Raw genomic sequence first — 138,506 nt, forward strand, 5'->3', positions numbered from 1 at the left:
TTTTATGTTTTCTTCTTCCTTTAATTGTTCTTGGTTTTCTATGATTTATGTGCCTTCCATTTCCTTTTTGTTTTGAATCAATCCATCATCTTCTTTTCTTGAGCTGTGTGAAAGGAACCTTCACATCTAGATAGCATGCTATCTTAATGTCTAGTGGGGATTTCACTTAGCTTTCTTAATCAACTCACACTATATTCAATAATCTTAAAAAGGAACAAGATAATCCTTCATCAAGTAGGGAGCATCATATGCACCTACTTAAGAAGCTCTTTGATGTTTAATTATGTTAATCAAGCTAGCTTAGGAACCAGACGATCTCAAGAACCCTCTATGTCGAACCTCCTCTCGCTCCTCCCTGGATTCCTCCTGGATCTCCCTACCGTCTGCACTGCAGGGGTGGGGGTACCTGCAGGCACTCCGACGCTCAAGTTAGAAAGTGATTGATATGAGGTGTAATTGGTTAGTGAGAAAAGCGTACCTTTCTTAAGGGACCTTTTATTACTATTTGCGGGTCGTTTGTATTCGAGGATCGATTCTTTCCCTTTTCAACTGAGGTTGCACGCATCAGTTCTTTCCTTATTAGCTGAGATTGTTCTTCTCTGTCTTTGTTAAAGATCAGCTCTTTCCATTCTAAGATTTGTCCGTTTGTACTTTTATCAAAGATCCACTCCTTCCTTTTTGGGGTTTGGCTATCTGTACTTCTCAAATATGAACTCCTTCCTTTTTTGGGGTTTGGCCATCCGTACTTCTCAAATATGAACTCCTTCCTTTTTTGGGGTTTGCCCGTCTGTACTTCGCCAAATATCAACTCCTTCCTTTTTTGGCTGAGATTGTGCGCTGCCCCTCTGTATCTCTGCGTCATAATCACATGTTCCACCTGCCACCCCTTGGGCCGGGATGTACTCGGCCATCACACTTATTGGGTTGTCAGCGTTGCACTGGATCCAAGCCCCCGTTGTTGGGCTAGAGTGTCAGGGTGTTCGTAGGGCCGGGATGATCCCGGCCACTTTCCCCTTACTGGGTCGAGATGTACCCGGCCATACACTAACACCAGCCCCCCTAGGCTCATAGTGAACAAAGTTCACAAGAGGCTATGATGTGTTGTTCTTGGAAATGGTGTCGAGGCATCCCCAACCACTTGTGTTTATGAGACTTGCTTTAATTATGGGGAAAGAAAAAGTATTAACTTGGCTCGCCGTTCGAGGTTGTCTTGTCATAATAATAAGATAGTGTAGGTGGGGAGTTAAAGGAGATGTGCCGACAACCGTTGGATGGAGCGAGATCTCATGGTGATGAGGGGGTTACTCTTGTGAAAGTGGTCCACTATAAATAGAGGTGGGGTCTTGATGTTTTGAGGCAAAGGATCCATTTAGGAAGTGAGCCACCTCCAGCCGAGCGTTTCCTCTCTGCACCACCTCAGGTATCTTTCCAGTAGGCATAGTGACTCAGAGGAGGAGGGGACCGTGTTTGACTCCTCGTGCAGTGATAGTGTTCAGAGGGACGATGAGGACTCTGTAGGTGTCGAGGAGTTCTCGGCCCTACGTCACCTGGGGTACAAATGGGTAGATCCCCGGGTGAAACTCCCTCTGCCTAGGTTTAGTAAATCTGCCACCATAGTTGATTTTCGTAAGAAGTATGACATTCTAGCTGATACAGTAGACGATTGCATTATTAGTGTAGAGCGAGCCAGGAGTGGGGATAGTGTATGTCACGGTCGAGAAGGTCATTCGCATGATTTTTTCTACATGTACTCTGATGAGATGCCTCTAACCAAGGGACCCACGACAAGAGCAATGGCTAGGAGGATACAAGAGGAATGGGCCTCCAATGCACACACAAGGCCCAAGATGAACTTTACATGGGCCAAGGAAGATGTGAAGACCTAGCCTAAAACTCTTTGTTTGTAAATATTAGAATAGGGTTTATTTTTGGGCTTTGTATTTTGGGCCTAGTAGAATAGGGTTTTTTTTTTGCCATGTATTGGGCCTTAGAGGAAATTGGGCTTTAGAAGTAATTTTGGACCAAAAAAGGGAATTGGGCCAAATGGGCCAAGAGTATTGTGTCTACTCTAGAAAAGCCTAGAAGCTTCTCAAACTTGCTCTCCAAGGATGAGAGTTAGCTTCCCATGGCAAGACAAGTGTGACTTGCTTAGGTGGCAAGTCACACCTCCCACATGCTCCTTTTTGGCTCCAAAATTCAACTTTCTAGACTCCTTTTTCCCTCCACTTTTTGGAGACTCCTTGGTCTCATTTTATCCTATAAATAGAGAGCTTAGGACCCTTGTATTTTCATTCATGAATATAGTAGAGAAATTCTGTTGAGATGACTCCACACTCCTCTCTTTTTGTGAATCAACTTAGGCTAGAGTTCTCCTTCTTGGTTTCCTCTGGCCCCCTTCCTTGAGTGTTGGCCCAACTTCACTTGAGAGCTTCTCCAAACCCCATTGTCGCACCACTTCTTCTCTCATCTTTTAACTTTCCACCTTCATCCTTCTCCATGCAATCCTCATCAATTCTACATGGCTTCTCCTTGGCTTCCTTACTCTTGAAGATGGACTCATCATGTGGTATCTAGAGCCTTGGTTGATCAAGATTGACGTCAAGAGATAAGTTCATCTTCCTTGTGGTTTTTCTTTCAATTTTCGTGTTGTTCATCCATTTTTCTTTGTGTTCTTTCATTTTTTGTGTTGTTCTTCCATTTTCTTTGAGTTTTCTTCAAGTTTCCTTCAAATCAACCGAACATCTATGAGTCTACATGAATTCTATGGATTCAAATGGTAGATCTTCATGATTTTTGGTTCACATTTGTTCTTAAGTTCCATTTATTTTTCCAACAACATTTTCTTTGCTTCCTAGTGTGTGTTCTTCATTTTCATTCGATGGTTTCCATTTATTTTCAGTTTATCATCTTGTGTTTTGTCTTAAGTCATGTTTAAGTGTTTTGTTTCATCTCCATTTTCGTTTCATTTGCTATTTTCTGCATTTTCTTGATGAGAACCAAGTCCTACATCACACAAAAGAGCAATGAACATCAAAGTGATGCTTGTGGATGTGTAAGGCATGTTCTCACTGTTTTTGATCCATTTCACTGATTGGATTCTTGCTTTTGTGTGTTCTAGATGTTCTTCTATGATTCATGATTGATTCTAGATCATAATCAAGTTCATTCTACTTAAATTTCAGAGAACATCTTCTCAATTTCCGTGAGCAACTATGCTCTAGTCTCTGTTTTCAGTTTTCACTACACGCATACTATTGTTTGTGATTTATCCTGAACACATGGCTCAACAAAGGTTTTTTCTGATTTTTCCCTCTTAAAGAAGAGAGATAGACGAAAATAACAAAGAAAAATAATTACTAAAAAATGTTGAGCACAAAAAATATGAAAAATCTGTGAAGTTGAGGCATCAATCAGCGTTTTCTGGACTGCCAGTTTCTGGAAAATTCATTTTCAGTGCTATTTTGTGTGCGTTTTGTTGTGTTTTAAGTGCTCTTTGTTGATATAATTCTTGGCTTAGGTGTGTGCTCTATATTGCCTTGAGTTGCCTTAATTTCAAGTGGATTCTTCCCTTCATTTGGCACTGTTGCAATGAGAACTATAAGCTTCATGTTTGAGCACTTCTTTTTCAGATTTTCTCTTGAATTCTAGTGCCATTCTTTAGGTAATTCATTTGAGTGCTTAACTTGTTTGTTTGCCTTATTTCTAGTTTGTCTTTCTTTGTTAAATCTTTGAGTATGTTTCAACTATATTCCATTTGAGTTTAGCTCTTCTTTCATTTAAGCTTTTCTTGTTTTTCCTTATTGGCTTCTTTGGTTTGGTGTTACATTCTTGGTGGAAGATTTCTTTGGAGGTAACCAAATATTCAAGGTAGCATCCTAGGAGGTGGAAACCAAAGTGGAACTCCAAGCTAAAAGTGAAGTTCACAAAGGATAAAATTCAAAGCAAACACTTGAGGGAGACACACTTTGGAGGCTGGACCGAGAGCTTGAGAGACATAGCTTGGCATAGCATAATTTTATTTTGGTTTTTGCTGTTTTGATGTCACGGATTTTGTGTAATTTTCTTTCTTTCAGTTTTCTCCTTTTATTTGGCTTAGGTGGGAAAATGCTTTAGAGCAATCCCATCCTTAGCATTTAATTGTAATAGTTTAAGGTGTAGTGTGAGGTTCAAGGGGTTCCAAAGGCCACTTGAATTTTCACTTAGGATTTTCATCTAGTTTATGTTTTCAGTTTTTATGTTTTCTGCCTTTATGTTTTAAATGCCAAGGTTTTGTGTAATTTGTATGATTGCTTCTATGTTTTAGGTCATCGTGATATCTAGGTGCAAATCTTTAAACACTTAGTTGACCTTTCTTTGGTCATAAGATTTCACACACTTTGGAAGTTGTTTTTCACAATTAAGATCTATCTTGTTGGGAAATTTTATTGAGAATTTTTGTGAAAGAAATTTAGAGATTTCTGGCTAGGAAAGGTTTGGTTTCTAAGCCTGTCCATGAGACTCACCTCCCTTTCCTGGGAACATCTCTAGAAATCTTTTCCTTTATATTCTCTTTAAAATTCCTAAATTTTCTTTGTGAAAATTGGTTTAGATAAATGTTTCAAAAGTGTTTTCCAAAATGAGTTATCGTTTGTACAATAGATTGCATTTAGGTAGTCATAGTGAAGATAAAATGCATCATACACATGAGAGTACATTCCCTTTCTTTGGTGAGGACATAAGTGCATTATCATACATATCTTGGGAGAGGGAAATAGATGATTTGGTGCAATCATTCCATCTTTGACATAGTAAATACTACTTTCTTACTTTGTGTATTTCAAGTTTTGTAGGACATGCAAGAGAGTGATGGGATTATAGGCAGTTTAGAGTGGAAAAAGGAAGAAAATCTCCCATTCAAAATTGGAGTGAGTTGAGAGCATGCATGAGAAGAACATTCATACCACCTTCCTTTGATTTTGATTGTGAGATAGAGAAAAAGAAAATTGAGATAGCAAGAAGGAAGGAGGAAAAACTCACAATACTCTTAAGAGAGATGAGGGAGTTCGAAGAAAAAGAAAAAATAAGAATTCAGAAAAGAGAGCAAAAAGAAAAAGAGAAATTTGAGCAAGAATTGAGAGAAGAAGAGGAAAAGTTGAGAAAACAAAAGGAGGAAGAAAAGAGAATAAAATATGAAGAGGAAAAGAGAGTAAGACAAGAGGCAAAGTTTAAAAGAAAAGAGGAAGAGATTGAGAGGAAAGAAATAATGCTTAGGGAAGTAGAGATACAACATCCTACGACTCCTTGCATAGACTTCAAGGGAGTAATTCCATCTTTCAACTCTTCTTTATTAGTCATTAATACTTTTGTCTTAACTCTCCCTAAAATTATTTTTCCATCTTCACCAATCAATCCATATTCCTCAAAAGATTTGCAAAAGTCAAGACTTAGAATTACCTTTTTGGACTCAATTAGGTCAAAGTGAAAATCAATGTTTTAGTGAAGTGGGTTTCATTGAAAATATTTCCCAACATAAAATCCCATTGTCATGTGTCTTTGGAAAACATAGTCTACATGATGTCCAGAATTTTAATGAAAATTTATTTCATGATTTTTGTAGATGTGTTTTTGATCCTGGAGGAATCAAGCTTTGAAAGCTGTGGGCCTTAAAGAATCCTCTAGATCTCAGGACACATCCTCTTCAAGAGGGAGAGGGTGATGAATATCACCCTACAGGGCTTTTCAGCTTGGGCCAATGGCTTGGGAAATTTAGTTTTTTTCTTTATCATTAAATAAATACATATTTTTGAATGATTTAATTTCAGTCTAATAAATGGGCTTTATTATGCAGTGTATTTGGGCCTAGACTACAACATCTGCCAACAGCCTACTAATGTTCTTAGTGTGGATTCATTGTATCTAGCAGCTTGCTTAAGCTAGTTGGACGTGCAAAGAGAATTAACCCAATATTTGAATGGTACAGATGATGAGGCGGAAATTTCATATTTGAGGACAAATCCTTCTCAAAATGGAGGGGATGATGAGATGCCTCTAACCAAGGGACCCACAACAAGAGCAATGGCTAGGACAAGAGGAATGGGCCTCCAATGCACACACAAGGCCCAAGATGAACTTTACATGGGCCAAGGAAGATGTGAAGACCTAGCCTAAAACTCTTTGTTTGTAAATATTAGAATAGGGTTTATTTTTGGGCTTTGTATTTTGGGCCTAGTAGAATAGGGTTTTCTTTGGGCCATGTATTGGGCCTTAGAGGAAATTGGGCTTTAGAAGTAATTTTGGACCAAAAAAGGGAATTGGGCCAAATGGGCCAAGAGTATTGTGTCTACTCTAGAAAAGCCTAGAAGCTTCTCAAACTTGCTCTCCAAGGATGAGAGTTAGCTTCCCATGGCAAGACAAGTGTGACTTGCTTAGGTGGCAAGTCACACCTCCCACATGCTCCTTTTTGGCTCCAAAATTCAACTTTCTAGACTCCTTTTTCCCTCCACTTTTTGGAGACTCCTTGGTCTCATTTTATTCTATAAATAGAGAGCTTAGGACCCTTGTATTTTCATTCATGAATATAGTAGAGAAATTCTGTTGAGATGACTCCACACTCCTCTCATTTTATGAATCAACTTAGGCTAGAGTTCTCCTTCTTGGTTTCCTCTAGCCCCCTTCCTTGAGTGTTGGCCCAACTTCACTTGAGAGCTTCTCCAAACCCCATTGTTGCACCACTTCTTCTCTCATCTTTTAACTTTCCACCTTCATCCTTCTCCATGCAAGCCTCATCAATTCTGCATGGCTTCTCCTTGGCTTCCTTACTCTTGAAGATGGACTCATCATGTGGTATCTAGAGCCTTGGTTGATCAAGATTGACGTCAAGAGATAAGTTCATCTTCCTTGTGGTTTTTCTTTCAATTTTCGTGTTGTTCATCCATTTTTCTTTCGTGTTGTTTACCTGATGCCTCCTACTGTGCAGAAGAAGAAAAGCAAGCATAGGGATCGTATCGCAAGGCCGAATACTCCCCGGTCATCCTTCCCCAAGAAGTCTCGAGGCACTTCCTCTGCTGATAGTGTGGCTGACTCTTTAGTTGCAATGTTTGATGCACAACTCAAAATCAACCAAGGCATAGAGGTTTCCCTATCGTCGGAGGAGGCTGAGATTGTTTCAGCCATGCGTCCTGAGACTGTGTTGTATGCACTGAATGAATTTCATGTCAGAGCAATGGTGATGGGTCGCCATCTGAATATAGTGCTAAGCCAACTACCAGAGACAAGCAAACTGGCTATTGAGATAGAGAGTCTGTAGAGGAAATAGGCTGAGGCCAATAACAGGAGGCAAGAGGTTTCGCTTCAATTGTGAAGTGTGAAAAATGAGCGACCACAGCTGCTAGCAGAGCGTAATGTCTTGAAAGCGCGCTGTAGGGATTTTAAGAAAAAAGGATGAGGATTCTCAGGCGGCCTTGGAGCGTCTAAAGGAGGAGCTGGCAGCCGAGAAGAGGGAGAGCACTGAGAAAGCTGGCCGAATTTACCAGTTGGAGGGGTACGTGATGTCGCAGCATGAGGAGGGTTTCCACAAGGCCCTGCGCCAAGCTTCTAGTTATTTTAACTTTGACATGGGAGATGAACGCTTTAATATTGCTGAGGATATGTACGAGGGCTCCGTCATGGTTGTGGAGGACATCCCTGTTGCTGGGCAACAGAAACGTACTGCTTCTCTCGAGGATTGACTTGTTGCTTTGTATTTTCTGGTTTTAGAAATTGTTTGTCAAGCTTTGGTTTATTACCTTTTGGACATGTATTAACGCACATTGTATGTTTTGTTGCCATGCTTTGAACTTTCTTCTTTAGATTTTTGTGTTTGCATCTGCTACTTGTGCCTCTTTGCATGTTGCTAGCCATTTTTATTTGTAGATGAAGGTGGGCACGAGGTGTACTCCTCCACTTCTGGCCATGATGTGGTGGGCCACCTCTGGCCGGGATGTACTCGGTCGCTCCTGGCTAGGATGTACTTGGCCACTTCTGGCCAGGATGGTGTTTTCCTTTGTTTCGTTTGATCCTTAAGTTTTTGTATGGTTGTGTATTACCTTAAGTTTTTGCTTGTATGGGGGGATCATCTAGGGCGATGAAGCTTCATTTCCCATTGGTATAGATATGGGGGGATCATCTAGTTCGATGAAGCTTCCTTTCCCATGAGAGAGTGCGAAATATTAACTGTTTGTTGTGCTTGATCAGAATATATGCATGTGTTGACAATAAATAAGATAATCATAGGATAATAATGAAATAATCATGCTTTATTTATGGCTATGATGCCTCGTTAAAACCTTCTTGACCAAAAACCCTCCTTAGGGAAAAAAGATCAAGGTAGGAAAGAGTACATCATTTATTGCGCAATTGAATCACAAAAGAGTCTGAAAAATAAACGTTTGACAAACTAACTGTAATAAAACTTGAGATGTGAGGCGTTCCAGGTGGCCAGGACAGGGGCACCAGATAGGTGCTCCAACCTGTATACGTCGTTTCCCACAGCTTCGTTGATTCGGAATGGCCTTTCCCAGTTGGGCGAGAACTTCCCTTCATGCTTTCGGGCGGCACTTGCCATACGCCATACTAGATCTCCCTAGTGAAAAGATCGGGGTTTGACTTTGGTATTATAGCGGTGCTGGGCCCTTAGTTTGGAAGCCTCTTCCTGAATGCGCACTTGATCTCGGAGCTCTTGAACCAGGTCTAGGCTTGTTAGCATACTTTCTTCATTAAGACGCGTGTTGAACAGATGGCGTCGTAAAGAGGGCTTCCCAATCTCGACCGGGATCATTGCGTCTACTCCACAGGCTAAGCAGTAGGGTGTTTCCTGTGTTGTTGACTGCGGGGTGTAGCGATATGCCCATAGGACCTCTAATAACTCGTCAGCCCACCTTCCTTTGGCATCTCCCAGCCTCTTCTTAAGTTCTCGCAGTATGACCTTGTTTGCTGCTTCGGCTTGTCCATTTGTTTGTGGGTGCTCGACCGAGCTGGTAATATGTTAGATATGGAGTCCCTTATAGAACTCGGCTACCCCCTTGTCGATGATCTGTCTACCATTATCTGCTATGACGATGCTTGGTATGTCGAACCTGCACACTATATTCTTCCAGACAAATTTTTGTACCTGCTGGGTCGTGATCAGGGCTAGTGGCTCCGCCTCAATCCACTTGGTGAAGTAGTCTATAGCCACCAACAGGAACTTTACCTGACCTTTCCCTGGGCTGAAGGGCCCTAGGATCCATGCCCCACTTGGCGAAAGGCCAAGGGGAGGTAATACCATGCAACTCTTTTGACTTGAGATGTATCATGTTACCATGTTGTTGGCACTAGGCGCACTTCCTTACGTACTTCTCGCAGTCTTCTTTTACAGTCGGCCAATAGTATCCTGCTCGTAACACCCGAGCTGCCATGGTTCGAGATCCTGAATGTAAGCCACAAATCCCCATGTGCAACTCCTCCATAATATACTGGGCTCGGCAGTTTGTGACGCATTTTAACAGAGGGTTGGAGAAGCCTCGTTTGTACAATTCTTCACCAACCAAAGTGAATCGAGAAGCTTTTCTACGCATGATAGGGTAATCAATTCCGTCTGTGTCACCATGTTGAATTAATTGTATAATAGGAGCCATCCACTCTTCGTCCTCTGGTGTGACAGTCTCAGTAGTCTTGCATTCTACCAAGGTTACAGTAGGACGATCGAGTGTGGCATGGATCACTGTATGATGTTGCCCCTTTATTTTGGTAGTCGCCAACTTCGAGAGCAAGTCGGCTCTGGGATTCTGGGATCTATCAACATGCTTTACGCTTGTTGTTCTGAATCTGTTCAACATGCCCTGCACAACGTGATAATATCGTAATAGGAGTGGGTCCTTTACCTGGAAAGTGTCATCCAAGTGTCCTACTATCAGCTGAGAATCAGTTTGGCATGTCACCGTATCTGCTCCCATGTCTGCTGCGAGGGTCAACCCCGCTATTAATGCCTCATATTTTGCCTGATTGTTCGAGGGTTTAAAGCCAAAGCGCAAGGCTTGCTCGAGTAGCAAATCATTCGGTCCTTGCAAAACAATTCTAGCGCCCCCGCCCTTCACGTTGGAGGAGCCATCCACCAACAGGATCCAGCCTTCCTCGTGTACGTTAGGATCTCCTGTTAATTCGTTGACAAAATCTGCCAGGCATTGTCCCTTAATCGGCCCTCGGGCTTCACATCGAAGATGATACTCAGATAGTTCTACAGACCACCCAACCATTCGGCCGGTGAGGTCGGGTCGCCTCAATACTTTGTGTATTGGGTAGTCAAATTTGACTATTACCTCGTTCCCTTGAAAGTATGGTCGCAATCGTCTGGTTGTTATCACAAGTGCTAGGATTACCTTTTCGACAGTCTGATACCGCAATTCTGCATCGTGTAGGGCTTTGCTGATAAAGTATACGGGTCGTTGGTCCCCCGCCTGATCTTGTACAATGGCCGCGCTAACAGCATTGGTAGAGATGGCTAGATATACTAACAAGGGTTTTCCCTTGCTAGGCTTCTGTAGTACTGGGGGAGAAGACAAATACTCCTTCAACGCTTGAAAAGATTGCTTGCAAGCCTCATCCCATACGAATTTTTGCGCTTTATTCATGAACCTAAACATCCGCTGGATTCTTTCTGCTAATTTAGGCATAAAACGTGATAACGCAGTTAGCCTCCCTACCAATCTTTGTATCTCCTTGATGTTGGCTGGACTTCTCATGTTAACAACTGCTTGGCACTTGTCGGGGTTCGCCTCTATTCCCTAGTGGGTTAACATGAAACCCAGGAATTTCCCACTTGTAACCCCGAAAATACACTTTTTTGGATTCAGTCTCATGTCATACTTCCGTATGGCTGCCAAGACCTCGTCCAAATCTTTGACGTGTTGTTCGAGTGAATCTGACATGACTACCATGTCGTCGACGTAGACCTCCATACACTTTCCGATGAGATGACGAAACACCTTGTCCATCAGCCGCTGGTATGTGGCTCCAGCATTTTTTAGGCCAAAAGGCATGACTTCATAGTAGAAGTTAGCTTCTTCCATGATGAACGTCGTTTTTTCTTTATCAGGAGGATACATTGGGATCTGATTGTACCCAGAGTATGCATCCAAAAAACTAAGCACCTTGTGTCCAGCTGCATCGTCTACCAATCTGTCGATACTTGGGAGAGGGTACGTGTCTTTAGGGCACGCCTTGTTAAGGTTGGTGTAGTTTGTACACATCCGTCATTTGCCATTGGCCTTTTTTACCAACACTACGTTGGCTAGCCAGGTCGTGTAGGTGGCCTCCTTGATGAAGCTTGCCGAAATTAGCTTCTGTACTTCCGCTTTGGCTGCCTCCCTTTTTTCTCCCCCATCTTTCTTCTCTTCTGAGCGACAGGCCGAGCTTCCCGAAAAATAGATAGTTTGTGACTGGCTACTCTTGGGTCAATGCCGGGCATGTCGGCCGCGCTCCAGGCGAACAAATCAACGTTCCCCTGTAATACTTCTCGCATCTCGGGGGTCTTTACAAGTGTCTTGCTGACATGGGTGTACCGATGCTCATCAAAATGGAATTCTTCTGTGCTTTCGATTGGTTCCACCCTCTCCTCGCTGCTGACCCGAGGATCCAAGTCTACTTCCGCTTCCCCTACGACCTTCTCAACATTTTTCACTATTCGTTTGGGAGGAGACTTGGGTCTTTCTCTCAAACTATCCGCATAGCATCTCCGAGCAGTCGGCTGGTCTACGTGCACAGTGATTATGTACCCTGAGGCTGACAGAAACTTCATGGCCAAGTGATCTGTGGAGACTACTACACCAAGCGTATTCAACGAGGGTCTCCCTAGCAAAATATTATAAGAGGTGTGAGCATCAACAATAAGGTATCGGATTTTTACCGTTCGTGTTACCATTCCTGTCTCGAATTTGGTGAACAAGTCAACGTAGCCTTTCGTATTCTCTCGCTCCCCTGAAAAGCCCACGATCGGCTCTAAGTACTGTTGGATTTTCCCTTCTGGAATTCTCAGCTTTCTGAAACTGCCCTAGTATAGGATGTCCACCGAACTACCCGGGTCCACCAGGGTTTTCCTGACCGCGAAGTCCTCGATCTCTATTGATATCACCATTGGGTCGTCATGTTGGGGGTCGATCGCTTGGAAATCATCGTCTCGGAACGTGATGGGTGGCATGTGCCGCCTGGGACATACTGTTACGGCATTGACGCTCTGAATCGCTCGTACGTACTTCTTTCTTCCGTACGTAGTGGCTCCACCTCCTGCGAAGCCTCCTGAAATATAATTGATTACTCCTCTCAGCAGTCTTTCTCTCGTATCCCGCTCATCATCTTTTTTGGGTTCGGCCCTTCTTCGGGTGCCTTCTCCTTCCCTCTCTCGGTATCCTGATATCCTTTGTGGTTGTTCCTCGTAGCGTTTTTCTCATTCTCCCCTGGAAGAGAATCCCCCGCCTTCCCGTTTTACAAATCTTCTTAGGTGTCCCGCCTGTATCACTTCCTCGATTTTGTCTTTCAAGGTAAAACTCTCTTCCGTTGTATGCCCATAATTTTGGTGATACCGACAATGCTTGGTGGTATCGGCGTTCGGGGGAGTCGGACCCCTTCGAGGGGTTGTTATTAGATCGGTGTTCAGTGCTTCCTCCAGAATTCTGGCTTTGTTGGACACAAAGGGCGTGTACCTACTGTATTTCGGCTGCCTAGAGTCTTTGAACCTGTGGCCGGATCGGGGTGCTAACATTCGCTCTCTATCATGGTGCCTCTTCTCCTGGGCGTCTAATCGAGTTGTATTGCAGAATTCTTTCAGTTCCTCCATCTGCATGAATTTGGTGGCCCTGGTCCAAAGCTCATCCAGATTTTTCACGGGCTTCTTGCATAGACTGTCAACGAAAGGGCCAGGCTTTAGTGCTGTTATGTGGTGGTGCATGGCGACCTCAGGATTCAAATTAGAGATATTCAAGGATATCTTCCCAAATCGTTCCATAAATTCCCGCAGAGACTCTCCTTTTTCCTGTCGTATATTCACCAATGCCAGAGAAGTAAGATGGTGTGGCTTACTGGTGGCGAATTGTATGCCAAAATGGTTGGCCAACGTATCGAAACAATCGATAGAGTTGGGTGGTAATCGTGTGAACCAATTGAGTGCAGGCCCTTTTAGGGATATTGGGAAAACACGACAAATGATTGTGTCATCCGAAGTATACAATTCTGCCTGGGTGGTGAAGACGTCCACGTACTGGCTCATAGTCAACCCCTACAAGCGCGTGGGAAGTTCCACTTCCATGTTCCCGTCCACGAAGGGGTGGCATCTAGCTACTCTAGGCCTCGCTTCTGTTTGGTTGGTGGTGGTTTGTACTCGGGACTCGTCTCGTCCGGTACCATCCCCTCCCTCTTCATTGCTACGGGATTCCTCCCTTTGTGGGGGATTCTGCTCAATTTGCGCTCGCATCCGCTGGTTCTCCTCTCTTAGGGCGTTTAATTCTTCCTCGTTCTTGCGTCTCAATTCCTCCAACTGGCGGTTCATCTCTTGTTGCATCTCCGCTGCTACTAAATTTTGATCGACTGCTGCTCTTGTCGACACCATCCTGCTTGAGAATTGTCTGGCCCCACGGTGGGCACCAATTGTACCTGATCGATACTATTTCGGTGCGGAACCAGACGATCTCAAGAATCCTCTATGTCGAACCTCCTTCTGCTCCTCCCTGGACTCCTCTTGGATCTCCCTACCGTTTGCACTCCGGGGGTGGGGGGTACCTGCAGGCACTCCGACGCTCAAGTCAGAAAGTGATTGATATGAGGTGTAATTGGTTAGTGAGAACAGCGTACCTTTACCTGTTCACTAGGCCTTAATTTATACTAATTTCTTAATGGACCTGTAATTACTATTTACGGGTCGTTTGTATTCGAGGATCGATTCTTTCCCTTTCCGACTGAGGTTGCACGCATCGATTCTTTCCTTATTGGTTGAGATTGTTCTTCTGTGTCTTTGTTAAAGATTAGTTCTTTCCATTCTAAGATTTGTCCGTCTGTACTTTTGTCAAAGATCCACTCCTTCCTTTTTGGGGTTTGACCGTCTCTGTACTTCTCAAATATCAACTCCTTCCTTTTTGGGGTTTGGCTGTCTGTACTTCTCAAATATCAACTCCTTCCTTTTTTGGGATTTGGCTGTCTGTACTTCTCAAATATGAACTCCTTCCTTTTTTGGGGTTTGCCCGTTTGTACTTCGTAAAATATCAACTCCTTCCTTTTTTTGGCTAAGATTGCTCGCTGCCCCTCTGACCTCTGCGTCATAATCACATGTTCCACCTGCTACCCCTTGGGCCGGGATGTACTTGGCCAAGAGGGTCGGAAAGTACCCGGCCATCACACTTATTGGGTTGTCAGCGTTGCGCTGGATCTAAGCCCCCGTGGTTGGGCCAGAGTGTGAGGGTGTTCGTACCTGGGCCAGGATGATCCTGGCCACTTTCCCGTTATTGGGCCGGGATGTACCCGGCCATACACTAACAGTTTATATTATAACTTTCCTCTTTTGAAGTATCGAATATGAAAATTCTGATACATAGTCCCACAAGATTTTTTTTTTTTCTCAAGAGCTACAATGGTCATATCTCTAAAGATATAAAAAGGCTTCAAGAGGAAGAAGAAAGACAGTAATACATAGAAAAAACATAGAGATGTAAAGAAAGAACATATATATACGAAAGAAGATAGACAATTTTGTATACCCACATCTTATATACATAGTCTCATGTGCTAAAATCTATTGTCTAGTTAGTTCAAAAAGTAGGAGTGTGAAACATTTTTGTAATATCCTTTGTAAGCTTTAATTATTTAGTCTATTGAGAGTGTTTTCTTTACTATTTAGAAAGTTGTTAATCTTTGGAGAGACTGAGAAGTTGAATTTGAGAAATTTGTACTCGTGTAACTTGAAGATATTTATGTACTCATTGTAACCAATGAATTTGGGTTAACTGGTCAATTGATTATCTAAACACTTAATTGGTTGTCCGAACACTTTTTCAAAACCTATTTTTTAACCTTATAGAAAATAGGCTATGTAATAAATTATATTGTATAAAACTAAGAAACATGCAATGACAACTTTAACAAAAAAATACATCTTCAACACCTTTATCATCATAATCAAAACTAGCTTCATTTGTTCTTCTATGAATCTTAACTTGATTCAATTTTTCAAGTCCAACAATAATGACATTTTGTAAAGTACAACACAGAAGGCAAAATTTACTTTAAAATACATATTTCAAATTGTACAATTCAAGAAAAATAAATAACTTTTATATTTTACAATCCAAAAATCTAGTTTCCCTTGACTTCTGAATTGTACATTTCGCAATTAACTCTCAAATAGCACAATTCAAAAGTCAAACATCTTAAAAAAATAGTTTCAGACTATACTATTCAAAAATCATTCTACAAAATAACAATCTGAAAATTTTCTAAAAAACGAAATTCTTAGTGATGTACAGAAAAACAAAATGCAAGGGAAAATGTGAGAGATGTAGGGACTAAGACAAGCAAAAGGAACGAGAGAAGGAAACATATGAAGGACAAACAACATGTGGAAATTTGGTATTTTACACTGCTATGATGGCGCAGATGAAAGTTATGGGGCTGTAAAAGTATCTCTTAGTAATCATCCCAGAATCATCCAAAGGATTTGATAAAGGACTATTGATTTTAAACTATTGAAAAAAACTTATTTCATTGATTTTTCTCTTTTTTTTCTTTTAAATGAACTTCTGAATAGTTATCCAACCATGTCATGAAGCCTAAATTTATACAAAACCTTTTAGAGGCAGCTAATCTTCTTGATATGAAAGATACATTAATTCTAGCCATTTGTAACTTTGCCCGTTTCGCTTATCTGGTTTTACTATAATGCACTGCAGTCGCTGGATTGTTATAAAAGGTAAAATTGATCAAACTGTACCTGATAAGCTAAGATTTTAATTCTTGGAAATATAAACAAAAGGGTTAAAATTCCCGCTAAAATAGTCGCTATAATTCTTTAACTGAAAAATAAGCATACAACCAAAGCCCGAAATGCCCTATTTCCATACAAATTTACAGGGACAACCACTGAAAAATAGCAATATACGACCTCTTCCACTTGCCTTGTTTGGTTTGCATGATGTCGATAGTCTTCACCCACTAACATATAATGGTGAGATCATTCATCGAGTATGGCACGACCAAGATTTGTAGCTAAAGCCAGCCTAATAGAGCTTAGCGCATCGGGGGGTAAGCTAGGCTCAGTATAGTAGGGGCGCAGCTTCGCCAGAGATAAATCTTGAAGTTTGTTCAGCAGAAGATTGGTCTCGGAGACACCTAAAATAGGGCAATCCTTCCAATTCAGCAGCTTTAACTGTCCCAAAGAAAACAAACAATACAACAATACAGCCATAAGTAAAATATACAGCTGGAACGTATTGAGCATTTAAATATGCACGGAATACAAATATATGTAATGCAAAAATCAAAGATAGAGAATCAACCATAAAACATAGGCAATGGCGACGAAAATATTAATTACTAAAATATATGATTGCAAATATAAATTTCCTAATGGTATGTGCCAAAAACTTAATATATTCAATGCTTTGAAATCAGGAAAGACCATAGCTTGAATTAACGAAAATTACATAATCTCCGGAAAGCAAGTGTGGAATTATTTATATATATTTAAATGGTGAATGAGTCAACGAAAAGGACTAGTTATGAAGGAGGAAATAGGAAATAGGATACTAATGGTAGAAACATAAATAATAAGCATACAATATGCGGAGAGCCACCACAGAAGAATTAAAAAAACTTGCAGTTAAAGCATGTGTTAAATGGCATTTCTAAAAGGAATATTAATGAGAAGCTTAGTGGAAACTGGATTTGAGGACGAAATTCAACAGAAACAATGGTTCATATTTGGAGATAGCATCTTTGTATATGCTGGCTGCATACAATGACCTTTCTCCACAACTTCGCTTAGCAGGGAGCCTTCTGACACTGATGTACAGAAGGCTCTCAATAGACCTTTCTCCACAACTTCTACGGTTAAAAAATGGGTGAGCTACATATACTTCAAAATATCAATTTTATTATTGTTGCAGTCATCTCATCTCAGCACAATGATTTTCATTGGGGGTCCACTTCATGCATAATGATAAAGGAGTTAAAGAAGTTTAGTCCCTCCAAAATTGCCCCATACTAAAATTGGTACCGCTATAATTTTTCGGTACATTTTATACAAACATTTAATAAATATGTGAATTTTCTACTCCTCAGATTTATTGTTACTTTTGAACATCTACATATCAGTACATATCTGACAAGGATGGTTGCATGTCAACATTGTGAATTCAAGAACAATAAAATTACAGCTAGGACCAAATTTATATATTTAGTAAATGTTTGATATCAAGAAAAACATCAAAAAATTTAGAAGTACGAAATTCATTACTAACCCATTTTGGAGGTACAGAAAACTTGCTTAACCTTCAATAAGACTATGAAAGGTATCTTAAGAGGTTACAATTTACATATTAACGCAATATAATGAACAACATAAAATAACTCACCGAGTCATACAGAAGAGGCAGCCAAAAGCGCTGAGGAGTCGATGGATTTTTCATAAGCTACAGAATGAGAAGAATCGTATCATATTTTGTAGTAAGCTGACAGATAGAACTTGATCAGAATTTAGTGAACGAATAGAATAGTTATTGACAAAGTTCCCAACTCATGGATCTCAGATAAGAGATCAAAATGAAAGTACAAGGATCAATGTTTGAACAACTGAAAGTGAAGGCTGCATTTGTGCAGCTCTCATTTTGGGCTCTTTTCCTTTCTTCATTCTAAAAAACAACTCCTAAGTTAATGTCTTCTAACTACGTGTTTAATTTTAAGTTTAAACAAAGTTCTTTAGTTAGCCAATCCGATCTATATCTTCTATTGTCATTCTTTGGGACATTCACTATTCATTCGTATAAACTGGTCAATTACATCTCACGATACACTTTTGTTTGGATGCAACTAGGTGGGGGGGAATTCATAGGATAAAACTAGGATAGTAATACCAAATTCTAATATTTTTTGTTACTATCCATCCAAACATCAAATCATTTATACTCTATTAGTATTTTAATTTTACCCTCCTAGGTCTTTACTTTCATTGTCATTTCTAATTCAAATAGTGAATAAAAGTCTAAAAGAGTTATTAAAATAATTTAGCCAATCCTTCAGCCAACTTTATTATTTCCAACAGACCACTTCCACTGAAGTACAACTAACAGTAGAAAAGTAAAAAAGATTAGGGTATTCAACAAGCGTTTAATAAGAGATCGTGTTCAAAAGGAACAGTAAATCTACAATTTGTAGGTAGTAAAGACAGTCAAACATTGCTCATGCTTCCTCTATATAGTGTTTAATGACTTATGGTCACACTAGAATGGGCAAAAGCCCAAATAACCCCTTTTATCCCTCAATAAAAGCTACAACTAGGTAATAAGGTGGTTAGTCTTTTTCAAACACTATTGACATGCATTAAAAGAAGTATTGTCATAAAGCTTCTCAAGCAAGAAATCATTCACCACTATCATGTCCATCAGCATTGTCATGATGAGCAACCTAAGGAGGATTGAAGATGGACCCATCCAACACAAGGTTGAGCTCAACACTGACAACCTTGATGTTAGAGGAGTTGATCTACATCGTCTCTTGCACGGTGTGGCGTAAAGGACCTTGGGGACTTGGCTCTACATTACCATAAAGGACTTCTTCACAAGACACTAGATGGTATACCTTGAGCTTGTGAAGATGTTATGGCTAATAACTAGATTAGTAAGGACGAGAGACATTCAGCCCAATGCATTGGGAACACAAGTGATCATCAACCAATGGGCCATTTCTTCTTAAAACAACAGATAAAAAATATTTAGAGAAAACAATGTCAAGCCTAGTGGATATAGTGCGATACCAACAGTGAAGATTGAACAAAGGTAACAGCACAACTTGAGAGCACTACACACAACCCAAAATAAAGGGGACCATGGGTGCACTTCAAACACATCCATCTTATTTTCCATGTATACCTACTGATAAAGGCATTGGGAACAACTTCAGTGAAACAATACCAATATAGGAATGGGGTTTACAACCCCATGTAGCATGTGTTAGTTGTTAGGTATGGGGATCAGGGAGCAACAGAAGTCCTCATTTGTCGGGAACATCTTCATTCTTATGAGATTTGTATGAACAGTTTGTAGACATTCAAAATGTTAGAATATGTATTAAATATAGTTGTTAGAATAGGTATTTAATGTAGGCAATTGTATTGGAAAGCTTCTATATGTTGCACCTGAGTTGTTAGCATTAACTACCTAGATATTCCTAATGAAATTTTCTTCTACACATAACAAAGATCAGTTGAGAGATAATTAATCTTTTAAGCTCTTTTTCTCATATTTTCAGTCTTTTGGTATTAGAGTGGGTCGATCCCGCTCCACGAGTTTTGTGGTTGTCCACCATTATCCTCCATTGTACGGTCTATCATTCGTTGTCGGCCACCATTCACCATCCAGAGCCAACCACCATCAACTAGCGTCAGCTACCTTTTTTGTCACTGGAACAACTTCGCATCTTCTCCACAAGGCTCGTTAAATCACCTTGTCCTTGTTTATTGGTTTCAACTTTGGTTGAGAGGCTCCTGTCTCTCTCATTCTTCCTCGACCTAAATAAGTAAGTGGTGATTTTCTTTGCATTGCTAATAGTATTGTAAAATACCAGAAGCTCTCCAATATCTTCAAGAACCGGATCAAGGCAGTGTGCTGCACATGGGGACCAAAATAATTTGGTTCTTTTTTCCATTAACATTCTTCCAGCTGCCACAAGGTTAGAAGCTCCATCAGTAACTACTTGGACAACATGCTCCTCTCCAATTTCCTCCACCATGTTATCCAACAACTCAAACATTTTCTTCCCATATTTAATGACATCACTAGTATCAATAGATTTCAAAAAACAGTCCCACTTGGACCGTTAACAAGAAAATTAGTCAATGATCTTCCTTTATCATCTATCCATCCATCACACATCCATGTACATCCCCATTTTTCCCAATCAGTTTTATACTTTTCTAGACATTGTTGAACATTATCCATAGCTTTTTCCAAATATGAAACCCTTACCTCATGATAAGTAGGAGCTTTTAACCCTTTGCCATAGTCTCCAACAACCTTCAACATTTGTATAAAAAGAGGGCTCCTTACAAGGTCAAATGGCAATGCATTGCCATAAATATAGTTGCAAATTTCTCTAATTACATCTTCTCTATTCTTATATGATGCATTGATTGTCATTTGTTGAAGATCATTTTTTCCCTTTGTCACTTCTTTTGATAAGTCTCCTCCACAATCAAAGTTGCCATCCTCTGTCTTTTTTTCTTTACCTTTTAGCATCTTCACAAATATTTCTTTCACATCGTCAGGGACACTACAACATGGAATGACATCTTTTTTTGTTCCAGCAAGGTGTTGTTTCATTCTTATTATAGCACCCCAACAAGTGTGAGAACAAAACTTGCATTTAACTTGTAGCCTATTTGGTAGAACACTATCACAGTAATTCCAAGTAATATCGACCTCCCTTCTTGATTTACTCATGTTTGAAGTTCAGCAACTGCACAAATGAAAAATCCACTACCCAGAAACGTCAAAACACACTCCCTCGCACATAATACCAAACCACCGCACCACCACAGAACCACCGTGCGACCACCACAGAACCACCGCACGACCTCCACAGAACCACCGCGACACCACCACAGATTACACGACCACCACAGAATCACCACACACAAACAGAAGATGAACAGCGTTCGCAAGACGAAACACAACCACCACCTCGCAACCACCGCACAACCACCTCGCGACCACTGTACGACCACTGTGCGACCACCACAGCACCACCCCGTGACCACCAGAGTGCAAGCAAAAGTCGAGAGGTCGAGAACACAGCTTCGCTCTTTAACGTTAATATGTTTCGAAGAGAGAGAGTTTCAATGTGAATAAAATAAAGGGGGTCAAATTTAGGGTTTTAAATTGGGGATAAATTGTCAGGGGGGAAATTTAGGGTTTTAATTTGGGGGTAATTTTGTATCGCAAATCAAATCATGATTCTTACGATTCGCACTTGTATCGTACGATACGTTTATGATTCGGGAGTAGAAACGATACATCTCACGATTCGTATCGCGGAGGGGCTGTATCGTATCGTACAATTCGTATCGTGAATTGTATGATACTTACTACACTGGTTGGCATTGGCTGTGAAGTATAGATTGTATAGATTGTTGTTTTAATTCAACAAATGAAGATGTATTGTGATAACCAAGTTGTTCTCTACATTGCTTTTAATTTTGTATTCCATAAAAGGACTAAACACAAAACTTGATTATCATTTTATTCAAGAAAAGTTGTAAAGGAAATTTGTACTTAGTTCGTCAGATTCAATGGTCAACCTACATATATGTGAACAAAATCCTAAAGGGGACCTCGGATTAAATTTATTTGTTTCAAGCTCGGTACATACAATTCGTATGCTCCAACTTGAGGGAGACTATAAGAATATGTATTAAATATATGTAGTTTCTAGAATAGGTATTTAATTTAGGTAATTAACAGTTGTATTGAAAAATCAATATATGTTCCACCTATGAGTTGCTAGCATTAATTACCTAGATATTCCTAATGTAATTTTCTTCTATAAATAACAAAGATCATCTAAGAGATAATCAATCTCGTAAGTTCTTTTGCTTATATTTTCAGTCTTAAGTAAAAAAAAAATTCCATTCATTTCCCTTTGAGATAAGATCAAAGCTTTGGGGGGATAAATTGATAGCAGACCTATGATTAAGAAAGTGTACTTTAGAATGTTGTGTCATGGCTGGATGGTCCCACTTACGGGTAGTTTTCTGTTATAAATTGTAAATCAATTACTCACATAGAGATTCTATTGGGAAACATTTGCAGAATTAGAAGTTAACGGGTGTATCAAAACTCTCAAAATATCAAGAGTGCTGATTCAGATCACTTTCAAGTTAAAGTGTGTCAGTCTCGAAAGGAGATATTCCCTATGAATCAACAAAGTTTGCAATTCATGCTATCACTGTCAAGAGTTACACCAACTGCTATAAAGTTGATCATTGGTGTCTCAAAAAGGGCTACCACAAAGGATTATGACCGGTGGATTGTTCTAATCAATGTGATAGTTGAATGAAAAGTCATCGAATGAAAGTAAAGTAGCTTAGATTTCGGTTCTTAGGACAGTGCTATGATCGGGACTTGGTTATTATGGGTGTGTAACTCTCACAATGAGTAATATGTGTATTTAAGTCATTGGTCCTCCACCTTAACAACTAGCTTTTGAGGATGGTTTTCCCAAGTGCTTGGGTGCTTATCACAAGGTGTTGCCAACTAGATCAGATAATAACAAGTGAAAAGAATAGATTGTACAATCAGTACACAATTTTACCATAGTGAAAGTAATCACAGAAGTGTGAGCAATACCAGCATGAGGGAGCCTACAGCTTGCCTGGCTAGCTCAGTTGATTTTCCACCAGATACCTTCTGAAGGGATTTCTTGAAATCCCTATACCTGATATTTATATAACATTTAATAAATGCAAGAACTACGAAAATAATATATAACTAGACAAAGCCAAGGAAACAAGAAAATGCATTGAATAGCACACTCATACTTGTGCAAAAATTCAAGACCCCCAGCAGGCTTAGATTCAGAACCCAGTAGTTCAATCATGCCTTCCCATTGCTGTAAGAGAATGGAAAAAACTAGAAGTCTAAATAATTATGAAGAAAACAAATTCAGAAATAGGAATAAACTAATATATATGAAAAACTTTCAGTAAGTTGTTTATTGGAGTATTATGAGAACTACCTTGAAGCTTTCATCAGATATTGACTTTCCAACAGAATCAAATAACTGTTGGGCAATCCTATCAAGACAACTAGAATCTTGGGCTTGTTGAAGCCAGAATACCCCAGCACCCTTATGACCATGCTTCCAGTGGTATACTCCAGCAATCTACATATTTCTTATGCAGGTCAGTTCTTGTTGTGAACAGCAGATTATTAGCATAAAATATAGTCTCAATATCTCCATAGTAATTAGGAAAATATATCTACAAAATCTTCTGATTTATATCAGCATATTTTTACTTCCTGTTTCAAGGGTTTTGATAACTACAGATAGAGATGATGAGAATGTAATTCGTGTGATTGATATCAACAACAAAATTATTTATTTTCTTACATAGTTCAAGTGTTCTAGTGCATATTGTAAAAAGAACAGTGGAAGGTTTTTTAACACTCAAGCCAGACACACAATCAAGATCTGCAAGTTACCTTCATGATGTTTGAACTAATACCGTCAAGCTCATACAACCGGCATATCTCAATGTTCTACAAGAGTAGCAAGTATATGGCTGTCACTCAAAAGTATATCAACAATATACTTGCAAACAGATAGTAACAAACACTAAGAAGCTAAAACAGTTACCTTAAGCAGCACATTATTGTGTTGAACAGATTGCCTATACAATAAATTCTCTAACAAGCCCATTCCTTGCTTCACGCACGATGATAAATATATTGGAGCTATCTGCAGATATGTAAACATTAGACCATAAGAGCACAAACAGATTACTTGCTCAAATAACATTATCATTTTCATCAAACTCTAATCTCATAAAAAACTTCCATTTCATAAAGCTTGTTTTGGTCTCTTGGTATTGCTAAATCCTGTTTATTTTGAGACATTGGTATCATCCTTACTTCAATCTATCAACCATATATGTCAAAATCCAAGACGTTTATCTATGTGCAACAGCAAATTATGATGTGAATTAAGACATTCATGTAATCATGATTCATTAGTTTGAGGTCAGATTAAAAGGATATTCATGCAGAAGTAGCTATACTTACCTGCCAGGTCAATGCATGTGATGATAGAATTTGAGCATATACAAGCCGATGTAGTTCCACTATGCTGATTCCCCCCAGGTTATATCGCTCCTCATGCAGAAGAACCTCTGCTTGCTCACTCCCTGCAGTCAACAGTTCTATAGCATGTGCCACCAACCTATTTTATTGATACATAGCACATACACGTGCCATTATCATCAAACCAAACTACATGAGAAACTATGCATAATTGTCTAGAGTTTTGATAAAACGATTATTTTGAAAGCAACATAAGCTAATCAAATGCAAGCATCTCACCAAGGGCCAAATTCTCTGGAACACTCGGCCAAAACAACCTGAGACATTGCAAAATGCTCATTCATGTTTAAAATTTAGAAGGAAGAATTGAATCAAATAACAGAATAACTGGGAAAAATATGCAGTAGCAGGGCCAAAATTTTTAAAAACATGAAGGGGAACTGACAGTAAAAGTCGAATAAACACCTCAGTATTTTCCTCGAGAATTCCAACCATAAGTCCTGCCAACCTATGGGTATTAGATTGTGGTTTTAACTGGATGCATTTCTGGGCCAAATTACTCATGCTTTCTATGCCCTGTTAGCAAAAGAAGAAGAGAACGGGATATACAATGTTATGTTAAGGTCCATTTAATTAACAGGTAATACAAGAAAGGAATCATTTAAGCCAACAGTAAGAGTAAAAATAAATTGTAAAATTAATAGTTGCATATGTAGATTGAACATACCATTGTAAATGGCCTGATGTATAGAAAATGAGAAATGTATAATTCAATCCAAAAACATGTAGCCATGCAGAGACTGTCAGTGTTACCCAGCATAATTTGTAGCAAATTCCTCAGGCCATCAACAGTTTGCTGATTATCACATTGAATCCAGAATGGACTGCAATCCAGTTTTGTAATTTGTGACCTCCATTTTTCCCAGCACTATAAAATAGAAATACACAACAGCATATTCATGAGAAGAAGCACAATGTAATAGTACATCTTAAAATAAAATGGAACCTGGAAATACCTTGATAAAGTCAGCCTTGGATTTATAGAATTCACCTAATTTTCCAACAGATTCAGGGCGCAATCGAGGCATTTTGGAAATAACAGTAGCAACAGTCTCTACAAGTCCATTTTCTAACTGTAAGAAAAAATGATAGAGTGAGAAAAAATCATGACATATAGCAGTGTTCGAAAACTAATCCACTAATTTATTATTATGAAAAGGGTAAAAACATGGGTAAAGGATACAAGATGAATACAAGACACTGTTGACAAAGATTATATACAGACATAGTTACAATTTAATTGTAACTGTCTAACAAAATAGTTACATTACACTAATCACCAGTCTAACAGAAACCACTGCTGTAACAAGAGAAACCATTGCTGTAGCATAAAACTGTTATGACGAAGACTAATAAAGCTCTCATAAGATGAAACTCTTAATACCTTAAGTCCTGCCATTAGATACTCAGGTTTTGATTATAACAAACAAAGCAGTTTTGGTGTGTTTGATATACTTTATCTAGTGTGCAACAAGCAACACGCAAAAGTCCAAGATGATACTTAATCATGCCAAAGAGGAAGTGCTTGTTGATGGTACTAGTCATGGTTGAAGTACAAGAAGCAAAGAGCACACAAGCTTGCATTAGACAAGTTACAAAGATCATGTTATTAGCAGGCGTATGATACAGTCAAAACACGAAGCACTAGACAATCAAGTCATCAGTAAATGATTCTCTCTAATATACATCTCTGATAAGAACCAAGAAACAGTAATGAATAAGAGAAGAAAATCCCTCGTATTATTTCAGTATCCAAAACAAAGAGGAAAAAGTGTTCCTCTTACCAAAAGACCCAATCCAGAAATCTGGTTGTTGCTACCCAAAAACCAGCTCCCCCTTCACCAAAAACGCAAACTCTCTCCTATACTCTCATTGCCTATTTCTCTCTCCAAATAGACATGTAGACCATTCTGTTAGAACAGAATCATAGTGCGTTTGCCTGTGGACCACATGCAATGCAATGGGTTTCCATTTCTTCTTCTCATGCACCTTTTGGGCCTTCCTAATTTGCCCCTCTAATTCTTTGTTTGTATCAATCACATCTTCAGTCAACTATATCTTGCAAGACCTTAAGAAGTCAATATATATTACATGGTGTTAGATATTGTTTGATATTGTTAATCACAATATCAAACAATATCTTCAATTTACTCTATTTATTTTTAGTTACTCTTTTTAGTTGTACATCTCTATTATAAATAGATTACCCTATGTGTGATTTATACACAAGGAAAATTAATCTCAAATCTCATTCTCTCTATATTCAACGCATGGATATGTATCTAACAAGACCAGAAGAATAGACTTTGCAAAAAGATATTAATAAAGCAAACTTTTATCAAGAATCATCAAGAGAACGTAAGTCAAAGATGCAACTCGAAGTTAAGAGAACGTAAGACAAAGACACTACATTTTCAAATATTTGTACTACTATGAATGCTTATACTTGACATCTTAGACTAAGACATCCAAATATTAAAGTTATACTTATAGTTCTTTGAAATCGTGATATACCCTTTTCAAATAAAACTTCTATGCCTTTTTGTTCTCATTGATGAATGGCCATGCCCATGAACTTTCTTCTCAAGCTTCGTTAACTATATCAATCTGCAGATTGTTCTTCATCTATTTTTTTTCTTACAAAATTTCACTTGAGGACACCTAATATCGGTTTACTTGAATATATTTGCTTAAACAAAAATTTAAAGCTCTTTCTAGTTTTCAACAATTTAAATATATGGCTGAATTATACTTTAACAAACCCCTTAAAGCTATTCAAATTGATTAGGGTGGAAAACTTCTCCCTTTTAGAGTACTTTTATAAAATCTAAAGGTATTTTCATTCCCTCATTTACCCACACACTCATCATAAAAATGGCGTTGTTGAATGTTAAACTCTTTGGAAGAGAGAAAAATTGAGATGAAACTATATGTTTCCAAGAGGCCATGGGTTGCTCTATTTATATTGGTAAAAAGAAATTAATAAAATTAATAGAGAAGATTTGATATCCACTAATGAACAATATGATACGGGGAATAAATCAAGAAATTCCTAATAATATATACATATATATATATATACACACACACACATTCCAAGTATTCCTTTATATAGAGAATCAACTCCTTATTTTAATATTTCCCCAACTATAAAGGATCACCTCCTTATTTCTATAATTATAACACTACCCCTCAAGTTAAAGCATATAGGTCATATGTCCCTAGCTTGCTGCAGACATAGTCGATCATCAATCGATCATCAATCATCTAAGAAATTTGGTGAATATGTTAGCCAACTATTCATTAGAGTTGACAAATGTAGTGATAATGTCTCTAGACTCGAGCTTTCCTCTTATAAAATGACAACCCACCTCAATATGTTTGGTCCTCTCATAGATAGATTAGAGGCAAAGTGTAATGTTGCTTGGTTGTCACGTACAAGGTAAATTTGGGAATTTTTTTCAAATTTAAGCTATTTGAGGTGTGTTTTTAGACATGAGTATTTTGCTTTTGCACTTGACCTTACCACAACATTTTATTTCTTACATTTCCATGATATTAAATTACCTTCAACAAGAACACAATACCCTGAAGTGGGTCATCTATCACTTGGTGACTTAGCCTAGTTAGCATCACAATATCCAACAATTTGAGTATTTCCTTTATCTTCATAAATGAGGTCTTTTACAAGAGCCTTTTTAATATATTTCAGGATCCACATCACTACATCCCATTGATCTTGAAAAGGAAAGCTTAAAAATGGACATACTATGCTTATTACAAAGGAAATGTCAAAATGGATCATTAGGAGGTAATTTATCTTACCAATTAAGCTTTTCTATCTCCTAGAATAAGTAAAAGGTTGTCCTTGGTCAGGTACAAGTTTGACACTTGGAATCATTTGCGTATCTACAAGCTTAGAATTTATCATCATTGTTTCTTCTAAAATATCAAGAACATACTTTCTTTGAGACATGGCCTAACCATTCTTGGATTGTGCCACTTTTATACCAAGGAAATACCTCAGATGTCCAAGATATTTTGTTTGGAACTTTTAAGTAAGATATTGTTTTAGCTGTACAATACCCTCCTTATCACTACATGTGATAACAATGTCATCCATATAAAAAATGAGATAGATACATCCTTGGGAAGAACAATAGAACAAAAGATGATCAACAACACTTTGTATTATTCCAAATCATTGTATGAGAATTAGAAAATGGTCACATATGGGTCATTTCATTTACTCCCGTGATTTAGATTTTATGTTTCATACCTGGACATTCATCTTTCAAATTTAGTCATTATCGTCATCATCACCCCTATGCTCTCCTTTAACTACGACTCACTGCCTCATTTTGTCATGTTCTCACTTCACATTGTGTTCTTACCTTGTGTTGGGCCCTCATCGTGCCATCCCCTTTTGTCACCCAACCTCACCATGTCGTCGGGTTTGGCTCGCATAGTATCGCCTTCTCCTCCTTCAGGAAGGGTTTCCATTTTGGGGCTATGCATTTGAAAAGCATTTTGTGCCTTAATTTAGTTATGGTTTTATTTTTATGGGGCTTTGCTTTTGCTTTTGATTAGGGTTTGTTTTCATTTTGTGGCTTAATTTAACTAGCATTCCACATTTATTTTGTGGCTTCAAATTAATAAGATTTTGTTTTCATTTTATGGCTTCAATTTAATTTGTGGCTTTTTTTTTTTAGGTGTGGCTACAATTTCATTTGGGTTCATGGATCTTTATTTGTTTTGTTGAATTTTCATGAGATATACTCTTATAAGTATACAAGTTGAGATATTGTGTTTCCCTCGGAGGAAATATTGTTAGCTATAAAAGTAAGAAGCAAAATGTAGTGGCCCGAACAACTATTGAAGTTGAATATAGGGCAACGACATCTCTTACTTCTGAACTTATATGGGTAAAACAATTCCTTCAAGAACTTAACATATGGGAAATCCAGATCATGAAGATGTATTGTGACAACCAAGTTACTCTCGACATTGCATCAAATCCAGTATTTCACAAGAGGACTAAACGCATAGAAATTCATTGCCATTTTATTCGAAAAAAATTGTTGTCAAGGGAAATTTGTACTAAATTTGTTGGGTCAAATGACCAACTTACAAATATGTAGACCAAGTCCTTAAGGAAACTTCAGATTGAGTTCTTTTGTTCAAAGCTTGGTACATACAATTTGTATGGTCCAGCTTGAGGGGAGTGATAGAGTAATTATGAAATATGATTATGTTAGAGTAATTATTAAGTCTAAGTAGAGTAGTGCATTGGGAACCTCTTTCAATTGTACCTCACTTTGTACCTAGGTCTCTAGTTTTGTACCTAGGTCTGTAGTTGTACCTAGGTCTCTACTGCGGACTTTTGATCTTCCATCTCCTCTTGTATCAAATTTCTATCATTATAAATAGAAGATCATTAGATGGGGTTTTCATGCCCTCCAAAATATATTTTCTCTCTTTTTTTAATCTTAGGACTAGGAGCCTAGATCAAGCCCAATAGGCTTGGTTAAAGTGGATAAAAATAATCCATGGGCTCCTTATAGACAACTTGACCTATTTCAAACCTTATACGCAATTCAAGATAGAATTGTTAAAAGAATATTAATCAAGGAGATAGTCTCTACATGAAAACAGAAACATTTTACAACACGAAAGAAAAATCTATGAACAGACTCTTCACTAGTATCTCAAAGACTACGGAGGTTATCAAAACATCACCTAAGTTTATTCAGTCATGAACACCCACAACAAACCTAAAGATTCCAAAACTGTGGCACTCTGATTTTGCATACAAATTCTACTAAAATGAGGCATTTTGGAGATACACACCTCAGCTAAATTAAAATGAGACATTTAGATCAGAGCAATAGGTTCTTGAACCTTTTGTTGTGATAAAAAAAAAAAAAAAAACATGTGGGTATTACCAAGGTCTGCTAGTATAAAGGAAGCACCTACTAGGATATAAATCTTTTAACAAGTATATTATGTTTAGGTGTATTACAATTAGATAAGAAACTCCCTTTAATGCTCGCATATACAAGGCTCACAACACTAAAGATTGAGATAATAGTCATCTATTATTGATGAAGATAAGGGGAATATTTAGTGGTTAAGAAAAAAAAAATTCTAATAACAAAAACCAGAACAAGCAATAAAGGATCAAAGTATCAAAGAGATTTGAATCTAGTTGAGTATTCTTCAACCACGGGCAATAATAAAAAACAGATTTTTACCAGGAAAAAGTAACATACGAACTACAAAATTACCGAAAGAAAATTGTGTAAAATTCATCTCTTTCATATAATAATATTTTCATAATTGTCATGCCAACCTCCCGTTTACTGAGCTGATCTAATTGGTAGGATCCATGCAACCGCAGCATCTTCACCTACAAGTAAAAAGCAACTTAATATAAAAGTCATTATTTAAAAGGAAATATATGTCGAAGAAAAATGTCAGAAATGCAGTAACATTACCACAATATCGAGCCAACCAACAGACAATGCAGATGATAATAATTCCCAATATCTGGAATCGTCCTCAATCACCTGCACAAACAGATTCTGTAATTTTATTTTCTCATCGTTGAAGAAATTGATCAAACACATTGGCTACAGACATTAGCTAAACAAAAAACATGCTAGGTAACATGAGGGATGATATAAAAAGTAATAGACTAAGACTATTCCATATTTGTTGAGGTAGATTCTTTTGGAATACAAAGAATAGAGAAATAGCTCAGTATAAGTTCCAAACAAACACTAAAACTGTGATTATATATATTGATATCTCAATAGCAAATAGCAAAAGGGTCTTCACACAAGGTAAGAAGACCTAATATTGCATTGATGTTGCATCTGAAGCCATAGATTTGTTGATCAGTAAGATGTTTTAGAGGGAATATTGAATCAAAATTCTGATAGGATACTCGAACAAAAGATAAAAGAAAGAGACGAGGAAAACAGAAACCCAAAGCACTGCTTAATAAAATTGGTGTTCGTTCTATCTTTATTGCTTAGGAAAAAGAAAACAGAAAACGAATACAAAGGAGCTCTCTCCTTTCACAAAAGTTAACACTCGTTTACAACTCAAAATTCTAAAGTAAAAGCGTGTCCCTCAAAGGATCTGATTGGTCTTAATTGTAGAGACCAACTCCCAACCGAAAACACCACTTCCACCTCTTCCCCACTTTCCCACCAATAGTACTGCATACACTCATTGTTCCACGACTTCATTTATTGTTCCCCTGATTCCTTTAATTTTTTTCTTCTACCATAAACTTTCAAGATCCCCCTCCTTTTTCACTTGCTTATCATTACACACTGCCTCTGAAACAAACAACCTTGTCGTCAAGGCTAAATTCAGGAAACTAGTAGCGTATTGTTGGAATATCATGCCACATTCTTGCTTCTGGAGCCCCCTCTTGCCATTGCACCAATACTTGATGTATTGGTTCATCCTGCTATCCAAAATCTGGTTTGGAAAACAAACCCAAACTTAGCCCTGAACATTAACTGGCAGCTCTTTCTCCACATGATGATTTTCAACCGCTAATTTTAATTGAGGCATGGAAAACTGGGCATCTTCGAAAAGTTGTAATTTGTAAGCCACGGATCCCACCTGTTTGAGGACAAGGTATGGGCCATAAAAACATGCAAACAACTTTAGGTGTAGTCTTGTGGGCATGGATACTTGTTTGAGGAAATATTTTAAGATATACCCAATCACAAACTTTGATCTTCGAAATTTTCTTGTGTCGGTTAGTGAATTTAGCCATTTGTCCTTAAGCTCTTTCCAAATGAAATTTCAACTACCCGAGTGCTTCATCTCTTGTCGTCAAGACTTGTTTTAAAATCCATGCTTATATCTTCCCATGCTGCCATGTGAATAGGAAGTGGTTGAAGAAGACCTTATGGAGAAGATGCTTAGTACTTATTCTACTAACAAATAGGACATGCAGCTAAAAAAAACGTTATCACTTTTTTCATGCCAATCCAATAAACAGACAGTGCAATGCGTTTGTAGGAGCAAAAATTTTTCAGAGTGTCACCCCATAGGTATCATGCGATATTCATGTAGCAATGTAGTATCCATTTGAAGTTGCTGACAGAACCAATCTACAAAACTTATATATATTGTGTATGTTTAATGTTTAGAATAATATAAAAAGCAAAATGATGATATAAAAATGATTATACATATTATATATATTTTGTATGTTTAATGTTTAGAATAATATAAAAATAAAAATGATTTCATCAATCCTTACATAGTTCTTTACATTCATTGTGGCAGACTTCATTTTTTTGGGGTAGCTGATTTATTCCCATAGTTATTCAAGACAGCCATAGGGACATTGTCAGGCATATATATAAAATTAGAATACCAAAGATAGAGGTTTAAGATTCTCCCAAGTTGGAAAACACTACTAATGGAATTTTAGTTCCAAGGATGCATACTGTTTTTTGTATGCTAAACTGGTCCTGTTTATAGTTGGCTAAAGAATATTTGGCATTCCATTATTCCTGATTCCAAATATGCTTTAGTATGGAGACTTGCGCAAGATAAGATTCCTACTAATGAGGTTATGCATAGCAGGGATGCTACTTTAGTTTCTAAATTTTCTAAATGACAATTTGACCTAAAATTGCACTCAGAGTCACTTGACTTGCAGCTTAAATGCCAGAATCACAAATCTGGGGTTAACCAGTTGATCCATCCACAAGCCAGCTCAAGAAAATATAGTTTCAGGGTTACTATCTCACAATTTTGTTTTCCTACTAAAGTGACAATTATTTCCAAGGTTGGAAACTCAAATACAAAGACCATAGACCATAGTTGTCTTTTAGATTTCATTTATTTCTCCTTTTTCCCTTTTCAGTCACTTCAGAAAATAATGCAAAAGAGAAATTATATTTTTGAGAGCTTCCAAAGGTTACCCATAAGTACAATTAGGTACTACCCAAAACAGCTTTTGAATAAAGCTAACAAATAGCCTACTCTAAACCTATTTCAACACTCTCCCTTAAGTTCGAGCAACAGAATGTATGCACCAAGCTTGAAACAAATAAATTCAATGAGATTCTCTAAACAATTTTGTCAACAAGTCTACAAGTTGATCATCCAACCCAACAAACTCACTACCAATTTCCTTGGATACATTTTCTTGAATGAGATGAAAACAAGTCTCTATGTGTTTGATCCTCTCATGGAACACATGTTAAAAGCATTGTGAAGAGTTGCTTGATTATCACAATACATCTTCATTTGTTGAATGTCACAAAAATCTAATTCCTAGAGGAATTGTTTTACCCACACAAGCTCACAAGTGAGAGAAATCATTTCCCTATACTCAGCTTTAGTAGTTGATTGGGCAACTACATTTTGTTACTTGTGTTAAAGGAGTGAAAAACTAGGTACAGGGTTAACTCCCCTTGTGTAGAAAATACACATAGGATAATATATTTATAATGAAGAAAATATGGGCTAAACCCAGATACACATAATATCGTAACTAACATAAGATATTGTAACTAACATAATCTTAACAATATCTAACAACTTGCTTTTCCAAAAAATAATATTTCCTTTATTGAAAAAAATATATCATGTAGTACAATGTCTGTAAGAGAACCTACCTAATCAACATCACATTACACAAAGATTTGGCTATTCCCCCTATCTTCTTGCCTGCCTTCTTCCTCAAGTGCATCCACCGCAATAGGTCGGAGCACTAATGTAGACCACAACAACAAAAGAAAATAGGGGCAAAAAGAGATGCAAAGATGTAATAGAAATCGAGGACCTATTATGTATCATTGAAAGATAAAAACAAAAATATGCACTATAATGGATAGGTCTTTCTAATATCCTTGAGCAATGACTTTGTACCAAAATGCATAAAAGCTACTTGTTTCCGCCATAACAACGTCAACAAAAATATTTCCCCTTCCATCATACTCTCATCCTTGACCAAGGAATGATAACTCCATAGACACAAACCAAGATAAGTAATTTTTCCAATTGAGCTTTGTCATGGTAACAATAGGATTAGGGAAAAAAAAGTAAAGGCCATTCCAAAGACAGCCAGAAGATATGATGAGAGAGGGAAAAAACACCTTGTCATGAGGGGAAGAAACCCTACGCATTAGGGGAGCAAGCAAGATGCGACGAACTAAGAGGGCTAGGGTAGAAACATGCCCAAAAGACAACAATGAGATGAAAGGCAACAGTTAAGTGCAATTCCGATACTGGAAGGCAGCATGTGGTATACACATGCTGATGAGTTGACCACAATCAACACGTGGCTACATTAGAGACTTGGAATTCAATTTATATGATTCAAGAGAAAGAGTGCCAGAATTGTTTAACATATTTGAATAGCTTAAATTGTCAAAATAGGTTAACCTATGTTAACGTATCTATTTTGTATTACCGATTTGTCACCTATGCATAGGTTGCTCATATCTTTTCTAAGCATCTTTGATGTAAGGACCCCTTATAAATATATAAATATGCTTAGAGATGATTTATCTCTAAAGCATTTTTTTCTGTTTTCAATCTCAAATGGTATTTATTTTAACAATGATGGTTTCAAAATAGGATTAACTTAATAGAGAAGAGAACTTAGTACTTCCAAATAGGTTCATCAAATTGAAAGAGGAACCCCTACTAAGCATATGGGTTACACAAGTCAGACTCAAAAAAACTTACCAGAAGGATAAGAAGACCAAAACCTTCTATCTAAGACAGGGGACAAAAGTGCTGAATTAAGGTCCAAGAGAATATCCAATTTATAGCACAATGACAATCAATTTATCAAAATAATTAGTAGAGATTCCAGGAAAAGGTAATCTTTAAACACGGCAAATTGTAGATGTGAGAATCAAAAGGATAGAACTAGAAGTCTAGAAAACACCATTAATAAAAGGAGTCTACTACCCAATAGACAGATCCACTAAATACCATCAAGTGAAGCAAAACTAAATTCAGTGTAACCTTGAGTCTCCAGAAAAAGTTTTCACAGAACATATTTATGCTGACAACTTAATGCCGTATGGAATGAGACTCTATGGGAAAACGAGATATCTATTCACCCATTTCAAGACTCTTGAATTAAGACTTAAAAATTCCAAATACTTTAACTTCATAGACAAATAGAAGATATTATTATTATTCATCAGATGAGCTATGACCAGACCTGTATGTTGACTAGTTCTTTCTGAAAATCCACAAGCTTGCCATGAATTGTTTCATGTGTGCTAGTAAATAGGCTGTCATAATCCTGTCATACAATGCAGTAGTAAACTAAAATAAGCACAGTGATCATTGTCAAAATTAAAGGCAACCATTTACGAATCCCATCAAGAAAATAAAAGAAGATTATTACAGTTAACCAATCAACCAGCCTTTCAGGTAGCCATGATTGAGATTGCTTGTCGACATAAAATATTTCAATTAACTCCCATGCAGCTTTCAAAGATGTTGGCTCTTCGTCTCTCTACATTAAGTATTAAAAGCATGTGATTGACTTCTCAATATTGTAAGTCCCACAAACAAGGACTCAGCTCAAGTAAGCACAGTAAAACAATTTAGAACCTAAAACAACACCTTAACAATTGTTTTTGAGTCCTCAATTATAGGACTTGGGGGCAACTTTGAACCCCCAAGAAGAGAACCTATCTCCTTGCTATACTGAAGGACATTCTCCCACCTGACAGTAAAACATGCATGATAAGCTATTGTCAACACGAACACTTACACAAAACTCCTAAGCAAAAACACGATTCAACACATGTAATATTAAGTGAGAAACTTCCAATGAAACCAGATTTGATAACCCTAGAAAGGAAATGAAGTGTGTTTGGTTTCTCCAAAATCATGTTGAAATCCCCTCTAACATGGTTTTAAGTTACATTTTCACGTGTTTAGTATCACGTTGAAGAATTGACTGTGTCCAGAATTGATTCTAAGCCAAAGTAATTTTAGATAACTTTCATTGGATAAAACATTTATGCTGAGTTTTACTGCTAACTTGCTTTTATAATAATAAAATCATCCAAACATAAATCACGTCACTTCAAATCAATTTTACAAAATAAATTTCATTCATAATCAATTTAGAATTGAAGATCATCATTGACATTTGATACACCACATACTTACATGGAAACACTGGAAGCCTCCAATTTAAAAGTAAAATCTAATGTTACAAAGAGAAATAACTTGTGCCTTCAATTTCTCAATCATATTAACAACCAAGAGGGGTAAACCGCTGAGTTGAACGAATCTAACAACACTAATTTAATAGCATTGTTCCTTAGAAGAAACAAAGGCACCATTCAAAGGTTTTTAGAACAAAAAATTTGCCTGCCCTCAGCTTATTAAAGAAAATTGAACCACTTTTATTTTACTTCACAGGAAAAAAAATAATTAAAAATAACATAAAAATAACTGTTTCTCCGGAATTGAATTTAATCAAGCGGGCACCCAAACTTGTGGCCAATTACCAATCAGAATGATACGGAGAAGGAGTCTTCAAGAGAGCGGAGTTGAACGAATCTAACAACACTAATTTAATAGCATTGTTCCTTAGAAGAAACAAAGGCACCATTCAAAGGTTTTTAGAACAAAAAATTTGCCTGCCCTCAGCTTATTAAAGAAAATTGAACCACTTTTATTTTACTTCACAGGAAAAAAAATAATTAAAAATAACATAAAAATAACTGTTTCTCCGGAATTGAATTTAATCAAGCGGGCACCCAAACTTGTGGCCAATTACCAATCAGAATGATACGGAGAAGGAGTCTTCAAGAGAGCGGAAAGAGAGCTCCTACGACTCTGAAGCAGCGCGAAGGGCGCAACAGAGCCATAGGCAATTCGGCGCCAGTGAGCATCAGGAATCTCTTGATCTTCACTGGTAAGCTTAACTTCGACGACCTTGGCCGCGGTGGACGAGAAAAGGGAGAGGTGGAGGGTGTTACCGCGGGACCAGGAGATGGAGAGGCGACAAATCGGAGGGGCAAGGCCATGGTGGAGAGGGTATACCGCCGGCGGATCTCCGGTGAGGGGGACCAGAGCCCCATTGCCGACGGTGTCCGACGGCATTTTCAAAAAGGGGAGTGTTTTAGGGTTTAGAGGGTTTTAGGGCAAAAGCAAATAGAAGAAACTACGCTCGGGTTAGCTGACAAAAAAGTGTTTAGGCGGGAAATAATTACAAGAGGACAATTAGAGATTTTCATATTTTATTTAATATTTATAATTTTAAAACTGACATAATACTTCTAATATTTTAAAATTTTCTTATGATTTTTTTCTTTTATAAAAGATTGATTTTCATTTCCAATCTTACTTATTCCAATAACATTGACACACAAGATCATCGATTAGTTGAAAAGTGTAACACTCCATTTAATTTAATACACGAAATTAAAGGAAACGTCACAATAAAGATAACATAATAGTGCAGTCTAGGAGTTTGAAACTCAACTCCTTACAATGCTCAAAAGAAAATTGGATAAGGAGTTTGACCAAAAGTATATAAATCTAAGGATGAACAAATACATGGACCATAGCCCTAAAGAAACTCATAAAGGAATTATAAGTCAGTCCACGCGGACTATGCAATGGAATCACCACCTCCCTATTGCCCACGGGTGTTCCTCGCATCTACTCACACCAACAAGTTGATGATCATCGCAAAAGAGAGTACCACACAGCAGAACACACAACAAAGAAAGTAGGGTAAGTTAGAGCACAAAAGATTTCATCCATACAGTCAAAATATATTCACCATACCATATACATATATCAACCAAGCATGTTATGACTTCTCATACAATACACTAAGACACGACTTGACTCATCCGGATACATATAACCTGGTTGGATTCAGCGGATGTTTGCACTTGTGGTGGATACCTCTGCTCACCCCGAGCTGCTCACCCCCGAGCTATGTGTTACAAGTGTTATAATGAATCAATTTCCCTCACCACAAGGTTAGTCCTTAATGAATTTTAGGCCTCCTATTACTCTCACCACAGGAATCAGTCCGCTCTAGATGAGACAAACTGACTCCTTAGAGTGTCAGAATACAATCTTACCTTTAATCCTTACCAAGCTATACAGATGGGGCACCACCATGGACACCCACTAATAGGGGCCATGGAATTACGTCCCGACCACTAGAGCACGACCCGGAAATCCCACCTAGGGATTTCCAAGGAATTATGCACTGACACAGACCAAGCATACCAGACCAATCGATAAAGAGTATTTACACATTTATATATACATCATGATGAAGATGCGACCACCTCATCAAGTTCCAAGGAGGCCAACCCTAGGAGGATCACTAGGAGCATGACAAAAGGGAAGGCATTATCCTCTCTATCTTTATTTTGCATTTCTTTAGCTTCAATTTCTTGAAGTTGGTTGTGGTTGACTATTTTGAGTTGACTTGTTGACCTTGACTTAAGGGTGGACTTGTTGACCCAAGATTAGCTTAACCTTAAACCAACATGCTAATAAATTCCTTAATTTGCTTTTTGTAGGAATAAGAAAGGAGGAGGACTACATGGGAGACACTTGGCATCCTAAGGAAGAGAAAGAAGGAACAAGACTTTCTAGAAGCATCTAGAAAAGGGAGGCCCACATATCTTGGACACCAAGTCTTCTAGAATGTTCTAGAACCCTCCTTTAGGAGCCTTGACCATGAAGACTTGCCACCTAGGAGGCTTGGACGAAATTTCTCCCATGTGCACCCTATGTTGACCTACTTTCTAGAACATGCTAGGTTTCTTTTGTAACCTTCTACTTTATTGTTTTGCTAAGGGGCCCCTAGACTTGTCTATTTAAGGGGACCTCTAACACTTGTAGAAGGGTTGAACATTTTGGAGAAATTATACACTTTGTGTTTCAACCTTTTGTGAGAGCATTCCTCCTTAGGGAGTGGAGTTCTTTCAAGCCTTATCTTGCCTTGGCAAGTGGCGGCATACACCACTCATCTTCAAGGTTGCCATGGCTTCTTCTAGCCTAGCCTTGTAGTGGCGTGAATCCTCCATTCCTCCCTTTTCCCTTGCTTTTCATTTTATGTTTCTTTACTCTTCTTGGTTTATATTGTTTCTATTATATGTTTTTCCTTTTGATTTCTTACTCTCCATCAATCCATTCTCCTCCTCTCTAGAACCTTGGAAAGGAACCTTCACATCTAGATAGCTTGCTATCTTAATGTCTAGTGGGGATTTCCTTGGTTTTCTTAATCAATCATCACCATATTCATTAATCTTCTAAAAGGAACAAGATAATCCTACATCACATCACATGCCATCTCTTGATAATTCACCCTTTTTCATTTCTTTCTTAGTGGTTCCATACTCAACCATTTCTCTCCAACCATAGTTATGGGATTTCAGATCATGCCAACACCATGTCACTTTAACACTAACCATCTCATTTAGTTCACATGCCAAGTTCACACCACATCCATCATGCACCATTCATGAATCATGTCATTCATACATAGCAATTCATTATATATTTCTCCTCATAACAATCATACCCAAGCACATATAAATCATCCAAGAGCAACAAAACAACCAAACAGCACATTGTCTCGCCCAGCTCCTCGCTTAGGCTGAAGGGTCTCACTCAAGCGAGCCCCCTTCGCCAGGCGATGGCTCGAAAAAGGAAGCAGGGGCTCACGCGGGATCTCGCTTAGGCGAGACCCCTCTCGCTTGGGCGAGATACTCGCTCGCTCAAAAGCTGAGCTGGTCGCCTGAGCGACCTTTCGCGTAAAAAGGCCTGGGCAAGTCCCTGTCCATCTCGCCTAGGCGAGACTGGCTCGCTTGGGCGAGATTATCAGGTCTCGCCATTGTTTTTCTGCAACAGTCACCCACACCAGTCCAAAACAACACACTCATACATTCACAGATGACATATCATCACATCAACCATAAGACCTCGAAATAACAGCCAAACAACATGGAAAAAAAGAATATAGTAGTAAGCCATAGCTTCCCTACCTGGAAATGGACTCGTACGGGACTTCGACACTGAGACAAAGAGCACAGCAGCTCTAGAACCAGACTCGCAAACTGGAACAACACATAAAAACGAGTTATTACAGGACTTCCAACTGTGACCACGAAACTATACTAGAAAAAGGCGGTAGGGATTAAAAGATACTTACGTGAGCAGAACTAAGGTCAAACCAAGCGTGAATCAGAGGAACTCTAGAACCCTAACAGAAGACGGCAACAGCAGCTCTAGGAGGTGTGGTTTCTGTTTTTACGAAAAGTGAACATAGGTTAGGGTTTGAGGCAGATTAGATATGTTTTCCCCCTTTTGGGTCAGTCCTAAGGCCCAATAGTTAGGGGCAGCCCTAAGAAAAAGGGGCAGAATGAAAAGTGGGTCTTACAAAAAGTAATCACACAAGACAATTAGAGAATTTAATATGTAGTGTATCTTTATAATATTATGAATTTTCACGTGCCAATACATGTACAAAAACACCATCATCAGCAGCACAAAATAAAAGTGATACAAATTAAAAAAAAATGCAAATGATTATAAAGGATTGATCTAAAACTTACAATAAAAAACGAATAAAAGCGAACCTAGATTCTTAAAAGCAAATGTAAAAGCGAACACCTCATTTTTATTCTTAAAAATCATACCAAATCAAACTAGAAACGTAGTAAAGTCTTTTGATTAAAACCATGATTAGTTAATACATCCGCACACTTGGCCAATAGGTTTGGGTAATCAAAATTATTTAAAATTTATATTTTTAATTATTTTTACTAATATAATAAAAATTAATTTATAATTTAGCATAACTATAATTAGAAAACAAATCATAAATATGGAAAGTATTGTTATTTCAAATTCTCGAACTCATCAATAATTAAATCAAAACTAAAATTTTTAGCTATTTTTTTCAACTTAAATATGAAAATCTTTTCAAAGAGTTAATAAGAAATTTCTCACCTTTAATTTGTTGAACATTGAGAAAAGACTCATCTAGTTGAACGATATGATAATTAGTATTATGTTTCAGAATATGTAAAGAAGTTGAATTTGTCTTCTTTTCATCTACACAAATAGTTTCCTTTTTATCACTCTCAAAATTGAATCTATTATTTTATTTTTCATCAATATTTATCACAATCTAATCAAAAATTGAGAGTTCCTAAAAAAAGTTTAAAATAAAAAAACAAATAAGTTATCACAATTTAATAAAAAATGGAGAGTTCCTAACAAAGAATCTATGATAATTAAACAACAATTAAAAGTAAGTCGGTTATGAAACAACACATGGTACATTAATTATTAAAAAATATGTTAATTATTAAACAAATATTACAAGATCAAGTAAGACAGGGAAATTACCTTTTTTTCTTCAATAATGGAAGAGAACAAATGAAACAAACGAAAGAAAAAATAATGAGTTTGTGTCCAACTATTTTTTCTTTTAAAAAATAAAAAGAAAACATGTAAGAGTAAGAGAAAACTCAAACAGACAATAAAAAAAGAAAAGAAAATATATCTTAATAAATATTTTAATTTTTTATTATATTTGATTTTATATTTTATTATTCATTATTATTAAATGTTATACTTTATAAAAAAAGACCTAATTTAATAACCATTTGTACCACACCTAGCCGGCCTAGCCACACATACCAACACTTCTTATCCTTTACCGTCACAGCTATACCAGCAAAGGTTGGGGGACTGGTGTACCACACCTAGTTGGCCTAGCCAAGTTATATCCATAAAGCCCGTCTACGCAACCACCAAGGACACAAATAATAATTACCATGCATGAACGAATGATAAGTACCCCGCCTAGACCGCCAAAGAAGTAACCGGCCTAAGCCGCTAACTGAGAATAATTAAACATGAACTTAGCAATAACTTAGCATATTCAAGGCACTACTAGTAAGGCCCTTGGGGCCCACGGTATTCGAATTAAGGAGCTTGGATCATGACCCAGATCCACCTATGGCCCAAGCAGGAGCCCAGCCCATGACGTGGCAGGACATAATTAATAAACCTATAAATAAGCATGGACCCCAGCAATTAAAGGTACGCATTCATTACTCTCCTAATTACGAGATTTGACTTTCTAAGAGATTTTGCTGACTTGAGCATCGAAGTCTCTTTTGCAGGTAACCCCCTTGGGTCCAAACCAATTCACACCGAGATATCCATAGATGACATGTACCGACCGAGAGGAAGCCTACTGAGGAGATTACGGACCGGAGTAAGGTAACGCTTGTGTCTGACATATCTTATTTGTTCTCTACAGGAACAATTATTATTGTTTTATTATTATTAATTTATTTTATTATTATTATTATTATTATTATTATTATTTTCCTATTATTGTTTTATCTTATTAGTATTATTGTTTTATTATTATTGTTTCATTTTATTTCATTTTATTATTATTTTCATTTTTATTGTTTTGTTTTATAATTGTTATTATTATTGTTGTTGTTGTTTTTTTATTATAATTATTATCATTAATATTGTTTTATTATCCGTACGATATTTTGGGGCAATGGTTATGTCTTCTTCTTGGGTTTGTATATTGTTTGGTTGTTCAGGATTATGTTGGACTGTGATCCAGTCATGTGATTATGACTGGATAAACATATTTGATGTTTTGGATTGTATGTTGATTGCTTGGGGGGTTCTTTGGAACTTGCTCCAAAGTGCCAAAAACTAGTAGTAGTGACACTACTGGTGTGGCTCCTAGCGGCTTGGGGTATGCTGCCAGGTGATATGGGAAAACCAGATAAGCCTGAAACGCATGGCATGTGGCAGAAAGGGTGATCCTGCCAAGCGAAAAAGATATGGTTGAGGCTCTGGAAAGCGTATGGCGCTTGGTAGCGTGAGGTGTCTACTAGGTGGTTTGGAACCAATTTCTGCCTAGCGATGCAAGTGATGCGTCAGGCGGTTTTGGGTGCAAAGTTGGATCGCGAGGAGGATTCTACAATCCTTTGGATGAAGGTCTTGATGCGATGCTGATGAAGGATTGACCCCAACCAAGGATGAAGGCACATGCTTAAGAAGACTAAGCATGTTTAGAAAGGAAGTTCACTAATCCTTCATCCCTTTCATTTGTGTTTGTTATTTTTGATAGGAACCATGGGCTTTCAAGAAGGAGATCTTGAGCATGTATACATGCGTTTGTTTCCTTTTTCTTTGGCAGGTAAAGCAAAGGAATGGCTTAAGTCACATCCAAATCAGAGTTTGAATAGCTGGAAGGATGTTGAGGAGAAATTCTTGAACAAATTCTTTCCACCATCTCGCTACATCAAAGCCAAAGCTGATATTTCGACGTTTAGGCAAGGACCAGATGAGCCATTTTGTGAAGCTTGGGAGCGGTTCAATTCTTTATTGAGGAAATGCCCAAATCACGGATTTGAAGATATTGCTCAGCTGAACATATTCTGTAATGGTCTGAAGCCTGACACCAAGATGATATTAGATGCAGCAGCAGGTGGAACAATGATGAGTGTAGATGCGGAGCAAGCAACAAGAATCATTGAGGCATTAGCATCCAAAGATCATCAAGCTCAGCATAATAGGCAAACTGTTCAGAGGAAGGGAGTGCTTGATCTTAGTACTACAGATGCGATCTTAGCTCAGAATAAAATTCTGACTCAACAGATTGAAGCACTGACGAAGCAGATTTCTAAATTGCCAGAGCAGTTGCAAGTTGTGCAAACTTCTCCCAGTCACCAACCCATGAGATGTGACTTTTGTGGAGGAGATCATCCAAATGGTCATTGTTCTTATCAGAGTAGCTCACAAGGAGAAGTTCAATATGTGAGCAACCAAGGAAGACCAGGAAATTTCTCCAACAATAACAACTTTTCACAGGGGTGGAGAAATAATCAAAATCAGAATTTTGGATGGAAGCAAGATGCTGGTCCTTCAAACAGACAACCTCCTTATCAACAGCAGCAACAACATTATCCTTCTGTGCATGACAGAACAACTAAACTGGAGGATACTCTAGAAAAGTTTATGCAAGTTTCTTTGACTAATCAGAAAAATACAGAAGCTTCAATCAGGAATCTTGAAACACAGGTTGGTCAGTTGGCAAAACAATTATCAGATCAGCAGATAGGTCAATTTTCAGCCAACACACAAACTAATCCCAAGGAGCATTGTAAATTTATTACCACTCGAAGTGGTAAAGTTGTGGGAAGAGGGATTGGAGACAACCTGGGTGTAGAGGAGGAGGTGTTGGAGGAAAAAGAGAGAGAGAATGAAAAAAATGAGTGTGAGGGAGAGGAAGAACAAAATAAAAGAGAGTTTGTAAATAAAAGAGAAGAAAAAGAAGAAAAAAATAAAAGTGAGGAGAAAAAGAGGGAGAAGGGTGAGAAACAAGTGCCTCAGTTGAAGAGCCTACCATACCCTCAAAATCCCTCTAAAAAAGACAAGGAAAGGCAGTTTGCAAGATTCATGGACATTTTCAAGCGATTGCAAATTAACATCCCTTTTGTGGAGGCTATGGAGCAGATGCCGACATATGCAAAATTCATGAAAGAGCTCCTAACAAAAAAGAGAAGATTCTCTGAAGAGACAGTGGAGCTTGAAGCAGGGTGTAGTGCTATAATTCAGAAATCATTACCTCGGAAATCCAAAGACCCTGGGAGCTTCACTATCCCAGTTACAATCGGAACATTACGAGTGGGAAAAGCATTGCTTGATCTGGGTGCCAGTATAAATTTGATGCCTTTGTCTATGCTAAAGAGAATAGGAGATCTGGAAGTGAGGCCTACACAGATGACATTACAGCTAGCTAACAGATCCATGAAGTATCCCTATGGTGTGGTAGAGGATGTCTTGGTTAAGGTTGACAAATTCATGTTCCCAGTTGATTTTGTAGTAATGGATATTGAGGAAGACACTGAAGTTCCCCTAATACTGGGAAGACCTTTCATGAAGATGGCCAAGGTCATTATTGACGTTGATGATGGCAAATTGAAGGTCAGGGTGCAAAATGATGAAGTCAACTTTAATGTATTTGAAGCAATGCAACACCCGAAGGACAAGCAACAATGCTTCAGGATGGATGTGATAGATGAAATTTTTCTGTCATCTAAGAAGCAATTGACAAAGGCAAGCCCATTAGAAAAAGCTTTGATTGGTGCTTGTGATGATCTGGAGGAAGATGAAGAAAAGAAAGTTGATGAATACCTAACACATCTGAATTCAGCAAAAGAAATTGCATCAAATGATATACAACTTGAGAAATTGCAGCAAGAAAATAGAACTGAAAGTCAGAAGTTGGAGCTAAAGGTATTACCTCCTCATTTAAAATATGTTTTTCTTGCAGATGGAGGTAACAAACCAGTGGTGATCAGTAGTACTTTAACGGCTTCTGAAGAGGAAAAGTTGATTTCAGTTCTTAAGGCCAATGAGGGTGCAATAGGTTGGACTTTATCTGATCCTAAAGGAATTAGTCCATCCTACTGTATGCACAAAATTCATATGGACCAAGACTACAAGCCTGTAGCACAGCCTCAGCGGCGATTGAATCCAACCATGAAAGAGGTGGTCAAGAAAGAAGTAATGAAGTTACTTGATGCATGTATGATCTATCCAATCTCCGACAGTGCCTGGGTCAGCCCGGTCCAGGTAGTTCCAAAAAAAGGACGTATGACTGTTATTTGTAATGATAAAAATGAATTAATTCCTACTAGAATAGTCACAGGTTGGAGAATGTGTATAGATTATAGAAAATTAAATCAGGCCACTAGGAAAGATCATTTTCCTTTGCCTTTCATGGATCAAATGCTAGAAAGGTTAGCAGGGCAATCATTCTATTGTTTTTTGGATGGATATTCTGGTTATAATCAAATTGCAGTCATGTCACTTACCGGTTGAACTGGAACACAAGGCATTCTGGGCCTTGAAATTTTTGAATTTTGATCCAAAGGCAGCAGGAGAAAAGAGAAAATTACAGCTGCAAGAATTGGAAGAAATAAGACTCAGCGCTTATGAGTCCTCTAAGCTCTACAAGGAAAAGATGAAAGCTTATCATGACAAGAAAATTCTCAAAAGAGAATTTTATCCTGGCCAATCAGTGTTATTGTTCAACTCCAGGTTGAGGCTATTCCCTGGAAAGCTAAAATCAAAGTGGTCAGGACCATTTCTTGTAAAAAATGTGAGACCTTATGGAGCCATTGAACTAGAGGATCCTGAATCTAAAAGGAGTTGGGTTGTAAACGGGCAAAGGTTGAAGCCCTATCTTGGTGGTGAGATTGATAGGCTCACCACAATCATTCAACTTGATGAACCTTAAATGAAACAGGCGTCAGGCTCGTGACGTTAAACAAGCGCTTCCTGGGAGGCAACCCAGTGTTTTAATTATGTTTTTGCACTTCAATTTCATCTTTTGTGTGATTAAATGTGTTTGTGTATGTAATTATGTGTTTGTGTTTATAGCTCTATGTTTGTGTGTAAAAAGGTGAATTTTAGCATCCAATCATCTCAATAAAGGCAAACCATGCGATTTTGGTTGTTTTCAAACAAAACTGGTATTTTAAGCATGGGAATGAGTTTTGGTGCCAGAATTGAGATCATCAAATGCTAAAAATTGCCTTATTTTGGCCAAATTGTGAAATTTGAGTTTAAAAGCTTGATTTTGAGTTTGTTGATGTGAAACGTTTTAGAATGATAAAGAATTGATTGAAGTATGGTTTGGTGTATGTTTATGAGTTAATTGGACTGAAAGGATCATGAAATGGCTGAGTGAAAGTGAACCAAAAATTGAAAAGTGGCAAAATCAGTGTGTGTCAAAACTGCATGAAAATCTCGCCCAAGCTAAACATGTCTCGTCTGGGCGAGATATGCAGAACCTGAGCCAACGAATTTTGCTGATATACTCGCTTAAGCGAGTAGTGACTCGCCTGGGCGAGAATGCCCTGCACCAGGGGTGTTTTGGGCGACACAGTCTCGCCTGCGTGAGACTTTTTAATTTTCCTCCCACGCTCATCTCGCTTAAGCGAGAATGAGTCGCTTAAGCGAGAATTCGCGTTTAAGTGAGGAACAGTGGCAGAACTCACTACTCTTTTTTCTTTCCTCCAAACCCTCACTCACATTCTCCCCTCCTCAGTTTTGAGCGCGCCATCACTCAGTCTTTTCTCTGCATTTTAACTCAAAATTTTCTTCCTCCCTTTGCTAATTCCCCTTCAAGGTAAGTTTTACTCCTCATTCTCTATATTTTCACCAAGCATAGTCACGGTTTTGTATGCTCCAAACCCTAGGAGAGTGCCCATGTTCTGTTTGCTGCATTTTGTGTTATATTGTGAGTTTTAATATGAATTGATGCTGCAGCAGAATAATGTGGGTTGTTTATGCACAAATTGGTTCAAAAATTTCATATTTTAAGAGTGCATTCAAGCTGTTTGACAAAATGTGTGACTTAATTTCGTCTTGGTTGGTCATTTTGTGAAAGCTAACTTGGCATGCTTTTGGTGGGTTAATTTTCATCCTTGCAGGTCCATGGCTAGAACAAAGACAACATCTAGACTTCCCACTACTGAACCTAGCAAAGGGAAGAGGAGAAGACGTGGAAGTAGCTCTTCTCCTGAAAGGCCAATAAGCAACCGTTTTAGGGACCCCAAAAGAGAAGAACGGTATGAGAAGATAAAGAACTGGGTCTTTATCAAAGAAAGAAAGGTGGTCCTACTTCCGGATGAATATGATCCATTCTTGGATGGCCTTATCAGGAAGAATTGGATGAAGTTGGCTGACCCGCTTCCCAAATTTGATCCAGAGATTGTGAGAGAGTTCTATGCAAATGCTTATTCTGAGGACAATCCTGGTGAAAAGAGATCTAAAGTTAGGGGGAGGTGGGTAAATTATGATCGAGCAACCATCAGTGAATTCCTTGGTAATCCACTACCTCTAGAACCAGGGCAACGCTGTGACTTCACAAGAAAAAGGAGGAGTCATGAACCTTATGATGAAAATGAAGTGGCACTCCTTATATGCGCTGCCAACCGATCTTATCAAGTCAGACCCACTGGAAATCCTCTCAGAATTCTAAGAGGGGATATGAAAACCTTAGCCCAAGTCTAGACCACATTCTTACTTGCAAACATAGTGCCCATTGGCCATGTGTCAGACTTGAACGTCCCTAGATGTCATCTCCTTTATTGCATAATGAGGGAGGATCTGACTGTTGACGTTGCCACAATTATCTCTAAAGAAATCCACAAATTTGTGAGATACGAAGTCAACACTAGGAATGACAAGGCAAAAGGTGCTTTGGGTTTTCCGGCTTTGATCACAGCTCTTTGCCAAGATCAAGGGGTGGAGGTAGAGTTAACTGAAAAGATACGACCTTCAATTATCAAGAGATTCATTGAACACTTTTGTACCCACCCAGAGGACTTGGAGCAACTAGAAGAGCCCCAGCTGGATCAACAAGCTGAAGACCAACAAGCTGAAGATCAACCAGTTGAACACCAACCAGCAATGGAAGAACAACAAACAGGGCCCATACAGCAACCTCAGCTCAACATGAATAATGAATTGCTTGAGCAGATGAGATATCTGAGGTTACAGATGGAGCACACTCACTAGTAAAATGCTTCCATTCATAGAGGACAACTTCACCTTCAGGAGTACCTCTATCAGAATGTCAGCGGACCATACCCAGGCATGACTCCACCAAAATTCTTGACTTATCTACAGTGGCCTGGGGACAGTCCTATTTTCCCAGGGGGAAGCGGACCTGCTGCAGGTGAGGGACCATCAGGAGCTGCTGATGCAGATGGAGCAGACATTGAGGATGAGATTGATTTTGGAGGAGATTGATTCACAGCATCATTCCACCCTTCAAAACTCTATAAATACGGTTTCATTGTTCTTTTTCTTTTAGTATTTTGCAGTATTTATGTAATTACTACTATTTTGCTTTAGTTGTTTTGGCTAGAATGCTATATTATCTAGTTAATTAATTGTTTAACTTTACCTTTTGGCTTAGTATTTTGTGCATAATACTTAGAGACAACTAAAATTTTTTGGGAATCACTTTGAAAATCTTTCTTGAGAAAATTGGTTAAAGAGAAATCTGATTTCAGTAAGTATCCTGAGTCTTGAACAACTGAGTGAACTGAACACAGAGGTGAAAAAGGGAAATTTTTGTTGAATTCATAATTAAAAAAGAGTAGGATATTAGTGCTGCATAGTTAGTCAAGATAATCAGTTATAACAATAAGTGAGATACCAAGTAAATAAACCAGAAAACTCAGTGAGTGTGTGAATCCTTAAACAGTTTGAGTGTTTCCACTGTTGTTGACAAATTGATATTGCTTGAGTTTTCATTTAATAACATCACATTTGAAGCATGGAAATGATTAAGGCAATTTTGTTGAATTTATAACTCAGTGCCAAATAGCCAACCTGTAAATAATCATCCTTTGTTGATAGCCCATTTGAGCCTAATTGTTTGAATTATGCACCTTAACCTTAACTTGAATTATTATCCTTTTCCTTTGCACACTTAGGGATAGTGAGCATAGGTGTATTTTTCAACTGTAAGGGTAATTGGTTGGTAGAATTGCACTTAAGGAAGAAAAAGGCTGAGTATCATAATTCACTCTTTAGTATTGTGTAGGAATGTATATATATTTACTCAAAAAAAAGGGAAAGAAAAGAAAAGAACAAAAAGAGATAAGAGTGAATTATGAATGAAAAAGAAACTTGGTGTATTGAGGTATGAACTGTGAGGAATGGAGAGTAGAATTGAAATTGGGTTTGAATTGTAATTATGCTCTCTTTTCTAAGTTGTGCTTTTGTGATCTTGAAAAACCATTATTCTTGAAAGCCTAGCCTCATTACAACCTTGAAAAGACCTTAAGATCCATGTTGATTGTGTGTTTGTTGTTGAATTGTAAATGACTGACAATGTTGATTTGTTCAATTTCAGTGGAAAATGAGAAAAAAACACATGCCTGTGAGATTTAAGAGAGAATTTCCTTGGTTAGAATCATTTGTTCTTACAATTGGTTTTCCTGAAAAATTGGCTGCACTCTTATCCTACTGTTGTTTGATAATTGGATTCACCATTTGCTTCTGATTTTGAATCTGTGGTTTGGAATGCAAAAGTTGTTTGGACAGGAACTGTGAAAACGATTTCTCAATAACCAATTTCAGTTTTAGTTTTGAATGGCTGTTGATTTTGTTACTTTGCTTAAGGACAAGCAAGATGCTAGGTTGGGGGGAGTTGATAAGTGCCAAAATTCAGTAAAGATTCATAACAAACTCTGGCACTTATGCTTTAAATTTGTGTTCATTTCATATTGATTCTCCCTAAACCTAAGTTTCAATCACATGCTTCCAAGTTTTGATTTAAAGAAATCATTTGATCCTATTTTGTGTGTTTTTCAGGAAAGACTAAAGAGAACTCAAGAAGAGTGAAGGAGAGAGTAAGAAACAGAGAAAATAGGGAAGGAATGTTGTCAACGTCGCTCAAACCAAAGCATTCTCGCCTAAGCTAAAGCCACTGCCGCCATTCTCGCTTAAGCGACGCAGATTCTCGCTTAAGCGAGAGTTCGTGCAGTGGAGACCCTCTCTTGCCGCCATTCTCGCCCAGGCGAGCTCAGATGCTGCCAATCTCGCCTAAGCAAGATCCTTTCTTCAGCTCGAAGTACTCTTGCTCGCCTAAGCGAGACATTGGTTTCAGCACGTCTCGCCCAAGCGAGAAGCTTTCTTTAGCATGAAGAATGCTATCTCGCTCAAGCGAGACTCATGTCGCTTGAGCGAGACCTTCGTGGGTATATATTCTCCGTGCATCAGAAAGTGAGTTTCAGCTTGGAATTTTGGAGAAGAACGCATCCGTGCTGCAGAGCTGCTACCAGAAGCATCACACAGATCTTATTTCTTCTTCTTTTTCTTAGTTCTTAGGATTTGATGGCTGCCATGAGTGGCTAATCTTCTCCTTTGGGATTGAATGTAGTCTACTCAAACTTGGATGTAATCTGGTGATATTTATATATAGCATTTCTGTTTTACTTAATATTGGTATTATTGTTCTGCTCTTAATGCTTACTTCTATCTGATCAATAGATGTTTTGATTTTAATTTTTAGATCTGACTGTAAAGTATTTCTGAAAATCTGATTTGAACAATGATACTTGATATACTGTGATGCTAGGAATAAATCTCAATATGTCAATTGCTTTTAACACTTGGCAGTAATGCTAGATAGTTTGTTGAATATGTGAGGAATCAATATTCAGGGAACTAATCTTATGAATTTTATACGCGAGGGATCGGTATAAATGATTTTTGAGTGTGCATCAATATTGGTATTTTCAGATGTTATATATTATATTCATCCAGATTATAGACAAGGGAGATAGATGAAATTCAATCCCAGTTTCTTTTACTGTATTTTTCTAAACTTTTCCGCTTTTACTGTATTAATTTTATGCAATAGTTAATGTCAAATCAAATTAAAATCTTTGTATATATGTGCTGATCGAGATAATTAATTATTTTAATTGAATCCGTTCCTCGTGGGTTCGACACTCTTACTTCAAATCATTATACTACAATTGACTTTTGGTACACTTGCCAAGAGATCAACAAGGTACAATTATGAGTTTTTGAGCGCAAAAACTTTTCAGTCATCACTATAAAACTCTCTCTCTCTCTCTGAATTACACAACTGCAACGTGTTGATTGAAAATCTTGATTGATTTGGGAGGCATTTTTGCTTGGGATTAGCTTGAAGAACTCATGTATAGTTGGATAAGGAGAGCCACCATCAGGTTTTGTAGTTTTTGTGCCTCTGGTTGTTTACCTAATGTGATTTCAGGTCTGTGAGTGTGATTCTTGCAGGGTGTTAGGCTAGATTTTTTTGTGAGTCAAAAATCTTGTGATTTTCTTTGTTCAAAAGTGCAACCTTGGTGTGTAATTTGTAAAACTTTTGAATGTAATGGAAACAAGGCTCAAGTTGTCCTGGTAAACTGGATGTAGCTCTGTGATTGAGTGAACTAGTATAAAAACAACTATGCCATTCTCTTCTCTTCATCTCATTCACTTTTAATTACTTTAAAAACTCAAGAAAACCAAGTAATTCACTATTTGTTGAGCTTTAATGCATTTATGTGTAATTTGATGTTGCATACCTGTTAGAAATATTTATTGGAAGAAGTCTTGTGTGTAAAAGTTTGTTGTTTGAGTTAAATTTGCGAATTCTGCATTCTGCATAAATTTCCAGGATTTTAGCCGATTGATTTGAAATTTTAATCAACTGTTTCATAGGCTCAAGAATAAATTAGTCTATTGTTTTATTTTTTGACTGATTGAAAGTGTAGTGTATACAACTTTTGCATTCTTATTTCACAGTCTATTTGGTTCAATTAAAAGGGGTTTTAAACTTTCAAAAAAAAAATTAAACAGCCAATTCAACCCCCCTCTTCTTAGCTTAAATCACTATTTCAAACTAACAAAAATTATTTACTAAATCTAGTAATAAACATATCTTAAAGAATAGAAACAATGAAAACTGAGAAAATTGTTTATATGGAAATAAAACAAATAAAAAACTTAATATGAATATAAATAATTAACTGGGAATAGATGAAAGTTGATGTGAAAACAAAGAACAAAGAATTTAACAATGAAGTCAGCCACGAAGACGATAAGAAACAACGACAAAAAAAGTTGCACTCTAGCTCAACTCTCGCTCTCACACAACTGTCCTAATGGTATAAAGATATAAAGATAAAGCCATTAAATTACATATAAATGACACATATAAAGATATAACCATTGAACCGACTCAAAGGAGAATTTCCTAATGGTTAATATTACCTTTGAATTGTCAATGAGAAATTCTTTTGAAGAAATATATAATTTCCTTATAATTGAGATTATCATAGAAATTAACAAGTTATTTATTATACTTTGATATCGAACATTTAATGCTTTGTGATGCTATTTGAATGGTTATTGAGTATGATTAAATTCTAGTGGGATTAATGATTAATCAAGAAAGAATCCATCAACTCTTGGTAATGAGTTTGAGCTCTACATAAATAAAGACCTTAGTCAGGGTATTGTGAATGAAATAAGAAAGAAGTTTATTATGTCATTCATCATGTGTTAACTTCATAGAATTTGATAGTTATACCATATTTTAGAGTTAACATAGAGATGTAAAGATGGAAGAAAATATTATATTAATCTTCTAGTGGTTTTAAAGTAAAAGATACTTCCTACTATTTGGTTGTTAAGGAGTGTTGCTAGACGCCAACCTTTATTAATAAATTAATGAGTTAATTTATTACCTGCTTAGTAGTGAACCTATGGGGTCACACACTAACAAGTGTTTTGATCTTTGTTGGACAAAAAAATATTATTGATTACATTAAAGAGTTTAATTTTATTGATATATTTTATTTAAGTAGAATATTATTATATTTTTTGCTAACACTAAAAGTATAATTAATATAAAATTTAAGAATCTGTAGTGGATTGTGTGAGAATAAATTAAGTTAGTAACTAAATAGTTTTTTATTGTAAATATGATTCAAAAGAAAATCTAGTTTGTTATTAAAAAAATAATAAATAAAAGTAACAGAGTTGACTTAAGAGAAGGACTTTTTTTGGATTATAACAACATGGGGTGTACAGTTTCCATAAGATGGAAAAAGAAAAATATTTTAAATAGAGCATATACCCAACCTCCTTAGGGTATAGATGAATGCACGTAGTTTCTAAATGAAGTCAGTTTTCAAAATCTTTGTCTTAAAAGGTTGCTTTTATTAGGTTATCCTTTTGAACACAAATTAGATATTTCCATGGTTAAGTGTTGACACGACAAAGGTTGGTCTGAGTGTGGATACACGGTAAGGCCTTTATACGTTTGAAGGAAATCTTTTCTTGGAATCATAATTGCCAATGAGGTATTTTTCGTTATATATTTGTCTCATTGATATCTATATGCACGTTTTAAACAAAATAGGTCCAATTTATCGGCTTGTGCATGTTATGAATACAATTTATACACTTTAACCAGAGCGGCTTAAGAGTTTGAGAGGTCTATAGTAAACATAAAAAATGAGTCCTTTAATTTAAAATTTACCTTTTTACCATTTCTTGTTACAAAAAATGAGGCCTTTAAATATAATTTGATAAAGAAAAGTGCCTAGAAGGTTGATGAAGGATTATCTTGTTTCCTTTTTAAATTATGAATATTGTGAAGAGTTGTTTAAGGAAAACTCAAGGAAATCCCCACTGGACATTAAGATAGCAAGCTATCTAGATGTGAAGGTTCATTTCCAAGAGTTCAATAGGAGAAGAGATAATTCAAGGTGCTTAGAAACGAAAATAGCAAGAACATAACCAAAAACAAAAATGCATTGAAAGAAGAAGAACAAATAAAATGGAAGAGAAGATAGTAATGGTGATGGAAGTGGAGCACGCCACTCATAGAGGGGGCAAAGCCAAACCAAGCTCTAGAGATGAGTGTATGGTGCCGCCACTTGCATAGCAAGATAAGGCAAGAGTTTTTCCTCTCCTTGGGAGGAGGGATAGCTCACAAAAAAAAGAGGTTGAAAACAAGAGTGTTTAGATTCAAAGTATTCAACCCTTTTACATGTCTAGGAGCACCCCTTATATAGAAGAGTTTAAGGGCCTCTAAGCAGATAAAAGATACCTAAGGATGTCTCTACAAAAACCTAACCCTATCTTCTAGAAACTAGGTCAAATAAGGTTACAAAAATGAGAGACAAAAGAGCTAACTATGGTGTTGCAAGGCTAATTTCGTTCTAGCACAAAAGGAGACAAAGAATGTGTCTCATATGTCTCCAAAAAGTGGCCAAAGTGTGCTAAAAACAAAGGAGACCAAAGGTACATAGGTACACTTGTTTTATGTCTTTTACTTTATGCTTTATGCCTTTGCTTTACTCTCTCCTCCACATCATTTATGCTCCCCAATCACCATGCGCCACCTAGCATTGCTTTCTTACTCCTAATTAACCAACAAAGCAAATAAACATAGATTAACATGTTGGCTTAAGTCAAGTCAACTATAATCAACAAGTCAAACCTAGTCAAAGGTCAACAAGTCAACTTAGGGAATAAAAAATAACAAACACAAATGAAAGGCATGAAGGATTAGTGAACTTCCTTTCTAAACATGCTTAGTCTTCTTAAGCATGTCCCTCCATCCTTGGTTGGGGTCAATCCTTCATCATCCTCCCCTCCTTGGAGAGAATTTGACAACAAATTCTTGAAGCCTTTTTAGATGGAGCTTGACTTGATTTGGGGGAGGATTTATACCTCCCTTTTATAAGCTCTTGTTCCATCCTTTCTAAGGGTATTATCCTTAGCCTTGGTTAGGCCATCTTTATTTTCTATACTACTTTTCTTCTCTTGCTTGTGCTTAGGGCCTTCCTTTTTGGCTTGGGAAGGGAAGGAAGGGTGATGCACATCTTGCTTTGGAAGATTTTTTTTGTAGGCAGGTAACACCTTAGTGAAAGCTTGCCCCTTTTCTTTTTCTTCTTTATCTTTTCTTATTATATTTCTATCCTTATTAACTTCTTGAGGTGATAGAGGTTGTAAAGTGGTCTTTTTCCCATTTATGAATAAAATTTATTGGTTTGTATGACCATCATGTAAAGTTTATTTATCAAATTGCCATGGCATACCTAGTAAGATATGTGTGACTTCCATGGGAACAACATCACATAGCACCTCATCTTTGTAGCTTCCTATAGAGAAGTTAATTAGGACTTGTTTATTAACATCTATTTCTCCCTCTTTACTTATCCAAGCAAGCTTGTAGGGCTTAGCATGAGGAATGGTCTCTAAGCTAAGCTTTTCCACCAACCTTGTGCTAGCTACATTTGATGAAGGATTATGTTGTTTTCTTTTAGATTGTTGAATATGGTGTGAGTTGATTAAGAAAGCTAAGTGAAATCCCCACTGGACATTAAGATAGCAAGCTTTCTAGATGTGAAGGTTCCTTTCACAAAGCTCAGGAGAAGAAGATGATGGATTGATTCAAACAAAAAGGAAAAGGAAAGCACATATAAATCATAGAAAACCAAGAATAATTAAAGGAAGAAGAAAACATAAAATGGAATGGAAAGAAATGGTAAAAATGTGAGAAGCACGCCACTACAAGGCTAGGCTAGAAGCCATGACAACCTTGAAGATGAGTGGATGTGTGCCGCCACTTGCTATGCAAGATAAGGCTTAAAAGTATTCACTCCCTAGGGAGGAAACTCTCACAAATGGTTGAGACACAAGAGTGTTTTTACTTCAAAATCTTCAACCCTTATACATGTCTAGGAGCACTCCTTATATAGAAGAGTTTAGGAGCCTCTAAGCAAATAAAAGATACCTAAGGATGTCTCTACAAAAACCTAACCCTAGCTTCTAGAAACTAGGTCAAATAAGGTTACAAAAATGAGAGACAAAAGAGCTAACTATGGTGTGTGCAAGGCTAATTTCGTTCTAGCACAAAAGGAGACAAAGAATGTGTCTCATATGTCTCCAAAAAGTGGCCAAAGTGTGCTAAAAACAAAGGAGACCAAAGGTACATAGGTACACTTGCTTCATGCCTTTTACTTTATGCTTTATGCCTTTGCTTTACTCTTTCCTCCACATCATTTATGCTCCCCAATCACCATGTGCCACCTAGCATTGCTTTCTTACTCCTAATTAACCTACAAAGCAAATAAACATAGATTAGCATGTTGACTTAAATTAAGTCAACTATAGTCAACAAGTCAAACCTAGTCAAAGGTCAACAAGTCAACTAAAGTTTATTCAACTAAGTCAACTTAGGGAATCAAAAATAGCAAACACAAATGAAAGGGATGAAGGATTAGTGAACTTCCTTTCTAAACATGCTTAGTCTTCTTAAGCATTTGCCTTCATCCTTGGTTGGGGTCAATCCTTCATCAACATTGGTACTACTTCCTCCATCAATAATTAAAGAGCAAACCCATTTGTTAATTTTGCATCTAGATTGAAAAATGTTTTCTCTTTGAGTTGGCTCAATCTCACTTTGATCTTGACCTATCATGCGCCTTAATAACATAGGGTCTTTCTAAAAAATTTTAGTTTTACTAGAGGAAGAAGATTCTTTTGAAAGAGAATGGGGAGATGAGTGTTCACTTTCAACATCATTACTCTTCTTTAAGATCATTGTCCTTTTGGTTGGGCAATTTAAAGCAATGTGATTATAACCCAAACATTTAAAACATTTAATGGAACTTGATCTTTGAGAAGTGGAATGGTGAATGTGATCACTTGGTGACTTGCTTTTACTTGGTGGTTCTTGATGAGAGTTAGAAGGGAACTAATCATGTTTCTTTTTATCCTTTCCCTTCCATGAGTGACTAAAGTAGTGGTTGGGTGAGTAACTCTTCTTTGCCCTTCTTTTTCTTTTCAATTGAATTTCAATCCCAAGGGCAAGTGTGAAAACATTTTCAAGAGTGGAGTACTCATACAACTCTACTTGGTCTTGTATGTCTCTCCTAAGACCACTCACAAATCTTTTTATTTTCTCTTTGTTAGTTTCTTTTATTTCAACCCTATGCATTTGAGACTCTATTTCTTTAAAGTACTCACTCACACTCATAGAACCTTGGTGAAGCATTTGGAGCTTTAAAAGAAGTTCCTTCCTATAAGAGGGAGGAACAAATCTAGCGCGCATAAGAGTTTTAATGTCCATCCAAGAAGCTGCGGGTGGCCCTTAGTCATAATTCTTACAAACTTTTTGCCACCAAGTATTGGCATACTCCAAAAATCCTAAAACTACTAGATCAACTTGTGCTTGATCCTTTACATGATTTTCATTGAAAATTTGCTCAACTTTAGCTTCCCAATCAAGGAAGATTTTGGGATCACTTCCACCATAGAACTTAGGAATCTTTGGAGTTTGCTTCTCTTGTGATGGGTTGCACCTAGAATGCCATCTTTTCCTAGCTTCTCTTTCTTGCTCTTTAGCTTCAAGCCTTTGAATGTGCTCTTGGATTCTTAGGTCACTTTGCTCCTTGTCTATTCTCAATTTTTCAAAGGACTCCTTCCTGGACAACTTCAAATCCCGAAGCAATCTCATCAATGTATTGAACCATACTAAGATAGCTACAACAAGACAAGGTTAGCACATGAAAAACACCATATTAAAGATAACCTAGGCTCTAGATACCAAATGATGAAGGATTATCTTGTTTCCTATTAAGATTATGAATATGGTGAAGAGTTGTTTAAGGAAAACTCAAGGAAATCCCCACTGGACATTAAGATAGCAAGTTATCTAGATGTGAAGGTTCCTTTCCAAGAGTTCAATAGGAGAAGAGATAATTTAAGGTGCTTAGAAACAAAAATAGCAAGAACATAACCAAAAACGAAAATGCATTGAAAGAAGAAGAACAAATAAAATGGAAGAGAAGATAGTAGTGGTGATGGAAGTGGAGCACGCCACTCATAAAGGGGGCAAAGCCAAACCAAGCTCTAGAGATGAGTGTATGGTGCCGCCACTTGCATAGCAAGATAAGGCAAGAGTTTTTCCTCTCCTTGGGAGGAGTGATAGCTCACAAAAAAAGTTTTACTCCCAAGGGAGGAAACTCTCACAAATGGTTGAGACACAAGAGTGTTTTTACTTCAAAATCTTCAACCCTTTTACATGTCTAGGAGCACCCCTTATATAGAAGAATTTAGGGGCCTCTAAGCAAATAAAAGATACCTAAGGATGTCTCTACAAAAACCTAACCTAGCTTATATAAACAAGATCAAATGAGGTTACAAAAATGAGAGACAAAAGAGCTAACTATGGTGTGTGCAAGGCTAATTTCGTTTTAGCACAAAAGGAGACAAAGAATGTGTCTCATATGTCTCCAAAAAGTGGCCAAAGTGTGCTAAAAACAAAGGAGACCAAAGGTACATAGGTACACTTGTTTTATGTCTTTTACTTTATGCTTTATGCCTTTGCTTTACTCTCTCCTCCACATCATTTATGCTCCTCAATCACCATGCGCCACCTAGCATTGTTTTCTTACTCCTAATTAACCTACAAAGCAAATAAACATAGATTAACATGTTGGCTTAAGTTAAGTCAACTATAGTCAACAAGTCAAACCTAGTCAAAGGTCAACAAGTCAACTAAAGTTTATTCAACTAAGTCAACTTAGGGAATAAAAAATAACAAACACAAATGAAAGGGATGAAGGATTAATGAACTTCCTTTCTAAACATGCTTAGTCTTCTTAAGCATCCCTCCATCCTTGGTTGGGGTCAATCCTTCATCAAATGTATATCCTTAGGAAAATCTACATAATTGATTTTAATAAAACCCTTTTCTACCAATAAATCTCTCAAATTTGTATCAATATTCTTCTATTGGCTTAGATCATATATATTTTTATCAAGAGTAAAATCATCATCTAGTCTCTTAATCTCCTCCTCGTTTTCACAGGTTTGAGAATTAGAATTATCCTCATCACTAACTACTTTTCTTTTCTTTCTCTATTGTTATTTTCTCACACACACATACATACATACACACACACACACACACACACACACACACACACATATATATATATATATATATATTTTTTTTTTCCTTCAAAAAGCATCTATCTTAATTTTCTAATTCATTTTTCTTATCTATTTTCATAACTTTATTCATAACTCATTTAGTGATGAAATTAAAGCCTCAATACTACTATGGAGTTCTTAATAGCCTGGTTCAAATTTACTAATTGATATATCTATATGTTTTTATGTAAAATAAAAATTATAATTATAAAATACTACTACATATAAGAATATAAATCAAATGAGTTAAAATAATAAAACCTGGTTCTGGTTGTTAGGAAAGTAAACTCGATAGTAGACTTGTAGTGTCTTGAAGTCTCAAGTCTCTTTCTCCTTATGAAGTCTCTTTCTCCTTCTCAAGTCTCAATTTTTTTCACAACCCTGCAGAGTTTATTTTAAGATTAATCAATAATAAAAATAATTAAAAATTTATTGTTTTTCTCAGCTTGATAGAAAGTCTTTTTTTTTCCTAAACTTGAATTATCTTTCTACAAGAAATCTAACTTTGAATTGTGCTCCAATTAATCTATTATCAACCAAAAAAGACTAAACCTTGATCTAATTAATAGTTTTGTAGAAAAATTTCAATTTCTTATCAAGATATTGCAAAAAAAATATCTCAAAACCTGTAAATATAAAAGTACTGAAAAACAAAAGTGGTAAAAGAAATTGATTTATAATTATAATACAAATTCAACAAACATAAAAGAAAAACAAAACAACAACATAAATAGAAAGAAAAAAATTCTAAACTGAAATGAGGTTGAAAAGATTTGTACACATGGATAACATAAGATTCAATAAATGTAATCTGTTAAAACCCTACAGAAAAGACTCTAGACCAGAATAAAGAAAAGAAAGACAAGAGAAGTCACAACAAGAGAAAAGAAAAAAAAAAGAATCATCATTGATTATAAGAAAATAAAGATAACTAATCATTTCTTTTTCGTAAACAATTATAATTTACTAAAAAAATGTTTGAACTCATTAAATCTAATTTTTAATACCAGTAAAAATTAACAGACAATAATACTAATTTAATTAAAAAAATATAAAAATTAAAAATTAAAATGGATAATAATAAACCCAGTATAAGTATATATTTGTTTTAGAGACTTTTTTTGCATTTTATCTCTTAATATAGGTTAAAGAATTTGATTATTAAACTTTTGTTTCACTACAAAAAAATCTATTTTTTCTTAACGGTTTCCTTTTAGCGGTTAAATAAAACGCTACAAATATTTACATTTATGTTAGTTTTATTAACTGTTAGAATTTTTACATTATTTTAAAGGGTTAATTATGTTTTTCGTCGCTCAAGTATTATGCGATTTTGTTTTTAGTCCCCCAACTACCGTTTGCTCTAATTTGGTCCCTTATGTTTTGAAATGATTGGAAATAGTCCTCATTTTTGGACGCCGTTAGTTTTGTTTGACACCTAGCAAACAGACTACCACGTATGGATCCCATTTTAAGTTGTGTAAGTGGTCTATGTTTCTGCACGTGCTAATTAAAGAGGAGCTTTAATTAAGTAAAACGAAAATGTTATTTTTTGTCCGAATTAAAAGAGAAAGTGGCTGTTCAAATTAAAAAGAGAGGAAAGGTCATATCTTCAATGGGAGAGTTATTTTGTCTGAAGGAAAGCGTTGCAGAGACCAATCGAGGGCTTGAGGGAAGGGATTAAACCACTACACAACAATCGAGAGGTTGAGGATAGGGATTAAAGCATTGAAGAGTATAATCGGGAGGTCGATGTAAGGGATTAAAGTATTGAAGAGTAGAATCGCGACCTAAAGTAAGTTTGTTCCTTCATGTTTTTTTTGGATTCTTGGTTTGGTTTGGTTGCATTTTTTGGTTCGTGTATGGTTGTCTTTGTTTAGTTTGTCTATTGATTGAAAATGTAGGGCTGGAAATGGGGTTTGCAGCTGCTTTTCATCATATGGGTAGGTTCGAAAGGAATACGAGATTAAAATACGTTGGGGGTGAGATTCATGTAGTTAAAGGGATCGACCCCGATTTTTGGTCTTATTTTGAAGCATTGGGCATCGTCAAAGAGTTGAAATACGGGGGTGATGTTAACCTGTGGTGGAAGGGTTCAAAAGAGAAGCTATTAAACAATCTACGAATGCTGAATGATGACAAGGAAGGAATGGCATTAGCTAACTTTGCAAAGGAGAGTAAGGAATAGGTTGATATATACGTTCAACATGTACTTAGTCAGCCTGAAGTCGTTCACTTTATTTGTGATGGTGTAGCAGAGGAGGTAGTGGTTGAAGAGAATGTTGTACACCAAGAGGAAGTAGTGGTTGAAGAGAGTGTGGTAGGAGAAGAGGATGTATTCGTTGAAGACAATGTGGTTGTAGAAGAGGAAGAAGTGGCTGCAGATAATGTGGTAGTTGAAGAGGAAGAAGTGGTTGCAGATAATGTGGTAGTTGAAGAGGAAGAAGTGGTTGTAGATAATGTGGTTGTAGAAGATGAAATTGTGGCTCAACAGAATGTGGTAGCAAAAGAGGAAGTAGTGGTTGAAGATGTTAATTGTGAAGATGAAGAAGGTTTAGGTGGAGAGAAATTAGATGACAGTGAAGAAGAGAGGGTGGCAGACGATGATGATGGGTTTGGGATGGATATTGATCCACCTGTGAGGAAGTTTGGGCCTGTTTTGGATAGGTGGAAATCATTCAAACGGAATTCAAGCAAAGTGAAGAGGAAAAGAGATATTGGTGAAGGGGCATTTGTGACAAATGAAGAAGTTGGAGTGCATGACATTAATGAGGACTACAATACAAATGACTTAGATTCTGATGTTGACAGTGATGAGGGTGCTGGCATAGTTGGTCCCAAATTTTGTAAGTTCAGACCTGAAGATATGAATAAAGACTTCAAATTTAAATTGGGAATGGAGTTTGGATCTTTGAAGGATTTTAAACAAGCTTTAATGGAGCATAGTGTTCTTAACGGAAAAGAAGTAAAGTTTGTTAAAAATGATCAGAAGCAAGTGAGGGCAATTTGTAAGAAGAAATGTGGTTTTGTAATCATGGCTAGCAGGGTTGGAGGGAGGGAAACCTACAAAGTCAAGACATTTATTGGGCGTCATAAATGTGGAAGGGTATTTTGATGAAGGATTGACCCCAACTAAGGATGGAGGCAAATGCTTAGGAAGACTAAGCATGTTTTGAAAGGAAGTTCACTAATCCTTCATCCCTTTCATTTGTGTTTGTTATTTTTTGATTCCCTAAGTTGGCTTAGTTGAATCAACTTTAGTTGACTTGTTGACCTTTGACTAGGTTTGACTTGTTGACTATAGTTGACTTGACTTAAGCCAACATGCTAATCTATGTTTATTTGCTTTGTTGGTTAATTAGGAGTAAGAAAGCAATGCTAGGTGGCGCATGGTGATTGAGGAGCATAAATGATGTGGAGGAGAGAGTAAAGCAAAGGCATAAAGCATAAAGTAAAAGGCATAAAACAAGTGTACCTATGTACCTTTGGTCTTCTTTGTTTTTAGCACACTTTGGCCACTTTTTGGAGACATATGAGACACATTCTTTGTCTCCTTTTGTGCTAGAACGAAATTAGCCTTGCATACACCATAGTTGGCTCTTTTGTCTCTCATTTTTGTAACCTTATTTGACCTAGTTTCTAGAAGCTAGGGTTAGGTTTTTATAGAGACATCCTTAGGTATCTTTTATTTGCTTAGAGGCCCCTAAACTCTTCTATATAAGGGGTGCTCCTAGACATGTAAAAGGGTTGAAGATTTTGAAGTAAAAACACTCTTGTGTCTCAACCATTTGTGAGAGTTTCCTCCCTTGGGAGTGAAACTTTTAAGCCTTATCTTGCATAGCAAGTGGCGGCACACATCCACTCATCTTCAAGGTTGCCATGGCTTCTAGCCTAGCCTTGTAGTGGCGTGCTTCTCACATTTTTACCATTTCTTTCCTTTCCATTTTATGTTTTCTTCTTCCTTTAATTGTTCTTGGTTTTCTATGGTTTATGTGCTTTCCATTTCCTTTTTGTTTTGAATCAATTCATCATCTTATTCTCTTGAGCTTTGTGAAAGGAATCTTCACATCTAGATAGCTTGCTATCTTAATGTCCAGTGGGGATTTCGCTTAGCTTTCTTAATCAACTCACACCATATTCAATAATCTTAAAAAGGAACAAGATAATCCTTCATCATTTGGTATCAGAGCCAGGTTATCTTGAATATGGTGTTTTTCATGTGCTAACCTTGTCTTGTTGTAGCTATCTTTGTATGGTTCAAATCCACTTCCATTGCACACAAAAACAATGCTAGCAGAAACTGTTCACGATTTTGAATGATTAAACTGCACCTGCTCAGTGATGCAAAAATTACGTTCTTGATGTCAAAAGAAAGCTCTGTTAGTCTAGTTTCTAACAAAAAAAGAACCAATGCATTTGGAGTTTTGTGGAGAGAGTTATGATTGAAATAGTGAGCAAAGGTCAGAGCTGCCGAGATCACCGCGAATCAACGTTTTTTGAGGTTATGTTGGGCAGTTTTGGCTACTGTTTTTGTTACTCTTCTTACTCCTAAATGTGGTTGGATAACATGTCTTTGGATGCTTAGTCTTTGAGCCTCAAATCCATGAGTTTAAATGCATGATAGCTACATGTTTGTGTCTTTGTGTATGTCATGTTGAGTCTTTAAATGTGTCTAACTTTTGCTTGAGTCTCTTGTCATATGCTTCTTTGAATTTTCTTGTTCTTGTTTCTAAGTTTTTGAACTATTGCATGAGATCTATGCCTTGTGTTGTTGTATGCTCCTTGAAATTAATTTTGACCTAATTTTTAAGGAACTAAGTGTTCAAGACACCTTAAAATATCCTTCTCATCATCTTAAGTACCTAGTTTTGAAAAGAAAAATTATTTTCATGACCAAAAACAGTTTGGCCAAGAGCTAATGTGTTGCTTGGTGAATCCATTTGGCCATTGTTACTAGGTGTTATGCTACCAAATTTTATACTTGGATTTTGGGTGACATTGGCAAATTAGTTCCATGCTTTAACTTGGTTATGATCTTTCTTGGTGTATGCATAATTTGAGGTATAATCTTGGCTTGTTCAAATGCTTTCCATAGAGTCTTTAAAAGTGTTTTTCATTGCTTTAGTCTTGTTCAAGTTTTGTCTTTAAAACAAAATTTCCTTAGAAGTTAAATTTTCTTGTTTTTGTGTTTTTCTTGCTTGTCACTAGGTGTTCTTTGTTGTGTCTTAATAGTTTTCTTTTCTTGAAACTCTTGGGATGTTGTGGCCGAATCACTTGTCTTGCATTTGAAAGGTTTTGAACAAGTTTTTAAAAGTGTTTGCTTCACTCCTTTGGTGGATTTTGAGTGCTAGCCTTGCCTTGTTACTTTGGGAGAGTGATCTAAACACTTGGGGTTACAATTTGGGTTGGATTTGGTCTCGGTTTTCATGTTGTCTAACCTCTAATCCATTTATTTTGTCTCGGATTTGAGTGTTTTTGTTGTAGGAATCATGGCAAGTTCATCAAGTGCACCTACACCAAACAAAAACAATACATTGATGAGATTACTTCGGGATTTGGAGTTCTCTCGGAAGGAGTCCTTTGAACAATTGAGAAAAGAAAAGGAGCAAAGTGACCTAAGAATCCAAGAGCACATTCAAAGGCTTGAAGCTAAAGAGCAAGAAAGAGAGGCTAGGAAAAGAGGGCATTCTAGGCGCAACCCATCACAAGAGAAGCAAACTCCAAAGATTCCTAAGTTCTATGGTGGAAGTGATCCAAAAATCTTCCTTGATTGGGAGCTAAAGTTGATCAAATTTTCAATGAAAATCATGTAAAGGATCAAGCACAAGTTGATCTAGTAGTTTTAGGATTTTTGGAGTATGCCAATACTTGGTGGCATAAAGTTTGTAAGAATTATGACCAAGGGCCACCCGCGGCTTCTTGGATGGACATTAAAACTCTTATGCGCACTAGATTTGTTCCTCCCTCCTATAGGAAGGAACTTCCTTTGAAGCTCCAAAGGCTTCACCAAGGTTCTATGAGTGTGAGTGAGTACTTTAAAGAATTAGAGTCTCAAATGCGTAGGGTTGAAATAAAAGAAACTAACAAAGAGAAAATAAAAAAGATTTGTGAGTGGTCTTAGGAGAGAAATAAAAGACCAAGTAGAGTTGTATGAGTACTCCACTCTTGAAAATGTTTTCACACTTGCCCTTGGGATTGAAATTCAATTGAAAAGAAAAAGAAGGGCAAAAAAGAGTTACTCACCCAACCACTACTCTAGTCACTCATGGAAGGGAAATGATAAAAAGAAACATGATAAGTTCCCTTCTAACTCTCATAAAGAACCACCAAGTAAAAGTAAGTCTCCAAGTGATCACATTCACCATTCCACTTCTTCAAGATCAAGTTCCATTAAATGTTTTAAATGTTTGGGTTATAATCACATTGCTTTAAATTGCCCAACCAAGAGGACCATGATCTTAAAGAAGAGTAATGATGTTGAAAGTGAACACTCATCTCCCCATTCTCTTTCAAAAGAATCTTCTTCCTCTAGTAAAACTAAAATTTATGAGAAAGACCCTATGTTATTAAGACACATTATAGGTCAAGATCAAAGTGAGCTTGAGCCAACTCAAAGAGAAAACATTTTTCAATCTAGATGCAAAATTAACAAATGGGTTTGCTATCTAATTATTGATGGAGGAAGTAGTACCAATGTAGCTAGCACAAGGTTGGTAGAAAAGCTTAGCTTAGAGACCATTCCTCATGCTAAGCCCTACAAGCTTGCTTGGATAAGTAAAGAGGGAGAAATAGATATCAATAAACAAGTCCTAATTAACTTCTCTATAGGAAGCTACAAAGATGAGGTGTTATGTGATGTTGTTCCCATGGAAGTCACACATATCTTACTAGGTAGGCCATGGCAATTTGATAAAAAAACTTTACATGATGGCCATACCAACCAATACATTTTCTTCATAAATGGGAAAAAGACCACTTTACTACCTCTATCACCTCAAGAAGTTAATAAGGATAGAAATATAATAAGAAAAGATAAAGAAGAAAAAGAAAAGGGGCAAGCTTTCACCAAGGTGTTACTTGCCTACAAAAAAATTCTTCCAAAGCAAGATGTACATCACCCTTCCTTCTCTTCCCAAGCCAAAAAGGAAGGCCCAAAGCACAAGCAAGAGAGGAAGAATAGTCTCGAAAATAAAGATGGCCTAACCAAAGCTAGGGGTAATACCCTTAGAAAGAATGGAACAAGAGCTCATAAAAGGGAGACGCAAATCCTCCCCCAAATCAAGTCAAGCTCCATCTACAAAGGCTTAAAGAATTTGTGGTCAAATTCTCTCTAAGGAGGGGAGGATGATGAAGGATTGACCCCAACTAAGGATGGAGGCAAATGCTTAAGAAGACTAAGCATGTTTAGAAAGGAAGTTCACTAATCCTTCATCCCTTTCATTTGTGTTTGTTATTTTTTGATTCCCTAAGTTGGCTTAGTTGAATCAACTTTAGTTGACTTGTTGACCTTTGACTAGGTTTGACTTGTTGACTATAGTTGACTTGACTTAAGCCAACATGCTAATCTATGTTTATTTGCTTTGTAGGTTAATTAGGAGTAAGAAAGCAATGCTAGGTGGCGCATGGTGATTGGGGAGCATAAATGATGTGGAGGAGAGAGTAAAGCAAAGGCATAAAGCATAAAGTAAAAGGCATAAAACAAGTGTACCTATGTACCTTTGGTCTTCTTTGTTTTTAGCACACTTTGGCCACTTTTTGGAGACATATGAGACACTTTCTTTGTCTCCTTTTGTGCTAGAACGAAATTAGCCTTGCACACACCATAGTTGGCTCTTTTGTCTCTCATTTTTGTAACCTTATTTGTCCTAGTTTCTAGAAGCTAGGGTTAGGTTTTTGTAGAGACATCCTTAGGTATCTTTTATTTGCTTAGAGGCCCCTAAACTCTTCTATATAAGGGGTGCTCCTAGACATGTAAAAGGGTTGAAGATTTTGAAGTAAAAACACTCTTGTGTCTCAACCATTTGTGAGAGTTTCCTCCCTTGGGAGTGAAACTTTTAAGCCTTATCTTGCATAGCAAGTGGCGGCACACATCCACTCATCTTCAAGGTTGCCATGGCTTCTAGCCTAGCCTTGTAGTGGCGTGCTTCTCACATTTTTACCATTTCTTTCCTTTCCATTTTATGTTTTCTTCTTCCTTTAATTGTTCTTGGTTTTCTATGGTTTATGTGCTTTCCATTTCCTTTTTGTTTTGAATCAATTCATCATCTTATTCTCTTGAGCTTTGTGAAAGGAACCTTCACATCTAGATAGCTTGCTATCTTAATGTCCAGTGGGGATTTCGCTTAGCTTTCTTAATCAACTCACACCATATTCAATAATCTTAAAAAGGAACAAGATAATCCTTCATCATATTTGGAAACAAAAATTCAAATAAGGACTGGATTGCTCAAGTCCTTATAGACAGATTTATGAATGTTGGTATTATGACTGTGGCTCAAATAATTGACGAGGTGAAGAAGACATATAGTGTAGGCATAACACCATGGAGGGCTGGGAAAGCAAAACAGATTGCCATGGATTGTTTGGTTGGGGATGGTCAGCGACAATATGGTCGTTTATATGACTATGTGGCTGAATTATTGAGAGTGAATGCTAGAACTTTCAAGATTAAGATAAATCAACCCCAACCAACTCTGCCACCTAGCTTTGGTTGTTTTTACATGTGTTTAGATGGATTTAAGCAAGGGCTTTTGGTTGGATGCAGACCCTTTATAGGTGTGGATGGTTGCCACTTGAAGACAACATATGGTGGTCAATTGTTGGTTGCAGTGGGTAGGGACCCCAATGATCAATACTATCCGCTGGCTTTTGCAGTAGTAGAAAAAGAATGCAAGGAGACTTGGAGGTGGTTTTTGACATTGTTGTTAGAAGATATTGGGGACATTAGAAATCATAGATGGGTTTTCATTTCAGATCAACAAAAGGTAACTCTGATTTACATTAACATAATCTGGAATGTAACTCTGATTTACATTAAACTGGAATGTAAAACTGACATTAAATTCTAACTCTGATTTACATTTTTGCAGGGCCTAATGACTATCTTTGATGAAATCTTGAATGGAGTGGAGCATCGTTTATGTTTGCGACACTTATATAGCAATTTCAAGAAGAAATTTGGTGGTGGTGTAGTGATCAGAGACTTGATGATGGGAGCAGCAAAGACAGCGTACTATGCAGGATGGGAAAAAAAATGGGTGAGTTGAGAAACATCAACCCTAGAGCTTTTAATTGGTCAGTTGCCATTCCTAGGGAGTCTTGGTGTAAACATGCATTCAGCATGTATCCAAGATGTGATGTCTTGATGAATAATCTGTCAGAGTCATTTAATAGTACTATTTTACTCGCTAGGGATAAACCTATCATTAGTATGATGGAATGGATTAGATCATATATAATGAGTAGGTTTGCAACCCTTAGAGAGAAAGTGAATGCATATTCAGGAGTTGTGATGCCTAAACCACAAAAAGGGCTGGACAGGGAAATAGAAAAAAAGTGGGAATTGGCTTCCTGTATGGGCAGGGGATTCTAAGTTTGAAGTGACGTATGGGTTCACAATGGAAAAATTTGTTGTTGATTTAAGTAACCGTAGCTGTAGTTGTTATTTTTGGGATTTAATAGGTATACCTTGTAAGCATGCTGTGGCAGCCATTAATTACAAGGTAGAAAACCCAGAGGATTATGTTCATGCGTATTACAAAAGGGATGCCTACCAGGCTTCCTATGGTCCTCAAATTACCCCAATCAATGGACAACAACTTTGGACAAAAACTAATGAACCTAAACTACTGCCACCCACTTACAAAACCCCACCTGGGAGACCCAAAAAGCTAAGAAGAAGGGAAGTTGATGAACATGTCAGCCATTCCAAACTATCAAAGAAGAATACCATCATCAAATGTAGCAGGTGTAAACAATTAGGCCATAACATAAGAACCTGTAGAAGGGGAATCAGAAATAGAAAGGTAAACGCACATCTGTAATATTTATAATTTCTTTCCTTCCTAAATACAACTTCTGAATCTTTAATTCATACCAAATTGGCAGGAACAAATGCATACAAATGGTAGTGCAGTTAGCAACACTGCAGGAACATCAAACCAAAGCTCCACTAGTAAAACTAGATCCACACCACGGGTTGCAGCAGCCATCAACCAAGGAGAAAGAGCACGAACCACCATAAGGAGAAGAAGAATGGGAACACGGGTTTTAGGGTCTCAAGCAAGTACTGCAACTTCAGCACAACCCATGTGAATTTGAAAGAATCAAGTTTTTTTGTTGCCTTTTTTGTATGGTGGACAACTTTTCTGGAATACAGTGCATTATGATAGTGGACCACTGTTTTAGAATATTGGGCATAGTGAAAGTTAACCACTTTTTTTATTGCAAAACTATTGGATTATTGTATTGACAATTAAGGACCACTTGTCTGTTACACTTAATTGACAATTTAGACCACTTTGTTATATCAGTAAATTATGATGTAATTATTTCATTGCCGTGAGTTTTGTTTCAATATGCTGAATCTGGTATTAAGCAAAATTTCCACAATCTGAGATTAATGATAACAGTAAACGCATAATAATCACAGCTACAAGTTCCATTTTCATTGCAAAAACTAAGACATAACAGTAACCAAATGTTTCAAATTCCATTACAATTCCAAAAATACCATTATCACAACTACAAAACACTTTCTACTACAGTAATCTCAAACATTACAATTAACTTTGAACAATAACATGAACACCATTACAATTGTTGAGACCCACGATATCACAAATAAAAAAAATAGGAATGTCCAAATTTTTTTCTCTTGTTGCAATTTCATCTTCAACTTCTCATTTTTCTTCATCAAATCCAGTATCATTTTCTCCCTTTTCAAAGAAACTTCATCTTCTTCACCTTTTTTCCCATCATCAACTCTTTTTCCACCACTGGCTTCACTTTCAGTTTCTTTCCCTTGAAAATTGGATTCCTTGTCATCAACCCATTCAAAGTAATTACAATGTGAATTGGTCTGCGAAATAAAAAGATGAAACCATTACCATAAATACAAAAGCAACATCCAGTAAAAGTCATGGAATTTGAAACTTACAGCCCAATTTCGACATCTCCAAAATAATCTCCCTTTGTTTTTCACAGTAGATTTCTTTAGGAGCAATAATCTTTCCCCACACCCACAGACTTTGGATGACATTTCTGAAGATGACGCACAACTTTGCGACATTTTCGAACCCGTATTCCGCGACGTACATGGAAACCCTTTGCTACCACTATTCATCAGTGAAGAACGCAATAACTATGCCAAACTTTTCCTTCTCAGTGACGATATGCACCACTTCCTCACTACCTCAAATCCCCAATTCTCAAATTTCAATTTTAGGGTTTCAAACTCTCCCAACCCCTCTTTTATTTAGATGTCTTCCTCTTCAATTAGCACGTGCAGAAACATAGACCACTTACATAGCTTAAAACAAGATCCATACGTGGCAGTCCGTTTGCCAAGTGTCAAACAAAACTAACGACGTCCAAAAAGGAGGACTATTTCCAATCGTTTCAAAACATGAGGGACCAAATTGGAGCAAACAGTAGTTGGGGGACTAAAAACAAAATCGCATAATACTTGAGGGACGAAAAACATAATTAACCCTTATTTTAAATTATATAATTAAATTTTAAATTTTTTATATTGAAATCTTAATCATTCAGAACTATTAGTTAGGAAATGTGTCTGAGGGTGTTATCTTCGAATTCGAACTTGTTGGTTAATATGACCATCGAATACGTCATTGGAGCTCCCCATCTTCTTGACAACAATGAGACTCGCATACAATGGAGCTTCCCACCTTCTATATTTCTCTAACCCCAAACATGTCGATTACCTTATTAGTTTGCTCCTTTCATTTTCATCCTTTTAGCATCAAAGTGTCTGGTTTTAACTTAAATTTTTGTCATGGCTGAAGGAAGAGTTACAGAGGACCGATATGGAATTGGAATCGGAATCATACCAGGATAAGATAAAGGAGAATAAGGAGAAGGTTATGAACAAGAAGAAGTTGAGGTAGCTAACTATGTTCTTCATTTATTTAATTTGGATCTTGTACTAGGGATTTCTAGAGTTCGAATTTTGAATATTGTGGAATCGGATGTAAGGTGTTATTTATTTTTTTGCATTCTTCTTGGGTTATTATGTTGTAATTCTCGACAATTTTAGTTACCAGAGGCATTGGATACATAGGGGGTTTGTTCACTTTTATAACGTTTTCTACATCTTATTTTAATATAATTTCTCTGTTTGTCAGCTTAATTTTTTATTCTGCTGGCAATTAGGTATGCAATAACAGAGGAATTGGTAGAATTTAGGGCATTTGTGCATAATAAAACATATATCATGACATTTATTCATTTAAGAAAGCTCTGACTACATAATTAATGGTAGCAAGAGAAGCATATTTTTAATTACAAAACTTCAGTATAAGAGCAGCTACTGAGTACCATTAATGCACGTTTAAAGGGATGAAAATAATTTATATTAAGATCTCTTTCAATTTATTCAAGGCTCCACTATCAGTCTTCTAGATTTCATGTTGTATGGTTTCAATTCTAAATTTCTATTTCATCCCTCTAAAGGTAACAACAAGTGGCGCAATTGACAGGAATATTCTTCAGAGTAAATGTTAGTCAAGTTAGTTGAACTCCTTTATCATGCTCACATCTACTTGTCCTCCATTGTAGTATATAAAATCATTCCATATATTGGTTTAATCAAACACAATCTCCATCATCTAAAATTGATGCTCTTATCCCTCATGGCCTACATTTGTGCTTAAAATTGTGCATGCATATCTACTTGTGCTTTCAGTTGAGCTTGCACCTATTGTGCATGTGCCTCTATTTGTGCTTGTAACTTTATTTGGAGTTGCTTTTGAGATTTTGTTTGTAAATGTAATTGTGTTTGCATCTGTTGTTGTATTTGAGACATTTGTGTAGCTATTATAGTGATTTATTCTGTTAGAGGTGCATGATTTGGATTTGTGGAATGACCTACAACTAATGAAGATGAACCATTCACACTGATGATGAGATATGCATTTACTAGCCTTTTCTTTTTCTTATTCTTCTTTGCTTGGGCTTATTATTTACTTAAACAACATGACTTTTTCATAAACATAAAATTGACATGTACAAATGACCCTGTTCTTCAGGATGTGGACATGCTTTCTTTTTAGGATTTCCAAAAGATGTAACATTCCAATGGTGGCCATGGGAACAATATGCTACTAACTGCATCCATTTTTTTTATTATTGATTTTATTTATTTCTAATTGTATTATTAGTATAATTCATTTGCTTTTCATAGATTCATGATCATGAAACAAATCACTAAGCTATCATGTGTCGAATCTGTGATCTTCAACAACATCAAAGCAATAAGGTATAACAAATATTACACTTCTTTATCAAGCTTAAAATAATGCTTTTAGTTTTCACTTTTATCTATTTTGTTCATTTCCATCAAATCTAATAGACAAGAATTTCCATCAAATCTAATAAACAAGAACTAACTCTGTAGTACCAAATAAAAAGTCTTGATTGCTAAAAATGACATTTAGATATCTCATTATTAGAGATAAATTCTTCGTAACGTGAGAAACAAAACTAATCAAAACGAAAATCTCTTTTCCAGATTGAACATTTAAGGAGACTCTAACCTCTAACAGGTGAAGAAAAGGCGAGTTGGCATAACAACTAATCGATCAATCAATCACTCCAAACAATCACTTTGATGAAACAGAACTTGAACTTAATGTCGTTGCAACCTCCCCAAACTTGGTTCTCTTAATTAATATATCATGAAACTTCGTTCTCCAAACCAACTTTGAAAAAGGTGAACGAGAAATGACGGAGGTCGAGGTAATTAACCTGGTTTAGGGAATCAAACTTGATGTCATTGTAATCTCTCCAAACTTTCTTCCACACTCTTGGCATTGTCCAATGCTAACTCCGACAGTGTTCGATGTATGAACTCTGACAGCCTTTGATGCCTTCAAAACCCTAATGTTCACACTTTGTCCTTGTACGAACTCTGAAAGCCTTCGATGTCTTCAATGCGAACTTCTAGTGCCTATATTGCGAGTCTTCAGCAATTCAACAAAGGCAAGGTGATCAACAAATTGTCCGAAGGCAAAAATAATTTGTTCGAACTTGAAGCTTTTTGAACAGGAACGTGAACGTGTCTAGAAGAGTTTAACTACTTTTAAGATTTAATATTATGTTATGTTTATTCTCTCACTGATTAGCTACAACTTAGCTACAATATTAGTTTGTCGCTAATCCATCACTACTTAGGGACAAATTAGCGAAATAAAATTTCCTCACAAATCACTAAATTTGTTGTAGTGACATGAGTGATGCATCATAATTTCATGAACTTTTTTGTTTCTAATTTTATTTATCCAAGAGACTAACATAATAGCATGTGACAATTTTATGAATTAAATTAGCCATTCACTAAAACTTTAACAAATTCGTTTCTGATAAAACATTAGTAAGTTTACATCATATTAGTTACACTTTTAAGTACCATTGTTAACATTTTTCGTAAAACACATGTGCAACTCATAACAACCGATCATAGCTTCGATTGACCAAGGCACTACAAAAAAATATATAATTATAATTGGGGTTATAATAACCTTTAGTAAACCAGGAAAAAAATATACATAAGAGAGGTTTCATAAACCCTCGTTAAGTACAAGGGGTTTTTATAGAAACCCCAGTCAAATTTTGTAAATTTTGTAAATTTTTAAAATTTTAATCTAATTAGGCTTATGAAACTCTTTTGCTCAGAAGGTATCGCTCAGTCGGTGGTTTATGAAGATTTTTCGCTCGGGAAGATGGTGCCGCCAATAGGAAGAAGAAGGAGGCTCGTGCCTTTCGTTCGCTCAAGTTGAATTGTGTATCTTTCATTCCATCATTCTCGTTTCTTTCGATTCATTTTCATTTTCAGTTCGGTGGCTTTCGATTTTCGATTTCATTTTCGTCTCTATGGCTTTCGATTTCATTTTCATTTTCGTCTCCGTGGCTTTCAATTTCTTCTTCGTCTTTCTGATTTCATCTATTTGGATTTCAATTTCAATTTCTTCTCATTGCTTTAATCATTCATGCCCTGGGAACTGTGGCTCGTGCCCTTGGAGGAAGATGTTCTCTCTTTCGATTTCATTGTTCTCCTTAAAATCAGGTAATAAGCATCGTTTTCCTGAAATCAGCTACTAATAAACATCGTTTTCTCTGCTTTCAACCTCGTCATTCTTTTGATTTCATCTCCGTGCTTTAATTTTCCTCTCAGTTCAATTTTTGTCTGTCTATCTGATTTCAGCGTGTGTCTCTCATTGTTCTAACCACGAACATGTTCATTTACTTATGTCTAGATTTTGCCCTAACTTACCTAATTTTGTTTTGGGGTTCTACTTATTTTTCTGATTTATTTTCGCCATTTTCTTGTTTGTATCAATCGAAATTAATCTTCTTGTTGCAGTAAGTAGTTGAAGTATATTGGTTCTGATGCTACTCCTCTTGGGAAAGAATTGATGGAGGAGTGTGCTAAGCATTTCCCTCGTGCCACTGTTGCTTAGGTAGAAGACAACGTTTGTGGTCTGTGAGGATTTTGATTTGGATTGTACTTATTAACCCAAAGAATGTTTTGTTGTAAATAACTTTTGCACTCTTTTGGAGAAGTAAAACGATAAAATTTCTTTAAAAATCAAATACATAAGTTGGGTTTAACTTATGAATAATGAAAGAAGTTCAATTTAGTTTTCTTTAGTGCTTAGGAAGAAAGGAAATTTATTTAACGCGAGGTTGAAATTATTTGAAGTTGAAGTATGAGTTTTGTGTTGGTTTTTATTATTGCTGTGGTTTCAAAGATATGGTATGATTGAAACTTGTGGGATTTTTTCTTTGGAGAATACAAGGATGTGGATTCGGCATAGTTGCTCTGCAGGAATGCTTGTTTCGGGAGTGGCATAGTGGCATAAATGTATAGTGTTCTTGTTAGTCTACTTGATGTATGACATAAGGGGATTTATGGTTATTGGAAGCTTCATCATACATTAGACAATATCCTACTCTAATTTTTCTAATCAATATTTCACTAATATATTTATTACTTTCTCTGCCATGGCAATTGTTCCTCTGATAAATATTAATAGAGTTATACCTTCGTTCTCCAAAAATCTACATTCCTTATGCATGAAAAATATTTTTGTCAAGTTGAATTTCATCCAATCACTAATTTGTACGGTGAGCATCATTTTAGTACGGGGCTTGAGGTTTTTATCTAACTTTGTAATTGGTATTGTACTTAGGAGGTTCTTTTTCATCATTTCACGTAGAGAAACAAACATAAAGGGCTAGAGGTTCTTTTTTAAGTGGTTAGTTTCTACTTTTACTTTTAGTGTTCAATGTGGAATATTTTAAGTTATATCATACGCAAGTATTTTATATTAATTAGTAACTTTGATCGTAAAGGGTGATAACAGGGAGAAAATTACAAGTATAAGGGGTTTGATTTTGGAGCTTGCATTAGGGCTTGATAAAAATGATTTTTAAATTGGCACTTTTATTTCAACACATGTGCAACAACTACCCAACGTTCTTATTATTTCATACACAATGCCCACCTGTGATGCACCCATGCCTAGAATTATATATTCATTTTGGGCTTATGTGTTGATGACCAGACTTGGACCTAATGGACAAGAGTTTTTTACTTCTTATGACGAAGTTTGTGAAAGCTTCGATGCTATGAGATTGCAGGAGAACATTTTAAGGGGTATTTATGCATATGGTATGTGCATCAATTTTTGAATATTATTTAATTTTAAATCTTGATTATTGCTTGACAATTTTGGTTACACTTTCTATTGTTTCTATTGTTTATATCTGCATCAAATATGAGATTAATTTACAGTCAAGTTTTATGTCTCTTAAGAATCTTGAACGCTACCTGCACTTTCTGTTTTGATTATTATAATTGTTTAATGTCATTGATAATTGAACATTTATATGGGTGTTGTATTACTTCTGATAAGGTTTTGAGAAACCTTCTGCCATTCAACAAAGGGGAATTGTTCCTTTCTGCAAGGTGCTTGATGTAATCCAGCAAGCACAATCTGGAATCGGAAAAACTGCTACATTTTGCTTTGGAGTTTTGCAGCAGCTTGATTACAACATAGTTCAGTGCCAGGTAAACATGTTGTAACTGAAATCGATCATGCAATTGGAGCTCGTTCTTGGGTGAAATTACCATTGTTCTATCGTCTACGATACAACATACATTATTAATTTGGGTAGAACTAGCTTATTAATTTTGTATGTATACAATCCTTTGAACATAATGATTTACTTTTCTTACTTATATATGCTCATTTTCGGCATGTGAAGAGGATAGGCATTCATTTATAATCTCCTTAATCTTTCTTTTCATCAGCTTATCTTTCACAGCAACAAGCATGTTTCGGTACACCATTTCCAAATTACGTAGCTTTGTACTATCCGCAGCCTCTAAAATGTTCTCCCATTCCCTTGAAATGTCAAATGCACCAGAATTTCCCAAAGAAGTAGCAATTTCTTTTTCATCAAAAGGTTCTCCAAAGATAAAACCATGAAGCATACTCGCATATCTTTCCATTACGGATAACTTTGTTTGAAGTAGCTTCACTTTGTTCAATGCTGAACATAATTTGTCATTTGTCTCAGTGATTCCTTCACTCTCTTGTTTGAAATCTTGAATCAGTGGAGGCCATACCACAATGGTAGGAGTGTAACTATCCATAGTTTTACCATTTCCAAGAACCCCACTTCTTCCTCTACCCCAAGACCAAAGCTTATTTCCCTCTTGCGCAACAAGAACAGTGTGTGCAGCTCCGCATGCAACTTGAATAGGGTTTGGAAATTTAGGTTGATATGGGTTGCATGAGATGAGAAGGGGAGAAAGAGCATCACCAGAATGTGTTCCACCATTACTATCATCAGGGCATAAACCAAGACCCTTCTCCATTCCCCAACACCATACATACCCATCAATTGAAACAACACAAGTATGAAACAAGCCACAGTCAACTGAAACAAGATGCACATTTTGTGGCAGTTCCTTAACAGGTTCAGGAACTAATTTGCTTTGTGTTGTACCATGTCCAAGTTGTCCATTATCCCCAAGGCCAAATGTCCAACATGTGCTTTCTAATGTGTCACTGGGGCTCTTTTTCTGAGTGAGCAAAGCAGTGTGAAAGGCACCACATGTTACTTCACAAATTACCCAAGGGGACTTTAGATCAAATGTTTTCACCACTTCAGGTCTTGGCCTGTTCTCCTTATCCCCCAAACCTAATTGGCCATGACTGTTGTTACCCCAAGTATAGCACACTAGATCATCCACACCCTTGTATGATTCTCCAGCAGTAACAAGTGCCACAACATGTTCCTTTCCACATGCTACTTGAACTACAATGTGACCATGAAAATCCCATACTGGTGTTGGAGTGAAGTTGCTTATAAGAGAGACGCCACCTTCTTTGTTTTCTCCAGGACAATGTCCCCACATCCAGAGGGCACCAAGATTATCAATACACAGAGACATCATTCCTCCTGCTTTCACAACAGTTATCTGTGAAACAGTTTGAAACAGATAACTATAACTAGTGAGACCACATCTTTGACTTGTTTTTTGTTTATAAAAAAATCTCTTCGAAGATCCCACGTCAACGTCAGTTAAAGATAAACGATTTCATATAATATATAAGTGAGTGAAAACTTTATTTTACAAATTAATTTTATAAGATTCAATTAGATTTAAAGTTAATTTCTTAACATAATATAAGAGTCTTGAGCCAGAGTCCATCCTATAGAAATTGTTTGTTTGTACTAACTGTTTGAACACTATCAGACCACCTATAAATTGATATCTATTATAGTCTCAACACTCATCCAACACCGTAATGGGACTAAAAAACATGTAGGTCTTGTCGGAGTGTTGGATAAAAAATAGGGTTTATTGTGATCAACATTCTTAATATCTTACCTTTAGTGATGATTCGTCTTCGGCTTCTGGAATAGTTGATGATGATGAAGAAACAGGAGGGTGCAAGTCGAGAAACTTGTTCAATAAGCATGGCACAATAGAATAATCACCATCGCTATGTTTTTCACCATGGAAGTCCTCTCCATTGATACCAAGTTGACCATCCATATAATAGTCAAGGATGTTCATAAACTATATAGATCAGTTCATCATTATAACAGAGAACAAATGCACAAGCACAAAGAATTTCTGTAATATTTTAATTTCCCCAAAAGACTATAAGAATATTAAGGATACATATATTGTAGCCCCAACACCAAACAGATCCATCATCTGTCAAACACAAGTAGTATGAACAATTAGATTGGGGAAAAAACCTTTAAATTTTATTTTATGATATTACCCTAAGTTCTGTCAAACACACAATCCACACAATATTAAATTCTAGTAATAATTAAGCCTCTTGAGTATGAAGAACCGAAACATTAAAGAAGCAGTATAGTTGCAATATTCTTCTTACTTGACTTTCTCCTTTCAACATCTCTCCGTCATAGCTTTAGTTATAATTTCTTTTTTCTTTCTTTTCTCTTTGTGATATAATTTCTTATAAAAATTGTTATATAAATAACATTTTTTTTTTTGAAAAAAACAACAGAACTTTTGCAAACCATAAATCATTAAATTATGAAACCAACAATGACTTAAATGAATGTCAAGTTATTATAAGTTCAGGTTTTTTAAAAAACTTGTCAGAACTAATTCCTTAATTTCATACCATCAATTTCTTAAATGAAATAATAGCACATCCATCAATTCCATACCATTAATTATTTTATATGTAACTTTTTATATATTTATAGAAAAAATCATGATAAAATTCACTCAATTTTATAACTGCATAGAAAACTCACCCATTACATGATACATTGTATAACTTTATTTATAGAGAAAACTCACCCATTACATGATACACTCTTTATATAGTACTATAACACATGAATTTTACTTAATATAGTAATTTTTACTCTACTAAATATTGGTTTGCTAACTGTTTAAAATAAAATTATTAAAGCATTTTATTAAAATTCCACCTATTTTAAAAATTGAAACAAACGAATAGATTATTTCTATTAATTATATCTTTTATTGTGAAAAATTAACAATATAATAATATAAAAAATTATGTTAACAAAATAGACTTAATCGGGTACTACAATAGAAACCTGTTAACTTGATAGCAGTGTTGGAACTTGTAAGGCTCACTTACGTTGCTGCCCACTTACGTTGCTGCCCCTATTTTAAAGGGCTACCCCAAAATCGGTTGGGCCTAGGGCTGGCCCAAAGAGAAAATAGACCCTAAGTTTGCCTTAGCGCACTCTTCTCTTCTCACTTTCAGAAATAGCCACCTTACTCTCCTCTCCTGACCAAAACAATGTTATGCTAGGTTTGATCTCCAACCTCCATCAAGTTCGCTTAAGCTCATTTTTCCTCAACGTAAGTTACCCTTCATCTCAGGCCATCCCTTCCTTGGCATGATTTTCGTGTTTTCCTAGCTAGGGTTCTGTAGTGAGCTCATCTTAAGTTCTGTTTCGCTATTTTTCCAGCTCCTAAGTCTCTTCTCGAAGCTGTTGTGCTCTACGTTTGCTTGCCAAAGTCCCGTATTAACCCCTTTCTAGGTAAGGGAAGCTAAAACCCTCTTGTTTGGTGCGATTATTGTTGTCTTGCTTTTGTTTCGTGATTATTGAGCTTGTATGATGTTGTGGATGTATGGGATGGTTGGCATTATTGTTTGGGTGTGAACATATGTATGTGGCAGGGAGAAACAGTGGCGAGGTCTGATACACTCGTTAAGCGAGCCTGTCTCGCCTAGGCGAGACTTGCAGAAATAGGTTAGGGTTGCACTCGAGCTCTCGCTCAGGCGAAAGCTCTTGTTTTGAGCGAGGCACTATCTCGCTCAGGCGAGAGACACTCGCCTAAGCAAGAACGCGTGAGAGCCTTGGTATGTTGCTCCTGTTTTAGCCTAGGCGAGGAACCTCACCTTTGGGCAAAAGGTGGTCTCGCTCAGGCGAGGAGGGCTCGCCTAAGCGAGCCTGCGAAAGTCTCCTAGCGCCCTTGTCACGATCTCGCCTAAGTGAGAGTCTACCGCTTAAGCGAGGGCACTCCTCTCGCCTGAGCGAGGGCTCCTAGCTTGAGCAAGATCTGCTGTAGGTTATGCTGTTTTTCTTCACTTGGTTAATTGGATTGTTTGAGTTATGATATTTTCTATATACTGCATAAGGCCTGTGAAATGAAATGCATGGTATGACCTGTGGTTATAAATTGGATGGATGTGATTCTGTGATCTTGGCATGTGAAACAAATGAGATGGTTGGTAATTAAAGTGGCATGGTATTGGCATGAGATGAAATTCCACATTTATGGTTTGAGAATAATGGGTTGGTATGGATTCACTGGGAATATGAAAGAGGTGGATTATAAAGAGCTGGTATATGATATATATATATATATATATATATATATATATATATATATATATATATATATATATATATATATATGCATGATAAATCCTTCTTGATTGATTGAGTATGATTGGTCCGTGTCAATGCGTAATTCCTTGAAATATCTAGGTGAGATTTCAAGGTCATGCTTCAGTGGTCAGGACGTAATTCCATGACCCCTGTTAGTGGGAATTTATGATGGTGTCCCATCTATATAATTGGGTAAGAATTCAAGGTAAGGTTGTATCCTAACACTCTGGGAGTCAGTTAGTCTCACTTAGAACAGACTGACTTTTGTGGTGAGAGTAGCAGGAGGCCTGAAACTCATTAAGGGTTAACCTTGTGTATGGGGGATTGAAAATATTGTAACACTTGTAACACTTAGCTCGGGGGTGAGCAGAGATATCCACCACAAGTGCAAGCATCCGTTAAATCTGACCTAATTATACATATCCGGATGAGTCGAGTCGAGTCTTAATGTATTGATGTGAAAGTCATAACATGCTTGGATGATGTGTGTATATTTGACTGTGAAAGTATATATGAATGCATGATAAAATCTTTTTGGCTTTAGCTTACCCTTTTGTTTGTTGTATGTTTTGTGGTGTGGATCTCTCTCTTTGCGATGATCATCAATTTATTGATGTGAGCAGATGCGAGAAATACTCGTGGTCAACAGGGCGATGGTGGCTCTGCTGCATAGCCGTCTGGGCTGGTTTTCGCTTTTGGGCTTTTCTGTTAGGGCTATGGGCCATGTATTGTCTGGCCATTGGGCTTTATTTTAGAATATTGTCATACTTTAATATGCTTTGTTATTGGCATCGGGGTGTGCCCAGTTTCTCTCCTGTTTTCTTTTGAACGACTGTAGGGAGTAACGTTTACACTCCCAAACTGCGCTATTATATTATTTTGTGTGACGCCTCTTTTAATTTGGGGTATTAATTAAATGGGGTGTTACATAACTTTGCTTGGTTTTAGCTCATAATTTTTTCATTCATATTGATACATTACTAGAAAATTTAAAGATGTCAAAAAAATTCGTATTCACAGGTCTGATTAAACTGGCAACGAGTAGGAAATAGATATTATAAATGGATTCACACGACCAACAAGTATAACTATTTTTTATACCCGTATGTTAACAGAATAAGTACGGTATCATAATATTCGTACTTGTGGACATCCATTGCTAAACTCTAATTTCTTATATATATATATATATATATATATATATATAAATATATCAAAGTTGTTTAAATATTAAAGAAAATTATTTATTAAAACACATTATTTATATAATAACTTCTTTTAATTTTAATAATGGATGAAAATAATATTTACATCAAAGTAATAATTTTCTCATAAACAAACTATTAACTTTCCATTAAAGAAAATTCTGTTAATAAAATTCCTCACATTAGATAAACAATTGCGTGGATAAACAAGAGAATCGTGAACGCAAATTATACCCCACATTAGATCATCAACACTTGCACATACGAATCTCAAATATGACACCTTTCCTTTTTTTAATATAAAGTTTAACACGTCCTCTGTTAAACGTAATCTAAACAACTTACGCACATACTTTTCAATGAATTTTCAACATTTTTCTTTTTCCTGGTGACTTCACCTTGAAAGGTGTATAAGCGTGTTTAAAAAAAGACGGTGACTTCACCTTGAAAGGTGTATAAGCGTGTTTAAAAAAAGACGACAAAGTTTAAAGTATAAAATATTATCATACATAAACCTGAAAACTTTACAATATTGAACTAATTAAGTTGACTATATTTATGTTTTGGACGAGTTTAACACATTTGTTAGTCCATACAAATATATCAAATTTTGACGATAGTTTCTATAATTCTTTTAGTTGATTATTAAATTCTTACAAAATTTTAAATCTAAAGAAATAATATCCTGCGTGATATGCGATCTTAAAACATTGGTTAAGCACATAAAACTAGATTAATATAAGATAGATATGCACGATTAGCTTAGCTCTATGATGCCTAATCCTTCAATCAAGTTAGTGCTATATTGCTAATGTCAATAATGTGACCGTTAATATTAAATTTACAAGGATTAATTATGATTGTAAAACACTAATGTGAGAAATTTTGTACAACTTATAATGTAAGTGAATCTATAGCAGTGAGAAATCCTTACTTCTCATCAATCTATATAGTGTTGCTCCATTGAGATATCGCATAAAATTTGATATAATGGATAAAATATCTTGGGCATTTCTAATTAATTAAACAAATATATATATATATATATATATATATATATATATATATATAAATTTTAGTCTACTTAAAATTAGTAAGTTTTTGATTTTGTTTTTTTTAATTTGTTTTTTTTTAATGTTATATCTCAAACATTTGAAGTTTTGCATTTGATCCTTACTATAATACTGGTTAGATGATTGAAAGGACAAAGTGCTTATTCATATAGTAACGATAAGATCAACGTTTGGTACATAGTTTGTTTTTTAAAGATTTTCCATGTATTTCTTTAAGTCAAAATAACTTTAGGGACCGAAAATTATAGTTTCATATTTTAGATTGATTAAAATAAACAAATTATATTTTAAATATCAAAATCAAAATATGCTCAAGGCACTCATAATATATACACACGACAGGAATAAAAAAGATATGGTATATATTTTATTAAATATTACGTTGTCAACTTTATCGTAAAGAATAATTTTATCGATCTTTCATTTTGATTTCATAAAATTTTGATTATTTATATTAAATTTAGTTAGAATTGAATAATAAAAGTTGGATGGTGAAACTATTTATATTTGAATATATTTTGAAAAATATTAAATCAATTTTGATTTGTATAATAAATGAAGTATTAAATAATTTTAAACATTTGATGTCTGCGATAAATGTAAAGAAACATTTTTTTTATCAGCAATGTAAAGAAACTTTTAATTTAACTGCATGTTTAAAAATTATCACCACATAAATATAATATTCAATAGTATAAAATTTAAGAAAAGTTTCACCAACATAATACTCATATATAAAAAAGTAATAATAATAATAATAAGATGCAAACTTAGTGCATATTTAATTAAACATTAGATTAAGTCAAACATGAATGTGTTATTGACCTCAAACACTTACACTAAATATTAAGATGCAAACCATTAAATTTGGTACAAACGTCAAATTCCTCTATTCACAACAAGTTAACTTATTAAGAACTAACACTTACACTAAATATTAAACCATAAATATTTTATAAATTAATTATTACATTATAATTTTATATCATCATAATTATTCATGTCAAACTTTTCAAAATTAAATAATTATATTTTGAAAAACATATGTCAATCGATAATAATCTATATAAAACTTAGAAAATAACTTTAGATTAATATGATTGAAAAAATATATATAAAAAATTATTAGTTAAAAGATAAAATAGAACAATTTTATTTATTAATATTATAGATTATAGATTATATTTGTATAATAAATGGAAGTAATAAATAGAACCTGCTAACGCAAGGCTATGATAAGCACCAGCGGCAATTCCCACTATTCTGACGCTGTATTCTTCTGATCCAAACCTGACTTGAACCGGAAGATGGTGGTCATGTTCGGAACCTCCGCCAAGCCGCCCCAGTATTCCTCTTCCCCAACAATAAACACGTCCATCCTCTGCACACCATAAATAAATTTAAATTTCCTTATCGCTCAGCGAAGAAGTGCAACATACGGTTATGCGTGTGATTCGTGTGGAAAGAAAACAGAAAGTTAGCGGTCACCGGTGAGAATAAGAGTGTGTGCTTCCCCTGCAGCAATAGAGCAAACTTTTGTGGATAAGTTGGGCAAAGTCGCGGTGTCCATTGCAATCGCTGTGAAGAGAAGAAGAGGATATGCACAGGAGAATATAACTTTATATAAACATTCTCTCAGTTTTCTTTTTTGACCACGCACCAAAACTTTTTAGCCCTTTAACCGATCTACACGTTTCTAGTTTCATATATACATTTAATTTTTATATAATCATATCATAGCAAGCAACTATATACATTCTTGATTAATTCAAAATCATCCTAAATTTTAAATATTATCACCAAAATTAACATTTTATTCACAATTTAGTTTATTTTTTATATTATTAGTTATTCTTATTTTATACCATCAATATATATTTTTGGTTTCAAGTAACTGGCAAAGCCCATATGTCCAACAATTTTATGACTAAATAATAAAATAAATTTGTCATGCAGTACAAAAATAATTGTTTTTAACGGGGTTATATTTGACATTTTTAGAGATTTTAACCTACACTAATGGTTTTATTAGGGGTTTAAAATTCTCCCAGAAGAGCAAGTGTGGCTAACGGATTACCGGGAGTTTTTAGCAACCCCTGGAAGTAGCGCAACATACCGAAGATTTTGGAAACTCTCGTTAATAATTGCGGTTTCGAAAACCCCCATTAATGCCTGGGGTTTCAAAAACACCCAGTAATGCATGGGGTTCTAAAACCCCCAATAATGTATGGGGTTCTGAAAACCCCCGGTAATGCCTAGGGTTCTAAAACCCCCGTTAATGCTTGGGTTCCAAAAGCCCTCGTTAATTCCTCGAAAACCCCTGTTAATACCAAAAGTTAATGCTCATATTTTTATGACATTGCTATAATGTTAAAGTTGTACTTTCCTGATAATTGATTTGTTTAGTTGATTATTTGAGTATGAAAAAAACCTTATTGTATGAAATTTCTTATTTATTGCTTAACATTTTGGTACCAATCAATACAAATAAGCAAAAACTTCAAGACCACTTCAAAATAAGCAATCATATAAATATCCATTCAAATGGTACCAATAGTGAACTAGCAGTCATAATGCTTTTAGTATAATAAGAAACGATGTTTTTTTGGACTAATATATTGTTTGTAACAGTGTTTTTTTATGTTTTTTGGACCAATAGTTTTCTTACTTTTGTTGTCGCTTAAATCAAGTGATTTCAAGCTTAAAAGATGAGCAATGCTCTCAAGAAGGTTCACGATTCCAGTCTCACTCGGTGACAGTTCAATTAATGACGTCAAGCGACCGATGTGTGTTGGGATTTCTGTTAATTTGGCACACCCCGAACAATCAAGGCTAGAGAGAAGTTTTTGATTAACAATGGAATTTGGAAGTGACTCGAGATCAGGGCATTTTTTGAGGTGCAGGGATTGAAGGTTGACCAAATTGTCAAATAAGGAAGGCAGATCTTTGATAGTCGTTTCTGTTAGGTTAATGTGAGCAAAACTATGTGCGGGCTCCGTCTCTAGAAAGGTCATGAGCGTAAAACAACCACAAAAATCAAGTTTCCTGTTAAAGTAATCAATTAAATTGCCCATCCAATGGTGACAACAACTCGATGCTTAACGGTCAAGACCAAGTCAAAACGGTTACTGCAGAATAGTTTCTTTTTTCTTCTTCTGTACCAGTATATATATTTCATATACTTTTCCCTTTCTAATTATCTCTTGTGTAACGATAAAACGTTTACTTACTCATATTACAAAATTCAGTTTCATTTTCTTCTCTCTCGTGTTCATGATCTCGTAACTTTTCAACCCTTATGCAATGTCAACCAACACCTCTATCCACATGAATCAGGTTAAATAAGATGGTGATGAAGGATTGACCCCAACCAAGGATGAAGGCACATGCTTAAGAAGACTAAGCATGTTTAGAAAGGAAGTTCACTAATCCTTCATCCCTTTCATTTGTGTTTGTTATTTTTGATTCCCTAAGTTGACTTAGTTGAATCAACTTTAGTTGACTTGTTGACCTTTGACTAGGCTTGACTTGTTGACTATAGTTGACTTGACTTAAGCCAACATGCTAATCTATGTTTATTTGCTTTGTAGGTTAATTAGGAGTAAGAAAACAATGTTAGGTGGCGCATGGTGATTGGGGAGCATAAATGATATGGATGAGAGAGTAAAGCAAAGGCATAAAGCATAAAGTAAAAGGCATAAAACAAGTGTACCTATGTACCTTTGGTCTCCTTTGTTTTTAGCACACTTTGGCCACTTTTTGGAGACATATGAGACACATTCTTTGTCTCCTTTTGTGCTAGAACGAAATTAGCCTTGCACACACCATAGTTGGCATTTTGTCTCTCATTTTTGTAACCTTATTTGACCTAGTTTCTAGAATCTAGGGTTAGGTTTTTGTAGAGACATCCTTAGGTATCTTTTATTTGTTTAGAGGCCCCTAAACTCCTCTATATAAGGGGTGCTCCTAGACATGTAAAAGGGTTGAACATTTTGAAGTAAAAATACTCTTGTGTCTCAACCATTTGTGAGAGTTTCCTCCCTTGGGAGTGAATACTTTTAAGCCTTATCTTGCATAGCAAGTGGCGACACACATCCACTCATCTTCAAGGTTGCCATGGCTTCTAGCCTAGCCTTGTAGTGGCGTGCTTCTCACATTTTTACCATTTCTTTCCTTTCCATTTTATGTTTTCTTCTTCCATAAATTGTTCTTGGTTTTCTATGGTTTATGTGCTTTCCATTTCCTTTTTGTTTTGAATCAATCCATCATCTTCTTCTCTTGAGCTTTGTGAAAGGAACCTTCACATCTAGATAGCTTGCTATCTTAATGTGCAGTGGGGATTTCACTTAGCTTTCTTAATCAACTCACACCATATTCAATAATCTAAAAAGAAACAAACTAATCCTTCATCAGATGGTATCAGAGCTCTTCTCTTGAAGAGCTCTGCTGCGCATCATTTTGATCTTTCACCCTCTCTTTCCTTTTTCTTTTCTCTTTCTGGTTTACTCTGTATTTTTCGTTTTCTCTTTCTCCCTTTCTTCACCATGGCGTCGCACAATGATTCCAAGATTGTTGCTGGAACTGGTGATTTCAATGCTCTGCACAGTTTTCTCTACCTCCATCCCAACGAGAACCCAACAATTTCTTTGGTTTCACCTGTCCTGGAATCTTACAACTATGATTCGTGGAGCAAGTTGTTTGCCATTGCCCTCAGTGCGAAAAATAAGGTCGAGTTCATTGACGATACCACTCCTGAACCTGCCAAAACAGATCCTTCACATCAAGCCTGGAAGAGATGCAACAATATGGTTGTGTCTTGGTTAACCCATTCCGTTTCACCCTCTATCAGACAGAGCATACTATGGATGGATAAATCTGAGGATATATGGAGATATCTTAAATCTAGGTTCTTTCAAGGAAACCTCCTTCGTATATTTGAATTGCAATCGAAAGCTTCTTCCCTTAAACAAGGCAATGCCTCTGTGACTGAATATTTTACCAAGATGCGCGTTCTTTGGGATGAACTAGATAGCTTTCGCCCATATCTGATTTGCAATTGTTCAGCTAAGTGTTTTTGTGATCTTGCTGGAATTTGTCATCAAAGGAAGATGGAGGATCACGCTATGCAATTTTTGAGAGGCTTGAACAAACAATACAGTAAGGTCACCTCTCATGTTTTAATGATGGACCCAATCCCATCTATTTCAAAGATCTTCTCCTATGTTGTTCAGCAGGAAAGGCAAATCGGAGGACACCGTTTCTTAAATGGAGTCGAAGCCAAGATTAATAGCACCATTGTCACTTGTATCTATTGTAAGAAAGCTGGTCGCACCGGGTCTGTCTGCTATAGGAAGCATGGGTTCCCTGACAACAACAATACTGATAACAAAAACACAAGGTATGCTAAAAAGGTTTGCTCTTTTTGTGGTCGCAATAGGCATACAATAGAAAATTGTTACAAGAAGCATGGCTTTCCACTTGGATATAAAGCAAGCAACAAGAACAACGCTGTGAATAGTGTGGACACCATTTAGGAAGCTAAGAATGAATCTAGTGTAGAAGACCAAGATTTTAAATTGTCACAACAACAATATCAAGCCCTCATGAGTCTACTGAAGCAAAACAGTGGTAATGGCACTGATATTGTATCTGTTAATCAGGTTGGTCCTATTGTTTCCTGCAGCAGGAACCAAGGTAAAAGTAATTGTTTCTCTTTGACTGGTTTGAACAATCATAATAATTGGATTATTTTGATTCTGGTGCCACAGATCATATAAGTTGTTCTCTTTCGAATTTGATTTCTTCAAAACAGATATCACCTATAAATGTTAGTCTACCTGATGGAACAAAAGTTCAAGCTACACATTTAGGTGTTGCTAAGATTTCTGAAAGCTTATACATAAGAGATGTTCTTTTCATCCCTGCTTTTTCATATAACTTGATATCTATCTCCAAACTTGTTTCTCATTCCAAATACTCTATTATTTTCAGCACTAACACTTGTGTTATCCAGGACAAGATGTCAATCAAGAAGATTGGTATAGCTGATCTTCAATCAGTATTATACATACTAACGGGTGATAAAGAAGTTGGATGCAGTCTCTCTTCACGAATTTGCAACAGTGCTGTGAGTCAGAATATTTGGCATATGGGGCTTGGACATCCTTCTCGTCAAAGGATGGCTATTCTCAATAAAAGGTTTTCCTATGGATCGAGAATGAGACATGTATGGAATGATTCATGGATTGAGAATGATGAGTTGGTATGGATTTGACATGGGATATGAATGAGAGTTGATCATAAAGGTTGGCATGAGATTTATATGCACCAAAGTATTTACTAGGTTGTTGTAATATGACTTGTATGTGGTTAGGACGTAATTCCTTGAGTCTCTAGGTGAGATCTCAGGGTGGTGCTTTAGTTGGTCGAGATGTAATTCCATGACCCCTGTTAGTGCGAGTTCATGGTGGTGTCCCATCTATATAATTTAGTAAGGATTCAAGGTAAGGTTGCATCCTCATGCTCTAAGGGGTCAATTAGTCTCACATAGAGCGGACTGACTCTTATGGTGAGAGTAGTAGGAGGCCTGAAACTCATTAAGGGCTAACCTTGTGTATGGGGATTGAGACATTGTAACACTTAGCTCGGGGGTGAACAGGTAAATCCACCACAAGTGCAAGCATCCGCTGAATCCGACTAGATTATATGTATCCGGATGAGTCAAGTCTGAGTCTTAGTGTATTGTTTGAAAGGTCATAACATGTTTGGATGGTATAAACTGATTGTAATGTGAAATAGCGTGTAACTGTATGATAAATTGTTTTATACTCTGACTTACCCTTTTGCTTGTTTGGTTGCTTTGTATGTGGTTCTTCTCCTTTTGTGATTATCATCAATTTATTGATGTGAGCAGATGCGAGAGGTACTCGAGGTCAACAGGGAAGGGATGATTCCACTGCATAGTCTACTTGGGCTGGACTTCATGTTTTATTTGGGCTTTTCTTAGGGCCTGCCCATGTACTATTTTGTTCTTTAGCACCTTATCAACTACCGTTATGTTCTTGTCATACGTTAATATATATATATATATATATATATATATATATATATAATAAAGCATTAAGCCCCATGTCAAAATGAATCACAAGCCAATTATTCCCCATTCTCCATTCACAACCTGGTTGTCTCACCATCATCCTTAGATTCACTACAATCTTGTTTGTCTTATCTCACCAAAGGACTCATAGAGTAGACAAGAATCTTTGGCATGCAGACAACACAGATAGATCTACAAACTTGTTCATTTGACTAGTACAATCACACACAACCCACAAACACAAACAAATTTTTTTAAGCTAACACCTCTTCTTCTTTTGTGTGTGATATATTATATATATCAGATTCTTCAATGGCTCTTTAAAGGTGCACATGAACTAGAAAGAAAGAGGAGCAACAGTAACAACTTCAGTATCCCTCCCAAAAGAGTATACACAATAATAAATTCATGTATCATATACACAATCAAATAGAGTATACATTTCCAGCCAAAATCATAAATGAAAAATAATCCTAAGGACAAATGAAACGTAAGCAACACCAAGCCAAAATGCGCCAAGTAAACAACTTAATTCACAAGTTTTTTTAGCTTATCACAAACATGCTGATATCATAAGCTTATCATAAATGCAAAATAATCCTAAGGATGATTTAAACATGAGCAACACCAACCAAGCCAGAGTGCATCCAACAAACAACTTAATTCACCTCTTATATTCAGCTTAACACGCACACTTCATTTAAAAGTTAATAGCAAATTATTTAAGCAATTAAGACATGAGTATTGGTAACCATACTAAGTCACAATTATATTTCGATAAAAAAATACAAGTTATAAAGGTTATCTTAAGTCAGCATAACTAAATGAATAATAAAAAAGAAAAGCAATCAAAGTATTTTTCCTATCATTATAAATCTAATCATACCACACTTTGAGACATTTGTACTCAATTGTTGATTTCTCTTATCAAATTAGATTATTTGAATAGATATTTATATTTAGTTGCATTAATATACTTTTTGAATAAAAGATTAATCTATTATAACCAAACTTTGTGTATTCCAATTGCTAATAAGGAAACTGCACTAAGGCTAATTTCTACTTGAAACAGAATTTATAACAAACTAAATCTTCACACAACTTCAAAATCACAAACCTAATCTAATTTTACTTCTATCTACTTAAGAAAGCATGAAATCTAAAATATGACCCTGTGAACCTAAAATTAAAACTGAAATGCAAACATTCATTATATGCCTAGAATGAAAAATGTATCGGACCTGGTCAACTTAACCATATAAATGACAACCCTCACATATATGCCGGAAACAACCCAAGTACACGACTTGGGCCGGCATGGACTTAAACTCGTAACTGAACGAAGGCTAAACTAACAACAAAACGGCCAACCTAGGACAGTGTGCGGCCAAGGATGACATCTGACAAGTTGAGAAGTAAACGAATCAGACCGCTTTTAAAGACTTAGTAAAATGGAAGCCCCCGCGTTCAATAGGTCTTAAGGGCCTGGGTTAGGGCCCAGGCCCACTCACAGCCCAAGCTAGAGCCCAAGCCAAGGCCCGACCCATAGGATAATCAGACATAATTAATGCTCTATAAATACGCGTGGACCCCAGTAATTAAAGGTAGGCATTCATTAATCACAGATTTGACCTTTTTGAGAGTTTTGACTCACTTGAGCTTCAGAGTCCTTCTGCAGGTAACCCCTTATGGATCCAAACTGACATGTCCCAATCGGGAAGAGGCCAACTGAGGAGATAACAGACTACATGGTAAGGTGACGCTTGTGCCTAACTCATCTTATTTGTTCTCTGCAGGAACAATTGGCGCCCACCGTGGAACACGAGACGAACACCTTTAGTATCCATTTTTCTCCGAAGATGGTTTCCACCCACAGCAAAGCTGGAGTGAACAAGCAGGCGGATGCTGGTCCCTCTGGACCTGTTGGTATCACCCCTGACCTCGCCGCCATCCTGGACGACCAAGCGAAGATGCAACAAGAGCTGGCAGATCTGAAGAAACGCAGCGCTGATGAGATGGAGGCGCTGCGACAAGAGAACTCTTGCCTTAAGCGAAAGATCGAGTCCGATCCCACCCTGAAAGGAAAGGCCAAGGAAGCCTCTGAAGCTGCAAGGTCCCCAGCCTTCCAGCCCACAAAGGAGGAGAGCGAATACAACCCCACCCCTCACACCTTCACCACCACCCAACAAACACTCATTCCTTCCATCCATCCCACTCACCTCCAATCCACTAAACCAGGGCATACCGCAGCCCCAACCCCTGCCGCTACCCTCCCTACCACCCAAATCCCCTACAACATACCCACCACCGTACACACCACACATGTTCCACCATACAACCCGCAATACCTTCCAACAAGCCACATCCCCCCTCACAACCTTACCTCCACCTTCCCCGCTATGATCACTCACCCCATCCCACCCCATCTGCTCCCTCCCCACCAGCCCAAACGTCGTCACCCCTTCACCGACTTTATCGCCAACACCCCTCTTCCTGCCTAGTGGGAACCTTTCACCCTGGACCGTTATATTGGCGAAACCGACCCTAACGAGCACCTCAAAGTCTACATCATCCATGTCGCCCTATACACGTCCTAAGATGCAGTCTTCTGCAAAGCCATCCCCACCACCCTCAAGGGCCCTGCCCTAGAATGGTTCACAACCCTTCCACCTTACTCCATCGAATGTTTTGATGTTCTTTCCCACATGTTCTCCACCCATTTCGTTGGCAGCCGTCCACACCAAACTACCATAATCTCCCTCCTGAGCATTAGACAATAACAAGGCGAACCACTCAGAGCGTTCGTAGATCGCTTCAGTAAGGCAGCTCTTCGCACCCCACACCTCAACCAGGAGATGATCCTCCAGTGCATGGCACTTACCCTGCAACCCGGGCCCTTCGCCAACAACCTCCACCTCCACCCACCTGCCTTTATGCACGAACTCAAATTACGTGCAGCCGACTATGTCCGCATGGAGGAAATGCAAACCCTCCACACCAAATTCTGCAATGACTATGCAGTCACCACCGCCAACCCTACCCCGCAACCTCCCCGCCCTGATGCCCGCCCGCGCGAGCCCCGCTAACCTCGTTTCACCAGATATGCTCCCCTTATCATAGCTCGCTCCCGCATCCTCGATGAGGCCCTACAAGCTGACCTAATCCCTCCACCACGCAAGACAACCACCCCTCCTAACGCTGACATGACCAAATATTGCCGCTACCACCACAACCATGGGCACACTACAGAAGAATGCAAAGCACTCCAGGATAAAATAGAAGAACTGGTCCGTGCTGGCCACTTTCGCCATTTCATCTGTAGAGATGATAATTCCTCTTCCTCTCAATCCCACCACCCCCTCGATCCGACCACAGACGTCCTCCACATGACTCCTGTCACGACAGACGCCCCGCCCAACCCACCAACCAAGAACTCGAACCGGCCCGCACCGACATCACCCCTGCCGACCCTCCCCTACATGGCACCATCAATACCATCTCTGGTGGCTTCGCTAGTGGAGGATCGACTTCTTCTGCCAGAAAGAGACACTTCCGCCATATCCAGTCCATCAACCATATCCCTCATTCCCACCACAGACGCCGCATGCCTCCTATCATCTTCACAGATGACGACTTTCATGGCTTCGACCATCAACAAGATGACCCCATGGTCATCACTGTTGAAATCGAAAACTACGCCGTTAAGAAAGTCCTTGTTGATTAGGGCAGTTCTGTTGACATCCTCTACTGGGCCACCTACCAAAAACTTCAATTTCCGGACACCGCCTACGACCACAACTCCGAAGTCAGCAAACCAACCACATTGAACGACCTCTTGGCTCCGACATCGCCCTGGCGAAGATCTAGACCCTAGAGTAGGCCGGGATGTTCGTCTCGAACCAGTTGAGGAGACCTCCCCTCTAGAGCTTCCCAACGGTCACTCTATCAACCTAGGCACCGGTTTGAACTCTGACGAACGTGCCATCATCACTCCCATCCTCACCAACAACACAAACCTTTTCGCCTGGTTAGCTGCTGATCTCCTTGGGGTAGACCCTCTAATGGCATCCCACAAACTATCCATCTATAAAGAAACCCGCTACGTATCCCAGAAAAAACGCAAACTTGGCGAAGAACGCCGGCTAGCAGCTAAGGTTGAAGCCGACAAGTTACTAAATGCAGGATTCATAGAAGAAGCTCAGTACACCACTTGGCTTTCTAACGTAGTCTTGGTGAAGAAAGCCAATGGCAAATGGCGGATGTGTGTAGACTACACAGATCTAAACAAGGCTTGCCCTCGCGATGCCTACCCCTTACCCAACATCGATCGACTCGTTGCCGGCGCGGCAGAGAATAAGGTACTTAATTTTTTGGATGCATATTCCGAGTACAACCAAATCCCCATGGCCGTATCTGACATGCACAAAACCGCCTTCATCATGGACGATGCCAACTACTTCTATAGGGTAATGCCTTTTGGTCTCAAAAATGCTGGAGCAACCTACCAACGGATGATTGACAAGGTTTTCAGTCATCTAATGGGACAATGTGTCAAAGTATATGTTGACGACATGGTTGTCAAGTCTCCAAGTCACCACCAACATGCCGAGGACCTATCAGCAGTCTTCTCTGCACTACGCCAATACAACCTTCGCCTCAACCTAGACAAGTGTGTATTCGGCGTCGACCGGGGTAAATTCCTTGGTTTTATGTTAACCCAGCGTGGCATAGAAGCCAATCCCGAAAAATGCAAGGCCATCATCGAGATGCGCAGCCCAACTACCATCAAGGAGGTCCAACGTCTCATAGGCCGCCTCACAGCCATTTCCCGCTTCCTACCCAAACTGGCCGAACAAACCCAACCCATAGTCCAACTCTTAAAGAAATCCACCCGGTTTACGTAGACTGATGATTGTGAACAAATCTTTCAAAAACTGAAAACCACCCTCACCTCACCACCTATCCTCCACAAGTCGGACACCCACCAACCCCTACTTGTATACATCACAGCCACCAACTACACCGTCAACGCCGCGCTTGTCCAAGAAATGGAAGGCACGCAACATCCTGTCTACTTCGTTAGCAGGACGCTGCAGGATCCCGAAACCAGATATCAAATGGTGGAGAAATTGGCCTTATCTTTAGTCCACACAGCTCGCCGCTTACGCCCATACTTCCAAAACCACATCATCACCGTCAAAACCGACTACCCAATCCAAAAAAATTTACAAAAACCAGATCTAGCCAGACGGATGTCATCCTAGGCCGTCGAGCTGTCGGAATTCAACATTCGCTACAAACCCCATGGCCCCATTAAAGCTCAATGCTCTTAGATTTTGTCAACGACCTCCAGCACACACCTATAGAGGACCAGTGGACACTTCATGTAGATGGTTCCTCATCGACATTGTGTTAGAAGGACCCAACAACATCCTCATCGAAAAATCCCTTCACTTTGCCTTCAAAACGTCAAACAACCAGGCCGAATACGAAGCTATCCTCGTTGGCCCTTCCCTTGCCTACGAAGTAGGTGTCAAGACGCTTACATACAAAATCGACTCCAAACTCACTATAGGGCACCTAAATGACGAATTCCAGATTAAAGACCCCATCCTTCTACAATATTACCATTTGGTCCGAACAGTCATTCAATCCGCTTTTAAGCGAGTCCGCATCGAACACATCCCAAGAACCGACAACATCAGAGTCGACATCCTCTCTAAATTAGCCAGCACCAAATTAAAAAGCCGCTACCGATCCCTGTTGCAGCAAACACTATCTACACCCTCCATAACACATACTTGTCAAAACCTAACCCACGCCCCAATGGACGGCATCGCTCCTCCCCAAAACCATAACTGGACCACCCCTTATATCCAATACCTAAAAACTGGCAACCCCCCACAGGATGTGGACAAAACTTGGCTGGCTAAGGCCGCCGGGTATACCATGATAGGCGATGACCTTTACAAACGCGGGTACGGCCAACCCCTCCTCAAATGTGTCACGGCAGAGCAAGCATAGTATATTATTAAAGAGCTACACGAGGGCATTTGCGGCTACCATTCCGGTGCACGTACCATGGCCACTAGAGTACTTAGAGCCGGGTACTTCTGGCCGACCATAGAAGAAGACTGCCAAGACTATGTCAGAAAGTGCAAACCGTGCCAAAAACATGGCAACCTCATCCACCAGAAGCAGGAACAACTCCATCACATAATATCCCCATGGCCCTTCGCAAAATGGGGAATGGATATCCTTGGTCCGTTCTCACTTGGCAAGGGACAAGTGAAATTTCTGATTGTAGCCGTCGACTACTTCACCAAATGGATAGAAGCCAAGCCATTAACCACTATCACGGCCGAGTAGGTTCAACAATTTGTTTGGAAGGACATTGTATGCAGATATGGCGTCCCACACACCATCATTATTGACAATGGCCGACAATTTATAAATAAGGAGCTAGCCAAATTCTACACTGGCCTGGACATCAAACACATCACAAGTTCTGTAGAACACCCACAACTTAATGGACAAGCAGAGGCGGCCAACAAGGTTATCCTAATGGAATTGCGCACACGATTAGATAGCGCCAAAGGCCGATGACCCGAAGAGTTAGTAGAAATGCTATGGGCTTACAGGTGCACCCCTCAATCAGCAACAAACGAATCCCCTTTCAACCTAGTTTACGGCGCATACACCATGATACCAGTTGAAATTGGTGAACCATCCCTACGTCGAGAACTATACAACCCAACCCACAACCATCAAAACATGGCCACTCACCTCGACCTCCTACCCGAACTCAGAGAAAAAGCCCAGATACGAAACTTAGCTGCCAAACGAAGAGCTGACAGAAAGTATAATGCAAACCTATGTCCACGATCATTCGCCATCGGGGACTTAGTGTGGAGAATGGCGAGCAGTGCTAGAAAGAAGGATGACAAGTTCTCCACCAATTGGGACGGCCCATACCGCATACGCGAAGACGCAGGAGGATGAGCTTATCGCCTGAAACACTTATCTGGGGAAGAGATTCCCAACACTTGGAATGTATCACACCTCAAATTCTATTTCAGTTAAATGTATGTTGCAATAAGCCGAACACTTGTAACCTTGGGTGTACTCTTTTTCCTCACCTGGTCTTTTTTCCCTAAGGAGGGTTTTGGCCAGGGAGGTTTTAACGAGGCATCCCATATTCAATAAATAAAACGAAGGGTTCTCAACTATACAACTTTCCTACGTTTTTACTCTCATATTCGTTTAAGTTCCCCACCCTTACCACAAGTAAGCGGTATGGGTCGAACACCCTTAACTTCATGTTAATTCATTTAAGTTCCCCACCCTTACCACAAGTAAGCGGCCTGGGTCGAACACCCTTAACTTCATGTTAATTCGTTTAAGTTCCCTACCCTTACCACAAGTAAGCGGTCTGGGTCGAACACCCTTAACTTCATGTTAATTCGTTTAAGTTCCCCACCCTTACCACAAGTAAGCAGCCTGGGTCGAACACCTTTAACTTCATGTTAATTCGTTTAAGTTCCCCACCCTTACCACAAGTAAGCGGCCTGGGTCGAACACCTTTAACTTCATGTTAATTCGTTTAAGTTCCCCACCCTTACCACAAGTAGGCAGCCTGGGTCGAACACCCTTAACTCGCTGCTTAATTCGTTTAAGTTCCCCACCCTTACCACAAGTAGGCATCCTGCGTCGAAGACCCTTAACATACAATAGCGTACGCATATATCCCATACATACACAAATATAAAGAGCAATTAACCCACAAGTAATCGGCATTCATATCAAACATCAAAATAAACCAAATTGAAAGTATTAAATTAAAAATCCTAAGCTGCGTTCTGCTCGACATCTTCCGCCACCACCTCGTTACCACCAACATCATCGTCAACTGCCTCCTTTTCCCCATTTCCTTCTAGGCTAGATTCCGCCTCATCTATAAGCACACCATCGACAACATCCTTATTCACATCAAACCTAACATCATTAGCATCAACATTCTCATAAAACAATGACGCTTGCCGAACACCCTTCTGAAAGCCATTGATATGTTCTTGTATTATGCAGCTCTTCAAGTCCTCTAGTTCACCCTCCAGCCCATCATGCTTTTCCTTGATATCATCATAGTCGGCCTCAAGATCTGCAATTCGATCCTTCAGCTTTTTCTTAAAATCAAGGCATCGTACCCTCCACGTAGCGAGCCTCTTCCTTTCCAATTCCCACTCCTCTTTCTCCTTCTTCCAAGTTTCCTTTTCTTCATCGTGCTTATCAACTTTCTCCTGCAACTCTTCCAGCTTGGTCCGGTTTCCTCCTTTCAGCTCTCGTTCGTATAAAGAACCCACACGCCGACTAAGAAGTAAGGTCTTGATGCTAAATTCAACCATGGCCTTCACCAAAGCTCTTGGCTCCATATTGTCAATTGAATTTATCAGCGATTCCGGCACATTAATCTCAATGTCTTTCCTAACAGTATTTTTCGGAAGCTCAATCAACCCAGCTTCCGGCCCCTTCACCCCACTAGCTGAGCTTGCCCCCATCACGACAGCTCGCACTTTCTTCACGTCCTTGCCCTTGCCCACCCTAATAGGCAATCCCGCTTTCCTTTTTGTACCTCCATGCACGTGGACGTCTACAAGCGAATCCTGCAAATTGGGAACCACAGTGTTCCCGACAGCTTTAGCCTTCACCGCCTTCTCCTTACGAAGGGCTTGGAAAAGTGTCAAGTTCTTCTTGCCAAGTTGCGCCTTATGCCCTGAAGTACACAACACACAAATCGTCAAAATACTCCAATCAATAACAATGCTCAAAGTTGCAAAAAAATACCTTCAATATCTATAATAGGGTGAACTGAATTATACACCCTAACTAAGCCCTTAGTGGGCATCTTATCGCTAAATTGCATCAAAGTATCCACCACATCCTTCTCACCCACTGACAAATCTTCCCTCGAAATCACCTTATATCTCCAAGGGTTGCTGATCCAGAAGAACGGAAACTTAGTATTACCATCAGTAGTATAGAAATGTGACCGACCAGCCAGTTTTACTACAACTTTGAAGAACTCATCTTTGAAATGCTTGAACGATTGAGTGAAGGCCTCCAATTTGTTGAGACCAGGCCGACTGATTAACGACAACCATGTTATCAAACTCTTCGACCTCGTGACAAAAAAGTATAGGAACGCTCGAGGAGACATTTCCAAGTACAACGCCATGCACAGTAATCTAAAAGCTTGCAAGTACGCCCAGCTGTTCGGATGAAGCTGAGTATGGGCAACATTCAACAATCGCAGCACACCCATAGTGAATTCGTCAAAAGGTAGGTGGATGTGCAGCTGGGAGAAGTGGCACATATACATATAGAAGAATTCTTCGGTTGCTCCTTCTCGGCCATGGCACGCGCATTCAAGGGCAGTAACCCGCTCTGGAGCAATTATGTCCCTTCGCGCACCCTTTTCGAAAATAGGCGTACAATTCAACCACAATTTTAGCAAACGTGACCATCGGAACAACGACCGCTGAGTCTGCACATCTGTCGCTACCCATTTATATCCGGTCTTCGCCGGCCAATTACTCTCAGTCAGCTCCTCAGGCGGATCTTTCCTAATTTCAACCACCCTCTCCACTGGAATTCTCCCTACACTACCCACTTCTTCCCTATCGCTACTATCATCTCGACTACTCCCGCTATCCCTAGACCGCTCACTACTCGAGTCTGACAACGAAAACCTATCGCTACTACTAGACATACCTGATTTCTTTAGAAAAGATGACGGAGGAGGAAGAGAAGATATCGGACAGCTCTAAACGCACGCGAACGAATTTTTTGCAAATGAGACAGAGTCAATGAAATGCAACATCATCTTCATTTATAAACACGAATTTCAAGTGTCATAACCCTTTCCTGCCAAAAACATAACTCTTTTCAATCATCACAAAGTACCAAATTGGCGGCGCCAAACCTCCTTAAGTCAGCCTTCTGACGCCCTTTCACCTTCCACAAACCTTTTCAATTGCCACAAGCCTTTTCACCTACCACAAACCTCTTCTAGCCTTAACACTCTTCATCACACTTAAAGGTTGGGGGACTGGTGTATCACACCTAGCCGATCTCGACTAGTATATCAATACATATCATCCTTCACCGACACATCGTATCGGCAAAGGCTGGGGGACAAATGTATCGGACCTGGTCAACTTAACCATATAAATGACAACCCTTACATATATGTCGGAAACAACCCAAGTACAGGACTTGGGCCGGCATGGACTTAAACTCGTAACTGAACGAAGGCTAAACTAACAACAAAACGGCCAACCTAGGACAGTGCGTGGCCAAGGACGACATCTGACAAGTTGAGAAGTAAACGGATCAGATCGCTTTTAAAGACTTAGTAAAATGGAAGCCCCCGCGTTCAATAGATCTTAAGGGCCTGGGTTAGGGCCCAGGCCCACTCACAACCCAAGCTAGAGCCCAAGTCAAGGCCCAACCCATAGGATAATCAGACATAATTAATGCTCTATAAATATGTGTGGACCCCAGTAATTAAAGGTAGGCATTCATTAATCACAGATTTGACCTTTTTGAGAGTTTTGACTCACTTGAGCTTCAGAGTCCCTTCTGCAGGTAACCCCTTCTGGGTCCAAACCGACATGTACCAACCGGGAAGAGGCCAACTGAGGAGATAGCGGACTACATGGTAAGGTGACGCTTGTGCCTAACTCATCTTATTTGTTCTCTGCAGGAACAAAAAACAAAACAGATTTCAAGGTAAAATTGATAAAAATATCAAATTCTAAAACTAATGTAAGAGAATTAGGAAAAGGAAGATGGAACCAGGTGCATTTGTGCTTGTCCATAGTACTTTCTTGTTGCAGAAATATTCCTTCATCTTGTGTTAGGAGTGAATAATTGAAAATGGACTAGGATCCATTGAATCACCTACAACAGCTGCAATTATCTCAAACTTGCACCTATTTATGCACCACAACAAAGCACACAAGCAAAAATGATACCAAAATATCATTGGAACAACGGTAAAATTAGTAACAGAGCTAAGACTAATTTTAAAAAAATATCAAAGAAAAAGAGGAAAATAAATGAAACTAGAAATAGAAAAATAGGGAGAAGAGGGGAACATTATCGATGACACTAGTGACATTTTTCGGCTTTAATCGACGACATCACCATGATGAGTGGCAATCAGTGAACTCAAACTGGCTACACCTTTGGCAGTGGCTGGTAGAAGGCTCGTGGTAGTGACATTCGCAAGGACAAGAGGAGTCACTTGAAGGAGAAGGGGAAAGAAGGAGATGCCACCATCAACGCCTCTAGTCATGGAAATGCGACATGATGATAGTGGTTCAACCTCCAGTGGCAACAACGCTCTCACGGTAAATACGACGACTGGCGGTGGCAATGCTCGTTGGAGAAGGAGGAGTGGTGGCTCTATTAGACGTAGCAAGGGTTTCCTATTTTAGGGATTTAGAAGAAGGGGATCAACGAACTTGCGTGTTGGGGACGAAGATGAAGATGGAAGGGCGTTGGTGGCACCGATGTTGGAGATGCGTTTCAACGATAACAGTGGGTGGCAGCGAAGCTTCTCTTGTCTTCCATAGCCAAGATTTAGACTTCACATCACAAAATACTTCATAGCATAGAATGCCAAAGAGAAAATGAAAATGAGCCAAGTCACACAGAGAGAGACGAGGGAATGAAAATGAACTAAGTGGGAAAGAGAAGGGGAAGAGGTAAAAAAGTTTAAATCAATAAATTTTACTGGGGTTTTTGGGAAGCCCGTGATACTTTCCAAGGATTTCTCGAAAAACCTTTGACACTTCCCAGAGGTTCTTAGAACCTCCGTTATGTTTATGTTTACTTGGGTTTCTAAAAACCTCTAACATTAAACCTCCATTAAAATTAAATATTTTGGTAGTGATGTACACCTTTTAATTACATGCATTTTCTTTGTTTCTTTCTACTTTAATAATGGGTAGTATAGGTTTATGTCTTAAGTCATATACTTTGACTTATAGGATTAATTTTTTATGAATATATAACATACATATTCTAATATTTTATACCCATCTTCTTCATATATTTATTTGTTTTCTACATGGTATCATAGCCTCCAAACAATCCATGATTGATTGAGAATTCATTCTTCGAGTAGTTCCTTTTTTCTAAGTCCTAAGCCTCTTTCACAAATTTTATGATTGAGAAGAGATTTTTGCGGTAAGTTCCTTTTTCCTAAACCTCAACCTTAAGCCATAAGCCTTAAGTCTCTTTTTGCAATTTTTAGGTTTTACCCAATTGCAATTTTATTTTCTACTTTGAAGCGTTTTTTGAGGTTCTCACCATGTTTTTTATGTCATTTTAAGGTATTTTCAATCCTCTAATATTGGGTTTGCATTCAATTTGTTATAGCAACTTGTAAAGATTACTCTTTTAAGTCTATTAGTGTGCAATTGGATGGTAAAAATTATTCCTATTGAAGTTATATGATGAAAAAATTCCTTGATGGAAAGTCCATGTGGTGTTATATTTGTGCATTGAAACAAAATGACATGACCATTCAGGCCTTTTATTCTATCAAAATTGAGTGCTTTTGCACCATATATTACTTGTAGGGAATCACAAGGTTTGGTTCAATTTCTTATGGCCTTGCGTAGTGATCTTGAAAGTTTGTGTGGTTCTATTTTGCATCGTAACCCTCTGCCTTTTATTGATGATGTTGTTAATGAATTATTTGCAGGGGATATTAGACTTGCTTCCTAGCCATAAGCCAACATAGCCTTGCAATATCAAGGTACATCATCATCAACCCTCTGCCTTTTATGTCACTAATCATATGTCACATCATTTGCCTTCTTTTGTTTAGTTATCACCTAACTCATCCATGTCAATTAAAACTACTAACGGCGAGTGAGCTCCATTATCTGGTATTGGTACCATTGCCAAACCATATTTGTCTTTGTCTAATGTTTACCGCATACCTGATATTGCTATGAATCTTGCTTCTGTTGGGAAAATTTATGATTCTGGATATCAAGTGTATTTCACTCAGTCTGAATACAAGACACTACACCTACTTTCATACCAACTCCAGAACCTATCTTAGCACCAACTACAAACACCGCATCAGAGGTTGTACCTGTTGATTCCCTTTTACGCTTGCTTAGTCATCTCCCGAGGTTATTCCTCTTATTTTGGTTCATTTACTGATTTTATTACATTTATTCATTGTCTTCATGAGTCTTCATCCTATAGAGAGGTTGTTTGTGATCCACTTTGGAAGAATGTTATCACTAAGGAACTTACTGCTCTACATCAAACTCATACATGAGATCTAGTTCCATTACTACCAGGAAAATCTTCTATTGGATCTTGTTGAGTATACAAAATCAAGACAAAATCAGATGGCTCAATTAAAAGTTATAAAGCAAGACCTGTTGCTAAAGGATATAACAAAGAGTATGGCATGAATTATGAGGAAACATTTGCTCATGTGACAAAGATGACTATTGCACGTACCTTAATTGTTGCCACTTCTATTTTTCAATGGAAGATTTTTCAAATCGATGTGAAAAATGCCTTTTTAATGGGGATCTACATGAGGAAGTCTACATGATTCCACCACCAAGTGTCTCTCACAAATTCGATGAAGTTTGCAAACTTCAAAAAGCCCTTTATGGTCTTAAACAAGCACCTCGTGCTTGGTTTCAAATGTTTTCTACAATAATTTTCTCTCTTGGTTTTTTTACTAGTCATCATGATTCTGCATTATTTGTTAAGAAAACCAACGCAAAACGTATTTTTCTATCTTTATATGTTAATAATATGATTATTACTGGTGATGATGGAATTGCATCTTTAAAAACTACATTGTCCCATCATTTTGCTATAAAAGATTTGAGTGTATTGTGTTACTTTTTGGGTATTGGGATTGCTTCTTCTCTCAAAGGTAATATTCTATCTAAGTCCAAGTATATTATTGACCTATTTAAGTGTGCTCGGCTTACTGAAAACCAGATTGTTGATACTCCTCTTGAGATAAGTGTACGATATTTCCCATCGAATGGTATTCCTTTGACTGATTCTACTTTATATTGAACTATTGTTGGGAGTCTAGTTTATCTTACTATGACTTGTCCAGACATTGCACATGGTGTTAGTCAGTTTGTTTCAGCTCCCACAACAGTTCATTGGGGGTGTTGTTCTTCGTATTCTCATGTATCTTCAGGGCACTCAGTTTCAATCTCTTTAGCTTTATTCAATGTCATCTTTAGACTTGCATGTCAATTGTGATGCGAATTAGAATGGTGATCCTAATGATCAAAAATCCACTACTTTGGGGTGTATTTTTCTTGGTGATGCACTTATATCATGGAAGAGCAAGAAACAAGATGTTACATCTCGATCCTCCACATAAGCTAAGTATGCTTTGACTACCTGTGAGATTATTTGGTTGCATTGGTTACTTGCAGATATAGGTGTCTACATTGTGATAGTAAAAGAAATATTCAAATTGCTTGCAACTCTATTTTTCATGAACGAGTCAAGCATATTGAAACAAATTGTCATTTTACTTGTCATCATCTTCAACTTGGCACTATATCTTTACCATTTGTTTCTTCAGCTCTACAGATTACAAATATATTTATCAAGCCACACTTCGTTTTACGTTTTCGTTTTTTATTTTACAAACTCCTAATGCATTTAGCTGTAGCATTGTGAGTTTGAGGGATGTTAGCATATGCCATATTTTACGTCCATTTACTTGTGATTTTCTTGGATTAACTTTGTGTGTATCTTATAACATTTTATACACAATCAATACTACACAATCTCCTTCTTCATATATTCCTTTGTTTTCTACAATACTAACCTTGTCTAATGGTTTAAGACATATTATACCCACATTTCTTACACGCTACATATTTTTTCTTGATTGTTTAAAACAAATTGCTTTGAGTTTTCCCAAAGGAGATAACTAAAAACATAAAAAATAGAGGAATTTGTGTCACTTAGTATAAGGCCCATTTATTCTGACCCTAATGTTTAAAGGTCTAGCCTCATCTGTTGGGCCTAAGGGCCAGCCCATAGGGTAAGTAACCCTCTCATTCTACCTCCATTTTACAAGACAACTCCTTTCCTCACTCTCTCTTCTCTCTTTTTAGAGCTCTGCTAGGGTTCGAGCTAGTTCCTTCGTTGGGTAATCGAACTCTACTTCCGGGTAAGTAGAACTCTAGACCTTGATTCCTTTTATGTTTCCCCTTCTCTTTGGAAGCTCTAGTTCCGCTTTGACCTCAAATACGATCTCAGTTTCGTTCTCCTTGGTTGCTTTTCCAGTTCCGCAAGCTACCACGTTCTGTGGTGCTCTTCTTCGAGCGTTTGTGCATAGTTGCTAGCGTATTCCAGGTAAGGGAAGCTAGGGTTTTCGTGTTTTCTTCATATCTACCTATTTTTAGCTTTGTTTCATGTTTATGATGCTTGTCTGTTGTTGTGGTTGCCTGGAATAATGATATATATTGTTTGGTTTCGAATCTGGCTATTGCACGCGTGAACAGTGGAGAGAACTAGTATTCTCGCCCAAGCGCGCCCGTCTCGCCTAGGCGAGACTAGCAAAAGCTCGCCCAGGTTCCTACTCAAATTGTCGCTCAGACAACAAGCGAGGAACTAGCCCAAGCGAGGAGGTCTCGCTTAAGCGAGAAATCGTAGAAGCCATTGTTCCAATGCTCGAGCTCTCGCCTAGGCGGAAAGGGCTCGCCTAAGCGAGAGAACCTCTCTCGCTTGCGCGAGGACTTCTAGCCTGAGCGAGACTAGGGCAGGTTTCGTGTTCTAGTTTTGATGTGTTCTCTTATGTGGTTGCTTGTCTGTCTGATAGAGTGTTTTACAGTAAACGCATAATGTATGATGTCATGTATGTTGTATGAGATTAAATGAGAATAAGATTTAGTTATGTTGAGTATGTAATGGAAAACATGAATTGTTGGTTGATTGGTTGGATATTAGTATGAGATTGTTATGCTTAATAAATCTATGGTTGGTTGGTGAGACATGGCTCTGGTATGAGATTGACACAATTCCATGAAACTCTTGATGAGATTTCATGGTGGTGTTGGATGTGATGGACATAATTCCATGAACCTCTTGGTGAGATCTCCTAGTGGTGTCGTATGTGTTGGACGTAATTCCATGAACCTCTTGGTGAGATCTCATGGTGGTACCGTAGGTGATGGAGGTAATTCCATGAACCTCTTAGTAAGGTTTCATGGTTATGCCATAGTGTATATAATTAGTTAAGGATTCAAGTAAGGATTGCATCATAAAACTCTAAAGAGTCAGTTAGTCTCACGTAAAGCGGACTGACTCAAGTGGTGAAAGTAGTAGGAGGTCCTAGTCTTTGGCAAGATAATGGCCTTAGATGTTTGAAGGCTAACCTTGTGCATGGTAGGATGAAACCCATTGGCAATGGCTCTATAGAGTAGTAGAGGCCACCACAAGTGCAAGCATCTAGTGAATCTAACCGATTATATGTATCTGGATAAATTGAGTCTTAGAGTCTTGTTGTTTGCTATCACATGCTTGGTTGATTAATGTGTTCTTGAATTTTAAATTGCATACTTAATTGTATGATAAAAACCTTTTTACTCTACCTTACCCTTCTCGCTTGTGTTTGTCTTCTTGTGTAGTTTTTTTCTTTTTGCAATGATCATCAATTCCTTGGTGTGAGCAGATATGGGAACCCCTAGTGATCGCAATGACGATGGGAATGCTGCAGCGTAGTTGGTTATGGGTTAGAGTTGGGCTCACGGTTGATTCTCTCGTTCGAAGAGTTATATTGTTCTGTAACCTCTTACTCTTTGGGCAAGCTTTTAGGCCATAGTTGAACTTTTATTTTTTGTTCTAGCATTGTGTAGTGTCTCTATTTCCTAGTTGGTATATTTGGATAACTGTAAATCCTTTATACTATAAGCCTCGTGCTCTTTAAATATTATTAAGTATGCGACGTTTTATTTAATTAGATTTATCTATTAAATGAGATGTTACACTTAACTAAATAACAAAATGGATAATTTAATCTACAGAACGTATTTAACAATCAAGGAAATTTTATTTTTACATATGTTTTCGATTTATGTAAAATTAGTGAGTTTTGATTCATAATTTTTTGCTTTTTGTAATATTTCAAATAATTGTTTTTAGTCGTTATAAATGAGAGTGAATTTTTATTTTACGCTCTGTATTGTTTTTCATTCCCCTCAACTTTTAAATAACTAACTGTTCTCCTTAATATTCATTTTAAAATAAATACCTAACACTTATTTTATAGATGTTAAAAGTTTTTAAAGTAAAACATAGTGACATTATGTATATTGCAATGTTAATATCTATAACTTGGAAAGAAAATTTATTTCCAGTTATAATTACAACACAAAACCTTGTCTTATTCGTTGTGATTAAACCAATATGTTATTTTCGCGAGAGTGTATTTATTTCAAAAGATTAATCTTTTGTTTTAACTTCTGTTTTAATAAGGCATTTTAAAAGAATCATTGTTTTTTTTAGAAAAAATGAAATGTTTTTAATAAAATATGTTTTTTGGAAAAATAATTTTTTTTAAAAATTAAAAGATTTTAAATTTTAATAAAGCAATTGAATTAATTAAAATTAAATAATTTCAAATTCTACCTTAAAAATGGTAATTTGAAATTTTTTTCTCTTCTTTTGGTTGTTGTAGTTATGTTCAACATGAACCCGATAGGTTCGGCTCAATCTGAGTCTCGATAGACTACTTGATCTAAAATGGAATCAATCCAACTTTGACATGGTCCTAACCCAAGCTGGACCTGACTGAACTTAATTCGACACGGCCTAACCCAACTCAATTGAATGTGACTCACCTTGACTCATCTCGACCTTTAGTCAAGGTTGACTCGCATCGATCAACGGTCAAAGAATGGACTCACCTCGACCTTCATTCAGGCTGCTAAGGCTGACTCAACTCGACCTACAACCTCAAACTCGCCTCAATATTCAGCCTAAGCTTGCTCAACTCGAACTTCGCACCAAGCAAACTCCACTCGACATTTGGTTGGAGCCAACTCGACTCGACCTTTAGTTGGGGCTAACTCGACTGGATTAGTCAACTTAGGCTAACTCAGTTCGACTTTTGACCCGAACCGACTTGGCTAGAATAAAACAAGTGGCAATAAACCTTAAAAAATAGACTTTCACCATTAATGCCATATTTGGTATCAATTTTCAACCTTAAGAAAATTGTTTCCACTATCAAATAAAGTTTGTACAAACAACCTTCACCTACAAAAACAACAACACATTAATCAGCTCTTGGATACAATCAAGAGGATATAAAACTTCAAGAAGATATCAACTCTTTATTATCAAAGAGTAAAGAGTGTGACTTATCAACTTTTCTTAACAAAAAAACAAACATGGGAAACAATCCTAGAAAACCAATACAAAATATCACTAGAGCACTTCAACAATATACAACAAGAAATAATATATCAAAATATTTACCACAATAGAAGCAATCATAAGTATCTTCTTCATAACATAACGTTGTGTATTCTTTGGAAATCTATTAAAGATCTCTCTTGAATGTATGAAAATTACTTTCAAGATCTCAATTGGGTTCGTTCAAATAATTGCTTAAGTTATTTTAAATATTATTATTTATCCTTTATTTATAGAGTTTGGAAAACATTGATTTAAAAGTGATGTCATTGCATTTAATTTATTATTACAAGGTGCTAATCAATTATTTTAACTAAAATTTTTAAAATAGTTACGATGTATTTTTGTGATAATCGATTACACAATAAAACATTTTAAAAAAAACATTTTTTCTTAAGTTGCTTTTAGATATTGGTTATGTAAAAATAAACTTGTAAATACCTTATGTGAAGGAGTCAAACAACACTTCTATGAAAGTTATAACTCTAAGACACAGTTTTAGCATTTTCATTCTCTAATGATCATCATCAGAACATCTTTACATTTGACTTTAGGCTTCTCTTCAAGTTCAACAAGTTTCATGTAAGTTAGGTTGAGAAAGGTCTGACTCATGTTGCTCCAAGCTGCGTTAGACCCATGTTGACTAAGTTGGGTCATGCTTAAATTAGGTCGAGTGGGACAAAGCCCAAGTTTGTACGAGTCAGTTCTAGTTCATTTTGGAATAGTTGGATTGGGCCCAAGTGAAGTATGTTGGGTCAATTTAGGCCCACGTCAAGCCAAGGCTGACTAGGTCCACAACAAGCTAAGTTGAGTCAAGTCCACGTTGAGTCAAGTCAGGTCGGACCCATCTCATGTCGAGTCAAGTTGGGCCCACATCAGGTTGAAGTGGACTAGGTCCACTTTGACCAAAATGAAAAGGGCCCACGTTGGGTCAATTTGAGTGGGTCCATGTTGAGCTGAGTTAAGTCGGATCCATATTAGACTAATTGTGTTGCCACATCAAGCCAAGAAGAGTCTGCCAAGTCAAGCTGGGCTATCTCAGGCTGAGTCGAATCATACCCACATAGGTCAAAGTTTGAGCATAAATCAAGCCAAGGTAAGTCAGACCCATCTTGGGCTGAGTCACACATTGAATCAGCTAGAGTTTGGCCCACATTAAGTTGAGTGGAGTTTTATTGGTCGAGTCGACATTGAATCAAGTTGATTTGAGCTCATGTCATGCTGAGTTAGGTTAGGGTCACCTTGATCTAAGTCATCTTAGGCTAACCTCAGGCTAAGTCGAGTCAGGTCCACCTCAAGTTGAGTCAAGTTAGGCACACTTCAATTGCTTGTCAGGCCCTCATCGATCAAATCAAGTCGGGTTTAGGTCGGGCTTAGTGAAGTTGGGACCACGTCAAATCAAGTTAAATCTAACCAATTTGGGTCAAGTCAAGTTGGATCCATGTTAGATCGAGTCTTGTTGGTCAACATCAACTTAAGTACATCAGACAAAGTTGAGTTAGGTCGTATTGGGTCAATTCAAGTAGGGTGACGAAGTTGAGTCGATCCCACTTTGGTCGAGTTGAGTCAATTCTATTTTAAGTTGAATCAAGTTAAGCCACTTCGAGCTTATTTAAGTGAAGCAACTTCAAGTCAAGCCCATATTTGGCCAAGCTCATATTAGCCATGTTAAGTCCAGTTGAGACAGCAACGCCATGGTCATATTTACGTAAGACAATATTAGATCAAATCATATCCAAATTGAATTGGGTTAAGAAAGTTGGATTAGACCTTAAACTTTCAATTGAGTTACAAATAATAAAAATTAAGGATCAATTTATAATTAGTGAAAAATATTTAAGGACTAATTTAGAATTTAGAATACTTTTATATTTCATGCAAAAGTATTTAAAAATTAATTGAAGTCTTTCATGCAATTGTGAAAAATATTTAAAAATTAATTGAAGTCTTGTAGTGTATTAAACTAACTTTAGCCTATTTTACATGAAAATTTTGGGGATTGGAACTTTTTCAACTCATTTTACATGAGAGTTTTGGAGTTAAAACTTTTTCAATACATGCTGATCAATAAAAGTGAGTTTGTTTTAAAAATGAATTAAAAAATTATTGATCAAATTGATAATTCTATTAAAACGTTACTTCAAGTTTTGAATAAATTATATAGAAGCCTCATCTTATGTGTTCGGATGCAAAGAAGAGAACGATTGTTTGGTTGACAACAAATAATACATAATTTATAAAGAATAATGATACATAGACCGGTGAACTTCTCTTATGGTAAAATATGTTTAGATAAGTGTAAGTGAGTTGTTGTAAATCTTTAATGTGTTTTATTTTTACGAATTAAAAAAAGTTTCTCGTAACATATTGTGAGTTGTCCGCAAATTTTAATATAGGTTTATTTTTATGAATTAAAAGAATTGCAAATCCCTTAACATGTTGTAGATGCTACGAGGGACTAGAGATGGCAAATAAACCCGTCCCCGTGGGCATTGCTCGAACCCGTCCCTGTTTTGACGGAGAATCCCCGCATTGACTGGGTATGGGTATGGGTATGGGGAATCCCCGATTTTTTCAATTGGGTATGGGGATGGGTATGGGGATGTACATATCCCCGCCATAATACCCGTCCCCACCATATCTCCGTTTAAGTTATTAGAATATTCATAATTAATTAAGTAACTATATATATATATATATATATATATATATATATATATATACTTTCTATTTTTTATTTCTTTTAATTATTTGGTTTGTCATGAAACCCATTCGCATCTCCAATATATTTTTTATCTTATCATAACCGTTATGTAATTATGTTAAAATGATGTATGTTAATTAAATTTTTTTTATAACTCACATTTGAATATTTCTATTATTTTTTAATATTTTTATTTATTATACATTTTCCTTTCACATGAGAATGTTTATACTCTCAATTTAAGGTAATATAAAAAAAATTATTTACTTATTATTATTAATTTTTGTTTAATTTGAAGAACTCTTTTGTTTCATTAAAATAATTTTCGTTATTTTTCAACTATTGAGTATATATGTTAATATTTGAAAAGTTTTCTTCATTCTTTAAGGTATTTTTCATCTTATCATACCTTAATTATACATTTGATTTCCTTTGTGCGATTTCTTTCGATAGTCTCTCAAATTATTTCTAAACACACATTTGTTAGTTTTTTAATATTTTTATTTATTGTTTATTTTCATCATGTAGAATAATATTTCGATATATTCTATCTAATTATTTTTTATTTTATAACTCATTATTAATCATACTATAATTTTTTCACTTTAAATTATGTTTGAAGTGGTTAGAATTATATATATATATATATATATATATATATATATATATATATATATATATATATATATATAATGATATTTAGGAATAATATATGATAATTCACTACAAGAAAAACATGAAATAGTGACTGATTTAGTCATTAACCCATATCAATCACTATTTTTCGTCATTGGTGGTAGTAGTTGATTTATTGTGTGAATCAGTGATTAAATTAGTGACCGATTCAATGATCGAATCGGTACTTGATTTAGTGACCAATTTAATTACTAATTTATTTGTAATATAGTGACAAATTTTTTGGACACTAATGATATTTCTATTTAATTTTAACCACTTCAAACATAATTTAATAATTTTTTCTTTAAGGTATTTTTCATCTTATCATACCTTAATTATACATTTGATTTCATTTGTGCCATTTCTTTCGATAGTCTCTCGAATTATTTCTAAAACACACATTTGTTAGTTTTTTAGTATTTTTATTTATTGTTTATTTTCATCATGTAGAATAATATTTCGATATATTTTATCTTTTTTTTTTTATTTTATAACTCATTATTAATCATACTGTAATTTTTTCACTTTAATTGTATAAATAACTTTTATTTACTACAATATAAAAATTTAATGTAATTGCTATAAATTTTTTTTTTCACTATCCAACATATATTGAAATTCAAAAGATACAAAATCTATGTCAAAATTTTTATTATTGTGTTTATTATTGATCAAGTGATGTATTATAACTTTTATTAGTGTACTAGCGTAAACACAGGTGCTATCGCGTCTGTGTGTATGCATTTTTTAAACTAAAATGTTATTAAGTTAATATATAAACTAAAATTATAATATTAGTAGATGATAATATTGTAATGTTATTAAGTTAATATATAAACTAAAATTATATTTATTAAAAATAAAGTAAAGTATATAAGAACAAATGAAAAAATAACCATTGATAAACAAAGAAGAAGAGAAGAAGCAGAGATAGCCGATTTTATAAAAAAATTTGGAAAAGTAATGGTCAATTTTTAAAAATTTAATAAATTATTATATTTAAAGGGTAAACTTGGTATTTTAAAATGTGGACACAAAACTGAGAATCCCTTTTATATATTGTTAAAGATAAAAAAGAGATTCATGAGTAAATAAACATTTAAAATATATTTTAATTTGAATATTTGTTTTCCTTTATATTTTTTTGAATTTTTTTTGAATTTTATCAACTAAGTTTCATTAATGTTGTAGTTTGCAAATTTAATAAATGTTTTGGTTCTCGTGAAATTTTATTTGGTATCCTAATATAAAATGTAGACAATTATAATTTATTTCAAAGCATTTGATATAGAAGAAACAATCATCCTCATAATATTGAATATTTGATAATATTATATTTTTTTTACCATAATTTTCTTCTCTTATAAAAATTAATATTGAAGTTGTTAGAACACGGGTACAGGTAGAGATGGCAAATAAACCCGTCCCCGTGGGTATTGCCCGAACCCGTCCCCGTTTTGACGGGGAATCCCCGCATTGACTGGGTATGGGTATGGGTATGGGGAATCCCCGACTTTTTCAGTTGGGTATGGGGATGGGTATGGGGATGTACATATACCCGCCATAATACCCGTCCCCGCCATATCTCCATTCTCGTTTAAATTATTAAAATATTCACAATTAATCAAGTAACCCCTATATATATATATATATATATATATATATATATATATATATATATATATATATATATATATATATATTATTTTTTCTATTTTTTATTTCTTTTAATTATTTCATTTGTCATGAAACTCATTCTCATCTCCAATATATTTTTTATCTTATCATAACCTTTATGTAATTATGTTAAAATGATGTATGTTAATTAAAAAAAAATTATGCCTCACATTTGAATATTTATATTATTTTTTAATATTTTTATTTATTATAAATTTTTCTTTCACATGAGAATGTTTATACTCTCAATTTAAGATAATATAAAAAAAATTCTTTACTTATTATTATTATTAATTTTTGTTTAATTTGAAGAACTCTTTTGTTTCATTAAAATAATTTTCGTTATTTTTCAACCATTAATTATATGTTAATATTTGAAAAGTTTTCTTAATTCTCTAAGATATTTTTCGTCTTATCATACCTTAGTTATACATTTGATTTCCTTTGTGTGATTTTTTTCGATAGTCTCTCAAATTATTTCTAAAACACACATTTGTTAGTTTTTTAATATTTTTATTTATTTTTTTTATTTTCATCATGTAGAATAATATTTCGATATATTCTATTTAATTATTTTTTATTTTATAACTCATTATTAATCATAATGTAATTTTTTCACTTTAAATTCTGTTTGAAGTGGTTAAAATTTTATATATATATATATATATATATATATATATATATATAATGATATTTAGGAATAGTATATGATAATTCACTACAAGAAAAACATGAAATGGTGATTGATTTAGTCAGTAACCCATATCAGTCACTATTTTTCGTCATTGGTGGTAGTAGTTGATTTATTGTCTGAATCAATGACTAAATTAGTGACCGATTCAATGATCGAATCTGTACTTGATTTAGTGACCAATTTAATTACTAATTTATATGTAATTTAATGACAAATTTTTTGGTCACTAATGATATTTCTATTTAATTTTAACCACTTCAAACATAATTTAATAATTAGTTCTGTAAGGTATTTTTCATTTTATCATACCTTAATTATACATTTGATTTCCTTTGTGCGATTTCTTTCGATAGTCTCTCAAATTATTTCTAAAACACACATTTGTTAGTCTTTTAATATTTTTATTTATTGTTTATTTTCATCATGTAGAATAATATTTCGATATATTCTATCTAATTATTTGTTATTTTATAACTCACTATTAATCATACTGTAATTTTTTCCACTTTAATTGTATAAATAACTTTTATTTACTATAATATAAAAATTTAATGTAATTGCTATGAATATTTTTTTGTCACTATCCAACATATATTGAAGTTCAAAAGATACAAAATCTATGTCAAAATTTTATTATTATGTTTATTATTTGTTCTTTGTGTCATTTTGATCAAGTGATGTATTATAACTTTTATTAGTGTATAAAAAAGAGATTCATTATAATTTAAAAAATTGAAGTAAACAAACATTTAAAATATATTTTAATTTGAATATTTGTTTTCCTTTTATTATTATGTTTATTATTTATTCTTTGTGTCATTTTGATCAAGTGATATATTATAACTTTTATTAGTGTATAAAAAAGATATTCATTAGAATTTAAAAAATTGAAGTAAACAAACATTTAAAATATATTTTAATTTAAATATTTGTTTTCCTTTTATATTTTTTTGAAATATTTTTTAATTTTATCAACTAAGTTCATCAATGTTGTAGTTTGCAAATTTAACAAATGTTTTGGTTCACATGAAATTTTATTTGGTATTCTAATATAAAATGTAAACAATTATAATTTATTTTAAGGTATTTGGCATCGAAGAAAATCCTCATAATATTGAATATTTCATAATATTATGTTTTCTTTACCGTAATTTTTTTCTTTTATAAAAATTAATATTGAAGTAGTTAGAACACAGGTACGGGTATGGGTACGAGATTATACCCGTTACCCGGTGGGGATGGGGATGGGAAAAAAGTTTGATACCCGTTGGGTTTGGGTATGGGGATGGGGATGATTTTTTTATGCGGGGATGGGTATGGGATAGCGAAACCCGTCCCCGCCCCGTTGCCATCCCTAGGTACAGGTATGGGTACGAGATTATACCCGTTACCCGGTGGGGATGGGGATGAGACAAAAGTTTAATACCCGTTGGGTTTGGGTATGAGGATGGGGATGAATTTTTTATGCGGGGATGGGTATGGGATAGCGAAACCCGTCCCCACCCGTCCCGTTGCCATCCCTACGAGAGACCTATAATATCTAAGATGTTGATCTATCACTTTTCTATTATTAATTAATAAGAGAAAAAAATTCAAAATGACAATGACGACGGAAAACAATGGTGGTTGAACTTGAATGGACGTAACTGCCTTTGACAATTAAGGAAGGAGTTTTTCGATTACGTTTCCAATATTATATCTGTTGTCAAATATCTATTTAAAAATGTACCAAAATCAACATATCTAAAATCTAAAATTAATAAAAAAAACTGCCTATATCTTCACTCTTTTACATAAAATGTAAATAACAAGTTTATTCAGAAAAATGAATAAATATCTTATGCATAGAATTAAAGTAAATTTAGAAAGCAACTACGAATATATCTTACAACTATCTATATTGAATGAAAAAATACACATGTACTATCTAATACTCTAAAAACTACTTTAAATGGAAATAATTTTTATACACAGTTATTTTATTATTAAAAATCTTTCATATAAATAGAAATTAGTTTCATCGAGTTCATTTTATAAAAGTTATTATTCAGATAATTAGACCGCTAATATGTCACTATAACCACAACAACAAGGTATAAATAAGGTTATCGTCCACTTGAAGAAAAATATACCATATGAAAGGGACTCACCTCATGGAAAAATTGTTAGAAATAATCCAAGTGTGAGTTAAAGTGACACATTGAGTAGAAATAACAAGGTTAAACATTATGTAAGATGAAAGACCCATAAATTCATTATCTTACCTTATGTTTGGATTATGGATTTCAACAATTTCAAGAAATTGAAATACGTAGTAATTGAATTACTTGCAACTGAATTCTCTTTATTTTTTAAATAATTGGTTTGGATGAAGTAATTGAAATTTTTTTAAATTTCATTTTTCTTGTTTGGATAAAGCAATTTAATTTTTATTTTACGACAAACTTAACTATACCCTTGAATCTAATTTAACTTAGTTGGACATTCAATGCGGTATAACTCGTATTGACTTTTAGATCAAGTCAAACTTAGGATCAGGCCGGCCCAACTTGACCTTCAAGTTGGCCCAGCTCAACCTTCAGTCTAGGCCTGCCTAGCTTGACCTTAGGCCTGGGCCGACCCAACTTGACCTTCGTTTCAAACCAGTCTGGCTTGACCTTCAGCCTAGGCAGGCCTAACTCGATCTTTTCATCCCGAGCTGGTCCAACTTGACCTTTGGCCCATGCCTAGTTCGACCTTTGACCCGACCTAACCCGACTTGACTTTCATCTTGGTCCGACTTGGCTCAATGTTCGGTATGGCTAGACTCGACTCGACCTTCAACCCAAACTGACTTGTGTCGACCTTCTGTCTGCCCCGACTTAAATTTTTGGACCTGTAGAGTTTTTTTGTCTTAACCAATTAGCATTTCCATAACTTAGAGAACTTCAATTTCCCTCTTGTTTGAGTAAATTTTAAATTCTACTATTTTAATTATTTGAAATATCTTCTTAAAATTTCTCAATTTCAATTTTCTTATAACTTCTTCATCCAAACATATCATTTTCCATGAAAGTATTTCAAAATCTCCAAATAAATAAATTACTCTCTTAAATTGTCTCATGCAAACACACCATTAAGGTTTTTGGTTAAAAGTGATGTCAAATACCTTATATATGTTAGACTATGTCATATATATATATATATATATATATATATATATATATATATATATATATATATATATATATATATGTTCCTATAGAGAACACACAAGATAAGTTAGACACAAGCGTCACCTTACCCATGTAGTCCGCTATCTCCTCAGTTGACCTCTTTCCGATTGGTACATGTCGGTTTGGACACAGGAGGAGTTACCTACAAAAGGGGCTTCGAAGCTAACATTACCAATTACTATCTTTGCTCTCAGGATCCAAAGCTAACATTACCAATTAACTTTAAGGTCAGGTTGGGGGTTCGATTCCCACTGGCAACAACCCACCCAGTATGAATGGATGGAGAAGGGTGAGGGGTTGGGGTCTATTGGGCTGTAGTAACCTAACATCCTCTAGGGCCCGAAGAGGGGTAGCTAGGGATGTTACATTGGCCCAAGCCCTTAGTTCGACTATTGTGGGCTCATTGGATGGCAGGGGGGATTCCATTTTGCTAAGTCTTTAGGAGCGATCTGATCTGTTTGCTTCTCAACTTGTCGGATGTCGTCCTTGCCCGCACATTGTCCTAGGTTGGCCGTTTTGTTGTTAGTTTAGCCTTCGTTCAGTTACGAGTTTAAGTCCATGTCGGCCCAAGTCGTGTACTTGGGTTGTTTTCGGCATATATGTGATGGTTGTCATTTATATGGTTAAGTTGACCAGGTCCAGTACACCAGTCCCCCAGCCTTTGCCGATACGATGTGTCGGTGAAGGATGATATGTATTGATATGCTAGTCGAGATCGGCTAGGTGTGATACACCAGTCCCCTAGCCTTTAAGTGTGATGAACAATGTTAAGGCTAGAAGAGGTTTGTGGTAGGTGAAAAGGTTTGTGGCAGGTGAAAGGGTGTTAGAAGGCTGACTTAGGGAGGTTTGGCGCTGCCATTTTGGTACTTTGTGATGATTGAAAAGAGTTATGTTTTTTGCAAGAAAGGGTTATGACGCTTGAAATTCGTGTGTATAAATGAAGATGATGTTGTAGTTCATTCACTCTGTCTCATTTGCAAAAAATTCGTTCGCGTGCGTTTAGAGCTGTCTGATATCTTCTCTTCCTCCTCCGTCATCTTTTCTAAAGAAATCAAGTATGTCTAGTAGTAGCGATAGGTTTTCGTTGTCAGACTCGGGTAGTGAGCGGTTTAGGGATAGCGGGAGTAGTCGAGATGATAATAGTGATAGGGAAGAAGTGGGTAGTGTAGGGAGAATCCCAGTGGAGAGGTGGTTGAAATTAAGGAAGATCCGCCCGAGGAGCTGGCTGAGAGTAATTGGTCGGCGAAGACCAGATATGAATGGGTGGCGGCAGATGTGCGGACTCAGCGATCGTTGTTCCGATGGTCGCGTTTACTAAAATCGTGGTTGAATTGTACGCCTATTTTCGAAAAGGGTGCGCGAAGGGAAATAATTGCTCCAGAGCGGGTTATTGTTGTTGAATGCGCATGCCATGGCCGAGAAGGAGCAGCCGTAAAGTTCTTCTATATGTATATGTGCCACTTCTCACAGCTCCACATCCGACTACCATTTGACGAATTCACTATGGGAGTGCTGTGATTGTTGAACGTTGCCCCTACTCAGCTTCATCCGAACAGTTGGGCGTACTTGCAAGCTTTCAGATTATTGTGCGTGGCGCTGTACTTGGAACCTTCTCCCCGAGCGTTCCTATACTTTTTCGTCACGAGGCCGAAGAGTCCGATAACATGGTTGTCGTTAATCAGCCGGCCTGGTCTCAACAAATTGGATGCCTTCACTCAGTCATTCAAGCATTTCAAATATGGGTACTTCAAAGTTGTAGTAAAACCGGCTGGTCGGTCACATTTTTATACTGCTGATGGTAATACTAAGTTTCCGTTCTTCTGGACCGGTAACCCTTGGAGATGTAAGGTGATTTCAAGGGAAGATATGTCGGTGGGTGAGAAGGATGTGGTGGATACTTTGATACAATTTAGCGATAAGATGCCCACTAAGGGCTTAGTTAGGGTGTATAATTCAGTTCACCCCATTATAGATATTGAAGGTATTTTTTTTTGTAACTTTGAGCATTGTTATTGATTGGAGTATTTTGACGATTTGTGTGTTGTGAACTTCAGGGCATATGGCGCAACTTGGCAAGAAGAATTTGACACTTTTCCAAGCCCTTCGTAAGGAGAAGGCGGTGAAGGCTAAAGTTGTCGGGAACACTGTGGTTCCCAATTTGCAGGACTCGTAGGTAGACGCCACGTGCAAGGAGGTACAAAAAGGAAAGCGGAGTTGCCTATTAGGGCGGGCAAGGGCAAGGACGTGAAGAAAGTGCGAGCTGCCGTGATGGGGGCAGGCTCGGTCAGTGGGGTGAAGGGGCCGGAAGCTGGGTTGATTGAGCTTCCGGAAACTAGTGTTAGGAAAGACATTGAGATTAATGTGCCGGAATCGCTGATAAATTCAATTGACAATATGGAGCCAAGAGCTTTGGTGAAGGCCATGGTTGAATTTAGCAGCAAGACATTGTTGCTTAGTCGGCGTGTGGGTTCTTTATACGAACGAGAGATGAAAGAAGGAAACCAGACCAAGGTGGAAGAGTAGCAGGAGAAAGTTGATAAGCACGATGAAGAGAAGGAAACTTGGAAGAAGGAGAAGGAGGAGTGGGAAGTGGAAAGGAAGAGGCTCGCTACGTGGAGGGTACGATGCCTTGATTCTGAAGAAAAGCTGAAGGGCAGAATTATAGAGCTTGAGGCCGACTATGATGAAATCAAAGAAAAACACGACGAGCTGGAGGGTGAACTAAAGGATTTAAAGAGCTACATAATTCAAGAACACATCAATGGCTTTCAGAAGGGGGTTCGTCAAGCGTCGTTTTTTTATGAGAATGTTGATGGTAATGACGCTAGGTTTGATGTCAATAAAGATGTCATTGATGGTGTGCTTATAGACGAGGCAGAATCTAGCCTAGAAGGGGATGGGGTGAAGGATGCGGTTGATGCTGATGTTGGCGGTAACGAGGTGGTGACGGAAGAGGCTAAGCAAAAGGAGGCTTAGTGTTTTCAATTTAATATTTCCAATTTGGTTTAATTATTCTAAGTCTGTAATAACTCGTACATTGCTTTATTTTGATGTTTGATATGAATGCCGGTTACTTCTTGGTTAATTGCCCGTTCTATTTGTGTATGTATGAGATGTTTGTTTGCATGCGATATCGTGTGTTAAGGGTGTTCGACCCAGGCCGCTTACTTGTGGTAAGGGTGGGGAACTTAAACGAATTAAGCACATGTTAGGGGTGTTCCACCCAGGTCGCTTACTTGTGGTAAGGGTGGGGAACTTAAACGAATTAACCAACAAGTTAAGGGTGTTCGACCCAGGCCGCTTACTTGTGGTAAGGGTGGGGAACTTAAACGAATTAACATGAAGTTAAGGGTGTTCGACCCAGGCCGCTTACTTGTGGTAAGGGTGGGGAACTTAAACGAATTAACATGAAGTTAAGGGTGTTCGACCCAAGCCGCTTACTTGTGGTAAGGGTGGGGAACTTAAACGAATTAACATGAAGTTAAGGGTGTTGACCCAGGCCGCTTACTTGTGGTAAGGGTGGGAAACTTAAATGAATATGAGAGTAAAAACGTAGGAAAGTTGTATGGTTAAAAACCCTTCATTTTATTTATTGAATATGGGGTGCCTCGTTAAAACCTCCCTGGCCAAAACCCTCCTTAGGGAAAAAAGACCAGGTGAGGAAAAAGAGTACACCCAGGGTTACAAGTATTGGTTCAACTACAGTATACATTCAGCTAAAGTAGAATTTGAGGTGAGATACATTCCAAGTGTTGGGAATCTCTTCCCCAGATAAGTGTTCCAGGCGATAAGCTCCTCCTCCTTCGTCTTCGCGTATGCGGTATGGGCCGTCCCAATTGGCGGAGAACTTGCCATCCTTCTTTCTAACACTGCTGGCCATTCTCCATACTAAGTCCCCGATGGCGAATGATCGTGGACATAGGTTTGAGTTATACTTTCTGGCAGTTCTTCGTTTGGCAGCTAAGTTCCGTATCTAGGCTTTTTCTCTAAGTTCGGGTAGGAGGTCGAGATGGGTGGCCATGTTTTGGTGGTTATGGGTTGGGTCGTACAATTCTCGGTGCAGGGATGGTTCGCCAATTTCAACTGGTATCATGGCGTCTGCACCGTAAACTAGGCTGAAAGGGGATTCGTTTGTTGCTGATTGAGGGGTGCACCTGTAAGCCCACAACACTTCTACTAACTCTTCGGGCCATCGGCCTTTGGCGCTATCTAATCGTTTGCGCAGTTCCATTAGGATAACCTTGTTGGCCTCCTCTGCTTGTCCATTAGTTTGTGGGTGTTCTACAGAACTTGTGATGTGTTTGACGTCCAGGCCAATGTAGAATTTGGCTAGCTCCTTATCTATAAATTGTCGGCCATTATCGGTGATGATGGTGTGTGGGATGCCATATATGCATACAATATCCTTCCAAACAAACTGTTGAACCTGTTAGGCCGTGATAGTGGTTAGTGGTTTGGCTTCTATCCATTTGGTGAAGTAGTCGACGGCTACAATCAGAAATTTCACTTGTCCCTTGCCGGGTGAGAAGGGGCCAAGGATGTCCATTCCCCATTTTGCGAAGGACCATGGGGATATTATGTGATGGAGTTGTTCCTGTTTCTGGTGGATGAGGTTGCCATGTTTTTGGCATGGTTTGCACTTTCTGACATAGTCCTGGCAGTCTACTTCTATGGTCGGCCAAAAGTACTCGGCTCTAAGTACTCTAGTGGCCATGGTGCGTGCGCCGGAATGGTAGCCGCAAATGCCTTCGTGTAGCTCTTTAATAATATATTGTGCTTGCTCTACCGTGACACATTTGAGGAGGGGTTGGCCGTACCCGCGTTTGTAAAGGTCATCGCCTATCATGGTATACCTGGCGGCCTTCGCCAGCCAAGTTTTGTCCGTATCCTATGGGGGGTTGCCGGTTTTTAGGTATTGGATATAGGGGGTGGTCCAGTTATGGCTTTGGGGAGGGGCAGTGTTGTCCGTTGGGGCGTGGGTTAGGTTTTGACAAGTATGCGTTATGGAAGGTGTAGATAGTGTTTGCTGCAACAGGGATCGGTGGCGGCTTTTTAATTTGGTGCTGGCTAATTTGGAGAGGATGTCGGCTCTGATGTTGTCGGTTCTTGGGATGTGTTCGATGCGGACTCGCTCAAAGGCGGATTGAATGACTGTTCCGACCAGATGGTAATATTGTAGAAGGATAGGGTCTTTAATCTAGAATTCGTCATTTAGGTGGCCTACGGTGAGTTTGGAGTCGGTTTTGCATGTTAGCGTCTTGACACCTACCTCGCGAGCAAGGGAAAGGCCGGCGAGGATACCTTCGTATTCGGCCTGGTTGTTTGACGTTTTGAAGACAAAGTGAAGGGATTTTTCGATGAGGATGTTGTTGGGTCCTTCTAACTCAATGTCAGCACCAGCACCTTTTGGATTTGAGGAACCATCTACATGAAGTGTCCACTGGTCCTCTATGGGTGTATGCTAGAGGTCGTTGACAAAATCCAAGAGACATTGAGCTTTAATGGGGCCATGGGGTTCGTAGCGAATGTTGAACTCTGGATGGTCCAAGATGACATCCGTCCGGCTAGATCTGGTTTTTGCAAAATTTTTTGGATTGGGTAGTCGGTTTTGACGGTGATGTTGTGGTTTTGGAACTATGGGCGTAATCGGCGAGCCGCGTGGACTAAAGATAGGGCCAACTTCTCCACCATTTGATATCTGGTTTCGGGATTCTGTAGTGTTCTGCTAATGAAATAGATAGGATGCTGCGTGCCTTCTATTTCTTGAACAAGCGCGGTGCTGACGGTGTAGTCGGTGGCTGTGATGTATACGAGGAGGGGTTGGCGGGTGTCCGGCTTATGGAGGATAGGTGGTGAGGTGAGGGTGGTTTTCAGCTTTTAAGAGATTTGTTCACAATCGTCAGTCCACGTGAACCGGGTGGATTTCTTTAGAAGTTGGACTATAGGTTGGGTTTGTTCGGCTAGTTTGGGTAAGAAGCGGGAAATGGCTGTAAGGCGGCCTATGAGACGTTGGACCTCTTTGATGGTAGCGGGACTGCGCATCTCGATAATGGCCTTGCATTTTTTGGGATTGGCTTTTATGCCGCGTTGGGTTAACATAAAACCAAGGAATTTATCCCGGTCGACACCGAATACACATTTGTCTGGGTTGAGGCGGAGGTTGTATTGGCGTAGCGCAGAAAAGACTGCCGAGAGATCCTCGGCATGTTGGTGATGGCTTAGAGACTTAACAACCATGTCGTCAACATATACTTCGACACATTGTCCCATTAGATGACTGAAAACCTTCTCCATTAGCCGTTGGTAGGTCGCTCCGGCATTCTTGAGACCAAAAGGCATAACCTTATAGAAGTAGTTGGCATCGTCCGTGATGAAGGCGATTTTGTTCATGTCAGATACGGCCATGGGCATTTGGTTGTACCCGGAGTATGTGTCCAAAAAACTAAGCACCTTATTCCCTGCCGCGCCGTCAACAAGTCGATCGATATTGGGTAAGGGGTAGGCATCGCGAGGGCAGGCTTTGTTCAGATCCGTGTAGTCTACACACATCCGCCATTTGCCATTGGCTTTCTTCACCAAGACTACGTTAGAAAGTTAGGTGGTGTACTGAGCTTCTTCTATGAAGCTTGCATTCAGTAACTTATCGGCTTCATCCTTAGCTGCTAATCGACGCTCTTCGCCAAGTTTATATTTTTTCTGGGATACGTAGCGGGCTTCTTTGTAGATGGATAGCTTGTGGGATGCCACTAGAGGGTCCACCCCAGGTAGATCAGCGGTTGACCAAGCGAAAGGTTTGTGTTGCTGGTGAGGATGTGTGTGATGATGGCACGCTCGTCAGAGTTCAAACCGGTGCCTAGGTTGATAGAGTGACCATTGGGAAGCTCTAGAGGAGATGTCTCTTCAACTGGTTCGAGACGAACATTCCGGCCTACTCTGGGGTCTAGATCTTCGCTTAACAGGGCGATGCCGGAGCCGGGAGGTCGCTCAATGTTGTTGGTTTGTTGAATTGGGAGTTGTGGGCGTAGGCTGGCCATGTAGCATTCGCGTGCCAAGCGCTGGTCGTAGTGGATGGTGAGGATGTCACCGGAAGGGGAAGGGAACTTCATGGCCAAATGGGGGGTGGAGACGACAACGCCAAGGGTGTTGAGGGAAGGACGGCCCAGGAGGACGTTGTAGGATGTTGGCGCGTCGACAATAAGGAAGCGGATTGGAATGGTTTTGGCTTGGGTGCCATCACGGAAAACGGTGTGGAGGTCGATGTAACCGCGGGTGGATACTTGTTCGCCAGAAAAGCCATAGATTGGTTTGTCATACGGGACCATAGCTGTGTCCGGAAGTTGAAGTTTTTGGTATGTGGCCTAGTAGAGGATGTCAATGGAGCTGCCTTGGTCAACAAGGACTTTCTTAACGGCGTAGTTTTCGATTTCAACAGTGATGACCATGGGGTCATCTTGTTGGTGGTCGAGGCCATGAAAGTCGTCATTTGTGAAGATGATGGGAGGCATGCGGCGTCTGTGGTGGGAATGGGTGATATGGTTAATGGATTGGATATGGCGGATGTGTCTCTTTCTGGTAGAAGAGGTGGATCCTCCACTAGCGAAGCCACTAGAGATGGTGTTGATGGTGCCACGTAGGGGAGGGTTGGCAGGGGTGATGTCGATGCGGGCCGGTTTGGGTTCTTGGTTGGTAGGTTGGGTGGGGCGTCTATCGTGACGGGAGTCATGTGGAGGGCGTCTATGGTTGGATCGAAGGGGCTAGCGGGATCTCGAGGAATGGTCCTCTCTACGGATGAAATGGCGAAAGTGACCAGTACGGACCAGTTCTTCTATTTTATCATGGAGTGCTTTGCATTCTTCTGTAGTGTGGCCATGGTTGCAGTGGTAGCGGCAGTATTTGGTCATATCAGCGTTAGGAGGTGTAGTTGTTTTGCGTGGTGGAGGGATTAGGTCAGCTTGTAAGGCCTCATCGAGGATGTGGGAGCGAGCTACGGTAAGAGGGGAATATCTAGTGAAGCGAGGTTGGCGGGGCTCGCGTGGGCGGGCATCAGGGCGAGGAGGTTGCGGGGTAGGGTTGGGGTTGTGGCTGCATAGTCATTGCAGAATTTGGCATGGAGGGTTTACATCTCCTCCATGCGGACATAGTCGACTGCACACAATTTGAGTTCGTGCATAGAGGCAGGTGGGTGGAGGTAGACGTTGTTGGCGAAGGGGTCGGGTTGTAGGGTAAGTGCCATGCATTGGAGGATCATCTCTTGGTTGAGGTGTGGGGTGCGAAGAGCTGCCTTACTGAAGCGATCTATGAATGCTCTGAGTGGTTCGCCTTGTTCCTGCCTAATGCCTTGGAGGGAGATTGTGGTAGTTTGGTGTGGACGGCTGCCAGCAAAGTGGGTGGAGAACATGTGAGATAAAACGTCGAAGCTGTCGATGGAATAAGGCGAAAGGGTTGTGAACCATTCCAGGGCAGGACCCTTGAGGGTGGTGGGGAAGGCTTTGCAGAAGACTGCGTCTTGGGACGTGTACAGGGCGACATGGGTGATGTAGACTTTGAGGTGCTCGTCAGGGTCAGTTTCGCCAGTATAGCGGTCCAGGGTGAAGGGTTCCCATTGGGCAGGAAGAGGGGTGTTGGCGATAAAGTCGGTGAAGGGGAGACGGCGTCTGGGCTGGTGGGGAGGGAGCAGATGGGGTGGGATGGGATGAGTGATCATAGCGGGGAAGGTGGAGGTAAGGTTGTGAGGGGGATGTGGCTTGTTGGAAGGTATTGCGGGTTGTATGGTGGAACATGTGTGGTGTGTAGGGTGGTGGGTATGTTGTCGGGGATCTGGGTGGTAGGGAGGGTAGCGGCAGGGGTTGGGGCTGCGGTATGCCCTGGTTGAATGGATGGGAGGCGAGTGGGATAGGTGGAAGGAATGGGTGTTTGTTGGGTGGTAGTGAAGGTATAAGGGGTGGGGTTGTATTCGCTCTCCTCCTTTGTGGGCTGGAAGGCCGGGGACCTTGCAGCTTCAGAGGCTTCCTTGGTCTTTCCCTTCAGGGTGGGATCAACCTCGATCTTTCGCCTAAGGCGAGATTTCTCTTGTCGCAGCGCCTCCATCTCATCAGTGCTGCGTTTCTTCAGATCTGCCAGTCCAGGATGGCGGCTAGGTCAGGGGTGATGCCAGCAGGTCCTGAGGGACTAGCATTCGCTTGCTTGTTCACTCCAGCTTTGCTGCGGGTGGAAACCATCTTCGGAGAAAAACGGGTACTAAAGGTGTTCGTCTCGTGCCCCACGGTGGGTGCCAATTGTTCCTGCAGAGAACAAACAAGATAAGTTAGACACAAGCGTCACCTTACCCATGTAGTGCGCTATCTCCTCAGTTGACCTCTTCCCGGTTGGTACATGTCGGTTTGGACCCAGGAGGGGTTACATACAGAAGGGGCTCCGAAGCTCAAGTGAGTCAAAACTCTCAAAAAGGTCAAATCTGTGATTAATGAATGCGTACCTTTAATCACTGGGGTCCACATGTATTTATAGAGCATTAATTATGTCTGGTTATGTCATGGATCGGGCCTTGGTTTGGGTGTAGGTGGGCCTAGGCCTTGGCCCAAGCCCTTAGTTCGACTATTGTGGGCTCATTGGATGGCAGGGGGGATTCCATTTTGCTAAGTCTTTAGAAGCGGTCTGATCCTTTTACTTCTCAACTTGTCGGATGTCGTCCTTGCCCGCACACTGTCCTAGGTTGGCCATTTTGTTGTTAGTTTAGCCTTCGTTCAGTTACGAGTTTAAGTCCATGCTTGCCCAAGTCGTGTACTTGGGTTATTTCTGGCATATATGTGAGGATTGTCATTTATATGGTTAAGTTGACCAGGTCCAGTACAAAATATATATATATATATATATATATATATATATATATATATATATATATATATATATATATATAATTTGTCCCTAGTGACACCCTTCTATCAAATATATAAATCCATCAAAAAGAATATAAACTATCTTTTTCAATTAGCAAAAAAATTCAAAATTAAGTATTTGCCAAACTCATTTCCATGACTATACATATTTTGTTTCCCGAAATGGCCACACCTACCACTACAAAAAGTTTTGTTAAATACGGCAGTTATTTGAAGTATAAAATGGCGGTTATGACTGCCATATTCACCACAAAATAAATGCTTCAATTTTTCACTGAAGATTTTGTGTGATTAACTTACTTTTTGACATAATGAAACCACCTAATGCAAGAAGTGTGAAAACAGTAGAGATCCAAATGTGTTGGCAAAGTCTTAGGGTCGACAGTGGAGCTCCGAACTGCGCCGCGAGAAGACGATTTGAGTGGACGACACGCAATTGTATTGATTTACGCGATGGAGAAGTGCGATATCTGTCGATTATTGCTTCGGTAGTCTCAACGGTTTTGACCAGCTTCAAGGAGATTCGTCGTTAGCTGACGGCCGGGTGCTATGGTGGCTTCAATTGAGACAGCGAGGTGTTGTGGGGGCTTCAATCGAGACGGCAAGGTGTGAGGTCTTGTGGCTTCAATCTGGAAAATGTTTCTTTTAGGTTAGGGTAAAGATAATTAGGGTAAGGAGAGCTAAATTTTTATTTCTTGGATTGATCTATTTTTGTTTTAATAAAAAATAATAAATGGGAGGGAATTTCAAATAAAAATTAAGAGGGAAAGAAAAATTTGAGGGAAAATGAACACAGATTAGTACAAAATACTACAACAACAACGTTTGTAAATGACATATTTTATATACAAAATATGATATTTATAAAATTGTCGTATTATAAAGTAAATTATGGCAGTCTTTTAGAATCGCCATATTAAAATCACCGTATTTACTTGTAGTGTACTTCAAACACTTTCAAATGTTCTGCTAACACAATCAACGATTCATTACAGAGTGTGCCACACAACCAAAAGAATGAAAAATAGATATTAGTCAGCCTGCCTCTTGAATTGATTCCAAGGGTTCATATCCAACTGTAAATAGAATAAATCTGCAATTTGGTGCTCAAGAAAGTTTGAAGAATGCATATAAATGCATAAGACGTTAAACACCAATCTAATGTGAGAGGAGGCTTAGGTACCCATGGCAATGTGATACATAATTCAAATGCACTCTACTGTCCATAAATAGACCTTCAATCCATTTCAAGCCCATTCATTTCATGGTATATATTGTTCTCATGGTTATTTTATGCTATATATTATTCTTATGAAGCCTCATTTTTTGACCCCTCGCATTGCTAGCTTCAAAACACCAACACTTCATTGATTAGGATTATAGATACTGATCTCGGCATGTACATCCCTGTTCAAAGACGTAATTGAAGCAAGACTAAAATAGAAAATCACATGATGCTCAATAGTTCATAGTTCTTCTTTATGCTAATAGTAATAAGTGGATGCTACTACTTACCGGTCCTTTTTTTGGGTCATAATTTAACCTTTTGGTTTTTCTACCTATAATCAAACATAAAATTACAACCTTGAAAAGGGAGGACGATGGTATGTCAGTATCAAATAAACAAACATTATTTTTATTTTATCATTTTCATCAATCAGAACGTAAACATATATTCCAGTAAAAAATAGAACAACATACCCATAGTTCAAAGAAGCACAATGTCACGGCTTTGAAACTGAAATTATATAAAACCTTGAAAAACGGACAGATGTCAAAGTGTTGATGCATAGGTAAAATGAGATTTTTAATAGACAAAAGAACAAATGTCAACTGTCTAAATAGAAGATTCACCGGTACATTATATTTCTATACTTATAATTGATTGGTGTATTTTGTAACCCTTTTAAATTTTACATTATTATATTTTATAACACTTTTAAATTTCATATTATACTTAAATTATTTCTTCCACTTTCATATTTAATTTTAATTTTTTAAGACTTTACCGAATATTTTAGGTTATATTTACTGTGTATTACATTTTATTATATTTTGAGGAAAAAAATAATCATGGGAGTAATTATCAATATTAAAATAAAAATCTAAAGAATACTTGTTTTCTACCTTTTATCATATAAACTGGAAACAGTAAAACATTTAAAATGATTTACCCTTTTGTTATAATATGACGATGTGAACCCACCCATTCCAAATTTTACAAATGGCTTGGTTTTGATTAATCAACCAACAATTCAAATCAGACAAAACTGATTAAATACAAGTATCAATTTATCTTTTATCCTAAATTTAAATGAATTCAAGTCATAAATACAATTTTCAGCAGCTCCAACAAAATACAAGAACTAGCCTAATGCGGAAAACAGTAATAATATAATATTAAACCGACCCAATAGAAGATTCAATTGGTAAAAAGAAAAGGACTGGGTCACTTACAGAAATAGTAGACCTTATGGGCCATATTTTTTAAGGTTTGGATTCCGGGTTTGGGTCAAGACCATTTCTTTCTGCACCCCGTAGAGATGATTAAACTGCCCTATTATCATTATCCCTTATCGTTTATGCCTGTATTGTACTACTGACGAGCTTAAAACATAATTATTTTAAATTATATAATTTGAAAGATATTTTTTATTTAAAAATTTATTTAGAAGAATCTTTTAATGTAAAAGATTCAAATTACACGATCCAAAAGCTTTTTTAATAAAAAAAAAAGATTTTAAATTAGATAACATGGAAGTTAAAAAAATATAAATTACATAATCAAAAGTAAGAAGATGTTTTTGGATTGTACAATTTAATACATTTTTCATAGATTGCAAAATACAAAAGTAATAAAAACTATCGTATTGTACAATTTAAAACTAAAAGGAAAATTATAAATTAAATAATCTATAAGTTAATAAGTTTTCACATTACATAATCTAAAAGTTTTTAAAAATAACCAATGTAGGGAGATGTCATTTATTCATGTATTTTTTTATATTCATTTTGTTAAAGCTAGAGAGAGAAAAAAAAGTAACACAAAACACAAAAGAAATGAGAACAAATACCATGTAAATAATATGAATATAAATTCAACATTTTTATATACACTCATCTAATTTTCTGTTCAAATTTATTTTTAATAAAGCAAGTGAAATTATTTTTTAATGACTAGTTAGGATAAATGAGTTTTACCATAGTCAATAAATCAAGAACATATCATCTTGAATAAAACTCATTTAATCTTCAAGGTAAAACCTCCAATCACAAATAAATCTAAACTTGAAAGAAAATAAAAGATTATACAATAAAATAAAAATTATATATATATATATATATATATATATATATATATATATATATATATATATATATATATATATATATATATATATATATATATATATATATATGACACGTATGGGACCTCCACCGTACCAAAGGATCAAGTAAGCAGGGCATAGCTAGCGGCATAGGAGCTGATTCGGCGTTAGTGGCTTCATGTCGGACTAGAGTCATCCAATATGTGGTTCCCCACGTTCCATCACTTCTTTGTTCATTTTCAATATTGATTGTGAAACACATGAACAACAAGATTATATATATATATATATATATATATATATATATATATATATATATATATATATATATATATATATATATATATTCAACCAGTAACAGATTTTGACAAAAATTGTTGGGGGAGCCAAAATAATACATCAAAAAATTATACATTTAATTATTGTCACTAATAAAATAAAAATGAATACATAATTTAGTATAACAATAACTAAAAAAGAAATCACACGTATCTAAAAAATTGTGAAACGAAAATTCAATGATAATCAAATCACATTTAAAATTCAGATATAAAAAACACAAAGTACAATATTTCTTTTCTATGTTCATAAAATAAAAAATTAATATACAAGAGGCTGATTAAATAAATGATTAAACTAATATCTTACTATCAAGAGAGACATGTAAGACCCACTTTTATTTAGTGTCCTAATGTTTAAGGATTGTCACACTGTTGGGCTTAAAGGTTGGCCCATAGGGTGCTAGGGCCCCTAAAGCAGCCAAGGTCCCTCATTTGCAGCTCACTCTGAGAAATCAGTGCTCTAACTCTCCCTTTTTCTCTCCACAGAACCTCTGCTAGGGTTTGTCCCTTTGTCCCATTCAAACTAGTTCAACTTCGTTCTCCCTCCACATAAGTTAGTTCTTGAACCATGCTCTTCTCTTTCTGAGTTAGTTTTCGTGGGTTCTATTGGGTTCACTGTAGTAACCCTATTATTCTTCCTTTGCCACTATTCTCAACTCTCGAGTCTGCTCTTGAAGTTGTTGGCTTCGTTGAGTCTGGTGTCGAAGTCCTTTGCCGACCCCTTTCCAGGTAAGGAAAGTTAGGGTTCCTCATATTTTCTAAATAATTGCCTATTTTTTACTTGTCTCGAGTTTATATAAAGTGTATGTTGTTCTGGTTGTATGATATGCTCGGTTTGGTATTTTGGGTATGCAAATATGGTTGATGCAGGTATGAATAGTGGCGAGAACTGATATTCTCGCCCAAGCGAGCACGTCTCGCCTAGCAAGACTAATAGAGGCTCGCCCAGGTTTTCCTGCTCGAGCTGTCGCTTAAGCAACGAATCTCCGTTTTGAGCGAGCTACAATCTCGCTTAGGCAGGAGGGCTCGCCTAAGCGAGAAATCGCAAGAAGCCACTGTTCGCTTTTCGAGCTCTCGCTTAGGCGAAAGGAGCTCGCCTGAGCGAGGGACCCCTCTCACCTAAGTGAGGCCTTTCAGTCTGAGCGAGAACTGGGAGAGAGTGCATCCAGGTTCTATTTTCTTCTTTGTCCTTGTATGTTTGCCACATGTTTGGGTGAATTAATATGTTAAAAGCATGAAATGAGTGATATGCATGTATGGAATTGTTCATGGGCTGAATATGATGAGTTTGGTATGATTTTGGTATGGAATATGAATGAAGGTTGGTTATAAATGTTGGCATAAGATTGGTATGCATGACAAGTACATACTTGGTGGGTGAAACATGATTTGTATGTGGTTAGGACGTAATTCTATAATAGTTTCGTGGTGGTGCCTCATTGGTTAGGGCGTAATTCCATGAATCTCTAGGTGAGATCTCATAGTGGTGCCTTAGTTGGTCAGGACGTAATTCCATGACCCCTGTTAGTGGGAGTTCATGGTGGTGCCTCATTTATATAATTTAGTAAGGATTCAAGGTAAGGATTGCATCCTGACACTCTAATGAGTTAGTTAGTCTCACATAGAGCGTACTGACTCAAGTAGTGAGAGTAGCAGGAGGCCTAAACTACTTTAAGGGGTAACCTTGTGTGTGAGGGATGTAACACTGGAACAATTAGCTCGGTAGAGAAGTAAAGGTCACCACAAGTGCAAGCATCCGCGGAATCCGACTAATTATATGTATCTGGATGAGTTGTGTCTTGAGTCATAGTGTATTGCTTACAAGTCATAGCATGATTGGTTGACATATGCATCTTGAACTATAAAATTGTATGTAATTGTATGATAGATCATTTTCTGCTCTAGCTTACCCTTCTGTTTGTTGTATGCTCTGTTTGTGTGGTTTTCTCTTTTGCGATGATCATCAATTTATTGATGTGAGCTGATGCGAGAAATCCTCGTGGTCAACAAGGGAATGGTGATTCCGCTGCATAGCCGCCTGGGCTGGATTCCACTTATTGGGGCTTTTTTTTAGGGCTACGGCCCATGTATTGTCTTGCCTTTGGATTTCATTTTGTACTATTGTTGATCTCTTTACTATACGTTGTATTGGCGTCGTGGTGTGCCTTGTCTTCTCTTTAGTACCTTGGATACTTGTAGGAGTGACGTTACACTCCATTGACCTTACTTCTTATATTATTTTGTGTGACATTTCTTTTAATTAGCATTATTAATTAAATGGGGTGTTACAAGACAAGAGAGAATTACCTTCTTCTTTATTTCTTCGAGAATAGAAGAAAATCGCTGAGAGATGGGAGCAAAAATAATAGATTTTTTCTCTTCAGAAACAAAAGAAAATAGGTGAGAACAATTTTTGAGAAAATCAAGACATAATGGAACCACAACTAAAATTCGGTTATAAAAAAACACACAGTACATTATATTTTCTTCTATATTCATGAAATAAACAATTAATATAAAAGTGGATCATTAAATAAATGATTAAACTAATATTTCACTATCAATTGAGACAAAGAATTACCTTTTTTTTTCTCCCACGATAATGGAAGGGGCAGAGGAGAAATAAGAGCAAAAATAATAGATTTTTTTCGCTTCAAAAACAAGAAAAAACAGGTGAGAGTAGAATATGAGAATAATTTGTGAGAAACTCAAACCATAAAAAATAAAAAATATGAAAAATATCTTGATAAATCTTTTTATTCTTTATTTTTTATTATGTTTAATTTTATATTTTATTATTTATTAACATTAATTATTATGTTTATAAAAGAAATAAAATATTTGATTTAATCATCATTAATTTGTAATATAATTTTTAATATCTATAATATAAAAAATTAAAACATATATAATATAAAAAAAATTCAATTTTTTTTGGGGGATGCCCTCACAGTGCTTTGTCACTGTTCCCAACAATCTTCCCTCAAGGGTGAGTCCCAGGTGTATGGTGACCATTTTTTTGTTATGGTTATGCGGTTATTCACCCCGAACCATCGACTTTGATACCACTATTGGGATTATATTTTTTTGTCATATAAGGTTATAATTATTTTGTTATTGAGAGATTGTGGTTCTAGATATATAACATTGGTCTTACACATATAAGGTATTTAACACCACTTTTACCCCCCTAAACCTTAAGACAATGGTATTATGGACCTTTATTCTTATATAGTATTATGGGCCTTCATATGTCATAGTCCTTAATGTACACGGTCCAACCGAGTGCATATCGATCTTGTAGGACGACATATGAAGGACCATGACAATACAACAAGTCACCATAATCACCACCCAAAAGGAAGATAAATTTAAGATTAATTAATTCATTTTGATTAACATGTTATTAGGCCAACTGAAGCAAAGTTCAACCAGGTAAGACTCATGACCCTAGTATAAAAGGTACATTTTATGGAGTATACGATTACATTATTTTCTCTTACATTGATTTTCTGATATCTGATACTTCGGACTAACTTTGAAATCAAAGTGTCTTTTGCATACGTCTCTTCCTTTTTTTCGTTTGTGATCAGAAAACGAGTTTCTTTTAAAATTGAGTCCATAAACTTTTGAAAATTATTTTAGTAGACTATATATATAAAAAGTAAGTTTACGTATATTATTATTATTATTATTTATAATATATATATATATATATATATATATATATATATATATATATATATATATATATATATATATATATATATATATATATATATATATATATAGGAATAGAATTAATTAAAAAGATGGATTAGGAACACCCACAAAAATATCGTGAAAGTAATAAATAAAAGAAATAAAAAGTGGAACTAGGGACATCCCACTCAATATAGTAGTAAAAGAATACACAAAACAGTAAATGTCTACACCCCCTCACCTCAAAAGTGGACAACAACGTTACGAACATTTCTTTTACTTCATGCTCTTTGCTCTTTGCTTCTTTCTCTCTTTTCGTTTTCTATTGTAACTTTACCCTTCTTTTTCTTTTCTGAGGCTCATCCCCTTTTTATAACACTAGTTTACCAATTGGAACATTAATTGCAATGAGATATTTCTTTCTCTTTTTCCACATACGTTGAATGCTATCTTATCTTCATATAGAACATTCTTGAGTAAAAGAAATTTCACATATTTTAATGTTTTATAAGTACAAGTTTTATTTAATGCTTGAAGTACTCTTAAGATTCCTTTTTATCCACCATGACCATGACCACGAAACAATATTTTAGTACAGCTATAATATATTTATATGTAAATTTTTATTTATAACTTATATTTATGTATATAATTTATAACTACATGTATATATATATATATATATATATATATATATATATATATATATATATATATATATATATATATATATATAATATTATTCTAGTAATTATTTAATTTCTAGTATATTTGCAATTTATATGTTCGTAATTTATTATAATACATGTTTTATATATAATATCTATATATTTATATTATTTTATTAACTTGTTTATATTATTCTTAAATATTTGTTATTATTATTGTAGCGGTACTTATCATTTATTTTTATTATTTATAATTTTTTTCTTTTATCTCTTATGTCTACTATTATTTCTAAGAAATATAATTAGTATTATTTATAATAGTAATATATATATATATAACAATAAAATATTTATAAATAATCTGACGATAAAATATTTATAAATAATCTGTCACAATTTTGCTCTTAAAAAATACTTTAGAGGATGAAAGGAGGAAAAAATATTTAAACTTCCTTATACCTCAACTTATAAATAATGTGAGACTATTGCGCGTGGTAAAAACTTAAGCACCTCAGTCGAGGTCTAAGGATAATGATTGTTCGTCCCCAATGGAGGGTTTAACGGATTGATGGTTCTATTATCGGTCCCACGGTGAGAGTCAATTGTTAAAACCAGAATTTGAAGCGTAAACCTTTGTATATGACAATATCTTAGTGGTGACTCGAATGCTCCTGATGACCCGAATTGAATTCCTTGTTGCTCCAAATGGGGGAGATTACTTGTAAAAGACTCTCTAAATCATTAAGAGAGCCTTATGATCTATGAGAATAGAGTAAGGGGTATGAGAACCTGTATGTATATTGCCTAGAGAATAGTAGATGTATTGATAGAGTCTTTTGGGCCTTGGGTCTAGTGATAAATCATGTAATATAATATCATGCAATATTAGTAAAATAATGACTTACCTCAAATAATTTATAATAATAATAATAAATAATAATAATAATAATAATAATAATGTGATATTTTACCTTATATACTAAATATCATGTAAATATTTGATATCGAGAAATAGTGGTGTAATCAAACTTTTGAGTTTTGTCATAATTATCATTAATATGTGAATTTTTCTCCAATAAATGTATCTTATAATATTCTATAGCCTCTTGGGGATGATGAGATTAATTGGGTCTTATTGGACCACATCACTTAACACATCAATTAACACATACAATTTTACCAAGGTCACTTAAAAACCAATTTATATCTTCGCTTATCAATTCAATAAACAGTAAAATTCTTGAAGATTCAAGGAATTTAACAAATTTAATCTACATCAAAGCCCTTGCATGAAATAATTTCCCGACAAACAAATATCACCGCATTTTATAAAATTCTAAGTTGGAATTGACAACAATGATAGTTTCTTAGTTTTCCTTTTAACATTTTGAAAGAGATTGTTGAGACACATATAAGTATGTCAAAAAAATTCGTACATGTGAATATTTGCAGATAAAACCTACAACGGGTAGACAATGAATATTGTAAATGGATATCCACGAATAACGGGTACGGATATTTTTATACCCATATGTTAACGGGACGAATATGGATATCATAGTATCTCATACCCACTATACTCTAATTTAAATTAAAAAAATGATTAAAAAGTTAACACATCAATTTTAAATGAGTTATTTTCATCAATTGGTCTTACAACATCTTCATTTCTTTATAAACTATCATTCAACAATATTTAAATAAGTTATCATTTTGTTTGAAATTTATGAATGTTATTCATTATATTTTTATTTGAATTTATGGTTAAAACATGTTAAATATTAAATTTTTCTTTTTATAAATAATCGTGGGTACCATGAATATTTTTGGGTATTGAAAAAATAGGCGAGTACCTGCATACCGCATAACGGATACCCATACAAATATAAATATATGGACACAAGACAAATATTTATCCAACACTATAGAATACAAGAGAGCTACTACTCGTACTCTACCCATCATTGACATCCCTAGACACATAACATAAAGAGCGAGCTCCTTATCACTTCAAAATGTCAACGCTAATCAATCATTACTCAATTTTAATTAATTTAAAACTTTAGCCTTTATATCTCAAAAACCTCTATTATTCATGTATCTCTATTTAAAAGAGGAGGAGATAAAAGTTTAGGAAAAGGCAAAGGTGGAAACAATTACTTAGGTAAAAATAGTTACAATAATATTAAAAAAAATGAATAGTCCAAACAAAATTTATGAAATAAATTCTTATATTAAGAAAACAATAATTAATAAGGAAATAATTGATCACAAATTATTTGTTATAGACTTTCATTCAGAGTTATTATTTAATAAAAATGTT

At 37.0% G+C, this 138,506-nt stretch overlaps 8 protein-coding genes, 1 long non-coding RNA gene, 1 other non-coding gene and 1 pseudogene across 12 annotated transcripts; 5 read left to right on the top strand and 6 right to left on the bottom strand.

The window, feature by feature from the left end:
* Positions 1-8,599: 8,599 nt before the first annotated feature.
* On the bottom strand, positions 8,600-9,311 carry LOC146884204 (uncharacterized). Its single transcript, XM_085665896.1, has 2 exons — positions 9,214-9,311; positions 8,600-8,990 (listed from the first exon to the last, which is right to left on the bottom strand). The coding sequence occupies exons 1-2, from the start codon at positions 9,309-9,311 to the stop codon at positions 8,600-8,602; spliced, it is 489 nt and encodes a 162-aa protein (XP_085522022.1).
* An 18-nt stretch (positions 9,312-9,329) lies between these two features.
* LOC114194926 (uncharacterized) lies at positions 9,330-10,736 on the bottom strand. Its single transcript, XM_028085330.2, has one exon. It carries the CDS (start codon positions 10,734-10,736, stop codon positions 9,330-9,332), a length of 1,407 nt encoding a protein of 468 aa, XP_027941131.1.
* Positions 10,737-12,436: 1,700 nt separating this feature from the next.
* LOC114194928 (uncharacterized) lies at positions 12,437-13,255 on the bottom strand. Its single transcript, XM_028085331.2, has one exon. It carries the CDS (start codon positions 13,253-13,255, stop codon positions 12,437-12,439), a length of 819 nt encoding a protein of 272 aa, XP_027941132.2.
* Positions 13,256-15,931: 2,676 nt separating this feature from the next.
* On the bottom strand, positions 15,932-37,304 carry LOC114195201 (nuclear pore complex Nup85-like protein). Of its 3 annotated transcripts, none has more exons than XM_028085592.2 (18): positions 36,907-37,300; positions 35,736-35,838; positions 35,515-35,625; positions 35,326-35,409; positions 30,602-30,673; positions 30,457-30,513; positions 25,061-25,177; positions 24,772-24,972; positions 24,510-24,620; positions 24,324-24,361; positions 24,027-24,183; positions 23,602-23,703; positions 23,448-23,504; positions 22,981-23,127; positions 22,784-22,854; positions 22,593-22,680; positions 17,607-17,663; positions 15,932-16,399 (listed from the first exon to the last, which is right to left on the bottom strand). In XM_028085592.2, the coding sequence occupies exons 1-18, from the start codon at positions 37,230-37,232 to the stop codon at positions 16,205-16,207; spliced, it is 2,094 nt and encodes a 697-aa protein (XP_027941393.1). In that variant the 5' UTR covers positions 37,233-37,300; the 3' UTR covers positions 15,932-16,204. The 3 variants fall into 3 exon arrangements, with proteins under 3 accessions (XP_027941393.1, XP_027941394.1, XP_085521777.1); XM_028085593.2 differs by lacking the exon at positions 36,907-37,300 and adding an exon at positions 36,635-36,757; XM_085665651.1 differs by lacking the exon at positions 15,932-16,399 and having other exon boundaries at positions 17,649-17,663; positions 22,558-22,680; positions 36,907-37,304.
* A 5,613-nt stretch (positions 37,305-42,917) lies between these two features.
* On the top strand, positions 42,918-46,455 carry LOC146884205 (uncharacterized). Its single transcript, XM_085665898.1, has 3 exons — positions 42,918-42,948; positions 43,279-45,335; positions 46,018-46,455. The coding sequence occupies exons 1-3, from the start codon at positions 42,918-42,920 to the stop codon at positions 46,453-46,455; spliced, it is 2,526 nt and encodes an 841-aa protein (XP_085522024.1).
* LOC114195709 (small nucleolar RNA R71) lies at positions 43,455-43,561 on the bottom strand. The gene has a single exon (XR_003606542.1). It is a non-coding gene; the product is annotated as a small nucleolar RNA R71 (small nucleolar RNA).
* A 22,369-nt stretch (positions 46,456-68,824) lies between the features above and the next one.
* Positions 68,825-71,857, top strand: LOC146884206 (uncharacterized; annotated as a pseudogene).
* Positions 71,858-74,524: 2,667 nt separating this feature from the next.
* On the top strand, positions 74,525-77,236 carry LOC114194765 (eukaryotic initiation factor 4A-13-like). Its single transcript, XM_028085164.2, has 3 exons — positions 74,525-75,033; positions 76,535-76,641; positions 76,886-77,236. The coding sequence occupies exons 1-3, from the start codon at positions 74,957-74,959 to the stop codon at positions 77,053-77,055; spliced, it is 354 nt and encodes a 117-aa protein (XP_027940965.1). The 5' UTR covers positions 74,525-74,956; the 3' UTR covers positions 77,056-77,236.
* LOC114194764 (ultraviolet-B receptor UVR8-like) lies at positions 77,050-85,355 on the bottom strand. Its single transcript, XM_028085162.2, has 5 exons — positions 85,171-85,355; positions 84,899-85,063; positions 79,171-79,206; positions 78,874-79,037; positions 77,050-78,459 (listed from the first exon to the last, which is right to left on the bottom strand). Exons 1-5 carry the CDS (start codon positions 85,250-85,252, stop codon positions 77,209-77,211), a joined length of 1,698 nt encoding a protein of 565 aa, XP_027940963.1. The 5' UTR covers positions 85,253-85,355; the 3' UTR covers positions 77,050-77,208.
* On the top strand, positions 79,425-82,321 carry LOC146884207 (uncharacterized). Its single transcript, XR_014984220.1, has 2 exons — positions 79,425-80,549; positions 82,028-82,321. It is a non-coding gene; the product is annotated as an uncharacterized LOC146884207 (long non-coding RNA).
* Positions 85,356-88,226: 2,871 nt separating the features above from the next.
* LOC146884208 (uncharacterized) lies at positions 88,227-89,216 on the top strand. Its single transcript, XM_085665899.1, has one exon. The coding sequence runs from the start codon at positions 88,227-88,229 to the stop codon at positions 89,214-89,216; it is 990 nt and encodes a 329-aa protein (XP_085522025.1).
* Positions 89,217-138,506: the final 49,290 nt, after the last annotated feature.

This window comes from Vigna unguiculata, chromosome 8 (genome assembly GCF_037176805.1).
Source record: "Vigna unguiculata cultivar grain cowpea cultivar isolate G323 ecotype 2 chromosome 8, ASM3717680v1, whole genome shotgun sequence".
NCBI lineage: Eukaryota > Viridiplantae > Streptophyta > Magnoliopsida > Fabales > Fabaceae > Vigna > Vigna unguiculata.

What these genes read in the sequence shown, in the direction of transcription:
- LOC146884205 (XM_085665898.1), top strand. Translation starts at nt 42,918, where the DNA reads ATGGGAAAACCAGATAAGCCTGAAACGCATG. An exon ending in AGATAAGCCTGAAACGCATG is followed by an intron (nt 42,949 to 43,278) that starts GCATGTGGCAGA and finishes TATTTTTGATAG; the next exon opens with GAACCATGGGCTTTCAAGAA. An exon ending in AGGAAGATGAAGAAAAGAAA is followed by an intron (nt 45,336 to 46,017) that starts GTTGATGAATAC and finishes ATCAAATTGCAG; the next exon opens with TCATGTCACTTACCGGTTGA.
- LOC146884204 (XM_085665896.1), bottom strand. Translation starts at nt 9,311, where the DNA reads ATGATACATCTCAAGTCAAAAGAGTTGCATGGTATTACCTCCCCTTGG. An exon ending in GCCCTTCAGCCCAGGGAAAG is followed by an intron (nt 8,991 to 9,213) that starts GTCAGGTAAAGT and finishes ACATATTACCAG; the next exon opens with CTCGGTCGAGCACCCACAAA.
- LOC114194764 (XM_028085162.2), bottom strand. Translation starts at nt 85,252, where the DNA reads ATGGACACCGCGACTTTGCCCAACTTATCCACAAAAGTTTGCTCTATT. An exon ending in ACACACTCTTATTCTCACCG is followed by an intron (nt 85,064 to 85,170) that starts GTGACCGCTAAC and finishes TATGGTGTGCAG; the next exon opens with AGGATGGACGTGTTTATTGT. An exon ending in GTGTTGGGGCTACAATATAT is followed by an intron (nt 79,038 to 79,170) that starts GTATCCTTAATA and finishes ACTATTATATGG; the next exon opens with ATGGTCAACTTGGTATCAAT.
- LOC114194765 (XM_028085164.2), top strand. Translation starts at nt 74,957, where the DNA reads ATGCCCTGGGAACTGTGGCTCGTGCCCTTGGAGGAAGATGTTCTCTCT. An exon ending in ATTGTTCTCCTTAAAATCAG is followed by an intron (nt 75,034 to 76,534) that starts GTAATAAGCATC and finishes GTTGATGACCAG; the next exon opens with ACTTGGACCTAATGGACAAG. An exon ending in AAGGGGTATTTATGCATATG is followed by an intron (nt 76,642 to 76,885) that starts GTATGTGCATCA and finishes ACTTCTGATAAG; the next exon opens with GTTTTGAGAAACCTTCTGCC.
- LOC114194926 (XM_028085330.2), bottom strand. Translation starts at nt 10,736, where the DNA reads ATGAGAAGTCCAGCCAACATCAAGGAGATACAAAGATTGGTAGGGAGG.
- LOC114195201 (XM_028085592.2), bottom strand. Translation starts at nt 37,232, where the DNA reads ATGCCGTCGGACACCGTCGGCAATGGGGCTCTGGTCCCCCTCACCGGA. An exon ending in ACATCAGGCCATTTACAATG is followed by an intron (nt 24,621 to 24,771) that starts GTATGTTCAATC and finishes TTTTGCTAACAG; the next exon opens with GGCATAGAAAGCATGAGTAA. An exon ending in CTGTAGGCTCCCTCATGCTG is followed by an intron (nt 17,664 to 22,592) that starts GTATTGCTCACA and finishes CTCATTCTGTAG; the next exon opens with CTTATGAAAAATCCATCGAC.
- LOC114194928 (XM_028085331.2), bottom strand. Translation starts at nt 13,255, where the DNA reads ATGAGCCAGTACGTGGACGTCTTCACCACCCAGGCAGAATTGTATACT.
- LOC146884208 (XM_085665899.1), top strand. Translation starts at nt 88,227, where the DNA reads ATGGCGTCGCACAATGATTCCAAGATTGTTGCTGGAACTGGTGATTTC.